This window comes from Rhododendron vialii, chromosome 7a (assembly GCF_030253575.1).
Source record: "Rhododendron vialii isolate Sample 1 chromosome 7a, ASM3025357v1".
In the NCBI taxonomy this organism is placed as follows: Eukaryota; Viridiplantae; Streptophyta; class Magnoliopsida; order Ericales; family Ericaceae; genus Rhododendron; species Rhododendron vialii.
In genome coordinates this window covers 40142067-40278533 of record NC_080563.1, presented here as the reverse complement: position 1 = coordinate 40278533, position 136467 = coordinate 40142067, and the positions used below count along the sequence as shown (strand labels likewise).

The following is a 136467-nucleotide window of genomic DNA, read 5'->3' as shown; positions in this document are numbered from 1 at the left end:
GCACAAGCAATCCGTAAAGCGTAAAGCCCACACCGTCAATGACAATTGACGAAGATGCCGATACTCTACCAACACGCCACAACTGAGCCGATCCACCACTATCTCTAGCAATATTGCCAAAGACAGCCATAATTGAGAAGCAAAGTGATCAACAAAAATTTCACTATACTCAAAGCTCCAATTCACAAATAATTGATGACAATTCTTGGATGTAAACAGACACAAAGCAATTCCCTTTTCTTCGATCTCTCTCCATACCTCAAGTCTCAAAATTCCTCATTACCTAGCGTCAAATACCCTTTTCAGCAAATTCACAGAATTGAACAAAAATGGATAAACACAGCTCATGGGGTAAATCTGCTCCTCCCCTGTATTTCCACATCCCCACACTTCTTCCAATTCTCCAGTCTCAAAACTGTACGAATATAAAATCCCTGGGCCCACCTGGAAGAATAACAGCTGCAAATCTTCGTTGAACGCGCAAGGCCAAATGCAACCCTCTGGAATCGGAGCTTTAATTTTCTCTCCCAACCAATTAACCGTTTCGATTTTCCGCAATTTCAATTTTTCCACAACAATTAGCCTCTTGGCTTGCCATTTATCGTCATCATCGGAATCGTTGTCGCAATACTTCCACACCCGGTATCCCTCTTCGGTTGATTCACAGTAGTATATTTTCCCCTCTGATACCCATAGTTTCATGCACGAGAAATATTTTTTCCCCTCCCCTTTTATCTCCCCTGTTTCTCTACTCATTGGTAATTCAACAAGTTCGAAAAATTCTTGGTCTTCGTCGAAAACCAACATGCAAAGACTCCACACCCAATACAATTTCCCATTTATGTAGACACTTTGCCCCCAAACATCCCCCAATTGAAACCCAATTTGGGTCAGAAGAAAGGAATTTGTTAACGGGGCATCGATTTCCCTCCAATCCCCTGTTGCCGATGAGAAAATCTGGCAATCAATTTTCCCACCCTTGAAATCAATATCCTGGAAAAAGAAACACACCACCTTGAAGTTCCCTCGGTGGGAGCCATCGAAAGCAAGACTTTCTCGTGCCAAGATTTCTGATTTATGCCTATGCGGAAGAATTCTGTGTTGATTGAGAACAGGGGAGCATACACAGTAAACCCAGCCGTGGGTTTCGTTTTTCTTGGCGTAAAGAACCAACCCGTTGCAGGAGTCGAGGAGCCACGGGTAGGAGGGAGAGAAGGTGGAGGAGACAGAGAGCGTCTTGGAGTTTTGGATTCTGAGGAGAGACGATTGGTGGAGGGTTGGGTTGTCGTGGACTTGTCTGTTGAAGATTACGAGTCCTGACGACGTCGTTGGCAGCGTGGAGTGGCGGAGAGTGGTGATGATGTGGCACCATGTTTTGGAGACGGGTTTCAATCTCGTGCGAGATAGCAATGGCGCGCGGCGGAGGACGGCGTCGATGAGGTCCGGACACAGGTCGTCAAATGTCCTTCTTTCTCTCTCTTCGTCCTCCTCCATAACAGCCCAATTCTTTCTTTCTTTCTTTCTTGAGAGAGAGAGAGAGAGAGAGAGAGAGAGAGAGAGAGAGAGAGGAAATATGGGTTTATACAGTTATGTATATATAGCGTGCGTAGGAGTAGTTTGGCTTGAAATAGGGAAGACTATGGGAGAAACCCTAGGGGCGGTTGAATAAGACAAGGGAGGGAGTAGTTAAGAGAAAGTTTGGCGGGCAAGGAAACAATTCGTGGTACATTGAGATTGTAATTAAAGAGTAAATGAAATAAATAATAGCCCACGTTTAGTTCGGTTGGTTGACAGTCTGCTCTCCACGCAATTGATAAGAATTCGATTTTTGGAGTAAGACTACGAAAAAGTAATGTAATTTTTTGTGAATTTTCTGGCAACGTAGATGACTTACCTTTGATCAGATGAGGAGAGAATTAGTTCATGTGCACATAAATAAGTTTGGATATCCGCGAAATTAAAAAAAAAATTGTAATAAAAACTGAAAACGTGGGCCTTCTTTACATAACGAAAGAAAAGAAAATACTCCAAGGAAAAGGTGCAAGTTTACCATATGACTAGAAGGCCATGTTTGTGGAAATATCAAGGTCTCAAAAATGCTAGGTACACTACACATTTACATTATATCCACGTGGGATCCACCTCGAATCCTATAAAAATACAAAAAAATATTCATAAATTTTAAAATATTTTTTAAGGGACACAGTAAAAATTCAGCTTAATCCAATATCGGAAATTATTTTTTCTGGATTCTGGAGGAGTGTGGAGCATGCTTGTATTATAATACAATTGTGCGTTCTAGGACTTGTTAGAATGGAGAGCTCTAATGTTTTCAATGAGGTCCTTGGAGACTATAGGGTATAAATTATTTTTCTTTCAGCTACCCGGCCAATAAAAACCTCTCCATACTCTCTTTTGCTGTCTCTCCCTCTTTCTAACGGCAATGAGAAAGAAAAATCAGTTCTTTTCTTTTCTCACTAATATATTTTTTCATGTTTTGTTCTGTCTCGGTCTGTTGCGTGATGTTCCTTTTTGTGTTTCTGGATTTGAGGCCTTAGGTTTTTTTCGTTATTTCGGTTTGCTGGGTGATGTTTTCCCTTTTCTCGTGTCTGGATGTGAGGGCCTTAGGTTGGTTTCATTGCTTCTAGGCTTTAAACTTCAAACTTGAAAATAAAATTTGTTTTGAAGACTTACATGAAAATTTGACATATTCAAAATGTCCGTACCAAAAAACATGTAAAATTTGAAGTGAGAGAGGGAATGTCAAATGACACATAAACATTTGACATTTTCGTTGAAATTATTCGCATGCAAATTCTTCCACTTGGCATGCCATATCACTTTTACCATCCTTGATTGGAGATGCCAACAAAAGCATGTGTTGAAAATAAGAACAGAAAAGAGAGGATGGATTGCATGAGAAAGAACAATCATTTATGACATATGCAGCTATATTTGAATAGTTTATGTTGGTTTGCTACGTTCAGACTATATTTTGTGGTCGCAAACAAAATGACTTCGAACACCCATGGATCGATGGAGCAATATACACGCGCTTTAATTACCAAAAAAATATACAAGCGCATGTGTGTGTAACATCATATAAGAATTAAATTGAAGTTAATGGCAAATGCCACATAAAAACAGTTCAATGCATGATTCCTACAAGTGAATAAATCAAAATAAAAAAACATATTCCGAAGTACCAAAAAAAAAAAAAAGAATAAATCAAAACCTAAGTCACAAATAGATACACATGAAAAGTATCTTTTGATGCAAAAGAAGCACACTTTACATGAATTCCCAACTATAAAGTCTTTGTCAAAATCCCAATAACAAAGGCATAAGTAGGTCCAAGGCTAGGGCAGAAGCCCACGAAAGCCACCGTTTCAGGACCCAACTTTTGAAGCAAACACTACTAAACGATCCAAAAACACATTTTGAAACTAACCTGAAAATTGGTTGTTGGATCCAAATATGGTGACAAATCTACTCAGACAAATTTCTGAAACACACAAAATGAAACAATAACAACAAAAGCATAAACATTAGTAATCAAACCCACAACAGAGACACACAAATGATACAAGAACTCCAGAACTGTTTCGATTTGAAGTACAAAGATAATTAAGTTGCCAGGAACCTCTATCACAGACATTAAATAAAGAACATTACAAAGATAAATAAGCTGCCTTGAAACATTATGGAGACACTAAGAAAACAACTTCGCCTGGCAATGACTGTCAATCGAAATTAAAGAACAGTAATTTTGAATCCTAATTTTTCCCGAAGCTGGTGAGCATGTGCTTCCTCTTTCTCCTTGCTTTTCCTAAATTTCCTTGAGTGGTCAGATAGATGGTAAGGATCGATAGTAATCTTCTCAAGACTGATAGCATTTTGAAGTAGGTACATCACAAGCTTTCGATTAACAAACCCAAAAATCTCCACATCCTTGAGGCATTCATGGGGATGCGGAGTTAACGTCTTTGGTAGTATCACCCAAGTGGCTTTTTTTTAAGGAAAACTTGGCTTGAATCTCATTTTGTGCAGCGAATGAAAAGTTGCTAGGACATTCGAAAAATATTAGTGGCATGTAAAATATTTTAGAAGAATAAGACTCTCTCTCACAATTAAAGAGTCACTAGTTAACATCGTCAATCATCACTTTGCGCTCCAACATGAATGTGATTAGGGGATTAGTGAGGGAAAAAATATTCAAGTTCGAGAAATCAATCCTGTTCATTTGAAGTCAATCCGGTAGGTGTAAACTTAAGTACAGATGTGGCTGTGGTTGAACTCCCCTCGAGTTGGTAGGGATGGAGGATGCCGGTGTCTTCCCCTTGGGTGGCGAAACCCAGGTGGGAAGCTCAGTGATCAGCTTTGGGCACCCGTTAATGAATAGATACAGTCCTCGATTTAGAAGAGTGGTATGTGAAAAAAAGGAGTTCACTGTGATGTTCCAAATCGTTCTTTTGTCATTTTTCTTCGATTGTGATAGATACCAATAACCTGGGAGGGTTCTCAAGAGGACCCGTAATCAACACTTCGGGTGAGACAATTTCCATTGTTTCAAGTATTTTAGAGCTTGACAAGTCTTATGTCACTGCGACAGTACCTATCTCTTATTTGAGAGACCTGATTGCCTGGGTAGAGAACAAGAAATCTGCGCGTCTGCCTGGAATCTTCGTGTCTACCAAGGTTCAATATTGACGAAGATTCCAGGCAGACCCGTAGATTTCTTATTCTCTACCCAGGCAATCAGGTCTCTCAAATAAGAGATAGGTACTGTAGCAGTCACATAAGACTTGTCAAACTCCAAAATACTTGAAACAATGGAAATTGCCTTGCCCGAAGTGTTGATTACGGGTCCTCCTGAGAACCCTCCCGGGTTATTGGTATCTATCACAATCGTAGAAAAATCTTCTGGGACAAAGGAACGATTTGGAACATTCACAGGGAACTCCTTATAACTCCTTTTTTTCACATACTACTCTTCCAAATCGAGGACTGTATCTATTCATTAACGGGTTCCCAAAGCTGATCACTGAGCTTCCCACTTGGGTTTCGCCACCCAAGGGGGGTTCCCAAAGCTGATCACCGAGCTTCCCACTTGGGTTTTGCCACCCAAGGAGAAGACACCGGCATCCTCCATCCCTACCAACTCGGGGGATTAGCGTTGCAACCACAGCCACGTGGCCCACATCTATACTTAAGTTTAGACCTATGGGGTTGACTTCAAAGGAACAAGATTTCTTACCCACCGAGATTAGCGTTGCTTTGCCCAGCTTCCACTTTCCATCTGAATCAGATTGACCAAATCCATGGGCTGTACTGGCTATATAGCCCTTCCCTAATAGAAAGTAGAAACCCAGTAAACCATACAACCTTCTCTCCTTTATCATCAAGAGAGCCTACAAAAAAAACAAAAACAAAAAAAGTTCAAGACTGGTCTCTAAAACCAATGAAATAAACTCAGCAAATAAACGTACTTTGCATACAAACAAACTCAACAATTCCAGGGACTGCCGCGCTATAAGCTGCACAAAGCTCCTCATCCAGAGGCTTTGCCAAAGGACGGGACGCAGCCAGAGATACAAACGGACGAAACAATGTAGGAGGTCTGGAAGGAAGCTTGCTCGGGGATGTCCAAACTGCCAGATTAGTCCAAAGCAAAATTAAAAAAAACAACCACCAAAATACCAGATAGTTCACAAATTGTTTTGAAGAAGCCGCAGCAGTAAGAGGGTAAATATGAAACAACAAAAGCAAATACGTCGTAAATTAAAGTTCAGTCACAAACGAGATGCATGTAAATTATTGCTATTTTGTGGGATCAAACGATGTTCTTCCACTTCCTTCCCCCCTATGGGCAAAGCCCAACACCTAAAACAGGCCCAAACCAAAACACCAAACCCTAATCCGAGAAACCCAGATTCCCTAGGTTTCCAACAAAAAGTCTGTCCACAAAGACATTTCACGCACAGATTGTTGGTCACTAACAATTCACAATTTAATGTAAAACTGGAAATCCTCAAAATAGAAAGTTTGAAATATGATTTGCCAAATTCTTATTTAAAATTTGGAGGACAAAACACATTCACAACATCACCAATGGCTAACGTAGATATTGTTTTTTCAATAATTCTAAAACCATACCCAAATACACACCCACACACGTGTGTGGGTGTGTAAAGTGGCCGGTGTGGTTATAGCACTATTGCTCTCTTTTTTCCATTCGTGAAAGGCAAACATTGAACCCATAGCTTTTAAAGTTCCCAAGCACAAACATTGATTCTATCATTTGATTTTCAAAAGGTAACGTTGAAACCTTCCATATTTCGTACTCCATAGTCCATATAACGTAGACATTTTGATTTCTAACAATACACATGGAAAACACTTTCTTAAATGGAAAGATTTCGAAATACAGTACAAAATAACATATTGACAAAGCCTAATTTGATAGTATTTTACACATTCTAAAACTTACAAACGTCTGGAATTAGAACAATTATTAAAGACCATCTTCCTTTGTCCGATTGTCTTGCGGAGTAGTTCCGGATATTGGGTGGTGAGTTACACTTGATATGGTCAGCAGTCTCTTCATTCAGGAGAGGTTCTTTTGATTCCAAGTGATAAAAGACTGGAATAGGGACGCGCCGCCATGTTCTTTGCCATGAAATACACCAGCCTGAGCAACTAGAAGTCATTGCAGAAATTCTGTTTTCGGCCTGAAAAGGTTATGCAATTTGGAGAACGTCGTTAGACAAAGAAAATGGTATATTTTTCTGATGAAGAACACTAAAAGTAAAGCACATGCTCAAAGAAGCGGATTATATAGGCTTCCGCGTAACTTTGATCCCTTATTAGCAATACAAACACTTTGTTTTAATAAATAAAATAAGAAGTCAGGAACCCCATAGGCCATTACCATAAACATCCATGACCTCTTTTTCCATTAAATGTTGGTTACATTTCTGATAATTCAACATGCTAATATAGATTAGAGTTCAGAAAGCAGCTACTTCTAGTTGTAAAACTTAATTTAATGGATCAACACAGTGCACAAATACACCAACAACTTCTTCCGATACCATGAGATGATACACCAAACCTGCTAGAGAATACAAATTGTTACAGCATGGTCTGATTTGACTGGTTTATGTAGGACTTCAATATTGGGTTGGTCATCGTCACATACAAGTATACCATGATTTGCTGCTATAGAGGACCTAATACCTGAGATGGAACCCTCTTTACTTTGCTTATTGCATCCATTGCAGCCCTCCTTAAACACTTCTACAGACCCAAACCATTGCTCAGTTGCCCTAAAAATCGTAGGCTTCTTTGTTTGCCAATCATATGGACACTAGTGTTCCGTAGCAGAGGAATTGTGTGACCTTGTATACCACCATGCCTAACTCATCCTACTTTATAATGCTCATTATAAAATAAAAAAGAGAGAGAGTTTCATGAATTTGTGATAAAATGAGATCAGAGAACTTACTATATGGTTCTACCATGCTAAGTGATGTGTATTGATCCAAATACTCAATTACAGCAACATTACCGTCTCCGAGTACATCAAGCCCAATAAACCTTCCTGCTTCTTCAGTAAACTTTTCATTGTCATCTACAGGGGAGAGTAGGGGCAAACCATATTTCAAGCCAGTCACATAATCTTCCTGCCCATGGGCCGTGACTAGTCCCCTTCAGACTCTGTTGTAATACAGTCACCCCCAAGGACAACCGGACATTCTCTGCCATCTATTGGATGAATATAACTGAAGCCAAATTTGAAATCCACATGTTAGACAATGTCATACAAAAATATTCACTGCACCGAATCTCCAAAGATTGGCAGTTCTGATGTTAGAATAGACATGGACATAATATAAATTAGAGTGAAAATGGGACAAAATTTTGAATGGCAGGACTTCCAAATGAAATAATATAGTCAAAGTTTATATTTATGGAATTAACTTGTAGTTTTCAAGATCTGACCCTAGTAGTGCTTTCTTCGCAACAAAACTTTGCACCCCAGTTAGGTCTGATGCTATGATAAGGAAAGGCTTCTTCTGCTCCTTCAAAACATTGCAAAGCCTCTTCTTTCCATCTGCAGGAGTTGTTGAAACATCTCTCAAGAGTTCATGTACCTCAACCACAGCATATTGGAGCTTAGGATTCACCCCAACAGCTGAGCATGAAAAAGTAGTAGATAGTACATGCGTGGAAATTTACAAGGGAAAAAGTGGCAGATAGAGATGTAAATGCTTTTTGCCACCGCAGGCAACTGTTGCTGAGGTAAAAAGACATGTTAGAGGACTAAAAGTAAGTTTGATTCTGCCATATGCCATGTCTTATATAGTACTAGTGCATACTATCAGGAAACAGACCTGAACAAAATTTCGCTGAATAATGATTTTATGGCCCTGGGCAAGTGATTATCATTCATACCAGAGTCTACGCCATATGCTAGGGAACCATTATTTATTTTTTCTTGGTTGATAAGCAACGCGAAATGACATCATCATTTCCTGCCAAGTCAGGATTCAATTTTCTTGGAACTGTGGGTCGATGCAATAGTCTATGGCTTAAATATATACAGATCAGGCCAGGGAGAAAATGGTTAGCTTCCTTGAATTCAGATAAAATTGAAGCGAATACATAGCACTTACTCAGGATGCGCTCTACTACAAGCTATTAATTTGGTCATAATTGTGGATGAGAAAGGATAACTATAAAAGACAAATTTACTGCAGTAACCTTTACAGGAGAATGCATTATTTACCACACGAGCACTTTTTAGGCTGTAGGTAGCCCAACGATGTACGCAGATGGTCATGCTTTAGACACTGTTTATAAATACAAAAAGAACCATCTAAGTGGCATAAGGAAGCTGAATATCAACCCTATCTATCCTCTTATTCATATCGCATTACCTATTTCCATTAACAACAAAAAGGAAGGATCACCAAGGAAAGAAAAAAAGAGAACAAAGTGACATGAATCACTTACCAGCATTGGCTGGAATAGTCCAGGGAGTAGTAGTCCAAATGGCCAGGGACAAGTTGGGAAGAAATTCCCCCAATAAGTCACCTCAAGTTGAAGATCTGCTGACTAATCTGAAAATGGCATATATGCTCTTCGAAACATTGCTTCCTTCTGCGTGTTATCACAATCAAGAATATGAAAAAAAGAGAACAAAGTGACATGAATCACTTACCAGCATTGGCTGGAATAGTCCAGGGAGTAGTAGTCCAAATGGCCAGGGACAAGTTGGGAAGAAATTCCCCCAATAAGTCACCTCAAGTTGAAGATCTGCTGACTAATCTGAAAATGGCATATATGCTCTTCGAAACATTGCTTCCTTCTGCGTGTTATCACAATCAAGAATATGAAAAAAAGAGAACAAAGTGACATGAATCACTTACCAGCATTGGCTGGAATAGTCCAGGGAGTAGTAGTCCAAATGGCCAGGGACAAGTTGGGAAGAAATTCCCCCAATAAGTCACCTCAAGTTGAAGATCTGCTGACTAATCTGAAAATGGCATATATGCTCTTCGAAACATTGCTTCCTTCTGCGTGTTATCACAATCAAGAATATGAGAAGACCATTCTAAAAACAACGGAACAGCTCCATGTGTAATAACACCATGCAAATCACAGTCAAACCACATCACCCTAACCCAGTCGCATTCAAGGAGAAGGTGCTCTATTGATTCTCTAACCTTGTTACAAATTGGACAGATAAGACAAGCAGCACACTTTCAAGAGTGGCTATGACATTCTTGAATGCTTTCCACCAAAAGCTTCTGACTCTAGGGGAAACCTCTAGTTTCCAAATTGTTTCACAAACATTCTTATTCGGTTTGAAAGATAGCTCCGGCTGTACGGCACAAACAGATACTGCGATTGGAGAGCCACTTGATACCCTGATTTCACAGAATAAAAGCCATATTGAAATGCCACACCAACACATTATCCTAAGTTTCAAAAGCTATGGGAATTGAGCTGATGGCCTGAAACTCCTCTGGGGATACCAACTGATTAAACATCCCCACATCCCATTGCCCCTTATAATAATCCACCACAGCCGCAACAAAGGGATTTCACCCCTTTGAGGATTAAAAGTCTGAAGCTTGATTACCTTTCTGAACTTGCCACCAAACACCTGGAAGAAGTACATTCTTCCAACAAATCAGGCTAGACCAGGCCCAGGACACGTGACTCCCTTTTGGGGGATTTAAAAAGATGAGTTAGGAAAGTAGATGCCTTCCAGCAAACAAGCCCAGTAGGTAAAAACCAAGTGGGGTTCATAAAGAGTCTCTGTCCTTTACATGCTGCTTATCCCTCCAGATGATATCTGGCCCTCGCTTGTCGCCGATGTGTCAGGTGTCGCTTTTGTGAGGGGCTCAACCCCATAAGGCTATTTCTTTGTTTGCTTGTTTCTCCTTTCAGTTGTACCAGAAAAATAAAACTCTATAAAATTTCTAAAACACATTCCCCCTTAATTATCAGGCAACATAATTATTCCCCCTCTTCGGATCCCCTTTCCACCAGTAATTTCTTGTGAGAGAATTCAACTTGTCACTTATATACTAGGGAGCCAAAAACAAGGCGTGGCATAAGATGGAATAGCCTGGATTACAACCTTGATTAACACCTCCTTGCCAGCTTGATACAGCAACTTAAGCTTCCGCCCTTGCACCTTCTTCAAAGCACGTCAAATTAGGAAAGCATAAACTTCTGCAATAAGAATATGAGCCAGGTATTTTGTGTCCACACTCACAGGATATATGTCATAAATTAGTCAATGTAACTCGTTGTTGCAACATGGGACTCAAAAGTCACATTTCCTTTCCTGCACTCTGCATATTCTTCAGAAAATTTTCTTTTCAGCATTGACAACACATTGAACCCTGAGATCCGACCCTCTGACCACATGCCCCAAAGCACCACCAATGCATAAAACTTTGGCTTCATGATCTCACCCAAGTGATTCTTAACTCATTCAACCCAAATAAAGAAAATTTAAGCAACAGGAATCTGTTTTGGATAACTATGCAGTGAGAAGCCTGTCTAAAGCCTTGACATGGTCAAATGCTCCAGACATACTGCTATATACAATACATGCAGTTTCTTTGAAGGTAACTGCCACATTTTGGTTCAAATATGCACCACAGACCATGGTAAGAATTTTTTTGTGCATGAGAAGGAAAACGTTAAGTAATAAATTTGTACTTGATCCCCAGTAATTAAGACATCAATGGGAAGCTTGGGCATGATGGCTTCTACCCGACAAAAAGTCTCAAACTGTAAGGCGAGGGCCTACTATGAGCAGTTGTGTGGAGCTACGCGAAATATAAAGAAAGAAAACCAAGTGAAGCCAGGTACGTAAGAGTGGTAAGACAATAAATCATCTGCACCATATGTGCTTATATGGTAGTAAAGTTGTGGTTTTTAATAGGGGATTCCTGTGTTCATGCTGCACGGTGGATTACAGCAACATGGGTTAGGCTAACCCTCCCTACCCAACCCTAATATTCAACCACCTTACCCCTCACCGTGGCCCAAATGCCCTACCCCAAGGGGTACACCCTGCAAAGTTCATCAAGTTTGACAGCAAAGACAGTAGTGATCAAGAATGTTTGGTTCATGGAAACTCTCAAACCACTTCGAGACTTTTCCAAAGTCACTCACTGACCACGCTTACACTTGGTAAGTCAACCAACCCCATACACTTGGTACTCCAACCTTACCCACATTCTCAACCCTACTTGAGGCAACCTGTCCAACATGGACACAAAATATTAGGAGGTGCAGCCTCAGACCTTTGACGTGTGGCTAAACTCCTACCCCTCCAACCTAAAAAGTAATCACATTTATGTGATCAAGGATTCCGTGGTGACCTACATGGGTCCTGTTTTTCTAGCATTGTTATACAAGATAATATTAACACTAGGTAGCTTTCATGAGAGGAACTGGCCTCATGGGGCTTTGTGGAAAAATGTCTTCATAGCCATTACTGATATGGACTATGTCCAAACTACTGGACGTAAACGCATTCCCCCTCCTCGTCCTTGCATCAATCAATAAACTACACAAGTTTAGCTCTCTTGTGCTACCTCGAGATAAAGCATGTGAAGGTATCTTAGAAGACTTGCAAAAGTTGGTGGAAGATGTGCTCAATAAGTTCACATTGCCACGAGGCACTTGTTTGTATCCATGGGAACTACTCCAGTAACCGATAACTCTCACTCCCAAGTTCGATGGTCAATCCTTTTCTCTATCCCTATATGCAGCTAAAAAGATGGCATTTTACTTTTACTCATCTCCTTTGTTTCTTCCCAAAGAAAAAATCAGTCGTTTAATGCACAAGTTCCAAGAGGTGAGGTCTAGGAACGAAGATAAGTTTAATGACTTGATACTTAGGGTCTCAAACTCTCTCCTGAGACTGATGTTGGTGAATGGGAGAAGTGAACCCCGATGGATGAGAATCATGCGAAAAACAACCTGTGTTGAGGTACGTGTTGTACGAGAGAGAAGGCGCTCGACCATACCAAATCCAGAAGCGCTTCAAATCAAGAGACGATGCAGTTCCATACACGAGGGTTGTAAACGCACACACCAAAGAGAATTACAAACAAAAGACGGCTGAAAAGTTACAACAAAGCTATTGGTATCCCTCCTTAACACGCTTTCAAAGGACATGCCATGGTTTGTCAAGGATTGGATAACAATTAGATTGCAAATAACGATTTCGGTGCCCCTTTGATGAAACTTCTACGTCATGGTGCTCGGAGTTACAAAGGGTTCAAAGTGAAACACCCCTAAGGTAATTTGGATTACATTTGAAATTTAATTACATTGAGCCAAATGTAATTATTTACTCATAAAATCCAAATTACCTAAGGAGTGTTTGACCTTAAACCCTTTGTAACCTCAAGAACCGTGACATAGGAGTTTATCAAAGGGGCACCGAAATCTTTATTTGCAGTCTCATCGTTATCCAATCCCTGACAAATCATGGCATGCACTTTTAGAAACGCGTCAAGAGGGATACCAATAGCTTCGTTGTAACTTTTCCACTAGTCTTTTGTTTGTTTTTCTCTTTGGCGTGTGCATTTACAATCCTCCTGTATGGAACGACATCGTCTCTTGATTTAAAGCGCTACTGTATGTGATATGGTCGAGCGCCTTCTCTCTCGTACAACACATACCTAACACAAGTTGTTTTTCATTATCCCTGCATGATTCTCATCCATCGGAATTCATTTCTTCCATTCACCAACCTCAATCGCATCTCAGGAGAGTTTGAACCCTGAGTATCACCTCATTACACTTATCTTAATTTCTAAACCTCACCTCTTGGAACTTGTGCATTAAACCACATATTTTTTCTTTGGGAAGAAACAGAGGAGATGAGTAAAAGTAAAATGCCATCTTTTTACCTGCATATAGGGATAGAGATGAGGATTGACCATCAAACCTGGGAGTGGGAGTGTTATAGATCAATTGCCTGAATAGTTCCCGGATACAAACGAGTGCCCTGCGGCAATGGAAACTTAATGAGCACATCTTCCACCATCTTTCTCAACTGTCACAAGTCTTCCTAGATACCTTCACATGCTTTGTCTTGAGGTACCACAGGAGAGCTAAACTCGGGTAGGTTGTTGATCGATGCAAGGACAAGGAAGGGGAACGCGTTTACGTCCAATAGTTTGGACATAGTCCATATCAGTAATGGCTATGGTGACATTTTTCTACAAATCCCCATGAGGCCGGTTCCTCTCAAGAAAACTACCTAGTGTTTCTATTATCTTGTACAACAATCCCAAAAAAATAGGAAACATGTAGGTCACCATGGAATTTTTGATCACATAAATGTGACTACCTGTTAGGTTGGAGGGGGGCAGGAGTTTAGCCACACGTCAAGGTCTAAGGCTGTACCTCCCAATATTTTGCATCCATGTTGGACAAACTGCTGCCTCAGCAAGGCTGAGAATGTGGGTAAGGTTGAAGTACCAAGCGTAAGCGCGATCGGTGAGTGACTTGGAGAAGTCTCGAAGGCGAAGGTTATGACCATATGCTTCGAGACTTTCCACGAACCGAATGACACGTTCTTGATCACTACCGTCTTTGACATCAAACTTGATGAACTTTGCAGGGGTGTACCCCATGGGGTAGGGCATTTGGGCCATGGTGAGGGGGTAAGGTGGTTGAATATCAGGGTTTGGTAGGAAGGGTTAGCCCAACCCATATTGTTGTAGTTTCATTTCCACGGAACATAGAAACTAATAGGCCTCTTCGAATAATTATGACAATGAGTTAAGAGACACGTTGAGTAAACTATAAAGGATGACAACGGAGCATCCATGGGGTCGAGGAAATCCATTGAAGCTTGGAAATGCATGAGACATGGTTTGTAGGGTGTTCGGAAACCATTTCAATAGAAAGACATAGAAAAAGAATTTTAATACCTCTATAACGTAACAAAAGAGAAATTTAAATTTGAATAAACCATCGCTGAGTTAAGATTATAGAACTTTGAAAGCGAGGGGATGAACACAGGGCAATACAAGGGCTGGGTTGCTAAGGTTAACTGCGGAGCGTAAAGGTGTGAAATACACAAAGATCTCTCCAGCCTCATCATCGTCATCGTGGAAAGGAAGAAGGTGCTTCATGTACGTACCAATGATTTTCTTAACGCAAGGGGGTGGGGAAGGAGGACGACGTTGGTTGTGGTTAGGGTCTTCGGAGACATCAAAAGCATACCACTCCAACTTACGAGTACTCCGGTCGAATACAAGCATACAGGAAAATTTCTTGTCCGGTGGAGGAAACATTGTGGGGCACTCTCCTCTGATGCTTTCCATCTCCAATCAACAAGAGGGACGGAAACATGAGGATAAGAAAACAAAAGGTTGTTGCTGTTAAGAAACAAGTACCGACAATAATAAGGAGAAATTGCTAACAATACCATCAACTGCTGGGAGATTCTGGACTTGTACCCAAGATGCTTGGCAAATATGCAGTGGTATCCAAAAATTGAAGCAAAGCCAGGACAACAACTCAGAAGAACAAAAATGAAGATATATATATATATATATATATATATATATATATATATATATATATATATATATATATATATATATATATATATATAAAGAAGATGCTTACACCACCACGGAATCAACAAAACCCTTTATCCTAGAAACTAAATAAGATTGGCAAGATAGGATGGAAACCTCCAAGGGAAAAAATCCCTCTTTATCAGGAGAATCGTTGTTAGTAATTACTTGGAACTTCATGCAGTGTAAGCGAGAAGAAGTGCCCAACTTCGAAACGCAAAAGAAGCAGAACAACAAGTCACCACCTAGATGAGCCAAGCGTGGACGGAAGTGATGTGGACGGGGTCATAAATGGAGAGCTCCTCCTTTAGGTAGTCTTTATGGTTATGCAACTGTAAAGAGCCCCGGAACCAAGTCTTGTCCACAAAATCATATTGAATCAGGCACTGGTGGAATTCATCCAGTGCATACCAATACAACTTATTGCCAACAGCTACAGTTGGTCCTTCAAATATTTCTTCGAAGATAGATGGCTCGTCAGAGGACCAACAGCTACAGTTGGTCCTACAATACATGGCCCATCAGACGCGTCCTTCTTGGCTGCTGCGAAGATACCCGAAGAACAATTCCACTTACGCAGAGGGTCAGGTAGAGATTCCCATTCATTTAGTTTTGGGTCGTAAGCCATAAAAGCCCCAGAAGCTTGTGCCTCCTCCTCCTCCACGCTGCTTTCTTCTTTCTGGAAATAATAATAATAAAGTTTGTCCCCAAGAAAGAGGCAAGCACAAGCATGGAACACGATTCGGCATTGCAGCAACAGCGGAATAATCGATAGAAGCATTGGAATCCCAAACCCCGCCGCAGCCTATTAGGTCAATAATAGGTTCTATTGAAGAATCATCACCCAATTTCGTCCCATCTACTGATGTACAAATACGGTAAAGAGAATGACCCACTTCCGGAAAAAATCACGTAGAGTTTTTGGGCGAAATAGCCATAATCTGTAATCAAATTGGAAGAATACCCATCTTTCTAAACGTTTTGTAAAAATAGGTTATCGCTCCTTTTCAAAAGGCGTTATAGTGGTTAGGTGCCATGTGGCCGGTTAGGTGCCATGTGGCCGCCACGTAGGTAGCGCCTTTTTAAGAAAAGCTATAATTTTAACCCTAATAGCTCCTTCTGAAAAGAAGCTATATTTCTAACCCTAAAATTTCTAACCCTAATAGCTCCTTTTGAAAAGGAACTATATTTCTAACCCTAAAAACACATTCTTGAAATACGTTATGTTATCCCAATTTTTTTTAACACAATGTAATATTCCAAAAGATATTAAATAGACTAGCCATAAAGATATTAAAAAATTTCACGATTGTGTTAAAAAAAATTAGAATTACTATTAATTTGGAAAAGATTGGATATAAAAGAGTTGAGTGATATGATATAGAAATTTCCAAATTAACTTCCCCAATAAACGAGAGAGGAAGAGCCCGAATTGGTAATTTGAATGTGGCACATAGTTAGAGGGAGGAGTGGTTGATTATTAGTTGTTTGTTGATTATGTAATTTGTTTACAAATATGTATGGTGGGATGTACTAGCTAGTCTGAGAGAGAAACCCCAGAGAGAGGGAGAAGAGTTAAAGAGAGAAACCCACTACATGGGTTTGTTCTACAAGAGTGACATTTTGTTGTAGTATGATTGTTTGTGAGTACTATTAATTCTCTCTCCCACGATCACCAAGTGAATGAATTTACTTTCTCTTAAACTTCACCTAAGTACGTAACTTACTAAACAAATTCAACTAGTGAAATGCCACATATTCAACTTATCATCCAAAAGATTACAATTTTGTAAACAATAAATAAATTATTACAGAATATATGGTTGCTAATGGATTCAAACAAAAAAGTTGTAAATCGTTTACTTACCATTTACTTACCAATGATAAAATGCCACATATGCATATGGTACAAATGGTTGTATAAATGATTGTGTTAATAGACTTCCCCCAGGACACACCGTTTAAATAGGAGCAATCTATAATGGGCAGTGTTGTAAAAATCCTATGATAAGCGATACGTACCTTATTACTTGATGCGTTTAGAGGTCAATCGACACATATCTTATGAACATCTCTTACGGTACACATACAATAAGATACATATCCAATGGTTTGGTTTGTTAAGAGCTAAACCTGTTATGTATCTCATTACCTATCTTATGTGGTTATGTTTAAGTAAATATTCTTGCACGAATATTTGATCTTTTTATTTGTAGAAATATTACACAGTTGAAGTGCAAAATTTGTATCATCAAAGTTTTTATTCAATAGGTGCCATTAATTTTGTAAGCCCTCCTCCGTTCAAAGTGTTTATCGATATGTGCAATAAAATTTGTTATTCTGTATTGGGCATAACTTGTATTTACGCTTGTTAACGTATCTTGTGATACTTGATATGTAACCCAATATGATACATATAGTTAAGAAAATGATACTCAATGGTCGATACTTACCCCGTTTTCACAACCTTGGGTATTACTCGTTATTCCTTATGTTGTCTTAAGCTTATATGCTTCACTCATACAATCATTGCCCCTATTTTGGTTTATTTTGCTTATTTAGTGTCTAATTCCAAAACAATAGTTAATGCTGTCACAACTGACCCACAAGTGTGTTGCTTTATGGATGTGTATACATATGAGGAATTTGAGTCTGCTGAACAACTAGGTATGAGGTGACAAGGATGGGATTTGTGTAACTGTGCTTTCACCATAACATTGGTTATTGGTAGAGAGTTAACAATACACTTTTCCTCCAATGGTCTTGATCCTGATTGAATCTAGAAAAGGAGTATGTTGGAAATCACAATGAAAGAATTATTCTCATTCATTGTAATTTCAACTTTGTTCTATGTTTTTTTTTTTGCCACGGCGATATACATCAGCGGGGGTTAGTGGGGGTGTTAGAGTTAGCACGGGGAGACCAGAAGCTATCCATAGCCCTGGTCCCCTAAAGGCCCTGCCCTCTGTGGGGCACGAACCCAAGACCTTCCACAAAGGAGAGGCAATGACTGACCAACTGCACTAAGCAGTGGTTGTCTTTGTTCTATGTTACTACTTGTAAAATGTGTAGCAGCGACCTTTCAAGGGTGCCTTGCACGTTACATAAGGCTCACACATAGGGCTCATGAAGTCTAGAGATTCAAGAACCTCAGAACTACTAGCTCTCATGTGGAGCCAGTATTCAGTTGTTGTCCATGTGATACATGAGCTATTGAATGCCATGCCTCTATTTCCTCCGGAAACCTATCATCTTTATTGGTATAGCAAGCCGTCCCATTTTTCCCCCTCTTCTTGAGCAGAAGTCCCCGTGCATTTGTGTAGGCCTTCTCAAAATATTATACCTTCTTCCCCTTCGACCTTTTAAGAAATTCTCTCATTTATAGCTGCTATGAACACCTTGTTTGAAGTCTGTAACCTCTATAAAAAAAAAACCATTTCTGAACCTAAGAGGACCAAACATTGTTGCAGCCCCAGAGCTGCTGTGTTAGATATACATTATGTATTGTCTTTGAGAAATATCTGCCATGGTCACTCAGTGGGCTGAATGTTGAGTTAAGCTACTTCTATTGGTATCTAGTTGCCTTTCACTTTCGTTTCTTGAAATCATGTTCTCTTCGAATTGTGCGACATTTTTTTTGGTTTTGAAATTTCGAAACCTGAAATCCAATGAAGGGATTTCCTCAGCAATAAACGGTATAACTCTAAAACGTATGTTATTAACCTCTAAAGTAAACTTTTAGGAATAACATGGCTGTACAATCCCTAATTTACTGCATAAAAATTGTAGAATTAGGCCTAACAATGACTATTAGTTTAGGACCCGCAATCTCACATTCCCAATAATGTTTTGAGATAAATGTGAGATTTCTATTTCTATGAATGTGAATTCTTAGGGGGTTTTCACCTTAGTTTTTTTTTTTTTTTACCTTAGTTTCTAGGCATTCGGAACTCAAGGAATTTTATATTGCATTCAAGGTTTTGAACTACCACGAAATAACTGAACCAATCGCCAAGCCAACAATTTCATAAATTTAAATGTCATAACTACTAAGCAACAATAAATAAATGTACAGAACAGGAATTCCGCTGTAATATATGGTTTCTGATGCAGGTGTCCAGCTAGGATTCCCTTACGTTTAGGGCAAATTTTTTTTCTTTTTCTCTTCAACCCGTTGTCGATTCATCACCAAACTTGATTGCCCTACGTTGGGTTCAAGTAATCCAAAAGTGGAATGGGCTGTAAATGGGCAGAATGGCAAGGAAGATGGAGAGAGAGAGAGACTTACTGTGAGTGTGAGTGACAACAGAGAGGGTGGAGAGCACACCGGAGATGAGAGAGGGTGGAGAGCACGATGGAGGGCAGCTGGAGGAGATCGCAAAGGTTCGGAGGTCGCGATCGACGTGGAGAGCGAAAGGGAAAGATCAGATAGGAGGAGAAAAGGGGAGGGTTTAATTAATGTCAGGGTTTTCAACCTATAGCTCCTTCCTGAAAGGCCTGGAAGGAGCTATAATACTTAAAACACCCCTTCACGACTTGGACTCTTTTCCAAGTAGGAGTTGGCCTAAACCCTATAACGCCCTTTTGAAAAGGAATTATGGCCTATTTTTACAAAACGTTTGGAAAGATGAGTATTCTTCCAATTTGATTACAAATTTTGGCTATTTCGGCCAAAAACTCTAGCCCGTTGCCCCGTCGTCTGCTTGCGGTGGAGCAGTCGCTATGGGATCGAGAGTGGTCACTCGTCCAGGCTCGTCGTCGTCGTGAAAAGGAAGAAGGTGGCTGAAGCAGTCATGAGAAAACCTCATGTAAAGAGGAGGAAGGGGTTGGTTGTGCTTAGGGTCCTCGGAGACTTCAAAGGCATGCCACTCCAACTTACGAGTATCCTCGTCGATTACGAACATACAGGCGGATTTCTTCTCTGGTGGAGGAGGAGGAGGAGGAGGAGGAGGAAGACTTGCCATCTCCGATCAACAAGAGGGACGGAACGGACACCGATTGCAGATGTAGATCCCGGTGGTGGTAGCGGTGGAAGGGAACCGGTGGATGGGATTACGGGGACAACTATCTTCGGAGGACACATGCAGAAACAAACCCTAGACAAAAAATTTATTACTACTATCTACCAATGGCTATAAGCTTCCCAAGCAGTTGGGAAGAATGATGCTTCTAATTGTTTCCAGAATGATGCTTCTAATTGTTTCTAACAATTGGATTGAGTATTGTGATTTTAACACTTCAAAAATTGATAAATTGGCTACAAAATTGAACTATTGATACACAAAACGACGTCATTTTGGAGCGCCTCCATTAATTTTTAGAGTGTTAAAATCAATTTCTTTGGATTGAGTTCATCTCAACTATTAAATTATTAATCTCAATTATTGATGATTTGTGAATATATTTCAGTAATATGTGTAATTAAGTTTAGTGTAAGGCATGTTCTAGATTCCCAAATAAGTACTTATTTTTTAAGAAGACAATTTTAAACTCAATATTTTTTGAGAATACAATTTCAAACTAAAAAATAATGTATTTACACAAATAATTTTTCTAAAAATATGGATCTTGTTTGATAGATTTTATTGAGATCTTTTGAACGGTGCAAAAATATCAAAAAATAAATTGTGTAAACACATTAAATCTTTAGTTTAAAAATATGAAATAAGTACTTATTTTTTAAGAAGACAATGCGGAACGGATTTAGTCATATAATGTAGTAAGTGTAACCATACACCATAGTAAGTGTTGCTTTAATATCGTCTCACTTTAAATGTTCCTTACTGAAATTCGTGCATTTTTAAACTCCAAAAATATACTATATTTTTTTGTATATACATATTTTTTTATACCAAATTAAAGTACTCATTGATTACTTCAATTTGGTGTAAAAATACAAAACGAATAATATATAGAAATGTATTTTTTGGGGTTTGAAAATGCACGAATTTCCGTAAGGGACATTTAGTGGGACAGAGGAAGTATAACCTTGTTTTTTGGTAAGTAATATTGCATTTTTTGGTAGAAAAATAGAAAAACCATCTCGTCTTTAGCAAAACCACCTTACTTTTTGGTGGGTATAATTTTGATCTAACGTCCGTAATTTACATACTTTTTAAATCTAAAAGTCAATATTCAATGGAAACATCATGCTCCAAAACCAATTGGGAGCATGAAATAAATTTCCATAGAAACCAGACCACGAATTATCAGCCCATGTAACCAGTTCACCTAAAACGATACCAAATCACCCCAAATAAGTGGTTCATATTTTCTGGGCAAGAAGGGTGCGAGACATGACGCCCAAGTCTTCGACTATTGCTTGAGGGAGATGAGAATAGAAAATTTGATTATGGTAAGTACTGGATAGGTATTTGAATGTGTTAAACGGGTGACAATCTAACAGTAAATTATGATGTAAGATGGTTACATAATTAATGGGGTGTGAATTTTTTTTTTCAATCTGTTCTTTTGGGATTAGAGCATAGAGATGGGCTGAGTTTTACTGGTACTAAATATGGTTTTTGTAATGACTACTGTATAATTTGTTTCTCATGCAAAACATTAATTTTGGATAACGATGAATTTGTTTCGAGTTTCTTTTGTTTTATTGAAGTTTGACTAACTCTAATGCAGCTGTTTGATCCTAGATTACTCAATGTGGTCAACAACAACGAGTAATTGATTTTTGGCGGCGATAAATTTTGCCGGTGAATGTCTTTATGCACGGGCATTTTGCCAGGGTGATACAAGAAGGTTTCAAAACAGAAGTCAGTTCTGACACAAACAAATTTTTGGGCTGGGGGAAACAAGTTTATAAGAGGAGGTTCCTAGACTTTACTATCCTTAAAAAGCAACTTATGTATCCCAAGCGCCAGTGGAGAATCAAAATGGGGAGTGGAACTTGACTTTTAGAAGACTTCCATCTTGTATGGGAGGAGGAGATGTTGATGTTGAGACGAAGATCGACTGGTATAGTCCTGAACAATGGAAGCTGTGACAAGATGCAATGGCTATGGAGAGCGGGCAAGGAGTTCTCTGTCAAGTTAGCATATTCAAAGTGGGAGGGTGTTCTGCATCGATCAAAACAATCATTTAGTACTGGGCTCAATTTGGAGGAACCTATATCCCCCGAGATTGAATTCTTTGTCCGGCAAGCTACCCGAAATAGGATTGCAACTATGTACGTCATCTTCGGTGAGAAGAGAAGTCATGGCTCAGGATGGATCTGGATTGGGGTTGTGTATGCTCTATGTGCAGCAGGAATGGAAACCACTGATCATCTATGTTCGCATTCCACCTTTGCTGGGAATGTAATGGTCTGTTATCTTGAGATGGTGGGATATATCATGGGTGTGTCCTCCTAATGTCCAAACACCGGTGAGTATGTGGTTATATCAATAAGATTTTCCAATTTGGAAAAATTTGCAGTTGGGAAGCAACATTGTATGCTGTTTTTTGGTCAATATGGATTGCAACTTGCAAGGAACAACCGCCTTTTCAATAACTCCACTCCATGCCATTCAAAGGTGGGAGTTGTGATAGTTAGAGTAGCAAGTTCAGTGTAAGCGTGCTCCCCGCGAGTGGACATCAGGATGGCCCTCAAGATTAGTCAAGGTAGGTGCAACCAGCCCATGCACCTGAGTTATCAAAAGTTCAATAAAAGGGTATATTCAGTGGAGGATTCCATTATCTTTGTAGTGTCTGGTTTCTACTAATTTTTCGTAAACCAAATATTACTATTTGTATAGTTGTATTCCACCATCTTTTAGTACTTTGAAAATTCTCTTTATCGATATATAATAGGCCTTTATCCGGTTTAAAATGAAGGAGATGCGAGCGTTTTATAGGAACGATTTGTTTTAAGACTCAGTGAGTGTAAAATAGTCATATATTTTGATGAACAAAAAAGTTTGCGTCCAATCTAATTGGGTTAAAAAGTAGACTCAACAAGCTTTTTAATGGTTCAAATCTTGCAAAAATCGAAGTTCATGAGTGTTCGGAAAAAACCCGCAAAATTTAATAAATTCTGGACTCTTAGTGCGCCTGAGGCGCCTAGGAACTCCTCAAATTGTCAAACTTTTTGCGGAGTTGTTCCGAACACTCCCAAACTCCGATTTTCGTAAGGTTTGATCTGTTAGAAAGCTTATGGAGTCTATTTTTTAACCCAAGTAATTTTGATCTAAATTTTTTTTGTACATCTTAGTCTATGACGATTTTACCCTCAATGAGTCGAGAAATAAATCATTTCTGTAAAATACTTGCATTCCCCTCATTTTAAACCATATTGAAACGTATTTTATATCGATAAAGAGGGTATTCAATGTACTAAAATATGGTTAAATCAAACCATAAAATAAAATGGATTCATATTGAATCATTTTGACAGCATATCTATATAATATGGAGCAGTGATTTTTGAATTCTCTAAATTTGGACCCTCGGATCTGTACATATTTTTTCTATGACTGAGATTTACGGGTAGTAAGACTAGAAATATATTTGGAAATAATAAATATTTAGAAGAAGGATGAAAGAAAAACTAAAATTGATGTTTCCTAATCTTATTTTGATTCCTTATTTTCAAATTTTCCTTACTTTCCTAAAAGAAAAACTAAAGAATTAATCAAGGCCGCGAATAATTACTCATGGCCGCAAAAAAATTACTTATCGCCACAAAGAATTGCTCTTAGCCGCATAAAATTACTTCTGGCCGATTATTATTGCTTCTGGCTGCGCATAATATCTTCTAGCCGCGCATAATTGCTTTTGGCTGCTTATAGCAATTATAAGCGGCCAAAAGCAAATCTAAGTGGCCAAGAGCAATTCTAAGTGGTCATGAGAAATTCTTTAGTTTTTCCTTTAGGAAAACAAGGAAAATTCAAAAATAACTGATCAAAACAAGATTAGGAAACTTCAATCTTAATTTTTCTTTCATCTTTTTTCCAAATATATTTCTTACCACGTCTCTCATTCTCACATAACTTCTTTATTACTTTCATTATTTTCACTTGCTTTTTGTTTTTATGCTTATGTGCTCTAATAATCTCCTTGTAATAAAAAAGATACAGTACATTCGAGCAAATTAAACCCCCTGGGTTAAAATATGTTGACTGTACCAAACGCTTCTGCTCATTTACTTTCCCATTCCTTATAGTGGATGAAAAGTTAATCATTTCATTATACTTTAATTTGTTAAACTAACAATGATTTAACTATCTTATGATGTGTCGACTCAATTATCTACTAAATCCAAACATCTTCTTCTTTCCATGTTACCCTTTTTTTCGTTCATTCTAGATTCTATAATTTAAAGTAAAGGACATTGTGCAATGAGTAGGACATTTTTTTTGAGGCTTTTGTGCTGGAAACACTAGCGGCCGGGGATGCGGCCAGGCGGAATTCAAAATATCCCTTTTTTTTCTGAATTATCTTATTATTTATTTAAACAAATTAAAATTTACTTGCCTGCTTTTTAAAATCTTCCAATCCCTTCAATTTTATACATTTTTATTCATAAACTCTCCGTACTCAAAACTAATGACTCTGCATTAATTTGGCCCTGTCTTTGTTCATGAAGGATATGTATTTAATGATGGATAGCTTAAGATCAACAAAATTTGATCATGAAGGATATGTATTTAAATGATGGATTTATTCAGTCACAATTATTAATTAGTGACTCATTTTTGGTAAATGTACACAGAAGAAGCATAAAGTAAAGTTTGTAGTAGTAACATTAAAAAGAGAAAACAAAACACGATTAAGTAGATGATTAATCATATTTCCATTTGCTGTTTCGAGCTGAAACAAAATGGATTCTTATTGACTCATTTTGATAGCATCCTTTTTGCTTTAGCTTCATTGGAGCTTCAGGAACTTCAGCCTGCATAGAGTAAAGAAGAACAATTAAACAGTGGGTGATATAAAAGAAAGTGCACAATGGAAAAAAAAAACACGAAATGTCATTGTTCAACATGTACCATGGAGGGGAAGAAAACACGTACTTGAAATTGATGATATAACAAACCGAATTACACTAGATCGAAGTTGTTGTGGACATGCAATGCATGTACTATAAAATGAAAATACATTTTCCATGATTTTATATCTAGAATGCTCGAGCAAAATGATGTGGTTGAGACGCTTTTGAAAAAGATTTTCTGCTTTGAATGACCAAATGGCAGTGGATTGGGCATGCAAAATAAAAGAAACGAAAAGGCAACAAAATATACGGACGAGGGTCTTAACTCTAATTCTAAATCAAAAAATTGTACTAATACTAAAAATCATATGACATGATTAGTAGGGGGGGGGGGGTGTGTGTTGAAGGAGCGAATTGGTTCGGTTTGAATTGTTGGAGAAAACATATGCATACTAATGTTTGATAGAATAATAGATAGATAAAGGAATAGAAAAGTTTGTGAATAGTCATACACCTTGTGGTGCTGTGTTTTCTCCAATTGAACTCTCTCGATTGGTGGGTAGGTTGGTGTTTTCTGAGCGTGGCTGAGACCTGCACACTTAGCACCTGCGTTAGTGTCCAAACCCGGATCGTGGAGAGTCCGGAATAGGCACTCCGACGGTCAAGTAAGAAAGAGGGAAGATGAACTTTTTAGGTTGTACTTAGAGTTTCGGAGAGAGAGTTCGTTACCTCGTTCTAAAGGTAGATTACTCCTTTTACAGGCAAAGGTAACGTGGAGATCAACCCACACGTATACACCACGCGCTCGGTGATTGGTCCGCCAATCGTGGAGCTGAATCGGGCTCCGCAATCAAAGGCCTGTTGCGATCTCCACGCTTTGTTTCTGCAATAGGGGAAACAGTGCCATGCCACTTGCCACACCTACCTGACTCTTCCTAACTTCCTCTCCAAGTCACGGAGCAAGGGTGGCTTGGTGGTTGTCGGTTTTGCCGATCGAAATAGCCCGGTTGAATTTGGACTTTTGTGGAGTTGCTAACTGGTCCGGTGGAACGCCGCCGAACTGAAACTTATGACTCACTAACTCGCATCCGGTTCCATGGTTTCTCCGCGGGTGAACGAACTTGGCCCGGCAAGACTAGTCCGGCAGAGGCATAGTGAACACTATGCACCGCCGGTCCATCCAACCCTTAAGTCCATGGGTGTAACTAGTCATCGTGTCGCAGCCATCACCTGGTTCGCTCCACCGAGCCATGCCCACCACACACCTCCTGCACAAGCTTGAATGATACTCACTCTCAAAGATACAACAACCTTCGAGCTTTCTTTTGTGCAGCAAAGCGAAGCTCATGAACCGTGAGTTGTCCAACACTCAAAGAACCGTAATACACAAATTCAACCAAAATCACACTTTATATTGCATTAGAATACAGGGTGATCAAAAAGGGTTAATCTTCCGGAATTGATCCTTTTTTGATATCCATAACCTTTTTTTTTTTGGTTTTTTAGTGTTGAAAGTGTATGTATTTTTTTGCTAGAAGACAAAAAAAAGATTGTGGATATTGAAATAGGACAGTGTGAAAATCAATTGCCTAATCTAGTTGTGTGTATATATTTGTAGAGGAAGAAACTAGAGGTTTTGATGAGTTTGTAGAGGGGGAAAACTTCAAAAAAGCCCCTAAATTTTTAAGAACTTTACAAAAAAATACCTGGACTTTAAATAATGACAAAAAGACACCTGAACTTACCATTCTGTTAACAAAAAAGCCTCACCGTCCAATTCCGTCAATTTGTACCGGATGGAGCTAACAGAAGGTGTTAACCTTCCTCTTTTTTTTTAACTTTTTACTTCCAAAAATTATTTTAAACTTTTTTAAGTAATAAATAAATATACGATAAAATTCTTTTTTTCTTACTATTTATCAAAAATTATTTTAATCCCATTTTTTACTATTTACAAAAATAACCCCCTTTTTTTTACTTTCAAATTTTACCCCTCTCTCTCTCTCTCTCTCTCTCCCCCCCCCCCCCCCCCCTTTTTTTCTCCAGAAATTCAACCACACACCACCAATCAACCCCATAATTAGCCGCCAAAACCCTAGCCCAACCCCAATTTCAGAATTTTGAAATTACTTTTTTTTGGAGAGATAATTTTCACACTCTCCTTTTTGATAACAACACTCTCCTTTTGTCTTTTAGCAAAAAAAGATTCATACACTTTCAATACTAAAAAACAAAAAAAAGTGTTGCTATAAAAAAGGAGTGTGAAAATCACTCCCCTTTTTTAACCTTCATTTTATTTTTTACTTTTAAAAATCACTTTTAACTCTTTCTTTTTTAGTAATGAATAAATATGCAATAAAGTTTTTTTCTTACTATTTTTTAAAAATTACTTTCGCCACCGTTTTTTTTAACAATTTACGAAATTGGGGCTAGGGCTTTGGCGGTTGGTTGTGTGGAGTTTAATTTCTAAAAAAAAAAAAAAAGGAGAGAGAGCAGGGGGGAGGGGGGGAGTTATATTTCGCTGAATGTTTCATTAATATGGAGTTATATTTCGCTGAATGTTTCATTAATATTGGATAATACACATACATGTGCTTATCTATATACTTTCAAAGACTACATCCTTCAACATTAAACCTATTAATTAAGGAGTACTAAATAGGCTAACCGCTACACATTCATGATCATTGTGTTTTAATTTCACAATTTCATAGATAAATTTAACGATTGAGATAATATTCAACTCTAAGACAAGTTTATTCATATGCAACGATGAATTCCTTCAAAAAGCATCACGATGATGCTACCCAACTACACAAACGCGAGACAAATCAGATCTTCTATACCTCAAAGACGGAGGAGCCATAAGGCCAGCTCTACACAATGACAGAATGAATCTACAAAATTAACAACAAAAGTATATATCCTGGTTCTGCCTTTTGTGGTAGGGTAGCATCCTCCTGATGCTTTTTGATAGACGGAGGAGCGAAAGCTCCAAAAGGCTAGCTCTACATACAGACAGAAGAAGTCTACAAAACGAATGACAAATCTAGACTTGGAGAAACCATATCAGAATGCATTCCACAACTATCAATTCTATGAGACAAGCCGTAAAAAGAGAGGAAATAACAAGCAAACTGCAAACAAAATGCATTCCACAACTATCAATTCTACCACGAGAATAAAAAGGCAGGTTTTCCAAAAGTGTTCCAAACACAGCATAAAGCTAACAAACCATCAACAGCTGTGAGAGTACTTGTTCCCCAACGGACCATCCCTGGAAATATTAACACCGATTCAGTAGTTTAAGCTTGGAAAGACGATGCAGTGATGAATAAAAAAGTAAAGCAACAGCCAGAACAATCTGAGGTATATATAAAAGAATATGCTTACAGCACCAAGGCATCCATGAAAGTCCTTTCTCCAGGAACCAGGTAAGATTGGCAGGAATGGATGGAGACGTCCAAGGGCACATTTCCTTGGTTGGTGCTAAGGTTGCTATTAATACTAACTTGAAACTTCATGTAGTGAAGGCGAGTAAGAAGGTCTTCTAGTTTGGCTGGAACCATATCCACAGTTCTTGGGGGCAGCAACCTTGAAACCCAAAACAAGCAAAAAAACACTTGGTCGCCTCTGCCGCCTAGATGAGCCAAGCGCGCAGGGAAGTGAGACAAGGGTTTCATTGGGTCCACATAGTCTGAGTGGTCATGCAAATGCAAAGAGCCCAGGAACCACATCTTGGTCACTATATCATATCCAACCAGGCACTCGTCATCCTGCACATACCAATACAACCTGTTGTCCACAGCCACAGGAGCTTCGTTTAAACCCTTGGGAGCCCCATCAAACTCCATTTCACCCCAAATTTTGGCACGGACGAAGTATAATTGGAGGAGACGTTTCTGACTTGAACCCACCACAATACGCGGCTCGGGGGATCCATCTCCCATAGCTGCTACAAAGAAAGGTGGACGCAACAGATGCGGAGGGTCAATTACAGACTCCCATTCATTTAGGTTGGGGTCGTAAGCCATACCCCAGGCCCGAGACCGGGAGGAACAAGGCATGAAATAAAGCTTCTCTCCAAGAACGAGGCAACCGCTTAACGACAAGGGCAATGACACACCATTAGGAGGTGCAGCAACGAAATCGGAATCCCAATCCCCATCACTAAAAAGGCTAATACGTTCCAGTGAATTTCGCACCTCCACCCCACCTACAGATCCACTACGAATACGGTACAGGGTAGGTTTGGCATCCTTGCCTCCCAAAATCGCCCAGTCTAGTTCCGAATCTATTCTTCTAGTCGCTACAGGTACAGGTGTGGATTTCATGATGATATCTACAGACTCGTCGTCGTGAAAAGGAAGAAGGTGCTTCATGTACGTACCGATGATTTTCTTGACGCGAGGGGGCGGGGAAGGGGGACGGCGCTGGTTGTGGTTAGGGTCATCGGAGACGTCAAAAGCATACCACTCCAAGAAGTGACGAGTACTCCGGTTGAGTACAAGCATACAGGCAAATTTCTTCTCCGGTGGAGGAGGAGGAGGAGGGGCATCAGGAAACGTTGTGGAAAACTCTCCTCCGATGCTTTCCATCTCAAATCAACAAGAGGGACGGACACCGATTGCAGATCGAGATCCGGTGGGTGGGATTACGGGTGGACCTCCGACGTCGGAAGACAAGCGAGAGGAGAGCGAGCAAGGGGAAGCGACGATCGTAGGGAATGAATGGGATAATGAACAGTAAATATACAAGTAGAGCAAATGATGCACAGCAGCCGCGCATAGATCACTTTTGTGCCCGTTTTGGGTTCCGTAAAGATAATCGGAGCCGCTTATTTTGTTCAAAATACTTCGTTTAGGATTCCTGTAAAAAATCACCTCAATCCGATATCGAGAAAGGCGTTTATAAGGTGATTTTTTACAAGAATCTTAAACGAAGTATTTTGAATAAAATGAATAGCTCCGATCATCTTTGCGGGACTCGAGATGGGCGCAAAAGTGATCTATGCATGGCTACTATGCATCATTTGCTATACCTGTAGCAGCGTTCGATAATGAAGGGTAGTTACCTATTTTTATGTTAATATGATACAAGGGAAACTTAAGTAAAAATCCTTTTTTTTAATAGAAAATAATATTGACATTTTAAAAATGGATAGAAACACTCTAAACAATAAAGAAAAGTGATTTTGGAATACACTGATTTTAAAAGTGTCAATGTCAGTTTCTTTTTTTATTTGTCCCCTGAAATAAAAGAGAGCTACTATTTCGGTAGGGATTTTTTAATTTGGGATGAATTTGCCCCTCAATTGTTGGCATTGCAGTGTTAGCCGGATGGGCATAACAGTAATTTTGCCCCTTCTCCATTTAGAGTTTTTTTACGACGTGGTGGACTGTTAGAGGTAAGAGTTTCAGATTTCCTTGCTTTGGATTAGGAGATTCGGGTTACGGCTTTAAATTTGAACTAGCGTTATACCCGTTCGATGCATGGGACAAATAAATTACATTGGTATTTTTTTTCCATTCCTGTGTATTGAACGGATACACCTATAATTGATAGAATTTTTAAGAAAAAAAGAATGTGAAGTTTTTTCTTTCGTGCATCGAACGGATACAACGCTAGTTGATAGAATAATATAATTAAAGAAAAAAATAGAATAAGAAATGAAGTACATCATATTAGGAATTTACGAGCCTCGTGATGTTCAAATTAATATATTATTAGAAAATATATAAGATAAATAAATAAAGCAAATTGAAAAAGTATTGTTTTTTATTTTTTGTAAAATGAAAACCGTAACTTCTCCTACAATTTCTCCCTCTTTGGCACACAATTATAAAATATATAAGATAAATGAAGCAAATCGAAAAAGTATTAATTTTTATTTTTGTAAAACGAAAACTGTAACAACTCCTAAAATATCTTCCCCTCTCTCTCTCTCTCTCCCTCACTCTCTCTCTCCAAGTCCACCCTCCCTCTCATTCTCTCTCCCAATTTTAAAAATTAAAAAACAATGAAAAATCTAAGAAATTAGCATCGGGGGTTTGGAGGAATGAGAGGCCAACATACATTCCCATAACCGATCTTTGCAGGTATTTGTTAAATCTCCCTCTCAACCTCGTATTACCTGAATTCTAGTAGATCAAGGAAAAGTAAGTTCCAAGGAGTGAGTGATGTTTCCAGAGAGAGGGAGAGTGAGTGAGAGTGAGGGAGCGAGGGAGAGAGGAGGTGCAGGTGGGCGTTTGGAAGGCCAAGAGGGGGGCTGGATTCCTGTTATCAGAAACCATAGGGTGCAGTCAAGGAATTGGTCAGGGAGCAAGGAGACATTCACTCTGTTTGTCGACAATATTCCTGAGAGTAAGGACCACAGTTGGTTACAGAGGTCTTTCAATAAGTTTGGGAAGGTAAGGGACGCATTTATTCCACGGAAACGGAGTAAGCGTACGGGTAATAAATTTGGGTTTGTCAGATTTGAATGTCATGTGGCGGCAGACATGGCTGTATCTCGAATGAATGGGGTGTGGGTGGACAATGTGAAATTGTTTGTCAAAGAAGCTTGTTTTGGGCTCAGCGCAGTGCATCTTTGGTCGAAGCCACCCAGGCCTCCATCGGACTCATTAAGGGGGAAATTACTGAAACAGGGGACAAACCCGGGCCAGAGGTCAAGGAAAGAGGCATTGGTGGAGAGGGAAAGGGGAGAAACTCATGGAAGATCCTATGCACAGGCGCTGAAAGGAGAATCGTCGAAGTTGGGGATTGTTCCAAAGACTACTCTACACGTTAATCCCAGTGGCAATGGTTGGCTATTTAGGAGTGCCGTGGCAGTTATGCATAGAGTGGTGTCCATGAAGACTTTGCAAGTGAGCTTTAGTATGGAGACACACAGGGTGGCCCAATTCCGTTCTCTGGGAGGGCGATCTGTTCTAATCACCTTCCAAAGTCAAGAGGTTAGAGATAATCTCATTGCAGGACAATGGATGAAACTATGGTTCGATAGGGTGAATCCTTGGAGGGGTGAGCCGACGAGCCTCGAGAGATTTGTTTGGCTAAGCTGTAAGGGAGTGCCCTTAAATGCTTGGAATGTTCTTTCGTTTAGACTGATTGCAGAGGTTTGGGGATGCTTTATTAAGTTAGAAGAGCAAACTCTAAAAGAATTGTCTTTTGATGAAGGGAGTGTTCTGATAGCAACGGAGGAGAGGTCTACAATAGATGATTGGATTCAGTTTGAGATAGCGGGAGTTTACTACGATGTTAAGGTTTCAGAGACACATTCGTTTACCAATCCTGATTTGGTGGAAGCATGTAGTCCTTTGATAATGGAGCAAAGAGGGGTGATCAAAACTCTGGCGAAAGAGGTCATGGAGTCTGAATCCAGGAGGGAGAGAAGAGAAGATGATGATGTGGCGAGGGACCCAGGAGGAGAAACCAATCGGATGAAGGTGGTAGATGGAGAAAGTGACTTTTCGGCAGGAAAAGAGGGGATTGGTCTAGGGGGCTCGAAGTTGGTAAATGCAGCTTTGCATTTAATGCCTGTCAACTCCAGCTCTCTTGCTGAGTCAGAGAATTTTGAATCTCGGGTTGAAGACTCGGTGGATAGCGGGGAGGGGTCTAGACATCTTGTGGGCCTTTCGGCCCAAAGCAAGTCACTGGATCAAGAGGTTCCTCTAGCCCAGGAGGTTACCATAGACCTTGATGGGGAGGAGGGGCTGGTTGGACCTAATATTGTTAATAGGGCTCTAGGCCCACTTCCTTGTGGTTTGAATCCTCTTAGTTAGATTAATCTGTTAGGGGGAGGCGAGGGAGGGCTGCCTTTATCTCAAAGGGAGGTGGAATCTCTAGCAGTGGGTGGTGAGCGGGTTGCAGCCCTAGAAATCCCAGTGGATTCTGTGAGGTGTTCTCAACTCCCAGGCATCAACTTGGTGGTGGACCTTAAGGATGCTGGTTGTAGAAGAAGGAGGCGACGTCAACTAACCAATCTGGCTACAATTAGTGAGGCTGCTGATCGTAATCCAAACCTGGCGGCAATCAACTCTTCAGCCGATCTAGAGGAGATGGTTCAGTCTAATTCCGATGTTGCTCGAGAGGTTCTTGCTACCATGGCTGTCGGAGGTGAGTTGGGAATTATTTTTCGCCCGAATGATGATATAATTCTCCGTAAAATGATCGAAATTGAGTCTCAGGAATTCTCTCCTGATCGTGTGAGAGTATAAGGTGGGCAGATTTCGGTCTATCTGTCTTTGTGGAGTATGTTGTCTTGGGTTATTTGTTTTTATGCAGATTATTTCTTGGAACATTAGGGGATTGGGGAGTTCGGTTAAGAAAAGATTTGTGCTCAAACTGATAAAAAAGAGGAAACCCGATATGGTTTTAATCCAGGAAACCAAGCTGGAAACCATAGATGCCTATTCGGTTCAGAAATTGTGGGGCAGTGGGGATTGTGATTTTGCTTGCTCTAGTGCTTCCGGGGCGTCAGGGGGATTATTGGCTATTTGGAACAAAGTCTTTTTCAATCCTGTTAGTATCATTTGCCACAGATCATTTATTTTTTGCAAGGTGTGATTAATGCTGAGTTTCCTTGTACTGTGGTCAATATGTACGCTCCAAATGATGTGGTTAGTAGGAGAGGAGTATAGGAGGAATTGGTTTCTTTGAAAGTAGTCTCTTTAGTTCCTTGGTGCATTGGGGGTGATTTTAATGAGATCAAAGCTATCAGTGAAAGGGTAGGCTGCCTGAGGATGGAGAGGGGAATGAGGGACTTTCTTGAGTTCAGTAATAATATGGAACTCCTAGACATTCCATTGTTGGGTAGGAGGTTCACGTGGACTAACTTCCAAGATCACGCAATTCACAGTCGGTTGGATAGATTTTTAATATCCCAACAGTGGCTTGAGAAATTCAAGGTGGTCCAATGGGGGATTCATAGGCCAATTTCAAACCATTGCCCAATTGTTCTTACTAATGATGAAAGAGATTGGGGTCCTAGGCCTTTTAGGTTCATGGATATATGGCTATCAAACCCGAGGTGTATGGCTATTGCAAAGGAGTCATGGGAGAACTCTACCGTGTCTGGATGGGCTGGATTCCGAATCTTGCAAAATTTGAGGGCCATTAAAGATAAGCTAAAGGTGTGGAACAAGGAGGAGTTTGGGGATGTTAATTCAGCTTTGTTAGCAGCGGAAAATGAGCTTCATCAGTTTGATTTGTTAACCAAGGAAAGACAACTCTGTATAGAGGAAAAAGCATCTAGATGTAAAGCCAATTCAGAGTATTGGAGACTCACTCGTCTAACGGAATCGTTATGGCGGCAGAAATCTAGGCTCAATTGGCTAAAATTGGGGGACAAAAACACAAGGTATTTTCAAGCTATAGCCAATAATAGGTTTCGGAGAAATTTGATGGGTTCAATAAAGGCAAATGGGAGAGTGTTAGACGATCCGAAGGATATTAAAGAAGCAGCCGTTGTACACTTTAGTAACAATTTCAGAGAGGACGGAGCATATAGGCCAGTATTGGGGGGCACCTTTCATAGGAGGTTGCCACATGATATTTCACTCCATCTTGGCCGAGCTTTTGATGAGAGGGAGGTCTTGACTGCTCAAAAGGAGTGCAGCAATCTCAAGGCTCCGGGCCCGGATGGATTTAATTTCTCATTTGTGAAGCATGGTTGGGGATTTATGAAGGATTTGATTATGCAGTTTTTTTCTGAATTTCATTCCAATGGCAAGCTTACAAAAGGTATCAACACGACTTTTGTGGCTTTGATTCCTAAGGTGGATTGTCCTATTTCGTTTAAGGATTATAGACCTATAAGCATGGTTGGATGGGTGTATAAGGTGCTCTCCAAAGTGCTTTCTAATAGAATTAAAGCTCATTTGCCATCGGTTATTGGAGAATCTCAGGCTGCATTTATTGGGGGAAAACAAATTTTGGATGGAGTTCTTATTGCAAATGAGGTTATTCATAGTTGGAAAAATAGCTCTCAGGGGGGGCTTCTTCTGAAAATTGACTTTGAAAGGGCTTATGATTGTGTCAATTGGGGATTTCTGCTTGATCTTCTTGCAAAAATGGGTTTCGGAAGGAAATGGTGTGGTTGGATAAAGGAGTGTGTAACCTCAGTGTCTATGTCAGTGTTGATCAATGGTTCGGCATCCAAGAAATTTCAGATCCAAAGAGGTATCAGACAAGGTGATCCGTTATCCCCCTTTCTTTTTAATGTCGTGGTGGAAGGTCTCAACATATTATTGGAAAGAGCTAGGGATCGGAATATTGTTAAAGGAGCAAGAATAGGGACCAACGGGGTTGTGGTGTCCCACCTCCAGTTTGCGGATGATACAATTCTTTTCTGCAACAATGACATGGAGGAACTGATTAGCATCAAAAGAATCCTTCGTTGTTTCCAACTCATGTCAGGTCTGAAGATCAATTTCTCCAAAAGCTCCTTATGTGGTGTTAAAGTTCCTCATCAGGATGTGCTGTCCTTGGCGCAAGTTATGGGGTGTAAAGTGGAAAAGCTGCCCATTAAGTATTTGGGTCTTCCTCTGGGTGCTAACCCTAACAAAGTCAAATCCTGGGACCCCGTAGTGGAGAAGATGGAAAAGAGATTAAGTGTGTGGCGTGGAAGATACAACTCCTCGGGAGGTAAACTTTCTTTAATAAACTCTTCCCTTGCCAACCAACCTGTTTATTTTTTATCTATTTTCAAAATGCCTTCGTCTGTAGCAAAAGTGATTGAGAAAATTCAAAGGAAATTTTTTTGGGGAGACACAATCGATAAAAGAAAACTCCACTTAGTCAAATGGGAGATAATTTGTAAGAAGAAGGAATATGGTGGGTTAGGCGTGAAGAACTTGATGGTCCAAAATTTGGCCCTTTTGGCCAAGTGGTGGTGGCGATTCCATTCGGACTGTGATTCTCTTTGGGTGCGAGTCGTTAGAGGTAAATATAATTTGGAGCAAGGATGTTGGTTTCCTCGGATGCCGGTCTCTGGAAGGGCCTCAAGAATCTGGAAGGATATTTGTGCAATTGGGGATGTATCATCTTGTATCGGTAACATAATCCAAGAGGGTTTTAGTTTACAACTCCACTCGGGCTCAGAGATTTCCTTTTGGAATCATGTTTGGCTAGGGGATTCAACTCTTAGAGAGGAGTACCCTCGGTTGTACTTAATATCTTCTCAAAAAGAAGCAACGGTCAATGCATTGAAGGGTGGAGATGGTGAGGAAAGGTGGAATTTAGTATTCAGCAGAGACCTTCGTGAGTGGGAAATTCTTCAAGTGGAGGAATTAAATCAGAGATTGGATTTAGTTATGCTGGATTCGGCCAGGCGAGATGCAGTGATTTGGAAATGGTCTTCGGACAATCGGTTCTCGGTAAAATCAGTGTATGATATGTGGGAGAGTGGGGGTTTCTTAAGAAGCCCGGTGATGGAAGCTCTTTGGAAGAACCTTTGCCCCCCAAAGGTGGAAATTTTCGCTTGGATGGCTATTCAATCCAAGGTGGCTACTAGATCCGTGCTTCTGGACAGAAATCTGATTTTAGAGGGTCAATCAGCTCTATGCCCTCTCTGCTCGCTGCACTTGGAAACTCCTCACCACCTATTCTTGCATTGTCAATTTTCTTGGGAGGTGTGGTCTCGGATATTGGATTGGTGGCATGTAAGATGGGTGTGCCCTGAATCTTTGGAAGATCTTTTCATTTGGTGGGGGGATAATCGTTTTCGAAAGTGGGAGAAGCACTTGTGGGAAGCTACCTTTTTCGCGACCTTGTGGTCTTTGTGGCTTGCAAGAAATGCCTATGTGTTCAACAATGTTTCTACAAGTGCGGGGGAAGTGGGTGAGCTGATTAAATCTAGAGTTGCAATGTGGGTTAAAGCAAAATTTGACATAAAGGTGTATTCGGTGGAGGATTTTAGGATATTTTTGGATGGAGTTAGATTGTTGAAGTTGTAACTTTGGTTGAGGGTGAGGTGTTTTGCTATTCCAACTTTCTGTTGGAGGGTGCTTAGGTGGTTTTGTTCTTTTTTTTCCTTTTCTTCTGGTTTGATCGAGTAAGCGTGTAATCTTACTGTGTTCGAACCGCTCGATGTATCCCTTCGAGTGTTATAAAAGTTTCGTTTGCCGAGAAAAAAAAAACATACATTCCCATAATAGGTTTACCGGTTTTGTACTCCTAAGTCCTAACGTACATACCCATATGGGGGTGTGGCAACACTTTTGAGGTATCTGTGTTTCATAGGCAACTTTCCACTCTATCTCAGCTTTTCACCAATCGAATCATTATCCCTTCCTATTCCCCCTCACCGGGTGGAGGAGAAAAGGTGATGAAAGCAGTGTCTCACACGGATATGGTGACCTTGTAGGCCTTAGGCATGTCGGTGCTTCATGGTCCTAAAGTAACAATCCCATTTTAGTGAGCCTAACTTCAACCAACCTGACCTAGCTAGACCACCACCGTTGCAGTTCCCTTAAAAAACAAAAAAAAAAACAAATAAATAACTAAATGTGGATTTCAACTGTTATATATGTTCCCCAGAGCATTTGGTATGCCAACTCCTTGAATACTTGATTAACTATATAGTATCTAGATTTTAAATTGGTAAGGTTTGCACTGGGAAAAAGAAGAAGGTCCACATGCTTTCTAAACAAACAAGAAACAAATTTGGAGCAACTCATTAGCACTTTCCCTAGCCCAATTGGGCTACTACATTAAAATAGTTTTTTTTGCTCGGCATACTACATTAAAATAGTTCAAACGACTTTATGAGAGGCTTTTTGCCAAATGGGAAACTTTCATGGTAATCCAAGTGATTCAACACCGACCCTGACACCCTTGGTTTCAATTCAATGCTTAACAACTTTGGAACCATTCAACGCCTACGCGAATTATAAAACAAGTTAGGGACAAAGGATGGAGCAAAAATATATTTCTAGACTTGCGAGCGCGAGGGAAATGAAAGCAAGAGTGAATTGTGTCAAAGGAGATTACAGAGAGAAAAGACTTAATTTAATGAACTTTAACGATATAGACATAAGAAACTAGAGCAACAGAGTAATCCAACAGAACATGGAAACTAATAGGCCTGTTCGAATAATTAGGACGATGAGTTCAAAGACACGTTGAGTAGACTTGTAAAGGATGACAATGGAACAGCCATGGGGTCGAGGAAATCCCATTGAAGCTTGGAAATGTATGAGAGATGGTTTGTAGGGTGTTCGGAAACCATTTCAATAGAAAGACGTAGAAAAAGAAGTTTAATCTATAACGTAACAAAGGAGAAATGCAAAATTGAGCAAATCATTGCGGAATTAAGACTATAAAACTTTGAAAGGGAGCGGTTGAACACAGCGCAATACAAGACAACAACAAAGGAGAATCAATTTGGCTTCCATAGTTCCATTGAAGACTCCAATGAAGACAGCGTGATACATCTATGAAAATGACTGTAAACTCAGATTTACCAATTCTGATTAGAGCATCCACATTTGTCCCACTACTTGCCTTTCAACGGTATAATAAAGAGCCAAATTGACAGAAATCACATTCATCAGCCTCACTACCGCCCTCTCTATTTTGCAATTGAAGTAGCTTTGCTACGGTGCATCTTCATTTCCCACGAGGCACTATTCATTCCTTTACTTATTATTTTACTATTTTCTAATTTACACGTCCTTTGTTATTCTGTTATTCTTTTTTTTAACGGCTATTCTGTTATTCTTTTTTAGTAAATGGATGTCCGGGTCAGCTTATGCCCATCTAAAAAAAAAATCAGTTATTCCATTTTTTTATAATCGGATGTCCGGATCAGCTTGCACGCATCTCGATTAATTCCAAGGTTCTGAGAGTAATAACCGGACATAACCCCAGTGGCCCCGTGAGTTTTGAACATGCGACCTCATTGGTCAAGCACTTGTTACTTTCTCGTGTCCACTCTGCCAACTCCATGGTAGTGTAAGAAAATTAAGTGTTTTAATTTTCAATTCGTTTGAACCGATGCAAAGATCTTATTTTTTTGATCATTTTATCTTAAAAGATCATAATTTATTTTTGTCTCTAGGGCTCTCCTAATCAAGTATTTGCTCTAGAGAGTCCCAAATAAAAAGCAGATACTTAATTATGAAAGCCTTAGAGACTAAAATTAATTATGATCATTTAGAATAATATGATCAGAAAAATAAGATTTTCGCATCGGTTTAAACGGATTAAAAATTGGCTCTAGGGCTCTCATGTATGAGCCCTATGATAGCCATAAAACCAAATGACGAGCAAATATGCACTTAATAATTATGAGAGAAATATGGGAATAAATAAAGGAAATACAAAAGTATGAATATTTAATTGAGGAGAAAGTAATAATAAAGAGTCTAATGCAGTAGATATTTTAAAAATGAATAACTAAAGTAATAAAGTGGATTTTTAAGGTATAATTTGGTTCAAAATTTAAAAAGATTGATGCGGATGCTCTTAAAGTTACGGGGACATGTGCAAAACTATCCCATGATAGAAGCAAATAAAAGTCTGGAGTTTAACTAACTTTATTATTTTGCCGTTAAATCGTTCAAGGTTGAGGTGTTCCAGTGGAGGTTTAGAGTCTCTCCAGCAAATAAGTCAAAAGTTGAAACCAAATTGAACTTTGGTGCGTTACATTTCATTTGCACAGCAAGTTTTTGAAGTTCACTCCCAGTGTTCTAGATGGCGCTTGGCGGTAGTCGTGCGGCGACCCACCTCCAAGCGCCTAGGCTGCCTAGGCGCCGCCAAGAAATTTGGCGGTTTTTGATTTTTTTGGTATTTTTTGATATTTTTCATGTTTTCAGTGTATATTATGATATTAATATATACTAAAAGAACTTAGAGTGTAATTTACCATAACAAACACATATATAATACTATATACATATTCAGTACACCATTTTCAGATCCAGAGAGGATCGAGAAACCCACCATCGTCGGTTCGCCTGCTTCACACCGATCGTCGTTGCCGGTCACCGATTGTCGTCCGATAGTCTCTCTCTCTCTCTCTCTCTCTCTCTCTCTCTCTCTCTCTCTCCCTCACGTCTCTCTCCCTCTCTCGTCTCTCTCTTTCTGCTCTCTCCCTCTGTCTCTCGTCTCTCACGCTATCGTTTTGCCGCCAAGTTCCGCCAAGGGTCCTTGGTCGCCAAACAAAACGCCAAGGGGTAGTCATGGCGCTGACCCTCCACCTAGCGCCTAGGCGGCGCTTAGGCCGCCATTTAGAACACTGTTCACTCCAGCAAACTCTTCAAACTTGAAGAATGTGAAAAGTAATTTGAAGGGTGGGTTCAACCATAATTTTAAGAAGCAAACATCATCATGGCCAAACTCAAATAAAGACATCCAGATAAAACAGATTATTGTAAACATTGTGCAATCAATACTTAAGATTTTAAGTTTTGAGGCCACATACAACCACAAACCTATGATCAAAGTCACTAAGCATCTGCAAAGAAACAAGCATTCCACAACTATCAATCCTACCCTTAATTTCTAATTTGAAGAGGATAAGAAAACAAAAGGTTGGTGCTGTTAAGAAACAAGTACTAATAATAATAAGGAGAAATTGCTAACATACCATCAACTGCTGGGAGATTCCGGACTTGTACCCAAGATGACCGTCCCTAGAATGTTAACACCGAAATAAGTTTATTCTTGGCAAATATGCAGCGGTATACAAAAATTGAAGCAAATCCAGACCAACAACTCAGAAGAACAAAAATGAAGATATATATAAAAGAAGATGCTTACACCACCACAGAATCAACGAAACGCTTTGCCCCAGAAACTACATAAGATTGGCACGACAGGATGGAGACCTCCAAGGGAAAAAACCCCTTTTTATCCGGAGAATCGTTGCTAGTAATTACTTGGAACTTCATGCAGTGTAAGCGAGAAGAATTGCCCAACATCGAAACCCAAAACAAGCAGAACAAGTCGCCACCTAGATGAGCCAAGCGTGGACGGAAGTGATGTGGACGGGAGTCCACATAAATGGAGAAGTCCTCCTTCACGTAGCTTCCATGGTCATGCAACTGTAAAGAGCCCCGGAACCAAGTCTTGTCCACAAAATCATATTGAATCAGGCACTGCTGGAATTCCTGGTGGAATTCAGCCAGCACATACCAATACAACTTGTTGCCAACAGCTACAGCTGGTCCTTCAAATATTCCTTCTAACTCATTTGGGGTAAAGATGTCGCCCACACAAAACTCTATTTCTTTCCATTTTTTGCTTTCGACAAAATAGATTTGGAGGAGACCTTTGGTACCAGAACCCACCACAATACATGGCCCGTCGGAGGCATCCTCCGTGGCTGCTGAGAAGATACCCGAAGAACAAGTCCACTTATGCAGAGGGTCAGGCAGAGATTTCCATGCATTTAGTTTTGGGTAGTAAGCCATAAAAGCCCCGGAAGCTTGTGCCTCCTCCTCCTCCACGCTGCTTTCTTCTTTCTGGCAATCATAATAATAAAGTTTGTCCCCAAGAAAGAGGCAAGCACGAGCGCATGATGACGATGGTACGCGATTAGGCATTGCAGCAGCTACAGCGGAATAATCCATAGAAGCATCGGAATCCCGAACCCCACCGCTGCCGCCAATTAGTTCAATAATAGGTTCTACTGACGAATCATCGCCCAATTTCATCCCATCTACGGATGCACAAATATGGTAAAGAGAAGGACCCACCTTCGGCTGGTCTCCGAAAAGAATCACGTAGCCCGTTACCCTATCATCATCATCTTCTTGCTGTGCGGCGGTCGCTATGGGATCGAGAGCGGTCGCTCGTGCAGGCTCGTCGTCGTCGTCGTGGAAAGGAAGGAGGTCGCTGAAACCGTCACGAGAAAGTATCGTGTAAGGAGGAGGAAGATGAGGAGGGAGGGGTTGGTTGTGCTTCGGGTCGTCGGAGATTTCGAAAGCATACCACTCCAACTTACGAGTATACTCGCAGATTAAGAACATACAGGCGAATTTCTTGTCTGGTGGGGGAGGGGGAGGAGGAAGACTTGCCATCTCCGATCAACAAGAGGGACACCGATAGTGAATTTCTTGCCTGGTGGTGGTGGTGGAAGGGAACCGGTGGACGGAAATACAGGCGACAATTATACATATCCACGAACCCTAGGCAAAATATTTTGGAAAATTTATAGAAATAGTCCTCTTAGTTTCATCTGAGTCTCATTTTTTCCTTTAAGTATTAATTACAACTTTTTTGACCTCCAAATTTGGTTCTCATACCAAATTAGTCCAATTAATAACGTCTGTCAGTCAAATTGGACTGAAAAAATCAAATTGAGAGCAGACGTCATCAATTGGACCAACTTGGTAAAAATTGCAATCTCTAAACTACTATCAATTTGATTCTTTCCGTTCAACTTGGCTGAACGAAGTTATATCAATTGGACCAATTTGACATGAAAACCAAACTTGAAAATTGAAAAAGTTATAATTGATACTTGGATGACAAAAATGAGATTCATATGAAACTAGGAGTACTGTTTCGATAAATTTTTCAAATATTTTTACTACTATCTACTGGACCGGCAATGGCTATATGCTTCCAAGCGGTTTGGATTGTTTTCTAATTTCTAACAAAAAAAATATTGTGCCTGTGCGCTTAATTCTCAAGAGTGCTTACATATAATTAATCTCTATCTGTCCATTATTATAATAAATTGACAGAATTCATTCAAAATTTATTCCGAAAAAGTTAAACACACACAACCGATGTGTTGGTTGTGCGTCTAATTCTCAAGACGGCCTAGATTTTAAAAAAACTCTTCCAGAAAAATTTTAAGCGAATTCTAACCGTTTATTACAACAATGGACAGATAGAAATTGATTTTGTTTGTGTGTGTTTTTCACAATAGGTGTGTGTAGCACTCTTGTTCTCAATTATTGATTGTGAAAACATTTTAGTAATAAGTGTAATAACCATATACTATAGTAAGTGTTGCCTTACTAAATCGTACTTCCTCCGTCCCACTTTAAATATCACTTACGGAAATTCTTGGATTTTCAAACTCCAAAAAATATATATTTCTATGTTATATATTTTTATTTTTTTACGCCGAGTTAAAGTACTCATTGACTACTTTAATTTGCTGTAAAAAAATAAAACGAATAATAGATAAAAATGTATTTTTTGAGGGTTTGAAAATGCACGAATTTCCGTGCGGGACATTTAAAGTGGGACAGAGAAAGTATGTAAACCTTGTTTTTTTAAGCAATTTTGCATTTTTTTGGCGGGAAAATAGTAAATCATCTCGTTTTTAGCAAAACAACTTCACTTTCTGGTGATTGATTTTGATCTAATAGCCGTGATTTACATATTTTTTTAAACTAAGAGTCCATATTCAATGGGAACAATGACCATCATGCTCCCATACCAATTGGGAGCATGACATAAATTTTCCTATCTAGCTACCACACCATCGGCCCATGTAACTAGTTCACCTAAAAAGATACCGAATCACCCAAATAAGCGGTTCATATTTTCTGGACAAGAAGAGTGCGAGACATAACGCCCAAGTCTTCCATAGTTGCTTGAGGGAGATGAGACTAGAGAATTTGATTATGGTAAGTACTAGATAGACATTCCAATGAGTTAAATGGGTTCAAAGGGGTGAGAATCTAACAATAAATTATGATGATGTAAGATGGTTTCATGATTAATGGGGTTTGAATTTTTTTGTTTCAATGTGTTTTTTTTTTGGATTAGAGCACAGAGATAGGTTGAGTTTTACTAGTACTAAATTTGGTTTTGTAATGACTACCGTTTATAATTTGTTTGTCATGCAAAACATTAATTTTGGATAACGATGAATTTGTTTCGAGTTTCTTTTGTTTTATTGAAGTTTGACTAACTCTAATGCAGCTGTTTGATCCTAGATTACTCAATGTGGTCAACAACAACAAGTAATTGATTTTTGGCGGCGATAAATTTTGCCGGTGAATGTCTTTATGCACGGGCATTTTGCCAGGGTGATACAAGAAGGTTTCAAAACAAAAGTCAGTTCTAGAGCTAAAACAAATTTTTGGGTTGGGGGAAACAAGTTTAAAAGAGGAGGTTCCTAGACTTTAAGCAACTTTATGTATCCCAAGCGGCAGTGGAGAATCAAAATGGGGAGTGGAACTTGACTTTTAGAAGACTTCTATCTTGTATGGGAGGAGGAGATGGTAATGTTGAGACAAAGATCGACTGGTATAGCTCTGAACAACGGAAGCTGAGATAAGATGCTATGGCTATGGAGAGCAGACAAGGAGTTCTCTGTCAAGTCAGCAAATTCAAAGTGGGAGGGTGTTCTGCATCAAAATAGTCATTTACTGGGCTCGATTTGGACGAACCTTTTTCCCCCCGAGATTGAATTCTTTGTCGGCAAGCTACCCAAAATAGGATTGCAACTATGTACGTCATCTTTGGTGAGGAGAGAAGTCATGGTTCAGGATGGATCTGGATTGGGGTTGTGTGCTCTATGTGCGGCAGGAATGGAAGCCACTGATCCATTCCGAGCCGTGACTTCTCTTCTCACTGAAGATGACGTTATGGAAGCCACTGATCATCTACTTTCGCATTGCACCTTTGATATGTGGGAATGTAATGGTCTGTTATCTTGAGATGGTGGGATATATCATGGGTGTATCCTCCTAATGTCCAAACACTGATGAGTATGTGGTTATCAATAAGATTTTCCAAATTCGAAAAATTTGCAGTTGGGAAGCAACATTAATTGTATGCTGGTTTTTGGTCAATATGGATTGCAACTTGCAAGTAACAACCGCCTTAATTTTCAATAACTCCACTCCATGCCATTCAAAGGTGGGAGTTGTGATAGTTAGAGTAGCAAGTTCAATGTAAGGGTGCTCCACGCTAGTGGGTAGTGGAATGGCCCCCAAGATTAATCGAGGTGCGTGCAACCAGCTCAGGCTAGTGGGCAGTGGGATGGGCCCCCAAAATTAATCGAGATGCGTGCAACCAGCCCAGGCACCTGAGTTATCAAAAGTTCAATGCAAGGGTACATTCAGTGAAGGATTTCAATATCTTTGCAGTGCTCTGGTTTCTACTAACTTTTCAAATATTACTATTTTTATAGTTGTATTCCACAATCTTTTAGTACTTTGAAAATTTTCTTTATCGATATATAATAGGTCTTTATCCGATTTAAAATGAAAGAGATGCGAGCGTTTTATATGGACGATTTATTTTATGACTCAGTGTGTGTAAAATAGTCAAATATTTTGATATACAAAAAAGTTTGCATCCAATCTAATTGAGTTAAAAAGTAAACTCAACAAGTTTTAATGATTCAAACCTTGTAAAAATCGAAGTTTGTGAGTGTCCAGAAGAAGCCCGCAAAATTTATTAAATTATGGACTCTCAGTGCGCCTGAGGCGGCCAAGAACTCCAGAATTTGTCAAACTTTGAGAGTTTGTTTAGAACACTTCCGAACTCCATTTTTCACAAGGTTTGAACCATTAGAAAGCTTATGGAGTCTATTTTCTAACCCAAGTAATTTTGATCCAAAATTTTTTGTACATCTTAATCTATGACTATTTTACCCTTAATGAGTGTTGCATTACCCTCATTTTAAACCGGATCGAAACGTTTTTTATATAGATAAAGAGCGTATTCAACGTACTAAAATATGATAAAACAAAATGGATTCTTATTGAATCATTTTGATAGCATATCTATCTATATAATATGGAGCAGCGGTTTTTGAATTCTCTATATTTTGGACCCACGGATTTGTACATATTTTTTCAAGGGTTGAGATTTACGGGTAGTAAGACTAGAAATATATTTGGAAAGAATAAATAATTGGAAGAAGGATGAAAGAAAAACTAAAATTGATGTTTTCTAATCTTATTTTGATTCCTTATTTTCAAATTTTCCTTACTTTCCTAAAAAAAAAACTAAAGAATTACTCCAGACTGTGACTAAATTACTCCTGGACGCAAAAAATTACTCATGACCGTAATGAATTGTTTTTGGCCGCTTAGAATTACTCCTGGCCGCTTATAATTGCTATTGGCCGCAATTATAAGCGGCCAAGAGCAATTATAAGCGGCCAGGAGTAATTCTAAGTGGCCAGAAGCAATTCTTTGCGTCCAAGAGTAATTCTAAGCGGCCAGGAACAATTCTAAGCGTCCAAGAGTAATTAATTATTCGTGGCCAAGAGCAATTATAAGCGGCCAGAAGCAATTATAAGCGGCCAGAAACAATTGTAAGCGGCCAAGAGTAATTATTCGTGGCCAAGAGCAATTCTAAGCTGCTAGGAGCAATTCTAAGCGGCCAGAAGCAATTCTTTGCGTCCAAGAGTAATTCTTCGCGGCAAGGAGTAATTTTTTGCGGCCATGAGTAATTCTTCACGGCAAGGAGTAATTCTTTAGTTTTTCTTTTAGGAAAGTAAGGAAAATTCAAAAACAAAAAATCAGAATAATTCTTCAGTAATAATTCGCGGCAAGGAGTAATTCTTTAGTTTTTCATTTTTGCGGCCATGAGTAATTCTTCGGTTGCTAGTTTAGTTTTAGTTTTAGTTTTGTTTCCAATCATTACCATATATCTTTCTCCAATCATTACCCAATATCTCCAATTTTTAATTTCATTTCTCTTTCTTTCTCTCTCCAATTATTACTCATCTCTCCAATCATTACCATATTTCTCTCTCCAACCACCACCAAAACTAAACTAAACTAAACTATCAACCAAACAAAGCAATTTAAGACCCCGTTCCGGAAACGGAAATAAGTACTTATTTTTTAAGAAGGTAATTTCAAGCTCAAAAATTGTGTTTACGTAAATAATTTTCCTATCAATATGGATCTTGTTTGATAGATCTCGTTGAGATCTTTTATACGGTGAAAAAAATTGAAAAATAATTTTTCATTTATATTATTTTTGAGTTTGAAAATGTGAAATAAGTATTTATTTTTTAAGAAGGTGTTCTGGAATGGAGCCTAATTTTTGTTTCATCCTTCTTCCAAATATTAATTTTTTCCAAATATGTTTCTAGTATATATATATCCTTTTACTCTTACCACATACGCTTCTCATTCTCACATAACTTCTTTATTACTTTCATTATTTTCACTTGCTTTTTGTTTTTAAGCTTATGTGCTCTAATAATCTCCTTGTAATAAAAAAAAAAAAAGATACATTCGAGCAAATTAAAACCCCCTGGATTAAAATATGTTTTTTTTTTTTTTTGTCAAAGTGGAGAGATTTTATTATTCTGAGAGGCGAACACCCTAAACATCAGAAAGTACGGACCCCATTGGTTAAAATATGTTGACTAAACCAAATGTTTTCTGCCGGTTTACTTTCCCATTCCTTGTAGTGGATGAAAAGTTAATCATTTACATTATACTTTTATTAAACTAAACAAAGATTTAACTATCTTAAGATGTGTCAACTAAATTATCTATTAAATCCAAACATCTTCTTCTTTCTATGTTACTCTTTTTTTCGTTCATTCTAGATTCTATAATTTAAAGTAAAGGACATTGTGCAATGAGTACGACATTCTTTGAAAGCTTTTGTGCTGGAAACACTAGCGGGCAGAGGATAAAACTTCCAACGCAGCAGTTATTTGTGAGGTCTATCTCACATGATGTGAGACCTACACATACATGAAACCCACATTATATGAGAAAGCTTTATAAATAACCGTTGCATTGAAGATTTTTTCCAAGCGGAGGGGGATGCGGCCGGGCCGAATCCAAAATATCCCCTTTTTTTTCTGAATTATCTCATTATTTCTTTAAACGAATTAAAGTTCAAAGGCCTGCTTCATAAACCCTCCGTACTCAAAATTAATAACTCTGCGTTTGGCCCTGATCTCTTTGATCATGAAGGACATGTATTTAATGATGGATAGCTTAAGATCAACAAAATTTGATCATGAAGGATATGTATCTAATGATGGATTTATTCAGTCACAATTATTAATTAGTTACTGATTTTTTGCAAATGTACACAGAAGAAGCATAAAGTAATTAAAGTTTGTAGTAACATTTAATTAAAAGAGAAAACAAAACACAATTAAGTAGATGATTAATCATATTTCCATTTGCTATTTCGAGCTGAAACAAAATGGATTCTTATTGACTCATTTTGATAGCATCCTTTTTGCTCTTGCTTCATTGGAGCTTCAGGAGCTTCAGCCTGCATAGAGTAAAGAAGAACAATTAAATGGTGGGTGATATAAAAGAACTCTTCAATTAATTAAATAGTTGAATATTTGTGACGGGTTCGATAATTTATAAGAAAGTGCACAATGGGAAAAAAAACACGAAATGTCATTATTCAACACGTACCATGCAGGGCAAGAAAATGCGTACTAGAAATAGATGATACAACAAACCGAATTACATTAGAAGCGCGCACACACAATGCATGTACTATAAAATGAAAATGCATTTTCCATGATTTTACATCTAGAATGTTCGAGCAAAATGATGTGGTAGAGACGCTTTCGAAAAAGGTTTTCCTGCTTTGAAATGACGAAATCAAGATTATCACATTATCCAACATTTATCTTCACTACAAATTTCCTTTATTGCTAGTTCATTTTCAATAACTGTGCCTTCAATCAGATCAGGAAATTAATTATGTGTTTTCGTTGATGATTTTGAGAATGATTTCGAATTATTAAAAGATCTAAATGAGAACTTTTGGACGGGGTAAAGAAATCAAACAATTATTCAGAAAGATACATTAATTTTAATTCGATTGAAGAGGTGATCAAAAGTATCGGAAATGGGCCAACAATGTGCGATGGATGGAAAAAACATATAAAAAATCCTCCTTGTCCAAAAATGTCTATACCGGTGTTCCCTTAGATTTTCGGCCTTTGAACATCGTGACAATCTTCACACATCTCTCACATAGTCACATTCTAAGGCCGAAAATACACCGAAATATCAGGAGAGACATTTTGGGCACAGAGGATTTGATCGCAACAGAGTACAGATTAGATTTAGATAGCAACAACAATACCTCTGTTCCTCATCCTGGAATTTATACCCCTTGTTGTTATCTCCACCTGATTTGTAGCAAGGAAAAGGGACTTGTCCAGACTCAATTTGCTTGACATCTTCCACAAGCATTTCATAGTGCCTCTTCACTTCCTCCACCGTCTTTCCGCCGCCCACCGCCCTCGCTATTTTCTCCCACCGGTCCGGCATGTTCTGCTCGTATATCGCCAGCGCATTCTCAAACGCCTTGTTTTGCTTGCCAGTCCAGCTCGAATTGGAACTCATTTCAATATGTGGCAAAAATATGTGCAGTGTTTGCTTTTGAGAGAGAGAGAGAGAGTGCAGAATGTTGTGTGCATTGAGCAGTCCAGCTCGTGCTCATTATATACTGGAGGGGTGGAGAGAGAAACAGAGAGGAGAGAGAGTGGGGTCGGGTGAAAATTGGATCCACCTCCCATCCAATCACCTACACTCCAATCTCCTCCAATTTGAGATTTTGTGCGTTCACTTCGGACCCATAACCATAAATATGGTCTAAACTATTTAATTGGTTTGGTTGGATATCAATAGTTATGTTAACGATACACACTTTTACAAGGAAGAAAACGGACAATTTGATACATTAATTTCTTTTATTTGTCCATTTTTCTCGCAAAAGTATGAATCGTTAACATAGATACTTATATTCTACTATCATTATATTTTTTTTTACAGAGAGCTAGTTGTAGACTAGATCTATGAAATAAATGGTTTGGATGATCCTTGTGAGCTAAGAATTAGCCCGCAAATCCCAAGAGTTGGCCAAGTGGTCTTTGACCTAGGACGTAAGTGTTTGGTCGATCCTAAGGCTTCAAATTCGATTCTCTTTCCCAACAAAACTCTTGGGGCCACCTCACTCCCACGCGTAAGCGTGAGAAACGGCTGTGAAAGGTGTTGTATAGAAATTAGTCTGAGGTGCGCCCAAGCTGGCCCGGAACACCTACGTTAGCACACAAAAAAGAAAAAGAATTAGCCCACATGTCTCAAAAGTAGAAGGAAGTGAAGGGTAGGTGACAAGATGAGAGCCGGATCCCGGAGGGATTATTGGGATTGGGTTGGTGGGGTGTTTTTTTCTCGTCGGGTGTTGCTTTCCAAGCAGTACTAGCTTGCAAAATCCAGGGGAATTTGTGGGAAAATCAATTGATGGTTTTTTCCCTTCACTTTCCAGGGAAACTCTTCTCATTCATTAATCATTATATACATGTTTAAAACCAGGCCAAGAAACATAACCCTCCGAAAGGATTCTCTTTAACCAGGAAAATATCTCCAATTTCTAACCCTAATTTCTGGTCATTTTCCAACAAAAAGATAGGTTACAACTTCCAACATATATTTATTACTGTACTAATTTGATAACTACGTCTGGTGACCACACTACAATTAGTCTCATTTATGTCTTTGTTAGAAACATACTATAGGCCGGATCTATATATTCCATCAATGCATTTAGGACGACTCACGTGTTATTCAAAGTACGGTCACCAAATGTTAACATTATTGTTTACTACATGGGTTGATGCAGTAGCTGATTGTATCATTAAATTTCAAGATACGGAGACAACAAAGGATAAGTCAGGCCCAAAACAGAACTCAAAGATGGGGCTTTTATTCATTTTTATGAACAACGTTAAAAATGCCAACTTCAAAATTTAAAATTACTGGCATTGAAGAAAATCCTCATAAATTTTGTAAGTACTTATTTCTTTTAGGTCTTTCCAGCTCTTTTTTTTTTTTTTTTTTTGAATTTGGACATCTCTACAGCACAATCTAAAACATCAATCATTAGATTAAACACATCTCATTTTCGATGCAAATGTATTGACTTGAATGATACAGGAGATCTGACAAAGCCAGCATTGCTGCCTAATCTGGTACCAAAGACGACTTCATCTTTTTTTGACTGCAAAAGTAGCGACGGATGAACTTGAAATTTTTAAAAATTACGATTTCGCAGTCTAAATGGCTCATGAGTGGACTTGCTCTAGGCTTTGCGGTATCTAGGATCGGTAGATGATCTCTTACTTCTTTGCAATTAACCCCAAGGGGTTTGGCCAATAGGCATGAGAAAATAAATAATTGTTTGTTCAAATCTCACATAGGCCAAACATTTTAAACTTTGGGACCACTAGAGGGTTTGCCCAAACATTTTAAACTTTGGGACCACTAGAGGGTTTGCCAGGCCATTAATTTCAAGCCTCCGAAATTAGTCGAGGTTCGTGCAAGTTAGGCCAGAAAACAGTAACAGACACAAGTTAGCCCGGACATCCGGTAACCTTTCGTAAAACCTTGGGTGTTTTTTTTCACATTTTTACAGAGCTAGGGATGGATGCCAAGTTGTGTTTGGGAGCTGAAAAGTACCTTTTTTCGGCCCTTTAGAGGGCTTTTGGCATGAGCTAATCATAAACGTGATAATGGTTGCACCTCTTTTACCCTGCCTTTGAACACCGCCTAATCAATTTCAGTTATCCAGCTAAGTTTCTTTGTTTTATTATAACTCAAGTGTCCGAACAAACTTATGCTCATTTCGATTAATCATGGGGCCTAATTCCGTCGGCCACTTGCAGGGAGCCCAATCAAAATCAAGGAAAAGCTCCTTATGAATTGACACCAAAGGAGTTGATAACATCCAGGAAGTTTCGAACATAAGACCTTAAAAGAGAGCAAATCCCTAAATCTCAGTCCTTGACTGCTAGCTGGCCGAGCCTTAGGGTTACCCAGCTAAGCTTTTAACCATTGTCATGCTTGTTTACCTGTCTCCATGCATGTTACTACATGTAGGTCCTATGTGTGTGCTTTCTTAAAGCCCTTTTGCCATTATTTCTTGGATTGTCTTAAAGTTCAACCCAAACTAGGCTTAGTTTGAGCTACAAAAAAGAAAGATGATAAGATTATTATTTAGTTGCCCAAATTATTTTATGTTATTTCTTTCTATGCATGATTTTAGGTCTAAATGATAGAGTCTAGGGTATTATGATAGTCAATTATGTGCTTTGATTGCATTTTCTTTTTGGTAGAAACTCCATATAAATCTATTGTAGATGCCGTATGACTTATTTATACTAGAATAATATTATAATTGCCTTAAAGCTTTGGAGGTTAGGTCTCCTCGAAGTGATGTAGTTGGAGGCTGATCCCCTCGAAGTGATCAATTTCTCCCTCATTCTCTCTTTTCCTTTTAAAATATAGGAAGTGATCCTATAAAAAGAGAGTTTTTTAAGGGCAAAAAGTTAGCATTTGTTGGATAGTATTGATGGTTGTTGTTAGACAACACGAAAAATATTGTTGGACCTATTTTTCAACGGCTTAAGCTTTGAGGATGATTGACGACTTTGACTTAAACGTTCATATCTTCACCTCTTCATACACGAGTTGAGTATATGATCGCACATTAATGAATCAACGAATGGTGTACAAACTTTATAAGAAATCGAAGAACATAATCCAACATTTTCACCCCTGCATATGCGGGAGTTCGTACACTGCTGGGTTACACCAAACGTTTGATTATTTGCCATCCAAATGTTTGATTATTGGTTTCTAACACCAAGAGGAGTACCATGTATACTACAAGCAGATGCTTTACCCTTTTTTTTCCTTGTGCATGCCTCCATGAATTAAGCTAGTAGACTCCAGCTAATGGGAAACAAAACCAGTTACAAGTAGTTTTCAACATAAATTTGTCTTCTACTGATTGTTTTCTCTGTCTCTCAGCTATAATGTTGCATGTGTTGGGAGTCACAAAGAGACACTAGCCAAAGATGGGCCCAAAATCCCCAATGAAGCAAACTTTAGCAGGTTTGGAAACCTTTGTGTTAAAGAGGAAATGGTCTTATTATATGATTGTGAAGACCAATTGTCCCAAGAGCCTAAACCGTTAGGAAATGGGACCAAAAATGTATACCAAACGAACACCCCCTCATGTGCAACCCCGTCTTCAATGTAGAGATGCTTATATCCATAAAGTGGAGCGAAACAAAATAGGAAAGGAGCAAAATACAAACCGGGACAAATGCAAGCGAAGAAACTAGAATCCAAGAGTTCTCGTAACTTAAGCACTGGCAATGTCATTTCGAAATCTAAGCCAAGTGATCTTTTGTTTTAAGATAATTAAAGCTGAGACTCGTCACACCATCACATGATTGAACAACCAGCAATTTACTGCCAATACTTAGCTGAAATCTAATGAAGAAGAAGTTCAATACATCCTGTTTAGCAGAAACGAGACGTCCTTCCTCATCGCGCGACAATCACTTATGAACAAATTTCAAGTGCGACAACTACCTTGCGTTTCCGATCTCGTGCAAAACCCTTTTATTTGTGTATGACTTTTGTACCCTTAAACAAAAACTGCCTAGTTTGTAAAAAGAAAATTCGAAAATTCATTTGTCGCAGGCTTGGGTTTTCAATCACATCAAAAGATGAGCAATTTTTTTTTTTTTCGAGAACCGGGAATTTCATTGTGAAAGCCGAAACCCAGCTAAAAGATTATACAGATAAGAGCGCCGGATGCAACTTTGTACTCAAAAGTTGGAAATTCAGAATCCTTATCATCCACATCTGATACCAATACAAATTCATCTTAGTGGATGCCTCCCCTTTCACTCTCACAAGCTTTAATACCCATTACCCCCTCTGTCTTTGAATCTTCATCTTGAGCTTCAAGTGGTCATGAAATAGATGTGCAATAAGCTATCAATAGGTTCAGTCAGATTATAATGCTGATGGGATTGGGGAATCTCTGATTTTTTTTCCCCTTTTTTCTTTTCCTTAAAGAAGTCAAACAAAATAAATCTTATGTTGTCACCTTTAAATCTTATGTTGTCATCTTTAAAGGAAGGGAAACCATCTGACATTAATAAAAATGGATATATTTCTAGTAGTTGCTATATCATGTATTATGCTTTATTGGATCAAGTTAACTTTCTTGGAGGATTGACTTGCAATGACTTTGGTACATTCCTGTTTGGTTCATGTTTCTGAATCAGTTTTCAACAAATTAATGTTTCAGAATCAGTTTCCGTCAACTTTCAGAACAAAAATGATAGGCTACATGAAACCCGGCTCATGAAAGTGTCCATAAAAGGAAATGAACAGTCCAGATTTACAGTGCTGTGAATCTGCACTGTGAATCTAGACATTCATTTCCTTTCATTGGCCTGATTTTCTGTATTGTACCAATCCTCCTTTGAGAAAGACTACATTAGTAACCATACGCACTCGTTTTCTTGTATTTCCTCTGCAGTGATATGGCATTCGGTAGTCCAAAAACATCCTTTCGGTGTTTTCTTACTAGTGGTTATTTTCAGAAGCAAGTTAAGCAACTCCTGAAAACACAAGTTTTAAATCTGGCAACCGAACGAGTTTTCTGATATCCGACTCTCAAGCAGCAATCATAGAGGATTTGAATTTGAATCTGTTTTTGTTCACTTGAGCTTCAAGTTGTAGATTATAAGTTTGGAGTTAGGACCTTGTTTTTGTGTTAGGGTAGAAGTACTAGAAGAGATGTTAGGGAAATCTAGCTGTTTATTTTCAAACACAAGAATCAAATTTCTGCCACTCTTTTTTTTTTTGTAAGGCAAAGAAAGTTCATTAATCTCTGAAATGTTACAAAGATTAAAAGGAACAAGGAATGATAGCATCAAATCCCTAGCTAGTTCGAGACCCTAACAATCTACAACACTAAGGATAATCCTAGCGCAAAGTCCACTTTGACCCCATGTGGTTATCACCATGTGCGGATACCTCCCTCATGGTTCAAAACTGACCACATAACCTACCTGTGGTTTTGAAAATGTGCGGATAGACCCTCTGTCGTCATGTTTTCCATCCATATTAACGGACACAACATTAAAAACCCGATATACCCTCATCATGTCCTTTGATTCTTCTTCTTTTTTAAATATAACCACATCATCCCCTATACCAAAAATTGAATTCAAACTGTTGATATTGTAAATTTTAACGAGTACTACATCTATGCCAGAATTCAAGTCAATCAAAAAATGAAAAACTCATGATCGAATCGATTTTGTTATGAAATTAAAATTTCAAATTTGAATTTACTAAAAATTAGATCACTGGATTATTGATGCCTGATCGAGATGATTTTTTACAAAGATACTCTATTCTTTATTTAATGTATTATGAACGACTCAGATTACATTCTAGAGTCGTATGAGATACACCTCCATTAATATGGATGGAAAACATGACGGTAGGAGATCTATCTGCACATTTTCAAAACCTCAGGTAGGTTATGTGGTCAGTTTTGAACCATGAGGGGGATATCCACACATGGCAATAACCACAGGGAGTGAAAGTGGACTTTGCCCATAATCTTATGCCCATCCGAGATCCAAACTCCAAGTTTGGCAAGAAACCAAACACGGAAAATCCAAAGGGACAAAGCCCATATTGGCCTAAAAGCCCATGTAATTTCTGCCATTTTGCTCTCTCTAGTCTGAGAAACTGTGTTTTTAGGTGCAAAACCATTCTCAAAAGGTGATTCTTGGAGATAAGCCATGGCACTCTTGTAAGGATACCTTATCAACTTTTAGGCCCCATATAAGGTAATAATTTCTGACATGCTCAATCTTTCTCTTTCAAAATGATGATTGAAGATCTTTTCTATTATTCCCCTGGCCCCTCCTTACAAGTTGGAGTTCATTCGTTCCATATGCAGAGCTTAATTTGAATGGTCTATAACGAAACGTCTACGTGGAGGATCATCGTTTAGTCACGTCTGGATCATGGAATTGTGGAAGAATTAAGGGTAGGAAAAGGAAAACATGTGAAATGGGCTACCATTCTCCTTTCTCGCTAACTCCCGCCAAATATCCGTGATCCAAAGACAAACTTAGGGCCACGGAACCATGAATCCATGAATTCTTCTTGTAGAGGCAAAGTGGAACACCAAGAGGTGGCCTGCTAGCATTCATGCAGAAGTTGAGAAGGAAATGTAAGAAAGGAGGATGTGATGTCAGAAAAACTCTTGTTGGTTGTACTTGCCTATAGATATTAACTCATGGGAGATGAGCAGAAAGCTACATAAAAGTCAAATGAGAGATATTAAGCTCATATCAGGGTTGAGGTTCTTACTGCTGAAGAAGCTAACTCCTCCATTGAGTTCTTTTTTCTTAGGCTAGTCTCAAGCTCAAGCTCAAGCTCAGCTCGGCTACTCCTTTTAATCCGAGCTTTGCAGTTAAGCTCGGCTTGATTACTAAACGAGTTGAGCTGAGCCTTGATTTGCTCGCAAGCAACTCAATCCGTTTGCAGCCCTATAAAAGTTATTGCCAATATCAATCACTAAGAATCCCGATTAGGCCCTGAATGCCAGCAACATAGCCATCCAGAGATATTGCCAAAAGGATTGCTCTTTTGTGGCCTAGGTGGGTGAATAAAGTGTAGAATTTCCAGGCTGTAGGATTATGCTCCAAAAGCCAATAATGTAGGAGGATTCAACCGTATCATACTCTAGATATGGTGAGATAAGGATTCTTCTTGTGTCTTTATGTTGTTTTCGATATGTCAGTCTCGTGCTCAAAATTTGAAGGGAGGCTGATTCTTGTGACTCGAACTTAGTCGGTAGATTTGAAAACGGGTAGAGCAAGGAAGCAATTGTCATAGCTCCGGATCAAGACTTCTTATCTTTTCCCAATTGTAATCTTTCTCATTGTATTGAATAAAACGGATAGTTATAATGTTTGGCAATTCAAAATTCAACATGTAAATCATGATCTTAATACCAAACCTGAATCTATCCCACAAAACTGCTCCCTTGACAGTTCTTGATTTCACCTACCCTTTGTTTCTCTTGCACCTGTTACTATCGATTTTACCATATTGATGCATGTATGCAGTATTGTTCGATAACGTTTTTTATCTTCATTTTCTGTGTTACATAATTGAATTCATTTGTACAAGTACAGCCACAGTTTCCATGATTTCTAAAATTTGTTAAGAAAACAGTTTCACCTGTTTTCGTAACAAGCTTTCACACCCTCCTCCATTCCCTACCCCAGCCACCACCTCTGGCCGCCGGCAATGGCCTCCACCGACTCCTCCCATAACTTCACCCACTTGCCTCCGCACCTTTTGCTGACTGAGTCCTCCCAGCGACCCTTCAGGCCACTCCCACACTTGCTTTCAAATCAATCTTTTTGACATGCGCACCAAACATGTACTTCGGTTTTCGCTTCTCGGTAAAAATAATGAAAATTGCTTCCTGTGTTTTGTAAACCGCAAACAGACAACGTTATGAAACAACTAAAGATTTCTGAATTTTAAATGGTTCCCGAGAAGTTAAGAAAAACCCACAGTAACAAAGTGCATTTCTGCATTTGTACAAACAAGCCACAAGACGACTCCTATTGAACAAGCATCTTTTGGTTTAATTTTCAGACTAGGGCCTATGTTCTGTACATTAGTCATGAAAAAGGATGTATGAAACGAAATGTCATGATCCCTTTACAGTGTTGTGGCAATTCCCCTACCATACAGAGCCACAGACCCAAAGCCCTGGTTCTTCGAATTGCCACCGTCTCATGTCATCTGATCGAAGAAGACCTTTTCATAGGCCAAGGATGTCAAATTCATGGGGCATGAAATCTTCACTTGGTCTATAGTATTTGTCAGGGGAGCATAGGCTAAGGTTGGTCACTTGACTGGTATAGAGGCAAGCAAATCTCTCCACCTGCATTCAAAGAACAACTTAGACACAACCTGATGAATAGAAACTCACAAAAACTAGACAAAGTCCTTTTGAGGGAGAGATTAAAGGTGACCTGATGCGCAAAGCGGGAATTCTGATAGCCAGTCTTCATGAGTTGTCCCCAGACCTTGTGGAACTGAAACAATTAAGGTGTCATTCATGTCCAAACAAGGAGTTGAAACCGTGAGATATTTTGGCACCGTCATTCCATGTTACGGCCATAAGGAAATTCCGAAAAGACAAAAAGCAATAGAAAATAAGAATTGAAAACCATTTCAGTGTTAGTGCCGACAAAACCAAGAAATCTACATGAAACACATACCTTTTGGTGTAATTCTCGCTGAGCCTGTTGATGGCTGAGACGAACTTGCTCCCTTAGAGACTGTATGAGAAAAAACAATAGTAAATCCCATGTAATGCGTTTTGTTAGGGAAAACCAATTAGCATTAATTAAGCTGGTGATGAAGTGATTACCAAAACCAATATGTGAAGCAAGGCGTTCAAATAGGTAGGTTAAAACTCAATAATCCCATCTCTAGGGAACATTCAGACATCTTTGTTTAACAAGGGCATAACTTGAAAGATGGTTTACAGAAAAACAGGGACCAACCTCCAATTTATCAAGCTCAGACACTAGCTTTTGCCTTTCATCAGTATTAATAACTTCAAGCCTGTACCAGAATGTGAAAAGATACCAATATTTTAGAGAGAGAGAGAGATCACCAAAGACCAAATCTCCTTGGCAACCAACAACCAATGGGTTCAGATTGAGGCTCCATTTGTTTCGGTGGATAATATTTAACGTGAAAGATATTGTCCATTAAAATCTCTTACATGTAAAATAATTTCACAACTTTTATTTTGCATGTATAGCTGCAGTTCAAAAATATGTTTCCCCACAAACTTTCAAGGTAAACAAAAGGGGCAACAGAAGGGCCTCTGGTTTCATAATCTTTCTTGCTCTTAGCAACAGTCTCAGTGGAGATAGAATGGTAGCTTTGGAAGGTAATGTGAAGAATTTGTTGAGGGAACTGGAAGAAAATGGAGAACTCAGGCTTGTGTAAGGGATCATCAACTATTTCAGTGTCATTTTTGTTAGAAAAGTGAATTGCCAATAACCGAGTTTTCTTACTTTCTTATTAAAACATTGTCCTAGTATGCCTTTATATAGGCTACAAACCCTAAACAAACGTAACATGGAAACTTAGACTAACTAGGAAACACAAATAATGCCCTAAACAAAACTAGAAACATAATAATAATAATAATAATAATAACCCCTTAAACATGGTTACATAATATTTCCTTATGCTAACTTAAGTTTGAAAAAACCAAGGGAAACCTGTAGCAGCCAGTAACCGGGAGCCGGGAGAAGCCAAGAAGAAAACAGAGAGGAGTAGCCTGAGCATGTGTATGACACACGGCACACTCTCCTTTTATTGCAAAAAATTTGGAAATCCCACAAAAAACCACCCCAGCCACTAATATTCTCTCTCCCTCTATGGGTTTTCCACTTAGAAAAAAAACTTTCAAACTTCCCCTCCGATTCAAACTCTCTTTTAATACAATTTTCACATTTAATGTTAAAATGTGCATTGATGAGGGATAAATATCATTAAACATGACAGATTTTTTGTGTGCTCCCGTGCATAGTATGGGTACCATGCTTGTATGTATAGGTATATGTGGACTTATTCATGTATGTGAGAGAAACAGGGGCAGGACTTAGTAGGAAAGGATTTAGAATTCAAATCTTCAATCTGGAGAGAGAGAGAGAGAGAAATGCAGAAAATGCTCAGAAGTTAACATGAAACTGCCAGTTGGAGCATTTGAGTGAGGAAGGAATTGGAGATCACGCAGATGAAACCATTGAAACAACTCACCAAAGCTCAAGCTCTAAGTTATTTTTGTTGATATGTTGTAAAAAGTTTTTAAAAAAAAAATGCAGGAAACTCACATCTTTTACCAGAATATTTTCACCCAAACCGAATAGAGCCTGAATTTCCCAAATGTCACCAACAAAATCCTCATTTCTCCTCTTCTTTTCATTAAACTGGTACTGTATTCATCAAAATCTAAAAGAAGTTCTAGGGAATTTCTTCCCTACTGAATTCTTATTTCTAACAGCAATCCAACCAAGACAAACCTGCCAACCCATTCCATTGGCAAAATAATCCCCCAACACGAGCAGAGAATTCCCAACTTCTAAAAGGTTCTATACCACATTACAGCTTAGGAAAACCACTTACTTGAGTGACCATTTCAGATGATGTATGTTGTCTTCCACAAGATCACGCTCAGTCCTCAACAGTCGAAGTTGCTGCATGAGACCACCTCGTAAGTATCAATAGGGCGGGCAAGTTTAAGTGCATTTGCAAGAAATCAGGTTTCATTGCATCTCAATGGAAAGAAACCTCTATGAGCTACACATAATCAGAAAAGAAACTAGACCATAATTTGGGTCATTGGCAAGTGATCTCAAATAATAAATGGATAAAATCTTATCACAGATCAAGAAGATAACACTTAACCTCAGACCATTATAAAAATTGTAAAAGACACGTGAAAAATTAATTTTGTATGCCATGTTGGCTGGGGTAGTTTGGTGCAAGATAAGAGAGAGAAATTGAACTGGATTAACTCTACATAAAAATAAAAAAAAGGAAATAAATTAACGGAGTCAACAGCTTTGTTTAAATGGTCAAAACGTCACGTTTCCTGCACGGTGTAAGAGTGGCAATGATGGTTCCACAGCCAGAGCACTATCATTTTGATCGGTGGGGAAGCTGTAATGGGAGTGTGTTTTAGACCAGTTTGAATCTTGCAGGTAGTTCAACATATGGCTGAAGATCTGACCTACTGTAGTTGATGGATTTGGCTTTTCTTTCTTCAAGCTACGCTTTGTTGGGCAATTTTCACCTGGCCTATGAGTTGCTTCTTTTGAAGCAATAGTGGTATTTTTTTGGGCCTAATCGGAATATCTAATACTCCGGAATAAATTGAACTGTTTACCTCCCCAAAAAAAACAAAATAGCAATAGATAAACACAAGCCCCCATTTATTCTTTTGACATGCATTTGCAGCAAGGGGCATCAGGTGTCATTCTATCATACATCTGTCCCTATGAATGATGACTGCATTTTGAATGCACTTAATTTAGTTTAGCCCTATATTATAGACCATAACCATGCTTTCAGTTCCAGTTGAGCGTAGTATATCAGACAGCTTTTACAACTATGGAGATTTTAGATTCATAATAATACCTACTGAAAAATATTACGAGGAAACTTACTTAAAGTTCAACTAAACAGACCAAACTATGCCTTATGTGGTTTGAGCCAAATAAATTCCTTTTCGCCATTTTCTTATTTGCAACGTTGCACGCCAATTAGGTTTTCCTCTCCCCCTAGCACCTACATTAAAGAGGATCCTCTCACCAAACACCAATCCCCGCCCCCCCCCCCCCCCAAACCCACCCCCCCCCCCCAACCCAATAAGCCACATCCAAACAGATGAGCAATAATTCAAGGAACATAAGTTGCAACGTAATCCAATGTTTATATCAGCCCAAAAAGATTAAAAAACGTACCTCTTTGACAGTTCCAGTCAAACATACAGAACTTTTTCGCAGAATAATAAAACTTAGGGGAAGAGCACAATGGCAAGTAAGAATTCATGTAGCCAACACCCATTGCTTTAGACAAAAGGTTCAATTTAATTGGTTTGGTTCAAAATTTACGGGGAAGAAAATATATAATATCCCGCTAAAGTCACTGGAGTTTGTTAGTCGTTCAGTAAATTCAATACCATTATATAGGTTATATATGATTCAGATTGATCCACTATTAGAGAACATCAAACTAATTAGGACTCCTGAGATGCATCATAAAGAATATTCACATCATATAATTTAATTCCCCAGTGACTTGCAAAACAAAAGAGAATCAGAACCTATTTGACCAAATACCTTACGGGTATCCCGAAATTCCCAAAGGAGTTCAACCTCCTTCTCAAGCTCTGGAACAACTAGCATTGTTCTCCATCCTATTCAACAGAAATTGGATTAAGTAAGTAACAATTTAGCAGTTTGAACATTAATAAACATCACAATACTAGCAACAACAAAACGATCATCTTTCATTGCCTGAAATAAATATGCCATGTATATAAGCAACCGTTCCTTTAATGTCAACTGGGACACTACTTCCTTTGAAACACCAAGAAGTGTGAATTGCAACATGTTGCACCCTTCATAAAGCTTAAATTAGAATTGGATGATCTCCAAATTTATAGCAAACTCTACACTACCAAGCATAGAAACTTTATATTCCTTTACATGGGGACTGTTATTGTTGTTGTGATGGCTGTCGCGTCAACAGTCTCAAGAAAGATACCAAATGTTTTTAGGGAAAATGAAAATAAGTTTATAATATTTATCGACAATCCGGAAAACACAACTACGGTGTCAGGTCAGTTCTTATTTCTGAATTTTCTTCACCACATTTTCCATAAAAGGAAGTTACGGAACATGTTGCAGAACCGAATAGAAACTTTATATTCCTTTGTGCAACTCATTGAAATCCATTTCGGAAAAAGTATAACCATCCAATTATAAGATGTAGCAAGAATAGATTTCAAAAGTGTAATGCTGAGAACAAGAAGCTTAGGAATATACCTAGAACTTTCTTGCTGCGTAAAATGTCTCCATATATGTGATCCCCAACATAAAGAACCTACTAAATGGACATCATATTAGCATTTCACAATATTGTCAAAAGGACTATAGGGACAAATATAATGCCCCTTGATGTACTTGATACAATACTTCGTGGAAGCATAATTACATTAGCACTCAAAATAACTAAATAAACAAACTACTGAATGAAAGGCGAATTATATCCTCTTCTGATATTACAACTAGGACTAAAGTAAACTTCTCACCCTTGAGATGAGACGCAAAGTTCCTGTGCCAGTATATATTTTGCTCAAGAAATCTCATTAAGGAGAGAGTCAGAGACATTCATGCATATTTCACCATATGAGCTAAGATAATAGATTCTTGGTGTTGTCTACACACCATTAAAAAAATTCTCTAACCAAGACATTAACAAACCTGCGAACTTGACTCTATACTGAGTAGTTTATGCAGATGACCAACGTTGCCCCCCTGAGAACACAAGTTAACAAGTATGACTACCATATTATTCCTTAAATGGAGTAAAAAATGAAACCCCACAAAAAAAGAAGTCATGCACAGAAGTAACTTGAGTATTACCTGGAACACCCTGCAACTCTTGTTCACGGGCTTTAATGGTAGACTTAAGGTACCTCCCACCTAAGCAGTTAGAGGTGAAATGGGTAAGAAGTAAGAACACAAACTACAAGCAGATAAAATTTGAAATTCGACAAGATCATAGGACATGTAAACAAACCTGAGGCATAGGGGTGCCGTTATCAGTATTAAGTAGCATCCCAGATTCAGGCTCAACCTCAAAAAGATTGGCACGGTTCTCATCGTGGAAAAACCCTGGTTTTGCACTGAAGAAACAAACTAAGCTTCCTTTAGCTCAAGTCCAAATGCAAGAGTTCAACATACTACTAAAATAGGTTAGTCCATTAAACAATGTAATCTGACTGTGTAATGAGTCGTAATACTCGTAGACTCATAGTGACGTACTTATTGAGTACTCTATTACAGTACAAATTAATCAACTTCACATGCTTTTTGACATATATCTATAGAACTTTGCATAATAAAAATGAATTTGATTTAAGAACTCAATTAGTGTTGAGAAACCATAGACTCAATGAGACTGAAGAATGCGGATCAAAAAAAAATTTGAGACTGAAGAATTGATACATTCATAAAAGGACACCAAAGTCGTAGGTTAAAACAAATATCATCATCAAATAGACATTTGAAAAAAAGAAAAAGAAATGCAACTGCAAAATCTTCTACGTGCAGAACCCCAAGGGTTGGCCTAGTGGCCAAGGCCTGTGACTTGGGGGTTCACTCCCTCCTAAGATCTCAGGTTCGAAACCTTTCCAATGCTATCAATTCCTTTGGGCCAGTCCATACGGAGCTTTGCTCTGGCTTAAATTGGGCCCCCCACTAGATGATGGTGGGATAGCCCCCCAGGATTAGTCAAGGTGCGCATAAGCCATCGTGGACACCCTAGTTATCCAGGAAAAAAAATCTTCTAGGTGTAGTGTGTAAACTTTTAATGTCTTATGTTGCTTCCAGGAAAAAACATAACCTGCCAGTGATGACCACATTGAAGTATCGGAGCCAATCAAAATTCAAACTGGAAGTACCACCCTCTGTTTGGGCCCCACAGAGGAAATTCATAACGATGTTTGTATAGTCCCACAAACTGCAACAAATACAAGTGATATAACCATGTCAGCTCTTCCCATAACATAGCTTGCTTTCAGAAAATTTAAACCTTCACATTTTAACAAAATGATAGCGATATTAGAGAAAGGGACAGGGACGGAAGATCTCTCAAACAAACCGACATATAAAAGCATAATCTTACCATGATAATGAGATAATTTCAATGAAAACATTTCAAGGCCCAATGAGATTTGATAACTGAAATACAATATAAACAGTGTGGCAATTTAGGTGTCGAGAGAACAGAAAACATTTGGCATTTTCTTCCTTGTATGACGAATCTATCATTCACTCAAGGGGATAAAGAATCGAAAGTATTGCAGCCAAATTTTTAGTCCACTGTAAGGTACATTCATTGCATATTTAATGAGTACCAAAAAAAAAAATCATTGCTTTCTATTCTGCAAAGTGAAAAGATAACATAATTCCTTTGTAAGGAAAATGTACGGCTACTGGAGAGGAGAAAATACTCTGATTCTTAGAGGTTGCCAACTTATAACTCTCTTCTGATGTCAACTCTAATATTCATAATCCTTAAGACCATTATCTAGTCCAGGTTATTTCCAATTATAAAAAAACTGCAAAAAAGAACTCAAGGAAAACACCAACCTATTTGTTACCAGAAATGTAGCACGACCAGAATCTTTGAGCATTTTGAGCATCGGAACAATTGAGGTATCCTCATTAATATACCTGATACGCAATATGCACAAAACAATGGTCAAGAGGGGAAATAATTCGTTCAACACATCTGACAGTTACAGATTATTACAGAATGATTGTCTTGATTCACAAATTTTCTAGAAGTGACAATGAATATCAACTAAACTAACATAAGTCCGAGCCTAACATAAATCTGGCACAAATAGATATAAATGCTTGCTATTAGCAACGAACTAGATGTTAAAAGAATTGGGGGAAGCACATGATCCCAGTAAAATATCGTCCCCAACAGGGTCTCATATTAGATTCCTAAGACTTCAATCCTAGCACTTCAACTAGGTTGAGAAAATATCGTCTTCCAAACATATCAACTAAACTTGTGCTTCAATAATTTAGATCTTCTACTTCATCTCAGTTTTTCTTCTTAGTTTCTTCTACATATTTGTTCGGGGGTAGGTGTTAAGGGGGTGTCACACAGTTCAATGTTCCTAACAATTATATGTAGCTACATAATCAGCACTGATCCAAAGACAATAGAAATGAACTTTCCCTCAACCGCATCAATGTGGATATGTGTGTGTATACATGTGTGTGGTGTGTGAACACACAGACACACATATATATACACACAAACGCGCGCGCACAAAGTGTATCACACACGCGTGCGGAAGAATAAAAGACAAACTTCTGAGTAGAAGAACGGTCATCGGGATCTATTATGATTTCGGACATCGAAGTAGTTACCAATCAGCATTCCTCCATCCAGCAATAAACCCCATCTCAATTTCCTAGTTGCAATCAAAGTCAATCACACACAACACTAACTGCAGATGCATCAGCTACTCTACATTCATAACCAAAAGTAGATATAATGTGAGAGACAAATTTCAATCAGCCAATGGTTTCCTAGAAGTTAAACAAAACATTGGAGATATTACATGCCAAACACATTTGAAGTCAATACCACATTCTGGTCCTGAAGTTCGCAAAATTTGTTTCCATTGTTTGAGCTATAAAAATTAGGAAGAAATGAATAGGTATTTGACAAGAAAATCATTTTTTTCATTTGGTTACCTTTTAAAAACAACAACGATTTCAGTGATACAGTATAGCGCATCAAACTACATTGTTGGAACAATTTCCTAACAGCTTAAGCTTTTGGGACTACAAGTAACTTAACACAAACAAACTATTCCCAAACAAATTCATCCAAGTTGGTATAACATTTATAATGAATTTATAACACTTAACCTCTAGTCATATTTGACTGTGTCAGTGTTGTAAGCATATCCAGAACATAATTTGTCTACATTCCCTTAGCTTGCAGAAAATTATGGCAACTGTATTGTCCAGTTTGGTTTGGCTAAAATGGTTATGCCCCCCAAATAGTTAGGAAGCACATAAAGTTACAACTTAGATTTCAAATTATTTCTCATTGTATGCAACCAGCACCACTGAGAACTCCTTATCACCTAAAACAGAACACAGAGGATGCATGAAACAGATACACAAGACGGAAGCCTATCCAGCGCCATTTTCATTGCAATCAGAGTAGAACTGAATAGCAATTATACTCAACATTTGGGCTAAAATCAGGGGAAAAAAAATCACCACGAAGACCCCTCTCAGATGTAGTGTACACAACACTGATAAAAATATTGACATATGGTGTGAAGTCAACCATTAAACGCCAGCTTATTAACTATCTAGATTTCTTGTTAGCAATAGATATAACTCATCTCTATAGCATACCATTTAGGATCTTTTGCAACCATCTGCTTCAAAGTTCCATCCCGATGGCATAAGTCTACTGCAGCTCGAACATCTCTGTACATACGAGAGTAGCTGCAAACAAAATTTTCTATATCATTACGTAGCCAAAAATAAAATAAAGAGTAACCTATTAGAAATAAGAAAACATGAATAAATAAAAGAATAAAAACATGTTTTCAACAGTATAACTCAATAAAAAGAAACTAACTTCCGTTTCCAACCTACGGTAAGATATGCATAGAAAGGAGTACATATAGTCTGGTGTTTCCTGCTTTCTCCTCACCAGTGGTTCTGACTAACCCTTTGCACACTTGTTAATTGTTCAATTTGGGTGTCTTATTAGTAAACACATTTTGTATATCCCCCCAAGAATTAACTCAAATGGACGAATATCCGATCCCAATAATGGAAATAAAGTATCTTAATTATCACAAATCTATAGGGAGTGAACGATTTTGGCTATAGAGGTAAATTTCTGTTAGACTGAACTGCTTGAGTAAAATAGAGTTCGAAATTACAAGGTACGAAGATTGAGCATTGGAGATATTAGTGTGCCATAGGAACATAGGTTCCTAAATCTAATTCATAAGGGTTTTATATTGGTGCAGGACAATTAAACAACTTCACCCGTGAAAGCCTACGGGGGGTTAACCGACACTGTGAGGGGTGTATTTATTACCAAAAATTCAAAATTGATTAGCATAAAGCCAAAAGGAGTAGAGAGGAAAAGGACAAATGGAGTAATTAGGGGACAATTCGGCTTCATCAGACTGATCGAAGAGTACACCCCCGAGTATGGGTTGTCGGATGATCACCATCCGAGAACTTCTGGTCCCGAGGACATATTATCGGCCAGTGGAAACAAATGGCCAAGCAAGCGATCTTGGTGAATCAACGTTCTGGTGTCAAGCTGAAGATGAAGGAATGCTTAGGCAGTCATCGAATGGAAGATCTGCGCATAGTTGTTAAGGCGAGAGGCGCAAAGATCTTCTGGGACCTAGGCGAGAGATGCAAGGCGAGGCGCGCCTTTTTGAAGTGAGGCACACCTAGGCGAAAAAAATAGGAAAAATAGCATACACCAATACTATATAGCCTAATACACATTAAAAAAAAATCATAAAAAGTGTACTGTTTCTGAAATTATTAAAAAAAAAACTTTTTCGTTTTCATATGCAACGTAATTATACGTACATACAAATATATTTCTGACAACATTTTTAAAAAATCTTTTTCATTTCCATATACAGTATAATATATGTCAACTATCTACACAAAGAGAAAATCAATAGATGATCAAGAGAGGAGATTAGAGGAGAGGAGAAGATCAACGAATGATCGAGAGGGAAGAAATGAGGGGAGAGAGAAGATACCTGAGCTATTTTTTTTTTTTTTTTTGGTGATCGAGTGAGGAGAGATTTACGATTGACTGAAGTCAAGGCTGTAGGAGTGAAGGTAAGACATTTAACCTAGCTTTGATCATGGTTGTGATTAAAATCGAAAGAGGCACGCCTTTTCTTGCCTAGGTGCGCCTTGGTTGCACTTCATTGAAGGTGCCTCACCTTGACTCAGTCAAGGCACTGGATTGCGCTAATCCTGAGCCTTGATGTGCCTCGCACCTAGGCTCAACTCAAGGCGCGCCTTTGACAACTATCTCGTTCACCACCAAAATGATTATTTTATGTCCCCTCAACCAAAAAAAAGGGGGATGAATTGACAAGTAGCCGCAGGCATATCCCGGACCACACGTGAAGATCTCAAAAAAGGACAGTAATGATGAACTTCAACCATGGTTAACCAGAGGTTAATCAGCCTGAGTGTGGTTAGTCCATTCGCCTATAAATAATAGAAGTGAATACATAAAGACATGTGAGAAACACCGAACAAACTTTGAGAAAGATAACTTAATTTCCTATTTTCTCCAATATTCAAGAGTTCTCGGACAAGAGAGTTTTGTCCATTTTTTCCCTTGAGAGGAAACTAACTTAACATCGGAGGGCATTCCAGTCGAGTCTCACTGGCCAGAATGTTATTAGCATTGTGTAATTTGGCAGGAAGGCAGGGTCAAACAAAGGATAGCCATTTCTCCTAAACGGGCATTTACATTCAAAGAGGAAATCCCATCATTAGAGGAGGTATATCCATCCGATGTACATTTAATCCGGCACGGAAAAATTCTAACCAAAAACCGAACATATGTATTTTTCTTTTAAGTCAATCGGGAGTTCAAGCAGATGTTAAATTAGGGTGAGGTTTACTACTCTAGTCTACAGGCCACTTAGCTAAATGAAATCCTGAGTATCGATTGTTGTGTGAGTAGGGCTGCAAATGAACTCGGCTCGGTTTGAGCTTGTTCAAGCTACTCGCAGAATAAACGAACAAGCTCGAGCCCTATTTCTTAGCTCATTTCGTTAACAAGACAAGCCTGAGTCAGCCAAGGCTCAGCTCGAGTTGGCTCGCGAGCCAAGGGTTTTATAACTACGTACTGGTCCCACAAGCATTACAACAGAATACCTGGGAAAAACTCTTGGCTTGATCTGCCAGCAAATGAGCTGTAAGTCACCAAGAGTCTTTATTGTGAATGGACCGCCTCTTGAACTCTACATTTCCGATGTGGGACTTCCAAAATGAAACAAAGATTTTTACCTCTAAGTACAGAAAAGTGAAACTTAATTCCATTTAAGGAGAGATAGAATACTTAATTACCACTAGGTTCCCTTTTACAAATATACATTATCATTAATGGAGGTGTCGCCCTAGGGTTTTAGGGTATCATAGGGTTTTACGGTGCCCACTAGGAGAGTAACCTAAAATCTTAAGGTACCCTAGGGTTTTAGGGTTTAGGTTTAGGCATTCTCATAGAGCCCTAGGGTTAAGGTTTAGGCACTTTCATAGGGGTTTTAGGGTGCACTTTCCTATTATAGGGTTTTAGCGGTTTAGGCACTTTCATAGAGTACCCTAGGTGTTTAGGCATTTTTATAAGGTACCCTAGGATTTAAGCACTTTCATAGGGTACCTCAGGGTTTAGGCACTTTCAAGATTTAGGGTTTTAGGCACTTTCATAAGGTTTCAGTGTTTCATTAATTAGAGGAGACCCAATGGAAATTACTATCTATTTTCTGGACCTAGAGGTAAAAAGCCCAATGAAACACCAGCAAGACTCTCCCTCTTCTCCTTAGTCCCACGTCGGGTACTCAACATATAGAAAGCCCTATTCCTCTATAAAAAGAGAGCCCAACCCTCTTACTCCCCTAGCGACTCAATCACGTGATGATTGTTCATGTACATCAAGCTGGTGCGAGCCGAGCTCGAGTTGATGATCAGTTTACCGAGCTCGAGCTATACTTTTCTAGCTCGTTTTGAGCTCGAGCCGGCCTTAATATTTGCGAGCTGAGCCTGAACATTGCAAAGCTCGACTCAGCTAGGCTCGTTTGCAGCCCTACGTGTGAGTCTTGACCGATTCCCTTGAATATTTAGTTGAATAAATGCCTGCAAGATTCTTTCTACTTTCACATAACCAACCAATAGCAGTACAGAAAATTTATTTGCAAATCAAATACAAATGTTGCCACATACTAAATGTCACCGTTGGAGAAATTGATGATGATCTTGTCCGTTCCATACAATGAGAATGGGAACATCATTCAGCAATTACAGATAGGTCACAAAAGTATTGGCCTTATCGTGATTGGCCCTAGTCAGTGGCATCCTACTTCAAGTCTATCAGGTTGCAGTAACTGGCTCTCCCAACTAGCTCAACAACAACCATTCATCTGTACGACTGTAGCTGGCGACAAAAAAACAGATTCTTGTAGCCGACCCCAATTGGTGGGGACTTAAGGCTCTGTTTGGTTTGGTTTGGTTTGGCAAGTGGCTCCTCATTGCAGTCTTGGTTAGGTTTCTCCATTGCGATCTAGCATCACGGATTCGAAACACAGAATCAGCTTCTTAGCAAGTTGTGACACACAGCTAGTTGGGTTGCCTTTTTTTGTGATTTGCAATTATCTTTACTTTTACCTGTAGACTTGAAAGACATTGTTGGGTCCTCTAGTTCATGAATCGTTGGTTCAAGGCCTGTCGTTCCTCGTATCTTCGTCATGACTCATTGTGCACTTTGTAGCTTTTTTGTCTCTCCACACGTGGGATGGGGTCACCCATGTGGGGTGGCACGTTTGCATACAATGTTTGTCCCAGATCTGAAAGATTATATCCTCGTCTATTCAACTTAGCTTGTATTAGATACAGTAATTGAAGTTAATTTGAGTCGAGTCCATAAAATGGCACTCGCCTCCATTGGTACTACTTTAACCCCAAAAGCATGTATAGGTGGGCATACATGGTGTAGGTGTAGTTTAGACCACAAGAGCTTGCTTTTAAACTTCAAAGCTTTACAGAAAACTAAAGGCAAATGGAGTCCCCGAATCGCGATATCTGGCAGAATGTTTAGCCTTCTACACTAGAAGCAACAATTGAAAGGAGAGTTAACTTCTTGGTCTAGAGAACAGACAATAAGCGCTGGCAGTGTCAAGAATCCTTTAACAGCATTGACTTTTTACGTATTACAACTTAATCTTCTAATTTTATTCCCATACCTTGTTGGCAATGGAACATGATAATATAGCTCATTAGCTCTACACCCTCTGAGAATGGAAGACAAGCACATCATCACCTAAAATTTTACACTTGTGGATCTAAACCTAGCGATGATTCAAGTTATGGCAATTCAGGCATCACAAATAAAATTTGTCCCCAAAAGGAATATTCCTAAATTGCCAGTCTCACTTACCTCTTATTTCAATTTATTTACGACAATCTAGAAGTAATGATTTTGTTTCCATATACGGTAATATCTCCAAGTCCCAAGACTCCCAACAAGATAATGCAATTTGGATCTTGGTCATGATAAACAACATTGATAATTAGATTCCATGTACATATAGGGGTATTGAGAATTAACCAGTAAGATAGGGAAAGATTAGTGATAGTCAAAATGAAAGGAACCCATATTAAGCACTTGGTTTGCTATTCCAGAGCAAGAGACCAATGCCTACCTTAAGCACAGGAACTATACCCAAGCTTAAGATGCTTGTCATTGTAGATGAAGAAATAACACGACGACCATATCCCACTTAGGGTATAGTAAAGCATTAGTAAGCAGTTTTTTTATTAAAAGAGAATGAAGTATAGGAATCTGAAAATGTGAACTCTCTTACTCTGCTCCCTTTGGCACTTTATCAGGATTTTTATCCTTGAAATCAACAAGCTGAGCAAATAAGTAGGCTTCAGCCAATGAAAATAAAGTGTCGATAAGTGCATAATCGGGTTCATCAAATGCATCCCGTATCAAAGTACTTCCATATGATGCAACTTTATCTTCTTTTGACAACTCCCTAAATCCATGGTATGCTACTTTCACGTATTTGTGTCGATCCATCTGTTTGTTCACAGGAAAACAATAAATAAATAAACAGAGAGAAGAATAAAAAAATTCGAAGTATGGAAACTTACAATAGATAATGAGAACATCAGTTAACAAGGTTCAGTTAAACATTGTGCATGTGTGTACTGCGTGCATTCCAGCCACAGAATAATTTTTGCATGAAACTCTAAGCATTTTGTACCTTCAATATGTTGCCTCTCTTCTTATCAAGAACCAAACCTCTGACCATGTACTTCCAGTCAAAAGTCCACTCCAACAACTACACAAAACGCAATTCTGTCAAATAACCTTATAGTGCTCACTTCCAGTGCCAGCACAACAGAAAAAACAAATTCCAAGTAAAGAACAATACCAACAATGGCATACAATACAATTTTTTTAAAATTGAAAAAAAAAAACGCACTGTTGACAGTAACATTTTATATATCAACAAACATAAGGTGCAATATAATTGAACAAATAAAAGAACAGGGCTATATGTACTTAGTACTTACCAAAAAAAATAAAACAGGGCTATATGTAAATTTCCTCTGAAAACTGCATCTTTTAGATATAAATCAGAAGTTACAAATAACATGTAAAATCAATAACATGGAGGAAGAAAATGAGAGTGTTAGATGTAAACAATTTCAAACCGTTAATAATCAGGAACTCCAAAAATGCAGGATGAGTGAAATGCAGACTAACCTCTGAAGGGTATCCCAAATCATACACCAGCTTTCTGATCGTGCCTCCATACGCAAGAGACTCGAAAGTTTCAGGTTTGTATTGTGCCAAGGTGTAATCCATGTCAAAACCAACCGCAACAATGTTTTTCATATTTAAAGATCTATTGCAGAATATCTGCTTCGCAAGGTTAATTTTACGACCCCCGCCAGGAGATGACCAAATACATGGATCCTGACCACCATCACTGGCCTTCATACTCTGAAATTGTGAGGTTTTGTCATCCATACCAGTCTCACCCATCCTATAGCTGGCATGCAACTGATTACCTCCTGAAAGCATTTAACAGGAAATCATGGGGAAGTCAATCACTACGTGATAGTCATTTAGAATGGTGTCTTACTCATGTGATGAATACATGATGCATTATAAACATGGCGGGGTTGAAATGCACAAGTGCCCTGTGACCAGGTATTTAACCAATCTTATGGTGCCTTAAACTGCTTAGGTTTTGACTAGTTACCACAATGGCTCTGTCAATGTTCACGCTGGGCTACTGTAGGCATGCATGCTTTTGTGTATCGGAAATTTGTAATGTCATAAATTCAGTGTAGTATGAAGCTATGAAGCATCCATTTATTTCCCAAATAAAGAGAACCTAGTTTTTGCAATCAGCAAACAAATAATTTTAAGAGGTAGTAGAAATTCTTGAATAAAGTGGAAAAGCAACAACGACGGGCCAAAATTAATCAAATGAAGTCTTAGTAACTCCAACATACAACAAGCCATAAAATGCTCATAAAGAGAGTTCAGCAATCCAGAAAATGACTAAAGGTAATAGCGGTTGTAGTTGTCTGAATCGACCTTGACATTCATTTATCCAGATGCATGTCAAATCCATAAATGCTTAACCAGTGAATGAAATGAGTAAAACACCTATTATCTGAGAGGCCATGGTTGTTGCGAAAAGTAATTAGAAGTTCATCCCATGCAAAGAAAAGAAAATGATTTCCAGTGCTTTACATAGTATTACAGGCACATTCATATTTGTGAAGAAGCAGTTGTGAAAATAAAAATGTGCTGTGCTCAGATGCTAGTACGCTATCATTCCTAGGAATTCCTAATAAATAATGTCCAATTGGCTTAAATTATAATCTTGGTATGGCAGTATGGCCACTATGTGGAAGAAATTACGGCATCTCAAGTTATTAAAATCTACTCAGATAAATATGTCAATGAAAAATGAGCGACTGATGCACAAGGGATTTTAAGAAGTCAACAACTAATCCAGCTTATAACAGCTTTACCTTATTTATATGCAAATATTAACCATGCAGTAATAGTGCCAGCCAAGACATCAAGCAAGAATATGAAATAGGGGATAACGTTGAGCTTAATTCTTGGTTAAGTAGTGTCATTTTATGAAAAAATGCTTTGGGCACACATATCTGGACACAAATGTGCCCACAGCCAACTGATGCATGTGGGACCCATGTGCGTTATGCAGAGCCCATGTGCATGAACACATATCACATGTGTCTGAATCTGTGTTAGGACATCCATGTCCTTAACACTGCTCTTACTTTATTCGAATAACTAGTGGAATGGGATAATCTCCAACTCAAACCAAATTCAATCACTTTTTTTTATCTGAATTCAAACACTTCATTCCAGTAACTTGTGGAATGGGATAATCTCAAACTCCTCCCATTCAACAAAATTCATGCATTCTGGAACTTCGCAGGCATCCGCCCCTGCACAAATTTTCCTTGTGAAAAAATGTTTTAAAAAAAGTCTCAGCATAGTTGCTCTTTTCTATGATCACATCCGAATGCTTTTTGCTGGTTGGTTCCATTATCGTAAAGCCAACCATCGTAACAACAATTGTATGTGGAATGAGTTGAATGACTGCTCTAGTGGAATCTTTTTACTTTTTCGGGATGTGGACAATCTTGTAGTTGAGACGCAATCGGGAGATGTTTCGGCTTATATTCCTACTAATTCCACTAAGCCTTCTCAAAAAATAAGTACAATTTTCAAGCTTAAAAATAATAAACTTACTGAAATAATTTTTTGTACAATATATCTTGATGAGATCTTTTGAATGGTGCAAAAAAAAATTGAAAAATTAATTTCATAAATACATTAGTTTTAAGTTTGAAAATTGTAAATAAGTACTTATTTTTTAGAAAGCTTAGTGGAACACCCCTGGCCATCAAACAACATCAAAAGTCCTGTTTTAAACAACTCTCCCCCTCTCAAAAGTCACAACTCCTATTCACGACGAAAGAATAACAAGCTGATACATGAGAAAAAAGGTAGAAGCATTACAGAAATCTCAAACAACAGGAAAGTCTTCTTCCCTACAAACAAAGTCTCACCAACTTACCTTCAACGAGCCAATTTCCACCAAAAGAAGAACAAAACTTCAAGTTTGGCTTCGTTTTTCCAACTCTTTATATAGTCCAAGATTTGCTCCAAGAAAAACCTAAGAAATCCAATTCCCCACATAAAACAACAGTCTTTTGCTTCCAAACAGCCTACAAACTAATCATCTAACCCAGTCAACGAATAAACCCACAATTCACCAGAATTCAAAGCACATAACACCCAATACCATCGAAATAGACCAATTGACAAGAATTCAATACAGCAAAATCGTAAGGCGCATAATGCGCCGTGCCTGTGCGTGATGTGAAAGTGTCTTTCCAAAACATCCCAAATGTCTATAATCCGTGAGAGGGAGGATTGAGAGCGCAGTCGTAGAGCGAGAATTGAGAGCGTAAGTGGAGGCCTTTGGATTATGTGACTAAAGCAAGAAACCCTACAATTGATTGAAACTACAGGGGGAAAAAAAGTGCAAATGTTAAAAGTGTCGGATAATTCGTTGAGTGTGCACGTGAACATGAACGTGTCCTTCCGCAACATCTCAAACCACTAAAAATCGCCATAACGAGGATTCAGAGTGGGAGCGGAGTATGTGACTAATCAAGAAACCCCAAAATAGATTGAAACACCAAGAAGGCGGAAAAAAAGTGCGAAATGTTAAGTTGCCAGATAATGCACGTGCGTGAGCAGGAGCATGCGACCGTGAAAGCGTAGTTCAACAACATCTCAAAAAGTCGCCTGACCGAGGATTCAGAGCGGGAGCGGAGGACGTGACTAACCAAGAAACCCTGAAAGGCTAAAACACATTGAAACAACAGAGGCAGAAGAAAAGAATAAGTGCAATAATTCCGAATCAAGAGCACGAACCTACGAAACGACTTGCACTGCTTCTCCTGCGATCAGAGCTTCTAAACGAGGAGTGAGAACGAGGGAGGAGGAAATGAGGGGGGGAGGAGCGTAACTGGTGAAACCGGGGGGGTAGGGAGAGGAGAGAGAGGCAAATCGACACGTTAGGTCTCTTGGGAATTCGCATCTTGGATTTATATAGGCATCTCTCGAGGTGGAGGGAAGAGGAAGGAATAACAAGCGGTTTCGGAATAGCGGAATCCGGTTCGGGGATAAGTACTGTCGAGGTGCTGGGATTACGTGTGGTTGAACGATGCATTGATTAATGATTGTTGGGGTGGGGGGGGAGGATTCGATTATGCGGGGTGGGGATTGGGGTAATCCAGTTGGGAACGGAATCGGATTCCGGGAATGTGCTTCGGTTCCATCGAAGGGAAAAAAGTTTGTTGTGGTGGATTGAATGAAGTTTTTGGAGCGGGGTGTTGGGGTTAAGATGCGTGCGCCACGTGTGGGTGGGGGTTAGCGTTACGTTTGCGAGCGGTGGTGGTGGTTGACGGGTGGTGATCGGCGGTGAATGGCGGAGGAGAGGTTGAGGGTTTTTTTTTTGGTTTTTTTTGTCTTGTTTCGTAACGGAAACGAGGGGGGGAGAAGAGGAGGCGTATTTTAGCGGGGTTTAGATAGAGTGCGCGTTATCTTTGGCTGGTGTCTTTTTTCGGATCATATTTTGCATGTTTTCCATTAAACTACTTTTTTATTGTAATTATTTTTAAAGAGTGTCTTTTCAAATAATCAAATGTCCCACCAGCTTTCGAGCATTTCAACAGTCGAAATCAATTCCACCATTCAATTACGGAACCTATTTAGAATCAAAGCAAAGTTTTATATAGACTGATCCCAAATGAATTAAGCACTTAAAAGATTTTGAATTTAAGACCTAACAAGAGTGTCCTTTTCAAACGCGAGCAAAATAAAAAATGCGAACGTATAGGTGTTAAATGGTCATATTGTGTCGGCCTAGGCCGTTTTATATTCGTGCTTACTCCTTGTGTTGCTAAGAGTTCCTAAAAAATAAGTATTTATTTCTCCTTTTTAAACTTAAAAAGTATTTACAAAAACCATTTTCAATTTTTTTGCACTGTTCAAAATATCTAATTAAGATCTATTAAACAAAATTTATATTACATAAAAATTTATTTCAGTAAGCCTATTATTTTTAAGCTTTAAAATTTATAAATTATTAGTTATTTTTTAAGAACCCTTAGCGGAACACGCAATGTTCTTTTTGTCGTGCATAACCCCGCTCATTTATTAAACATGTGTGTCGTGTCATGTCTTATTATAAAACTTTAAATCCCAGTTTCATCTGCCGCCATGTCACAAGTCATGATGTGTGGTGTCATGCATGCATAAAAAGAAAATTCATATAAATAGGTAAGTATTGCGTCACTAACAGTTAAAGATCATATCCCAATTACCAAGTCATTTACATTGCAAATTTACAAGTTCAAAATTGATTTCTTGGTCAGCAGAATAAGTTCAAAATTATGAAGAAAAACAAAACAAAACAAATGTACTGCGCAATTCAATAAGTTTAACTGCTGCGATTACAGGTAGTCGTTGTGGTTGAATGATGCGTGCATGGAATTAATGGTTGGATTGGGGGAGAGTTCGATTATTCGGAGAGGGGATTGGACAACACAATTGAGAACATAATTGGATTCCGGGAATGTGCTTCAGTTTTAGAGTGGGGTACTGAGGTTAAGTTGCGTGCGCCCCATTGAGGGCGGGGTTACGTTTGTGAGCGGTGGTGGTGGTAGGGTGGTGATTGGCCATGGTTATCGGGGCTCGTGGGTTTAGGTAAAATGCACGTATTTTAACATGTTTTAGCGTGTTTACTTGAAAATGATCACATTTTACATGTTTCTATTTAAACTCTTTTATTGTTATGGTTTTGCTAACCTTCGCCTATTATGTAGAGAATAATATACACATAATTTCAAACAAATTCAAATGTCAATGCATATTTCACAGATATTAATATATTTTCACAAATATTTAAACACTTTTCTCAGATATCAATGAACTTTTTACTTATTATCCTATACCCTTTGAGCGAAGTTTAGAATAATCCTTATTGCTATAATAATAATACTGTATTAAACACTGTTGCCTTTTTCGAGTGGGGTCCAAGCTTAAAGGTGTGTTTCTATAAATTTCTTATGGGACTTTTTGATTACTCCATCAGTTCCATATTGATGGTACGTTTTTGATACGCGCTCTTTTAAAAATTTGTCTATATTTTAAATACGTAATATTTTTATGATTTCAAAAAATTTATATAATTAATAGAACAAATTTTTTATTTTTATTTTTTATCAGAAAAAAGGGTGGGAGGGGGCGACCAGCGTAGCAACCCCCCTTGGGCGTGACCATAGGGGCTCCCTACCCGCTGTGGAATGTTCGGTTTGAGCCATAGCTACTGTCCGGGAAGACAGGCCGTCACCACAGCACAGAACAAATTGATATCTGTAAAGATCCATATTACATATATAACTTAAAACATATAGACAATTTTGTAAGAGGTCTCAAATAGTGAAAATGAACCATCTCTATTATAAAACACAATGGTGTGGGGACAAGTTGTTGTAATTGTTGAGATTGAATTGATCCAATGATTGAGGTGAAATTTCACTTTTATTAAATTGTTCAGCCTCTTTCGTTTAATTACATAATTGCCACCGATCAAAATTACACCCACTTTCAAATTTGAAACCCTACTGCAGAAAAGTTCTCCTTCTCTCTCTCTCTGATCCCACACAAACACTATCTCACCCAGACTATCTCTCTTCTTCTCATGCACCCTTTTCTCCTTCACCGTCCTCCACCACTCACGACGACACTGACCCGCCTTTCAAGCTCTTCACAATCGAGACCCCCTTGCCCCTGTCTAGCTTTTGCTCATGGTTCGAATCTAGTGGAAGGGTACAAATCAATTCCAATCGAAATGGGTACGTAGTGCCGTAGGCACAGGCAAACATTAGTTAAATATGAAACACGGGGAGTCTTTGAGCAGAAGACATCTTGTTTGGGCAACTTCTTACGAGAAAATTCATTGTTTTATGTTTAGGACAACTTGCTTTGAGGCAACCATAAAATCTCTTTGCATTAATTTAGCCCAAACTTTACCTTGCTCTAAAATTCTAAAAAGTCTCGGGAAGATTTTGTCCAAACTCACCCTAATAAAGCACGTGCGAGAACATGAGAGAGTACAAGCGTCTAAAAGCGTGTAAGCCAATAAGCGTCTTCAAACTTCATAAACAAACTAGTAAAATCCACGAGAGATCATGATTGGAAATGGAAGCGTAGAACGAGAGAATTCAGAGGGAGCCGGAGAACCCGCGAAAGGTTTAGTTAAAGGGTTTTTCTTTTCTTTTCTTTTTCAATAATAAAAATAGAATGTGCTCTCATTATTCAATTCCAAGACGATTCGGATAGGAATTGGGTAAATATTCCCGAATGGGATTCCGGGAATGTGCTTCGGTTTTATCGTAGGTTGTTGGTTGTGGATTGAGTGAAGTTTTGGAGTGGGGTGTTGAGGTTAAAGAACTTATAATGCCTTGTTTGGATAGTGATTTGAAAAAAAAATTTCTAACTCAAAAAATATCCATTACTCCTATTTTCAATCATTGCTCATATCTATCTCCAATCATTATTCTCATTTCTCTTTTTATCTCTCTCTAATCATTACTCTTACTTCTAATCATTACTCTTCACTCATAACCTTACAAAAATTTTCAAAAATTTCTCAAAAACTCATCCAAACATAGCATTATTAGTCACATAAATTATAAAAAATGTCAATACACTTCCACTCTCCATTCTCTCGTATTGTTATCACGTACGCTCTCAATCTTCGCTCTTGCGAATTTTAATACTTTGGAATGCTTTTAACTTTTAAAGATGTTTTCACGCTCATGCTCTCGTTTACTCACGAGCACGCGAATTATGTGACTTTAGTTTAGGATGCGTGCACCGCGTGGGGGTGGGGATGGTGTTACGTTTGTGAGCGGTGGCGGTGAGTTGTGTTGGAGGTTGGTGATCGGCGGTGAACAACGGAGGAGAAGTCAACTCTCTCTTCTTCTTCTTCTTTTTTTTGTCTTGTTTCGTAACTGAAAGGAGGGGTAGAAGAAGAGGGGGCGTAATCCAGCGTGAGTTTATTTGGATGGAATGCACGTTATCTCTTTTTTTTTAATCCGCAAATGCACGTTATCTCTTGCTTGTATCTTTCCATCCCTTGTCATTTTTGGGATCACAATTTGCATGTTTTTGGGATACAAAAAAAAAAAAAAAACTCTTTTTCAGTTGTAATAATTTATAACACGTTTGTCCTTTTCAAATGGGGATCTATTTTTTTAATCAGCAAATGGGGGGGAGAGAGAGATACACAAACCTTAAAAGAACTTAATTGAAGCCCTAACTACTAAAAAGATTCAAACTTTAAAAGAACTTAATCGGTAATCGAAACTCTAACTAGCGCGCAACAAAAAAGATTCAAAGTGTATCTCTTAGACCAAGAATCAGACGGTTGCCCTCTCTCTCTCTCTCTCTCTTATCTGTCTATCTCTCTCTCTCCCTCCCTCCCTCCCAAGAATCTTGTTTTCTTCTGTATCTCTTTCTCTTTTGGAATGATCTCTCCCTCTCTAACACGATCGGTGGAAGGTATATATAGCGTTTGGGCCACAAGAGTGAATCGGACGACTATTATTGGTTATCAATGTGCTTTTCCAATATGGTATCGGACAGTTGTGAAAGGGCTTTGTTGTGTTTCTCTGTAATGAAGTGGATGGTTGAGATGAAATCGGGGGTTAAAGTTGGATACAAGATCTATTAGGGTCCTTTTGATTAATGAGATAATGGTAGAAAATACAAGAAAGAGAAAAAAAACATATATTTTTTTGTGTTCACTTAGCAAGAATATCTTAGAAAAGTGGTATAAAATGAATTTTCCCGTACAGCCCTTTAAAACTTGCGAGCTTGCCAAACTTTTTTCTCACAAAATATGCAGAAAAAAATTTATTTTCTCAAGAAAATCAACAATAATTACTCTAACTTCTATCTTTATCCTCTTCCCTCCACTTTCTTCCTTTTCAAACAGTGATATTTTATTTTCTCCATTATTTTTCTTGCAAAAATTTCATCATAATCAAATAGACGTGAGAAAAAATATATATTTTCTTTTTCTTTTCTTTCACTTTACTTAATTTCTATCATTTTCACTTTCTATTATATTTTTCTTGCTAATCAAACGGACTCTTAGTTGTTGTGGTCTGTGGACGTGCTGGGAAGGTAAGACATTTATGATTTATGAATACTACTAGTAATTTTTCATTTTGAAGTTGACTTGTCCTTTTAGTATTTTGCTCCTGAAATGCATGACGGGTCCCATTTTTTAAGTTTCATTTTAGACCTTAAAAAATTAGCAGTACTAGTCCTGAGTAAGAATTTAGAGCGAAAACGAAAAATCGTGTTGAAGAATTGTGTGTGACTTTTAGCTCCTAGCGGGTTTATTTCGTTGCGGGATATTAAACATTAAAATCATAAAATGTTCTCTCGTTATTCAATTCAAGAAAATAAGATGTAGTGACCCATGCATAGCATAGCATCTGATTACCGCACAAATGCTTTGCCCAGTTGATAAGAGCAAGAACAGGTGCAAAAAAAAATGTGTTCCTTTGCCACACGAGATTGGATTAATATTGGAGTATTTTTAAGTCATATATGTGTGTGTGTGTGTTTTGAATTTAATGATCACGTCCCCTTAAAAAGTTTAATTAATTTCAAAAGAAAGACCAAAATTTTGTGACGGAGGGAGTAAAAGGAGATTAAAATTAAGCACTTCCAATTCTGCTTTGGAGGAAGTTTATTACTCCAATTGGAGAAATTTTTCGGTGCCGGGTGGGTATATCCCACGTGGTACTCGTTCGGCACATCCGGGCCGTCCAATACATTTTTGAACGACTCGGATTGACCCTCTCTTTTCTCTCACCACAATATTTTTTCTCTCTAAATTTGAGCCATCTATTGCAGATGTGCCTAACGGGCATCAAGTGGTGGCTGGTAGGGAAAAAAAATTCCCTCCAATAGACAAACAATTTTATATAAAATATCACGGATAGCACATCACAAGGGGATGTAGCTCAAATGGTAGAGCGCTCGCTTTGCATGCGAGAGGCACGGGGTTCGATCCCCCGCATCTCCAGTAAATCTCCAAGGCCTTTTTTTTTTGTCCCAAAACTCAATTTCGAGCGCATATTTTCGAACTCCCCCCTCAAATCGCGACCAATCACAACGCTACCCGCCATGTCACCGCCAAGATCCTGCCTTATCCCCTCCCCTCCCCCCATCACCGCCCCACTCCCGCCAAAACCCCTCATCCCGCTCCCACCGTCCATCCGCCGCCTTAAAACCGCAGTCTCCCGCCGAGACTCTCTCGCTCTCTCGCTGCTCTCTCTCCTCCGCCAACCTCCCCCCGCTTCTGCCTTCTCCCTCGGCATCTGTACGCACTTCTCCCCGCAAACAGTATTTCCTTCCATCAACTGTTTATTCGGAGCCCTAAATTAATTAGTGATTTCCTTACGTGTCGATTTTTTTTTTCTTTCAGCAGGACCGAAAGATTGGTTGAGAGAGCAGAAGAAGAAGTCTGCTAATTTCCTCTTGGCTCCCATTGACGGCTCCCGCAACATTCTCCGCGCTGCTTATCTCTTGCTCGGTACTTCTCTCACTTTGTATATGCATAGTCGCACGCCGAGGGCTGCAAACGAGCCCCGGGCAAGCCGAGCTCTGAAGTGTTGGAGCTGGGTTCTAGCTCGAGCTCGGCTTACTCTCAAGTTGAGTTCGAGCTTGAGCTTGGCTCGTTTAGTACCGAGGTGTTCAAGCATGGTTGGTTTAGTAGACGAGCTGCTACGAACGAGCCCCAGCTTGTACTAACAAACCGAGTTAAAACTAACTTGAGTTTGGCTCGTTTAGTAAACATTCTTGGAACTCGAGCTCCGATCGTTTGCTAAGTGAGCTTAAAACTTGAGCTTGATTTCGTCAGTTATGAGCTGAGCCTCGAGCTTCTTGTGAAGAGCTTGGTTTCTTTGTGGACGTCAGGCACACGTATGACGTATATGTCTAGTACAGGTTTGAATGCGTGATTTGATTGATTTGAATGGGGATTGACAGTGAAAGGTGATTCGGAATATAGAGAGAAGGACGTGGAAGAAGTTCAGGGGATGTTGAGATCTGCTTCTAGGGATTGTGTTCCGGAAGAGAGGAACTCTTTTGTTACCTTTCAATCTAAAACGGGAGTCGAGGTTTCACATTTTCTTTGTTATTACGTCGCTTTTGTTTCATTTTGTGGTTTAACAAAGTAATCTTAGATGCATACGCTAACACTTTTAAGATCCCGTTCACATTGATGAAAAGGTTAAGTTTGCCTGCTATTTACCTGTCCCTAGATAAATTCCTTCACAATGTTTTGAGCATGAGATACAAGTGGGAGGAACTTAGGGTCTCATGATTTTCAAGTTATTGGTATATGAACTTTTCGAGATAATTTCTCGAGATTCCTTCTCCATTGGTTATAGAGTGCGATTGAATATGGAAGAAAGGAACCACATCCTGCTTACCATGTACTCCCTCCGTCTCTTATTTAGAGTCCAGTATTCCATTTTGGGATGTCCCTTAATAAGTGTCCATTTTGTAAAGTTAGTGGGTAAAAGTTGGTGCATTGTCTATTTTATCCCTAAAAGTAGATTCCATTTTGAAAAGTAAGTGAGTAAAAATATAATGATCATGGGTAAGTAGAGAAAATGGAGGAAAAAGTTGATGTGAAAAGTATAATGATGATGTCTTTTTAATAAGTTGGAGTTACGAAGCAGGACACTTAAAAAGGGACGGAGGGAGTAGTATGTACCACACAGTGAGGCAGGGAGGGATATAGAGTGCCATTGAATAGGGAAGAAAGGAACTACATCCTGCTTACTATGTACCACATAGTGAGGCAGGGAGGGACATAGAGTGCCATTGGATAGGGAAGAAATGAACGACATCAATACATCAGTTTTACTGTGTACCACACATAGAGGGAGGTAGGGAGATCACATGCGTCGACTAGGTCATTGGGGATTACCAGAATAGAAGAGATGTTTTACGGAAATCCGGTTATACATGTTGTAATCACAATTTAAGTTTAGTGGAGCCTATAAAACAAGTTGGAAATGTGAAGGGGAGAAAAATACAAATTTTGTAGTCTTAAACTGAATTACCAGCTTCATTTGTGGAATTCACAGGTTTGCACATTTCAGTTGGTTCTGAAGAATGCAGCTTCGTTACTGGATAATAACGATCCTATAAAGTTGGAAGCTGAAGCTAGTCTTAGGGATCTCGTAAGGTATTTTACTGCTCTCTATTATTTTCCTTGTCCTTTTGATGCTTGGGTCTTCAGGCATGCCAAAATGCACTGGTCATCCTAGAGGGCTTTTAACTTTCTTCCAAAGCTTTCCAATATTTGAATGTAATTAAACGGAGTTCTGTGGCATAACACCTACTTGTTAAAGGGACTGAGGCTTTGTTTGGTTGCAATTGAGTTGCATAGCTCGTGTGCTATATATGAACTCCCAAAATTTCACCATTCGGAATGATTTGAGGGAGGCAAACCAGGTGGCAGACAAACTTGCAAGGATGGGTGTGGCACAAGGTTTGACAATGCTTTCAATGTCAGAGACCCCAGATGAAAAATTAACTTCTGGTGGCAGATGTAGCTGGTAGTGAATTTGAATGGCACTAAGCTTTTCTTCTTTTGTGTTGTTTGTTTAACTGTCATAGAAAAAAATGAATATATGTTGGAATTCAGGCTTTGGTTTGGTGTTCTCATGGATCTTCTGCGGGCATCAATCAGCATGTAATAATTGTAGTGTCATAAATGCTCACGGTCAATTTGGTTGGGTGAGGTAGGAGGCCAAGTTCAAGTTGTGCCAGCAGCGCCCCTCTCAAATTTGGTCCTTCTCCTCTGTTCGGCTTTGGCCCGCTAGCCCTTGGTGGGGCGGTAGTTGCTATGACTCTTTGGTCCCTCCCGGGATCCGCCGCTGGTCTGGAGTCCTTATGGTCACGCCTAGGGGAGGGTTGCTATGCCTGGTCGCTCTCTCCTCCACCGTTTTTAGCTTAATGAAAAAAATTTGGTTGGAGAAACTGTTATGATTTTCCTGAGTTGGTTTACATTAATTCCTGATCTGTACCCCTTGGAATAAACCATCAATACGGGTTTCATGGAAGAACCATTGTCTTTTCATATTGGTCAATTTGCATCACAATAGTCCAAGAAGTTTCAACTTGTTTATTTTGGTTCTAACAATGGTTTTCGACGTGTTTTCAATATTTAAGATTTTGTGTTGTTTGTCTAAACATGATTACAGGTCCTTTACCTCTCTCAATGCTGTGGCAAATGAAACTGATATTCAAATCCCTTCCAGCAGGTATGGATTTTTCACAAATCAAGAAACTGTTTTATTAGTTTTCCCACATTTTCTCGTTCTAGATGATACACTTAATGTGATGAGAATTGAGAAATGTTTGGAGTAGTGATTGAACCCTAATTTTCTTACTATTCGATGAAAATTAGTTATTTTAAATTTGGTAAAGGGTTGGGCCTTTGGGGCTTAGTTGGAGTCAAAGGTGGATTGTGGTGTTCCACATGAGCTGGTGAATGATTCTGGTCACTATTTGTCATTCTTATACAGCAATTATCAGCTAATAGTTGGTTTGCTTTAGGAAAAAACCTTCTGGGATGGGTAAATATATGTTTTGTATCTTTGTCTAGTGGCATATGTTGCAGCATTTTGCAGCCTGTCAAAACGGGCTTCCTTGCCCCAGCTTCTATTGTTTTCCAGCATGTGTGGTGGACTCATGAAATGTGCTTTTGAAACAAAGTCCCGTGGAAGTCCATTTTCTGGAAATGAGCTTGGAGTGTATTCCTCATCCTACTTTCTTCCTGAAATTTAGATTTCCAGTCTTATCCCTGAAATGAATTGTTTTATGCCTATCTTGTCCTCATTTGGTGCTGTATTTACAAACCCAAGACGATATTTCACATGTTCAATCCTAGCAAACAGTAGCAGTTGCCAAGTTTGGGGTTCCAGTTCATAATCTGTGGCAGGAGATTTTTGGAAGTTTATGGATGGTTTTGGAAGAGATTTTCCTTAAGTTGAGACTTGAGACCCATGGCAGAGTATAACAAAGATAGCACCAAGGTGAAGCCCTGATAAGAGTTGCTCCAGCCCGCTCTCCAATATAGTTCTAACGTCTGGCCATATTGCAGGGATTTCAAGAAACCATGTTCCTTTTGAATCTTTGATCTTTCATGATTGCCACCCATCTAAAAGAAGTCCTTGCTTTCTGGGAAAGATACGGAAGACAGGCTAGTTGTTTAGGGTGGAGAAAGCAGGAGCCATCGATTCAACACACATCCCAGTGCCATTTATAGGGGGTATTTTTGTCTTTTATATTTTGTGATGGAAATCCCTTGTCTACTCCCTGTGGACATACTTTTTCCAAGTGGTTGAGTAAGGCGGTGTTCCTTAACTTGTTTCAAATTGATTATTCCTAGTCTAAAAACTGCCTAATAGAATGCTGATAGGCCATGAACACGCCAAGGAGAACTCATAGTGGACAATATTAATACTGTCTCCAGTTAAACCATGTCAAGTTGCAATTATTGTTAATAAGCATTTTCGTGACCACTTGTCAAAAGGTAGACTGTGCTGATCATTTCGAAGTCGAATTAATCTATGGTTAAATCTCTCATGTAAAGTTAGGAAAAGTTCTTTCAGGCAGGTCTTGCTCGAGCTAATGCACGGCCTGTGTAACCGAACCCATTAGCCTTTCAAATGTTCCCACGTATCTCTCTTTGCTAATACCAAGCCTGTTAATCTCCTTTGATGCAGGCAGAAGGTGGCAGATGCACTCATGGACTCAATATCTTCCCTAAACAAATTCGAGCAGGGTGTCAAGGATTGCCTTGAAATTTAACTGTCTTGATTTCCTTCAGAGTTGAGAGATTCTGGTTCATATAGCACTGAGTTGAAGATAGAAATTGTTCAAGTAAGCCCCTTTGCTGACCTCTTCAAATTTTATGTGTATTCTAGTTTCTGTGAAACTTATTTTCTGTACTAGCCAGTTCTGGTCGGTAGGTATTCCGTTACTTCTATATGCACGCAGCACGCTGTCTAGATTTTGCAGGCCACTATGCTAGGGCAACTGCCTTTGGTCTCCACTTGCTTTCTCTCATGCTGAGTTGTTGAAAACGATGAAATGCCCCTCAACATCGTGAAATATGCTTTACTCTATTGATCCACATAATCTGTAGTTATGTTGACTTTTCAATGTTGATCTTTCCCCACACACAAGTCATCTCTGCCCCCTATTTTCCTCAACAAAGGCATAAAAGCGCGTCATTCATGCTCTCTTCTTAAATAAATGATTTTGAAGTGTCCCTATTCGCAATAAATAGTTTTTCTTCTTCTTCTTCTGAACATTTGATCAAATTATTTGAGTCTTTGCTGGTTGTATGTAAATCTCTCTCTCTCTCTCTCACACACACACACATTTACGGTTGACTATTAAGCCTTGCAGGTTTCTAATAGTGCGTTACTATATACCCTTTTGCGAAATGTGGCATCAATTAAATTGGTTAGGTTGAGTACAGATGAGTCGTGCATGCCATACGATGGAGGATGTAGTGGACGAGTACTTGCGGTTTAACAAGTTTTATAGCTGCTGTAGTTTCCTTAATCCCTTTGTTTGATTCATTTGATTTCTGAGAATGCTAGCCAGTTATTGTGTTGCATACTTGGCAAATCCCTTATGATTTTCAATTCCCACAGACAAAAAAAAATAAAAATATCCCTTATGATTCCATGCACTTGTTATCAATTCCCCTAGAAGTGGCCACTTGCCCCGTAATCAGTTATGGTCTGGTCTAATATTTTCCCAAATGATGATGATTTTACAAAGTTAACTGCTGTTTTGCTTACTGTCTAAACTCTCTGTCTGCAGGACAAATGGAAGGTTATCCAACCGCTAACACAAGGAGTTTATGCTGCTTTACCTGTCACTTAATACTGTCAAATGATGTACGCATGCTACATTTTGTGGACCTTAAAGATTGTTGTATACTCTTTTATATGAACTCTGTCAGCTTTGCGTGCACAAGGTAAAGCTTTCATACCTTGATGTCTTCCTTCTATATCTGAAATGAATCTAAACTTCCTTTTTGGAATCACATATTTAACATATGTAAAATGATGATATCATTAAAAAAATGGCTGTAGAATCCTAAGATCTATTTACTATAAGAAATTGCCCAATGAACATAAAACTTCTTTACTAGAACATGGTGGCATTTGACATGTCTGGGTGGAGGACGTGTCAACCACTATTGTCTCCAAGATACATTCAAGAACCAAGTCATGGTAGATCGGTTTGTTTTTTAATTTAGCCTGGTCAACGTTATTAGTGTTCTTTTAGCCAAGGTTTGTTGTGTTGGACAATTGGTCCAATTCAGTTGCATACCTTCGTCCCTTTTGTCCTGCATTTGGATCCACTAGAACTTGAGTAGCTCTAGGCAAGGGTTTTCCAAATTATCTGGTCTGTAATGGTGGGGTGTTCACTCATAATTACCCACTCCTTTTTTGTTTCCTTGTCAAAAGTTTGCATTAGTTGGAGAGGGAGGGAAAGCATTTGTTCTGAGTTTGTCCCAGGAGCTCTTATTCAATAGTTGTGCCGTAGTCAGCCTCTAGACTTGTAATGAAAAGAAACTCTCCGTTAGATCGAACAATTTAGTGCATATATTGGTTCTTAGAGATTTCAGAAGTAAAAGTGATGTTCCACATTTTTTAGTAGAAAACAGATGATTCCTAAAATTGTTCGGAAGGATGAAAGTTGCATTAGGACAAATGACATGAAAAATGTTTTGTCCACAAATTCAAAATGTCGCTGTATGACTTGCTTTGAAAATCCCCGAACAACGCTACATTGCAGTTTTCGTGCGAATGCAATTCTGTACTTATTGTGGCAACTGGCAACACTAAAAAGAATGATGCCTAAAAATATGATCCGGAGTTAGACATGTATAATACCTAGAAACGTATTGGGAATTGGCTATTTTACGGACAGGTTCAATTTGGTGAACCAGAGGCCTTCACCAAATACAAACGACAACACGGCGTTCCATCATCCGGGTGGGTTTGAAGTGATCTGGGCAACCCTCGAAGCTTGTTGAAGAGATTAACCGGATCATGCAACAGCCCAAAATGAGCATCTGGATCACCAATTTGTGAAAGCTTGACATCCGAAAACCCTAGGGAGGGAAGGAGATGGTCTGGCCAATCACTATAGAAATGGAACATAGAGCTAGAGAGAGTGATTGATGGCTTGTTCATGAAATCTGCTAATAGGACTGTATGGGTAATAGTGCAATTTTCAGCAATGGTCTTCAGTACTTCCATGGCATGTGAGCTGGAGAGGTAGTAAAGGATGCCTTCCAAAACCCACACCGTATTCTTATCAGGGTCAAATCCTGATTTCTGAAGCTTTTGGAGCCAGTTTTTATCTGTGATATCAGCTGCCACTCTACTTAGAGATTTTGCTGTCATTGTTGTGTGTTGGCAATAATTTGTTGATTCAGCTGCTGCTTGTAGAATTGTGGCTTTCATTTGCAAAACTTCTGGAAAGTCTACCTCAAAAACGTCACTTTCTTTCAAGCAGCTTAAGCGGTACGCCCTTGCATCCATTCCTGTAATGTAAACAATTTCATTTTGCTGAAATTTTGGTTTGCACTTGTAATTTAACTTGGGATTTATCTGAATTGTGAATGTGCTGAGTCCTGGTTTGAGGACTTGTCAAAATTGGGGAGGGTAGGGCCCGTTCTTGGAAGAAAGCACATTTATCATATACTCAACCCTTTGGACAGGCCACCTACCTAAAATATGAATTGATTACACTATCCCAAGTTTTGGTTGTGCACATGCGTGAAGATATTTCTCTCGACGATTTGTGGTGCATATTTTCTGCTGCATTTAAACGTCCATGTTTAGTGACAACCACCTTTATTGACGTAACGTGATCATGTTGCCAAAAAACAAGGATTCCGTTTCTTGATTGGTAACTGAGAAGAAAAGGCAGTACAGCTATCTAGTGGGATGGCATGCCCTTCCAAACAGACAAAACTCAAACACAAATTAATCTTGGCGGCCAATCTACAGCTAAAAACTGAACTGGGGATTGACCGATTGAAGGGAAAGCCTTAAAGGGGTGAATTTAACAGCGTTAAGCTGAGAAGTCTTGACTCAGATATCATTATCTAATTTTCTGATCAGATGAATGCAGTCTCTAAAAATGCCTAGAAAGTTTCTGAAATTCCTCCCATTTTTTTTGTTAATATGCATGTTCTATTTTTGTCGGAGGGTTGAAAACAAGGTCATTTTGTACCAGGAAATGGTTTCTACATGCTTCGTTGAATTAAACTAGATGAACTAAATGTTTCTGCTGTGGGAATGGTATGTGCTTTATGAAATATCACGTGTGCTCACGCTGGTTTTGTGCATTTTTGCCTCGGTTGTATTAAACTGGGGACCTGCCTCGCATTTTTCGACATGATGACTTTGGCTGCATATATACTAACTACTATTTCAGCTTACAACATGCTAGTTACAGAAATGCAAGTATTACAAAAGCTTTCAGTTTTCACCAACCTGCACCAAGAAGAACAACCTGCGCTCCGCCAGTCCCGTAAAACGAATTGATCGCCTCTTCAATCTTCACATCAAACCACATGGTCCTTACAGCGAGAATCACTCCAGACACTTCCCTAGCATTGCTGAGCCTATCCTTCTTCACCTTCTCGTAAAACCCCCTCAGGTAAACTTCTCCCGCAAGTAACTCCGCAAGCGGATCATTCACCGTGTGCTTCCACAAAGCCCTTCCGGCGGCCGTCTGACACGCCGACTGCCGGAGCGGGTCCCAATCGTTCTCAACATCTGCGTGGATTTTTCGCACTGGGTCGGTAAACAATAAGTCGGGTAGCTCTAGTTCTGGCCATGTTTGGTGTTCTGACATTGTTTGTTGATTTTTCACCTTAGGTTATCGCAAGGCTGATAAGAGTAGAGAAGAAAGTGTAGGTACGGTGGGTGCATTATATAGAGAAGAAAGGGTGTTAGGGGGATAAGGAAAGAGAGCCACACACACAACCAACGTTTGTGAGAGAAGCTCAAATCGTGTCCAAGCTTCTACTTTGCCTAAGGTAATGAGGAGTCCACGACAACTATCAAAATTCATGTGCTTAATATTTACTTCTCTGTCCTGTCCCTTTTAAGTGGAAAAAGTAACAAGTGCTGGATCCCACTTGAAATGGCCTATTCTGTGATGTGGTTCCCATCAAAATCTAATACGAAATCTTCTTGGGCGCCCCTCACCCACCACACAATCATATAGGATCCACGATCAAAGTGTATAGACATCACACAATTGTGTGATAATAATGGGTCTTGATGCGTCTTGCGGTCATGCTCAGGAGCACGGAATGATTACCCGTTTAGTACAGTGTTGGAATTGGAAGTTTTTTTATTTTATTTTCTTAGTCCATGAGGATCATGACAAAGTACTGTTGTGTTTTTCGTCTGGTTGCAGGAGGCAGCAGCTCTAGCTTTTGTGGCCTGTGATTTACGGAGGTTGGAATAACGTTCCTCTTTTACCCGAAAAAGGAACGAGGTTTGGAGCTTGTTTGGTAAAATTTGTAGTCTTTCATTTCTCATGTTTGGTAAATTTTTTGACACAAAATGGAACTCGCGATCTCGAGAATTTGAGGAAACAAATAAGGACTTTTGACCTGATTTCAGAAACAGGTCCTTCATTCCCTCCTCCCTCCGCTGCCACCAACCTTCAACAAACCCCGTCACAGACAAACCCTTTCCTGGTGCTACCTTTGGGCCCTCGGTCACGTCCTCTTCTTCTAGGAGCCCCTTCGGCTATCAACGCTACTGTGAACAAAAAATTTCTATCAACTGGACACGGACAGTTATACGATTAGAGCATATAGTTTAGGAGTATTCTCAAAATTCTACTAGTTGCCAATTACACCAAAACAAATACGCTATGATCATAAATCTCTGATCGGCAGGCCCAGCCCTTGGAATAGGCCCACCAGGACTCTGCCGGCCTCTAGTTTTGGGCTCAATAATTGGGCTCTCAAATAGGAGAATATGTTAAATATTATGTATGTGAACAATTTAACAAGAAGTCTAATGTAGCATGGCACGGTGGTAAAGGGATCACGAGGTCCCTGGCCACTTCAAATTTTAAGGCGACAATTTTGGAACCTTTACAAAAATGGTTTCGAAACGTTGCTTGTGAGGCTTGAACTCACAACCTGAGGTTCTAAGGTGGTGGGTACAATCACTCTGTCGCACCTTGTCTTGTTTCCTATATCGAAAAACTAATTAATATACTAAAAATGAGAGGCTCCATTTTCAAAGCCCACCTAGGGCCTCGAAAATCACAGGGCTGGGCTTGGTGGTCGGATAAAATTTTTGCATGGACAACCAACTCAACGAGAGCGAGTGGAGTGGATTGCAGTTAGTCTCTCTTATGCTTTTATGTACATGGACAGAGTTCGATTTTCATACGCATCCATTTCACTCTCCGAGTCCCCTAGGATTGAGTAAAATAGGATTAATGAATGGAAAAAAAAAACTCAACGAGACCAGGACCCGTTGGGCCCCGACTTGCTGCACAATGCACAGCATAAGTGTAGCTTGGTGGGTTGGTAAAAAATTGAACATCTTGAGGGTCCAGCAGGCCTCCTACCAGGCTAGGCCTCATGGCTATACACTGGGATTGGGTCGTTAAATTTCCTTTGGGCTTTATTTAGTCCGTGGGCTGTTTTCACGTGTTTGTTACTCCTCAGCCTCAACTTGGCATGGGAATGTAAATGGGGCATCCGAAACCATTTATTTTTTCTATAATTTTCCAGTGCGAAGATTAGGGGTGTTCGGGTCAGTTTACGCACACTATCATGTGGCAAGAAAATAATTTCTTGCCGCATAATCCCAAAAATTAAATCCTGGTCAATTGAGGGTAAATTCACTAACCAATCGGAACCAAAAAAAAATTTATAAAGAAAATCGGAAACGCCACTGGTAGTTGCGATTCATTCTTTCTTCAATACGTACGTGGTCCCATAAGCCAATAACCAAATCTTGTTAGGGTGGCCCACCATAGCATATGCTATGGTTGCAGAAATTATACTCCAGTTGAAAATGATATCAGCAATTTTACTTTTGTTTAATTACACTTAAATTTTACTCTTTTTATTTATTTATTTATTTATTGGAAATTATGTTGGCGTGATTTTAAACACTGAAAGATAAATCTCAGAGTGATTTTTTAGAAGGTGGAGTGTAAAAATCATTCTTCGTAAACTTAAACACTATTCCTTTTTCTTATTATAAATCCCCCATACTTAATAGATGAATTATGAAGAGTGAGAGTTAAAGGCAATTTTGCAAAGCTTTGTTATCAATCTATCAGGGTTTTTGTTCTAACTTTAATTGGGACCTTGCGAGTGGACGGTGGTGTGGATCCTCCAGAATTAGATTGTGTGTCAGCTTGCCCAACACTTGAGTTGTAAACTTTCCTTTTTTGTAGTTGTTAACTTGATTGTTATACTTGTCTTGTGCTGAAAGTTACAACGAGTGTGATGGACGAGCTCGAATTCAGGTACTTCACAAGTTGTGCAAGTTGTTACAACTTTTATTTTTTTAGTTTGGACAACTTTTAAAGCTTCTTATTTTATATGACTAAGAAAGAGAAATATCATTTTTAATACATTTAGATTTAATTTCTAGAACCAATCTTGTAATAAAATGTAAAAATTCGGCAATCACCCTAGAGTGTGCGAGTCATGGGGGACTTGTACACGTCAGAAGGGTAGTCTTGTATTCTTTGAATTTTATTGTTTATTTCTTTAAACATAGGTTATGCCAAATGGCTTCATTCAACCCCTAAATTAATAAACACTTAGTCCGAGATTGAGGATAATTTTTATGACATGTATTCTTACATGTACATATTAACAAATAATACTAGTAACAGTTCTAATTGTGAGCTGATTACATCATTTGTGATCTGAAAATTTCAAATAACATCATAAAGATTGCTAAAATCTTGGAACTTAAGAAAACTGAGTCTTTTATGAAATATAGATAGATGACAAATATGAACAAATTTCGTTTTATTTAATAAAGTAAACAACAAATATGATTCTGAACTTTGATCGTTTATTTTATAGGATAACTTGTTCATATGCGTCTCGGGATTAAATTAAGTTGAGTTGTAGAGACATGTTGTTTTTCAAGTCTTACACATTGAACGTTTTGAATCGTCTTTGTGAACAATATGGAAGCTAATAGGTTTCACCCCAAGCTACTAGATTCTGAGTCATTCACTTCGTAGAGTAGAACAACCTTGTGAAAAATTGATTCGATCGAACATCGGAAAATCAGTCATAAATCACATTTTTTAGCTTGATCTTTTGGATAGCAGTACAGCCCAACACCAAGGTGTGAGTTGCTAGGTTGCCGATGTTCGATAAATTTGATTGTTTGAGTGATTCGGATCACATTTTTAAGTTCGAGATGATTTCCATTAGGCATAACAAACATTCCCCACAAGTGATTCGGATCACATTTTTATCAAGTCATCCTTGATTTTAACAAGCTTTTTGATGCGACATTTTGTCCGACATCAATTGAGTCCTAGTATTAGCGACCGATTTTCTTCAAATTAGTCAATCTATTTAGGTGGTGTTTAGGAGTTAATTATCTCGAATTTGGATTCTAATCCGCAGAATATCATTTTTGGATTACAATCAGAATTTGTAAAACTATTAGGATGACAACTGCATAATAAATTGTGCGTTTTGCGTGCGAAAGTATAATCAGAGTCCCAAAATTTCATCCACATGTGAATTTTGATTTCTTCTCCAAAATCATTTCGACTAGCTCCCAATACTTAATTAAAAAATACACAGTACACAAATATTTTTTTTGTTTGAGAACTGATTTTGTTTGTTCCAAAACTGCCGTGCATGAAAATCGGGTGTATCATGTACAAAGTATAAAGCTTTTATGCACTACAGTTTTGGATCTGAGGGTGCCTATTGTCCCCAAGGGACCGGTAGCGTGTCGGGCTGGTCCGGGGCGTCCATGCTCGGCAATGGACGACTCATATTGCATTTCAGATGAACAAATCTCAGTCATACGTTGTTGTTCGGATGAGATGCAATCTGAACCGTCCATTGTCGAGCATGAATGCCCCAAATCGGCCCAACATGCATGTTAGCGACAGTTTTGGGCTCCCTCCCAAACAAGAATTTTTTTTGGTGCAAACAAGGTATAGTCCACAAAGTACCTAGCAACCCATTTGAGCCATTCATCCTAGCTTTGGATGGCCTAGATCCAAGCAGAGGGAAGGAGGAGAGAGAGTGGTCGGCTGAGTAGAAGAGAGAATGCTCGAATTTGGACCGTTCAATACATAAATGAACGTCTCAGATGAGTGCTCGATACCGCCACATGATACCTAATTTGCACCCAAAAATTTATCGGAACACCTCCTTTATAGCCACAAATAGTGGCTGATTCGGGTTCTAATCGAATCGAGGCACAATTGAACCGAACTCGGGAAACCAGTGGTCAAAAACACAAACTGAAAGTGACAGACGAACCTTTCCCTCCACCTTCGATACCGAAGAGAGAGAGAGAGAGATGGCAGGGCACGTGACTTGCTGCACGTCGACGTTCTGGTTCTACGTGGTGATAGTCGCAGGCCTGGTTAGCTTCGCCGGTCTCATGGCCGGTCTCACCCTCGGCCTCATGTCTCTCGGCCTCGTCGACCTCGAAGTCCTCATGAAATCCGGCCGCCCCCAAGATCGCATATACGCCTGTACTCTCTCTCTCTCTGCATATTTGCAAATTCGTGTATTTTTATTGGTAATTCAGGTTTTGCTTACGTGCACCTATATTAATCATGTGTCCAATTCGAGCTGAATTAAAACCGGGACGGAGCCCGTATGGGTTTGCATATTAGTTTTCATACATGCATGCGTCTATCTGTATGTATTGATCATATAGTAATTCTAATTTGTGGTTCGAGCTGGCTTTAGTTTTATTGTACTGAGAATTAGGTATTATGGGTGTGAAACTGTGTTAGAGAACCCAAAAAAGAAGAAGTAGCGTGCTCTCTCTCTCATGATCATAGAGCAGTTATAAGTTGTGGTTTGAACTGGCTTTAGTTATATTGTAGAGAGAATTGGGCTATTTAGGGGTGTGAAATTGTGCTGGAGGGGAAAAGAAAAGGCAAATGAAGTGTCAAATACGTGAAAGACTCACTGAGTTCAGGATTTGGAGAATTCGTTGAGTTATGAATCAAAGTTAAGTTGCAGCTGACCTTGTTGGTTTTACGTTTTGAGTGGTGATTGGTCGGAGGTAGTCTGAATTAGGGACTGGTGATGTGCGTGGGGCCACCTTGTGTGCTGATTTTAAAACTGACCCCTAGACCCCAACTGAGTTTTAAACTAGCTTTGAGCTTTCCGAGACTAACTTAGTTTTCATACTGAAATTCTTGAGGAAAAAAACGAAGCACTCCGGGGCCATCAACTCAGATTTTTGTGCAAATCTAGCTTTTAGGTAGCAGCCGCTATGTATTAGTTTTGGTTTTCTGGCCTAAAGACATCTTTACACTCTGATTTACCTGTGATACCCTTTAGCATAACTCAAGGTTTTAGACAACGGCTGCTATGTATTGGTTTTGGTTTTTTGGCCGTCCGATACATTAACACTCCGATATACAAGTAATACCAAAAATTTATAACGTTCCGGTTGATTCTAGCTATGTATTGTTTGTATCTAATTTTTTGCCCGCTTCATGACTGCTATAGGACCACTTCAACCACCTGAAATGATGTGGCACCAAAAATGACTTCGAAAAATTCACGACCGCTACACTAGATTCCCTCAACGAATTATTCATAGTTCCGCTACCGTTTCGCGGGCCGCTGCCACTTAAAGCCTTGGCATAAATATACGGGAAAGCTTCATTAATGGAAAAATAGTTATTTGAAATGGATAAAAAAGTTTTCAAGATTTTGGGCCAAATAATATCCCTTGATTTGTGAAGTTTGAAAAATAAGTTTTCCCTTGATTTTAGTGAAAGAACGGGTATAATCATTTTGATATCAATTGGAGTAAAGTTGTGAATATAGAGTATTCCCTCAAATCTAAATCTGGTTTGGGTAGAAGTTGCATAACAATGAATACGAGATTTCAAAGGAGGTTGTAGTTTTGTATATACCTTCCCCTTCTTTGTTGGTTCACAAGGGTGTGTGCCCCCTCTGCGTCCTTTTAATAGAAGTTCCTTATTTACTTACTACAAAAAGAGGAAGAAGAAAAGATTACGTTAGAGAAACCTGGATACCCAGGAAATATATATATTCTCTCTTTTGTACTAATTTGCTTTGTTGTCGGCAGCTAGGATATTTCCAGTTGTGAAGAACCAGCACCTTTTACTCTGTACATTATTGATCGGAAACTCTATGGCAATGGAGGTGTGTGAAAATTCATTTAGTTGTATCGCTCGCTCTTCAAATGTTTATTGGCTGACTCTCGTTTGTCTCCCATGTAGTCTCTTCCCATATTCTTGGATAAGCTGGTGCCTGCGTGGGCAGCAATCTTGATATCAGTGACTCTCATCCTCGTGTTTGGAGAGGTGATCAATCATGAAAGTAAATTGACCATGGTTTTATTTCTGTGTCTGTTGCATGATCCTCAAGTTTAATTCCGACTGCAGATATTGCCCCAAGCAATTTGTACACGATATGGCTTGAAAGTCGGGGCCTATATGGCACCTCTTGTCCATGTTCTACTCTGGGCGTTCTTTCCTGTTGCTTATCCGATTAGTAAGGTATAGATGCTTAAACTAGTGATAAATTGTTGATATGGTTAGTATGTATTTGTACAAGACTTTCTGAATATGGAGTTTGGTTCAACGGGTGGATTCTTTTCATTGGAAATTGAATGGAAAGCTGAATTTCACAATTTTTTAATTTTAGATTGTAGGGAAATGTGGAAAAGGTTGCAGCATAAAAATTATTCGAGTGGAGCTGAGCTTTTTTTCTTTTGCTTCTAATCTTTTCCCTTTTTCTCTCCTTCTAATTCTAGAATGTGTGATGCGTGAATCATGTTTTCCGTTTATCTTTCTCAATCCTTTTTGAGAGATATGAAACCATAGTTGTGTCTGTTTTCTTCTTGGTTGAGCTAGCAAGTCTTCTTCTCATCATCACCTATCGGTTGACATTATATCTAGGTTTTGGACTGGATGCTGGGTAAGGGACACAGTGTTCTTCTACGCAGAGCAGAGCTTAAGACATTTGTGAATTTTCATGGCAATGAGGTACTCTATTTTGCTTTGACTCCCATTAACAGTACTCATTTTACACTTTTTTCTGTTTCATCTATTTTATTAGCAGATCATCAACCTTTCGACTTTAGTCCTATTAGAAAGTGAACTCTGATGTGTATGCTTTTCACATATTAGGCTGGGAAAGGCGGAGACTTAACACATGATGAGACAACTATCATCGCCGGGGCACTTGAATTGACGGAAAAGACAGCAAAAGATGCCATGACCCCCATATCGAAGGCATTTTCCCTTGATCTGGATGCAACTCTTAATTTGTGGGTTATGGCTGCTTGTTTAATCCCCCATCACAACTTGCACATTACTTTTGTTTTCTAACGTTTCTTTATCTATCTGCTTAGGGAGACGCTGAATGCAATAATGACAATGGGTCATAGTAGAGTTCCTGTTTATGCTGGAAATCCAACTAATATTATTGGTCTTGTCCTGGTAATTATTTTTCTTCTGCATGTTACGTCTGATACGTGCGCAAGTAAAGCTACATACATTGTTCATTTCCTTGTATTAAAACCCGGGAATTTCCTTTAGCATAGCAAATGTTTATCTCAAGCTTTGAATCGGTCCTTTATAACAAGTAAATCAACTGTAAGGATGTTGTTTAGGGCCTTATCATTTTTTTACTCACCCACTAAGCCTTGATTTTGCTCCTCGACATACCTTACAAGCAAAAACTGTATATCTTTGATCTCATGTTGGCATAACACTGATCAAAGTAAAAATGTAGGAATCACTTTGCCCGATTTAGACTTGTTTATATGATCCTGCTTTGGTATGCTTTCGTTAGATGAATCAATTTAATATCGTGAAATATAAATGGACTTAACTAATTGATACCTCTCAAGTGGTACTTCCCGAAAATAAAAAGAGACCTCTTAAATGGTAGATTGAAATTCTGATCGTACACGTTTGTTTCATGTGAAATAACATGGTTAGTCCTTGCATGTCCCTCTTTACCCATGGGTTTCATAGATGGTGTTTTCTGTTATTCATGGTTTCTATGTGGACTAAATTTACTATTTCTTACATCTGTAGGTTAAAAATCTGTTAGCAGTGGGCCCAAAAGGTGCGCTTCCACTCAGGAAAATGTTAATACGAAAAATTCCTCGGTGAGGATGATTCTCGTTTCTTGTGCACTTTTTTAGATAGTAGTTACTCTTGCTTTTCATTTAGTACAATCTATGTGTTTCTTTAGAGAGCAGGGTGTAGTGAAAGAGTTTCTTGGCCTGTCTAGGTCAGATAGCATTGCTTTTGTGAGTTGAGAATTGCACATTCAGGTGTAGGATTTCATCATGCCTATTATTACTATGTTGCGTTTACCAACCTGCAATTGAACCAATAGTGTCTTCAGTCATATTTGAAGTTTTGGGCTTTTAGAATGAGGTGCATAGTAAGTTGCAGTAATTTGCACGAGTAATATTATTCGGTCAGTATCTTGAATCAACTAGTTGATTAGTCTGGACAATGAGATGTTATGCATAACCCATCATATCTCTATTTCGTGCCGATATTACATTAAGTTGTAGTTTGCAAGCATATTCTATATACAATATGCTCCTGGGTATAATACAATACATACTATGATGCAGTTGCTGCTCAGAAATGTGTATTAAGTCCACAAATGTGTATCCATCTGTTTGCATATATTTAAAGTTGTCAGAAAGAGAAGCTTATCGTCCTTGTGTGTGCCTTTTCTTATGCATTCTTCAGGGTTTCGGAGAAAATGCCTCTGTATGATATTCTGAATGAATTTCAGAAGGGTCACAGCCACATTGCTGTTGTCTACGAAGACCAGAATGAGCCTCCAAAGAAAGCTAGAGAAGGTAAACATTTGGAATCTTTTATGTACTTTTCCCCATGTCTAATTTTAGTTTCCTAAAGAGTTCTGTTAGAGCTTGTCCCACATTGGTTAAATAGAACCTCCAAACTTAGTATATGAGCCTGGGCGGCCTCTCCACTCATTGCCAATTGGTATTGAGTTGGATGCTTTAACAAGTTCTACTTCTAAGGGTGAAATTATATACTTTCCACGATACCTTCTTCAGTCAAATATCATAGGATATATGGAAAATTTCTCAATCAGAATTTGTTGTTAATCCTATCCATCCCAACTTTGTTTGTTCCATTAAGATTTAATTACAAATATCTGTCTTGCAATTGTTGTGCTTTTCGATGCTCTGGACTATAAATGAAGCACAGTAATGTGCACAAAAATTGATTTGGGTCTCTAGGCCTGCCATCTCTGATGCCTTTCGGCTTTGATTTGGGGGCATGGTTTCGCAGCAAAACGTCCCTTTAGCTTCTCGTATCTCGGAGGTATGGGGGGCTGTTTTAGTGGTATTCTGAGAGCAACCACTTTGTGCGTATAATGCCAAAGGTTAGGCCTGACTCCAATCCTCCCCCGCCCATACCCCTAATGATTGGGGACTAGATGGGTTCTGTTATTGTTTGTTTGTATCTGTCTTGCAACTGTTTTTGACAATCACTGTTTTCAAAGTTTGAAATGTTTGTACTTCTAAACGTGTTCCTTTGGATGTCCTTATACTTCATTTAAGCTTTCTTCAAATCCTTTTGTATTTGCATTCTTTTTTCCTATCTTTGGGATTAAGCCGCATAAATTCTGACAATCGATGCTTTAACTACTGATGCTCTTATCATTTCCCTGTGCGCGTGCATCAAGATTCATGATTTAAACTTCCAGTTGAGTTTTTGTGGTTTTCCCCCCTTACTTAAAAAAGAAATGTGTGTCTGCTTTACCTCGTTCCTCATCAGTCGATAATGAGACGGATCCTGGTGCTGGTATTGAGAATCTGGGGATGAAATTTGAGTCACATGATGCTGAGGCCATGGCTAAGAGTGATGGCGATCAACAGAAGATGAGAAGTCCCCCACCTACTCCTAAATTTAAGCGGCACAAAGGTTGTTCATTCTGCATTTTAGATGTGGTGAATACTCCTATTCCTGTTTTCCCTCCCAGTCAAGTGGTTGTCGGAGTTATCACAATGGAGGATGTCATTGAAGAGCTTCTTCAGGTATGCAGACATGGTCCCAATGTATAAATAGATTTGCTGTGGTTTCAAATCCAATATTGCTTGGTAATATTCCGTACATAAATGTCAGAGTGACGATTAATTCGGCAAGAATAATAATCATTAATCATCATGATCAAGATCTGCCTGAGGCCAGCCCCTTTGTGCGTATATGGAAAAGGCTAGGTCTATACCCAATTTACGCTTCCAAGTTTCCCTTTTATGGGGACTAAGCTGGGGGTAGTTTTTTTAATTCAAGTCTACCCTTTAAATCAATAGGGCAGGCTGAATGGACCAGACCTTTCTGGTTCATTCTACCAGAATGGTGGATGTGCAAAATGTGTGAGCTCCAGTTTGAGGATGCTGCTGCAGATATCAATCCGAGGGCTTCAAATATCTGCAGAGATGAAAAAACTGAGGGGTGCTTCTTAAGACAGTTCTTAATTTAGAGGAAGCGAGTATCTTTCATGTGATTTGGTCTGGTTGACTGTGAAATAGGGAACTGCAATCCTAGGTTTGGCTCTTTCAGCCACCTTTTTCTCTTAATCTTCTCCAACACTGGTTTACTTTTTCTCCTTTCCGAGATGTCTGTGATGATATTGTTATTATTTCACGTTTCATACTGTTATGGGATACTTCTAAAGCTCTTTCCATGCCTTCCCCCTTAAATCCATCTCTGCTTTTTTCATCGTTGTAATCATCTTGAAGTGAACAGTATGTAAGATGTGGATTGCAACAGACCCTCCCAATCGCTGAACATCCTATCTGGATTTAGTAACGCTACTTGAAATAACACTTGCTAAATTGTTTTATAGTCATACGACTCATACCAGCCTATCTCATTTTGCACATGTTCTCTTGTTCAGGAGGAGATATTGGATGAGACTGATGAATATGTAAACATACACAACAGGTAAAACTTTTCTGGTGTTTCTTACTACCTTCGTGTAAATTTACCTCTTGCACACAAAGCTCGTATTGGATGGGCTCGGTCTCTGCCACTCCTGTTTTCAGTGAAACACAGGAATATCCCGTTGAACTTTGATTTGGCATGTCTTACTGAGTGCTACGTATATGGACTCGTACTTTGAGCATCGAGTGTTTGGCAGATGCGGGTATCTGATATATGTACAATATTGACATTCACCTAGAAACCATGTTTATAATTCGCGTTTACCATAGGTCATCATATGGTCCGAGAATGCTTCAGGACCCGTTTATGCTAAAACAAATAGGACAAGTGCATTAAGAAATGTAAAGAAAAATTTCTCACGTCTCCATTTCCTTTACATAACAATTAGATTAACCCGATAGCTGGATACACACACATATTGGAGTCCATATAACATACGTGAATAGCTATCAAACTGGGGACCAGGCCATCAAACCAAGTAGAGAAATAATAATTACAGGCGTAAAATGAATTGACATTGCTTTGTAATGCAGGATAAAGGTCAACATGCATGCACCCCAAGAAAAGTCTCCCGATCAGAGCTCGCCACAGCATTCGCCGGTCACTTCTAGCCCTGAAGCTTCACCACCTCGGCCTTCTCCTCCTACTCATCCTGTTTCCACCGATACTTCACAATAACAGTTTCATCCTTTGCAAACCCCAAAATTCCAGATGGCGGCCTGTTAATGAAATAGTTATACTCTTTGTTCTTTGTATGATAGTATCTAAACTGAAAAACTGGCTTTATAAAGAACACACAAGCTGAGGATGCAGTTCTATTGCAGATTTGCTTCAATAGAGTTCAAAGAAGGTGGTTGTTTGCACACTTGGCTTTAAATATTTTGTAGTTTGTAGATTGCTGTGAAGTATCTGTTGTAATCACCTATTTACGAATACCCTCCCAGTGATGTATGTATCGATTTTGTCTCTTTAAGAATTGTCCCTGTGGATGGCTGGTGGTGTTTTCCTCCCTTTTGTCCCCTGATTTTTGCCCTGATGTCTGTGATGAGTAAATTGATGATTTTTAGTGGAATTGTCACAAAACCATCTTCTTCTTCTTCTCTTGCAAGCTCACATTACTTTTTGTGAGTTTATTTGATCCAACTGTAATTGACGTACTTTACGATCGGAAGGTTTATATTTATTGGGGCATTGATCCCTAAAATCACTATGAGGCATCGTAGAAAAATCCACGAAAAAAGAGAAATTTTGAGTGCAGTAATTCGGGTATGATAATGAGAAATTCATGTGTAACAGTTACAATTACATTTATGATGTGTACATGGCATTTCTCATAATTTAAGAGCAAAACTAAAAATACACGAAATTATCATGGGTTCATTCAACGCTAATAATCATAATTTGAATCATTCATTTGGCAAATAAAATAGAGCTTTTTAAGCCCCAATTAATTAACTTGATCGGTTATCGGATATAATTAGACATAAAACCGTAAATATTCATTTTAATTTCATTATATAAAACCAAATAGGTCCAATTAAAAATTAGGAGACGAAGTAAACAAAATGGGCATGATTTACAGTGAAATCAAAAACCCCAATATGTCATCCGTTTCCGCCGGAGAGGTCGACACTCCACTGAGCTACCAACGAACAAAAATAACCAGTCGATGAAAATGCCCACCATGCCCTCCCCCTCCGCCGCCGCCCACCTCACCCTCCTCGCCCTCCTCTCCGCCACCACCTTCTACTGCTTCTACAAATCACGCCGCCTCAAAAACCTCCCCAGAAACCCTAACCCTAACTCTCCGCCCAAAGGCAAGCTCTTCTACCTCTCCCAAACCAACACTTCCAAAATCCTAGCCCACCGCCTCCTCGACCTCCTCTCCTCCAACGATCTCCCGTTCGACCTCGTCGATCCGCACAACTACGAGCCCGAGGACTTACATAAGGAAACCCTAGTTTTGATCGTCGCTTCCACTTGGGAAGACGGGAAGCCGCCTCCGAATGGAAAATTCTTCGCCGATTGGTTGGCGGAGAGCGCTGAGGATTTCAGAGTCGGGTCTCTGTTACTTAGGTACCTCACTTCGGCCTAAATTTTCGTTATGGTATTTTCGTTCGTCTTTCCTTATTTTGTGGTGAATTGAATTTGCGTGATTTTTTGTGTTGTAGAAAGTAAATTTTATGATAAAAAACAAAATGGAGTTTAATAAAGACGAAAAAGTTCCAATGCTGGGTACACTTTGGCCTAAATTTTCATTTTTAGTTGTTTCGTACGTCGCTTTTTTATTTGTTATTCAATTTTCGTTAATTTTTTTTGGATTAATCGTTCGTCTTTGCGAGATAAATCTAAAAGTAGTACTAGTAATTTGATCAAAAGTAGTACTAATGATTATGATCAAGTAAAAAAAAGTTTGAAACAACTGTCTTTTAGTCTCTTTTTTCAACTTGGGTCTTGGTAATTTTGAATTTTTCTAATTTCTCCATTGAGATGAATGACCAGTCATAAAAGAATTGATGAAAAACTGAACAAAACATCAATCACTTGTCTTTAAGAATAATTAATTTAGCCCAAATCCACTCTCAGTAAATGTAGGTTTGCTGTTTTCGGCGTCGGGAGCCTATCGTATGGAGAGAACTTTAATGCTGTGGGGAAGGAGTTTTCGAAGCAGATGAGAGCGTTGGGGGCTGAGGAGGTTTTGCCTTTGTGGGAAGGGGATGTGGATGGGGGTGATTTGGATGAGGTGTTTGGTGCTTGGAGTGAGAAGTTAGTTAGGGTTTTGAATGGTGGGGGTCTGGGGAATGCGGCATTTGGTGTTGGGTATGGGGCTAAGGATGAGAGTGAGTATGAGATGATTAGCGACTCAGATGAGGAGGATGGGGGAGAAAATGGCGGGGAATCGGGTGTTGTAGATCTCGAGGACATTGCGGGAAAAGCTCCTTCAAGGAAATCTACAACAATTGTCAAGTCTAATGGGAAATTGAATGGTGAGAAGGAAATGGTGACTCCTGTGATTAGAGCTAGCTTGGAGAAGCAGGTACTTCTTTTCAAAGTATTTTCAATTATTGTTGGATGTTTTCAGGAATAAACATGTCTGTAAATATTGTTGGGTCTTTGTGTTTGAGTTTTTCTGTTTAATTTAGGAATGTCAAAATCCATGGCTGGCATTTCCAATTTGTTGAGGCTTAAGTTCCCATTTACCTGTCCTTGAACTCGTGAACCCTCTGAATCCCTTTCAGCGTCTGCATTTTTCTTTTACGATGATATTTTTATTACTTTTCTGTTTTTATGGGTGGGTTATTTCTTTGGTGAAAGAAAAGGTAATTACCATGATGTAGCTCACTGTAAAAGTGGGTGTAAACTTATTAGCTTTTTGAAGCTTGTGTAAAGGATTGTCTGCCAAAGGTTCAAATTAAACTTTCTCTGAAGGAAATTCATCATGATCAGCCCGAGCTGTCACATGGCAATATCCTTGTTGAGAGAGAATTCAGTAGTTGTTGCTTGCCTGATATTTGTGATTATCTTTTGTTACAGATATGGTTTGGTCTTTGGTGTCTTGGATTATATTTACATGTGTGTTACTCCACTCATCATCCTGCTAACTTCTCATGTTAACTTCCTGTCTTCAAACGTTTTGTTTGCAGGGTTATAAGATTATTGGTTCACATAGTGGAGTTAAATTGTGTAGATGGACCAAGGCACAGCTTAGAGGGCGTGGAGGTTGCTACAAGCACTCATTTTATGGCATAGAGAGTCATAGGTGACGGTCAATTACTTTGTTTCAGAATATAATCAATCAACATGCTTTTTTGTGATGCCCATAGTAGAATGCATGATGCATTAGTGGGTCATGTGGGTTCCAAGTCACAGCTTGGCAATTAGAGATTTGTAATTACGTGATCATATATACTGATTTTTAGTTGCTATCTCTCTATCAAGTCTTACCTTATCCATCGGTCTTATAAATTGAGTGTGGGATCATATGACTGCCTTATGAGAATGAACATGACATGTATTGCAAGGGATAGGGGCCTTTGTCTTCTTTTTAATCTTTGATAAGAAAGTAACGTAGAACCGGTAAGTGCTATTTCATAACAATAGGTATTATGTTTAATATCTGGTACTATTTACTACTCATCAAAGAAATTAGCACTGTAGTACGAATAAAATCTGAATTCATTATCTTCCATAAGTACTTTGTGCATCTGAAGCACAGTATCTTCCATATGGTGAGATTATAAAATGGGTGTTGTTTGAGCAATGTTGGGAAGCCTAAGTTTGGTGCCTTGTAATGAAGAGATAGATGCATCTCCCTTCTCAATCCGGTGAAGCTCCTTGCCTTGTTCCTCCATCTCATTTCTTTTGTTGGGGAAATCCCCGCCGAACACCATCTCTTGTTTGTATGAGGATTACTAGTACTATTTTTTGCTAACTTTGATCACATAAGGACGTCGCTGTATGATGTGGAAATGTGGACTTTTAGGTTCATGGCTACTTTTCTCTTGGTTGAAAGGTCATGCCATCCACAATGTGAGCTATGGCTTTTGTTGTCCGAAAATCTGACTCTCTCTCTCTCAATTGATCAGGTGCATGGAGACAACTCCAAGTTTGGCGTGTGCCAACAAATGTGTTTTTTGTTGGAGGCATCACACAAATCCCGTAGGAAAAAGCTGGCAATGGAAGATGGATGATCCCTTAGTTATTGTGAACTCTGCCATAGCACTGCATACAAAAATGATAAGGCAAATGAAAGGAGTTCCAGGTAGGCCTTATGTTTCTGAGCTAGTATAGTTTGTGTAAATTGTTCTTTAGTCCTGTGTTCAGAAATGATGAAGCAAAAGGTAAAGTATTATTTCGTCCCTTGAACCTTGCTTCAGATTTCAGTCATTTTCATTTATTGGTGGACAGTTGGACTATATTGACCTACTTGTAGAATTTCAAAGCTGAATAGAATATTTGAAAGATGGAGGATCAAATTCAGGTTTTGAGCCATGTTCGAAGGGCAAAATGAAATATTCCACCAAGCAAATGAAAGTGCTTTTGGTTTTTTGACTATTATTCAATTTGACGAACTGAAGTTAAGTTGAGGATAGGGAATTTTTCGTACAGGTGTTAAACCAGAGCGCTTAATGGAAGGACTTTCTCCGAGACATTGCGCCCTATCGCTTGTCGGTGAACCGATCATGTATCCGGAAATTAACTCACTTGTAGATGAGCTTCATCGGAGGCGTATTTCTACTTTTCTTGTAACAAATGCACAGTTCCCTGAAAAGATTAAGATGCTGAAACCTGTTACCCAGGTTTGATGCGCTCATCTATTTAATATCTGTGACTTCATACCGTCTGATAATCTTCAAATTGGAACTTGGATTCTCATAAAAACCATTTTTGGCTTATGCAGTTATATGTTAGTGTAGATGCTGCAACAAAGGAGAACTTGAAGGCTATTGATAGGCCACTTTTTGGGGACTTCTGGGAGCGGTTTCTTGTAAGTGCTTCTCTTGGAAGCCAAATACTTGTTGCAAAACTATCTGTTGTTATCTTGTTTCTACTCTTTAGTTTTTCCCCATTAGTAAATTCATACTATATAATAAAAATGGTAGGGCATTTCCTGACATTAGGAGGGGTACAGAGAAGGAAGATGACCTTAAGGAAAAAGAATCTTCAACTCAGTTGTCCTTGTCAACCACTTTATAGGTTTATGTTTCGTTTTAGCGCAATTATATCCTACGTCTGTTGCATGAGATTGTGGGTCCAGTGGCTAGCTTTTTGTGAGGGAGGCAACGGATGTGTTTTTTTGGTGACATGAATATTCTTCCACCTTTGTTTTTCTCTCACCCAGGGCTCTACTTGTTTTAATATTGCAATAACAAATGCCAGGATTCCTTGAAAGCTCTCAAGGAGAAGCACCAGCGAACTGTTTATCGCTTGACACTAGTTAAAGGGTGGAATACAGAGGACCTAGATGCCTATTCTAGCCTGTTTGGCATCGGAAATCCAGATTTTATCGAAATTAAAGGTGTCACCTATTGTGGATCGTAAGTACTTCTTTGCAAGTTGGTTTTTTTTGTTAATTTTGTTGATTTCCATTCCTTGCTGAATGGTCAAAGATTTTTTTTAATAGGTCTGCTACATCAAAATTGACAATGGAAAATGTGCCCTGGCATTCTGACGTTAAAGCGTTTTCTGAGGCTTTGGCTCAAAAAAGTAAAGGGGAGTATGAGGTTGCTTGTGAGCATGTCCACTCATGCTGTGTCCTCTTAGCAAATGCCAGTAAGTTTAAGATCGACGGCCAATGGTTCACATGGATTGACTATGAAAAGTTTCATAATCTGGTTGGTAACTCCATCCTATTTTAATCTTCTGGTCCATATTCCAATACTATTTTACTTGTATAATACATGAATTTGTTTGGGGTTACTCATAATTCAGGTAGCTAGTGAAAGACCTTTTGACAGCAAGGATTACATGGCGGCGACACCATCTTGGGCTGTTTATGGAGCGGAAGAAGGTGGCTTTGATCCAGGCCAAGCTCGATATAAAAAGGAGCGGCATCACAAGTCAAGTCACTGACAGATCAGGTGTGTATTGAATTTTTGACTTACCCACAGAAAATAGGTTTGATGTAGAATACTATGGAGCAGTATATATTGCCTTCATTTTTGTTCACTAAAATCAGGTTCTACCGTACTTGAGGTCTTTTGTACACCAATTTCGAATTTAGAACAATAGGAGACTGCAATTACGTGTTGGGTAGGGAATGTACTTCGCTTGTCACATTCTCCAAGTTTAAGTGCCTTACGACTGGTTTGAAATAGATCAAGATTCAAGCTTCCAAGATCTATGAATTTGTTTTGGAAATGATGGTGTTCCTCCTTTGTGCATATTTACATACATTTTTTTCCCATATCTTTTCTTTTGTTCTTATCGTGAGTATGAAGATGTAAGAAAAATGTTTTTGCTGTGCACTGTCCACTATAAACTTGTTCAAAATTCAAGACTGCTTATATCGATTTGATTCAAGAGTTAAAGTGAATGTCACATAGGAATGGTGGTTGACAGTGATTCAGCGCAGAATGCAGATATTGCTTTTAAACATCGGACCGCCCATCTTCGCCCGTCTGCAACAGAATTTTTTGACACTTGATAAGTTGGATTTTGCTCTTCATAATCTTTTTTTCTAAAGCATGTGATCTAGGGCTTCTGGGTTCAAGAAACATATCTAGGGCTTATGGGTTCAAGAAACATTATCTGGGGCTCTTGGGTTTTGGATGGCTCATCTTCTCTTGTTAGCAACAGAAAATTTGTGCTCCTCGTAATCTTTTACCTTTAAGCATGTGATAGGGCTTCTGGGTTTAAGAAACCACACCTAGGGCTTTTGGGTTTTAGGTTTTAGGTCATTTGTTAGGATTACAGTGTTGGGGGTTCTTTTGGCCATTTGACAAGCAATTGACAACTCATTGAGTTGTTATCAGCAGTTTTCTTTATTTATATTCTAAGTTGTAGTAATATTTTGCTGAGAAATTTATTCTGCATAGACATCCAAATATTATTGTACATCCGTAATCTAGTTTGACTATCGTTCAAAATCCGTAATTGATAATTAAGAGAAATTACTTAACTCTCAAACACCCCCTTTTAGATAAAGCTAAGGACAAACACCTTGTTTAAGACAAACATGGGAAAACGTATTTGCCCAGAGTCCTAATATCAGTATGAGGCCCACCCGATATACGTCAGAAAATAACTTGATACTCCCGCTGTATACTCATTTACCTCATATAACACGTGGAACTCACGTGGGACCCACAGGTATCACCAACACTTGCTTAAATGATCTGCAGGTACCGTACTCAATTTGAATAGTGGAAATTTGCATCTCTAGGTGGTAGCTGGCGGCTGTAGACCGAAGATATGGAGAGTAACAACGAATGATTATTTAAGTGCTTCTACTTTAATGTCTTAGGGTACCACGACGTTGTGTCTCAACATCTTTTTGCACAACAATAATGTGTAGCCGAGATAGTGTTTGGGCATGCACCGTGGAATAATTTTTCCTCGTGTACATAGTTACTGGTGATTAATGTTGATAAATGAATCAATTTAACGAGCTGAATAATTGATTGATCAAGTTTTGTTTGATAACGAGCTTTATACTCCTATGTTCAAGCTTGACTCGTTTATGAGACAAATCAATCTCAATTGAACTTTAATAGAGTTGATCTCTGTTTCGTTAATCATATATAAAATGGAAACTAAAATCAAACCCGTCGATTTTTTCGAGTTAAAAACCAAAACCGCAACCGCGGTTAAAAGAATACTCCTACTTGTTAAATACACCGTCCCTTGTTTGGATAGTGTTTTAAAAAAAAAATTCTCAACTCAAAAAATACTTATTACCCATACTTTTAATTATTACTCACCCCTATCTCTAATTATTATTCTCATTTTTCTCTCTATATCTCTCAAATTATTACTCTTAATTTGAATCATTACTCTCATTTCTCTCTCAACTCATAATCCTATAAAAACTTTCAAACATTTTTTAAAAATTCATCCAAACACATAGCATTTATCACTTCGATTTGATTAGGTAAGTATAGGTAACATGCGGTTCAGGTGAAATTGCTCTGCTAATCCAAGAGAACAGCACTCCAGAAGAAACAGCTGGCATAAAAGACTCCTCAAGAGTGCAGTCACTTCATTGCTAGCCCCAAAGGGTTAATCCAATTGATTGGTGAGTTTGTCTCTCACACGATTGATCAGTATTCGATTTTCAGAATCAGATAGCAGGAGAGTAATTTTTCATCAATTTTCTAATACCGGTCTGGATGGCTTGTCTTTGACTAAATGAAGAAAGAGATCAATTGGGGTGTGCATAAATTGGCTCGGACATACTGAAAAAATTATAATCAAATGCTTAGCCGTGGGGTTGTAAATGAGCCGACCTGAGCTTTGTTGAGCTCGAGCTTGGCTCGTTCACTAAATGAGCCAAAAACTTAAGCTTGGGCCAAACTTGTCATTTATTGAGCCAGAATGCAAACAGAAGAAGGGTTTCCAATCAGTTAGGGGGGGTAAAGTTTCTCCGAGCTATAGTTAGAGGGGTTAACTGTAATTTACCCAAAAATTTAGTCAGAAGAGCCCAATTCCCGCCAAGAATACTCTCTCTCTCTCTCTCCGTAGTCCGTACAACCCCCCCAATCTGGAATCTTCCTGCCAGAAGAGATTGGGTTACTCTTTTAACCGGGGTTAGGTCCTTTGCTTCCTTCCTTGATAAGCTTCCACCCAATGTTTTCCATCAACTTCCCAACTCCGTTCTTCCTTCTCCATTCTAAGGAGTAAAGATTGAGGTTTACACTTTACAGAGGAAATCAGATCTCAAATGGGTCAAAACAAGATAACCAAGAAAATTACTCCTACAAATAAGCAGAGGATACAACCACCAAGAGGTGTGAAAACCCAACAAAATTTGAATCCGAAGAAAAGGGTTGGACCTGGGAAAATCGTCGAGAAAGAAGAGCCAGAGGAACCACCTCGGAAAACCAGAGCTCGAGATCGTCTAATTACTAGTAACTGCTCTATTCCCCTTTTATTTTCTCCCTTTTTTTGTTTTGTTTGTGGGAAGGTCTCAATATGAAATTTGAGAATAACTTCTACACGGAGGGTCCATGTAGAAGCAAATGTCCACCAAGCCAATCAAAACAAGCCAACTCAGGCTCAGCAAGAAGTGAGGCAACTAGCAAGGTGTGGGATCCTCTGTCCCAACTCTTTGAACCCATCATATGTGCCAAATTCTCCTGTCTCGATTTGTGTCTTAATTTAATCCTAGCCCTCGAACCAAATTTCCTCTCTCTCACTTATCACTCCGCCGGCGAAATCACTCCCTTAGCGCCTTCTCCTCTTCGCCGCCGGCAAACTAAGCCATCCCTGCACTACTATAGTTACCCGAACTGTAGATTGTGGGTTCTGTGAAGAAAAAATCCACCGATCATTTAACCCACTTCGCACTTCCGACCTTCCCTCATCACCATTTTTCGTAGCTCTTTGGATTTGAATCCTAGCTAAATGCAACAATCTAACCATCTATAAGAATCACATGGAATTATAGTAAGGATTGAACTCTAATTCATCTTCAAGTATTTCTCAATATAAGCAACTGATCGGAGTTTGAACTTAATTTTTTCCGTTTTGATTTAGTTTCAGAGTCCCAAAAAGTGGGTTTTCCGATCTGTTTTTTCTTTTTTCAGTTTCAATTTGATTTTGGAATTCCAAGGATACAAACCCTACCATCCTAATTTTGGAACTCCACAATTTGTAGTGTGCATTTCCGGGTGCTCTGGTAATTTTTTGGTTCAAAGTGAGGGTTTGTAGACAGAGAAGAAAAGAAGGGTCAGGTCAGGCGAGTGAGAAGCTGTGGTAGCGGAGTGAGAAGGAAAGAAAGAGGGTTAGGTCTGGCGAGTATGGTGGCGCCATTATGGTTCGGTTCGCTGGCGGCAAAGAGGATAAAGCCCTGAGGGAGTGATTTCGCCGGAGAAGTGTTAAGTGAGAGGGAGGATCCCACGCCTTGCTGGGTGCCCCACTTTTTGCTGAGTTGGCTTGGTGAACATCTTTGTAAATTATTCTCATGAAATTTATGTTACAAATCTCATGATTTTATTTTCTCGGGAAAAATCAGTATTGTCAGTTTCGAATGCATAGGAGTAGCTGATAAAAAAAATGCATGAGAGCACGTGATGGGGGGTTACCGCTCCACTTGCTACATATCTCTTCAATTGAGAGAATTTTCACCCAATTCTCCACTTGAGATCATGATGAAAATACCATTTTTATGTTGAAGCAAGTTTATAGGTTTTTACTAGTCGAACTTGGCTTCTGAATTGAATGATTTCATAAGAAAAAGAAAACAAAGGGTTAGAGTGATTGGGCAAGAAATTGTGAAAAATGTACAAAGATATAATTTTTGGGGTTAAATATGTAATTTTCGAGAGGTTTCTTTCTCATCATACCAATGTTCTAAAAGTATCTACGAGTCTAGGTGCTAGTTGGGCGTTTGACCACTTTTGAGTGTCGAAGCCTAGTAATCGGCGATTATTCGGTGCATAACAATTAGTTAGATCTAGTCGGATAGGCCCCGCCTGCTATTAATTCCTTATTTTCAGAACACTGCATTGCAACCTTTCTCACCATTCGATGTCAATTTCAACTATTCTAATTTTTCGTTCCTAATTTATCAGCTTCTCTGTTTTGGTATTCAAAATGTGGATTTGAGTGCATCTTTTATGCATTGTTCATACTCCACGTCTAAAGTATCAAAGTCTATCATTTCAAATAGAAGAATTTATAGAACAAACATGTAAGGGTTGGAGATGCTCTCACTATGTGTTTCGTTTCATTTTCGAGAATTACTTGTTTCTGTGTTGTTTTTAGGTTTCTCCTTATTTTCTACTGTCGCGACCTAATTTTCTACTGTCACTACCTCTTTTAATGCTAATAACCAATGATTTGCATCTATTTGGTCTTCCCTTTGCGCTCGATGTGTGTCCTGTACTTTCCGATCACTTCCTAGCAGTGGCAGCTCCAAAAAAAAGTTAAAGGTAGGCATCCAAATATCATAAACCAAATCAAACTTCAAGTCCCAATCAATAATGGTCGGTTACATGAATACGTTTTCTCCAATTCTGCAATTGTACAATTTTTCACATTGCAGGGGTATTATGAATCGGCTATCTGTGATTTACAAGACCATTAATAAAATAGATGAAGAAAATCATCATGTAAGTATACTATTTTTCCTTTTGCAAAGATCAACTTATGAATGGTTGTGTTATTGACAGCCTAAAGTGTTATCAACAAGGTAATAAGAAAACAAAAACACAATTTTCGATGCACTTTTAGTACTTTCAAGGCACTTTCATACATAGAAATTTGTATTGGTTTTTTGCTATTTTCTTGCCTTATGGGCAGCCTTCCTATTGGGCTGTTATTAGTATTTTCCAATTACGAATTCCTATGTTCTCTCCCCCCCTCCCTAATCAGGGCCTCCTAGCGGCGAAAGAAGGTTGTCGTCGCCAATGAATCTCGATAGCGTGGATTCCGAAAAGGATCAGTCCAGTCGGTTAAGCGAGGATAGTGTTAGCAAGCCGGGTGGGGGCGGAAGTAGCGAAATTGCAATCTCTGCTTCCGTCAAAGCAGTGATGCTCCAGGGTGTGAGGGACGGGGAAGTTAAGATTGTTCACCACCACAGTCGCAGCAACAGCAACATTACAGAGGCTGTCCACATTCTCAGTACTGACGTGCCGTATTTCCAGGACCCGAAGAACAGACCATTGAAATTCTGGGCCATCCGATTGCTTGAGCGAAACCCGAAAAAGTTGGATCTGTTTTGCGACTTGCCGACCAGTGCGGAAGGGATGGAGTGGCTGGCGGCTGAGCACGAAGCGGAGATTCAGCAAGGCCGAACGTCCAGCGCTCCTCTCGGGCTTTTGGCTCCCCCTCCCAACTTCCCCCCTCCGCCATATGAGTAGAGTTATAATTTCAGGACTATATATCTGATGGCTACTGTTCTGTGGGCTGATTCGGTTGCTACATTCTGGGTTGGTTGGTTTTTGTTTTCAAAAATAGTAGGTGATGATTTGCTGCTATGTTGGTTTGTTTCGGCCGTTAACTGTTGAGTCATAGGTGACTGTTTATCATTATGGAAGTATCTTGGAGTATTGATTATAGTCTACTTAACAAGTATCCTGTGATCTGGCCCAAACACTAGATTTCGTTCGTTTTAGAATTTTGGATTTTGGATTTTGATATATAGATAATGAGTATAGTAAGAAATAGAGTAATAATTGAAAATATAGATAATAATTGAAGAGAGATAGAAAGAAAAATCAGAATAATAATTAGAGAAAAATCAGAATAATAATTAGAGAAAAATAGGATAATACTCCCTCCGTCCCATAATATTTGTCCGGTCCGCAAAACGAAGACTATAAAATAATGTATTTCTTTTAAGAAAAAATTCAAATTTTTTTCATAAGTTAAAAGAACTCGTCAAGATCTAGTAAATTGTTGAATTTTTTTCCAACTTTTCTTACAAAAATTGTATTATTTTTACATCTCCGTTTTGCGGATCGGACAAATATTATGGGACGGAGGAAGTAATTAGAATTCAAAATTTAAAATCCTTAAACGAACGAAATGACTCTCTGAGTTATAAAAAAAAGTGCTCTGTGATGCCAACAGTACGATGCATGATGCGGTTTGTATGTTGTTATTGATGGTGGGCAAAAGAGATTATTCACACAAATCGCAACTCACACAGTACTGTTTACAACTCTAACAACAGTTATGGGTTTCAAGTCGCAGCTTGGCGGCTAGAGGTCTGTAATTACATGGTCATCTTCTTTTCTTTGCTATGCATATATTGATCAAATCTTACTCTACCCATGTAGATCATTATTTTATTTTATTTTAAGCTAAAAAAGTGCAAAAATGTGGCACTTTTCCGGTCCGCAATTTGAAGTGTTAAAAATAATACAATTTTTTAAGAAAAAATTCAAATTTTTTTCACAAATTAAAAATACTCATTGATATCTAGTAAGTTGTTAAAAAAATTTTGATTTTTTTTTGCAAAAATTATATTATTTTTAAAATTCCGTTTTGCGGACTGAACAAGCATTTTGGAACGAAGGAAGTAGCTTAATAAAAGTGGATAAACTATAAAATATTTGGATAAAGTAATTTTTTTAATTTTTTCGATTTGTCTCGTTCATCACATTGAGACGAATCAATAATTCACAAAAATTTGACTCAAAATTAACAAACGCAAATTTTTTTAATAAGAACAAAACTAGCTAAAAGCACTTTTTACTTGGCAGAATAGCCAGAATTCGATTTACGATTGATAATGGCATTTGGACAATTTCCCACTTGAATGATGATCATAATCACGAGCTTGCAAGTCCAGAAGAGAGGGGAAATTTAAGATCCGGAAGGAAAGTGCTGAAAGCATATGGAGATGTTATCACCTCAATGGTCGCGGCAGGTATAAAACCAACACAATCATATAATTATCTGTCTAAAGAAATTGGGCCAGATTATGTTGGATTTACTAAGGAGGATTGTTATAATTATTTGCATGGGGGGGGGGGGGGGGGGGGGGGGGGGAATCTTATTGAAGCAGGGGATGGACAAAGCATGATCAATTTTTTCAAGCGTAAGCAAGTTGAAGATCCTATGTTTTTCTACTCATTTCAAGTGGATGGAAAAAAACGAATGGCAAATTTTTTTTGGAGGGATGGAAGATCAAAGTTAGACTATGAATGTTTTGGGGATGTCATTATTTTTGATACAACATACCGAACTAACAAGTATAATTTGGTTTGCGCCCCATTTGTTGGTATCAATCATCATTGGAAAAACAAATTGTTTGGTTGTGCTTTTTTGTCGAATGAGACAACAGAATCTTTCATTTGGTTATTTAAGACTTTTCTAGAAGCTATGGGGAATCGACAACCGAAGAGTATTTTTACTGATCAAGATCAAGCAATGGCTAACGCAATAGAGGTAGTGTTCACTGGAGCACGCCACAGATTGTGTATGTGGTACATTTCAAATAATGCTAAGCAACATCTAGCTGGAGTATTTACAAATGCAAGTTTCAAAGCTTTATTTGACAAGTGTTTTTATGGGTGCTATGATTCAATTAAATTTGAAAGCGATTGGGCTGATATGGTTGAAATGTTTGGACTAGAGAATCATTATTGGCTTAAAAGATTGTATGATCTTAGGGAAAAATGGTGTCTTGCTTTTAGTGTAGACTTTTTTTCGGCGAGGATGAAATCCTCCCAAAGAAGTGAGAGTACTAATAGTGTTTTTCATCAAATTATGCGGAAGCCTATGTCTCTCCTACAAGTTATTCAATATTATGAGGAAAAGGTTGAAGAAATGCGGCGAGATGAAAGAAGTGATGATTTTCGATGCAAAAATGGTGCGCCACCAAAGGTAAGTAAGCGTGGTATTTTGAATCATGCATCTAAGGTGTACACTCTTGTCATGTTTAGTAAGTTTGAAGAGGAATTGTAGGATAGCTTTGGATTGAATTGTGTTCAAATTAGTTGCAATGGGACAACTTCCATCTATCATGTAACAGAGGATGGCTGTCAAAGGGTGCATATTGTTCAATTTGATCTTTCCAATGATGAAATCTCTTGTAGTTGTAAGTTGTTTGAGATTTTGGGAATATTGTGCAAACATGCTTTAAGAGTGCTTGTTATGAAAAATTACAAAGAGATACCTGAACCCTATATCTTAAAGAGATGGAGCAGAAGTGCAAAGTCAGGGATAGAAGGTGTTGTTGGAGAATCATTGCACCAAGAAGGAAAATCTACTCGCTCATTGCGCCTTAGTGAGTTGAATCATATGGGGCAAAATGTTTTTGATAAGGGCTCATTATCTCTTAAATGCACTGAAATTGTTAAGGATAAATTAATGGAGGCATTGAAGATGGTTGAAGAGGAGATAGCAAATTTGGATAGTGTAGACGATCTTAATTGTCTTGAAGAAGATATCATCACTTGTGTTGAAGAAATGCCTAGCCCTACTGATGATAGGCCTGTGCTTGATCCTTTACGCATTCAGACGAAAGGAAGCACCAACGCTAGAATAAAAAGTTACTGGGAAAAGAAGAAGAGGAAGACACGTAGAGTTTCAGAAAAGCCTCAAATGCCACATCCAAATCACATGGTGACTGGTGAGTTTCCTCTCTTGTTAGATAAGTTTTTGCTCCTAGAAAGATTAATTAAATAAGTGAGTTCAATGTTTCATTTTTGTGTAAGTTAGTCATTTCTTTAACATGAATTTTATAGTGTTGTTTAGACAAAAAAGGAAATCAAGGATCGGAGACTCTCAATTATCCTTTCCTAAGCAAGTAGTTTGACACTCATCAATACGGTGTTACAACAGTTGAAAGTTCCCATGAGTGCAAACAATCATAACCAGGTTAATCCAACTAGTGTACATGACCAATTCACCATCCCCACTCAGGTATTTGAATAACTTTATTCCACAATTTGTTATCCTTGGCACACGGAGTTTCAAAATCTCAACATTTTAATAGGAGTTTATCGATGCTATGTAGGTTTCTTCTTCAAATCCGGAGTTTAATTCTCTCCGTTTCAGCTGTATGAGATTACTAGTTGAGGAAGATGCAATACCGTAGTTGAGTCAAGAATGGAAATGCTACCACCATAGAAATGAAACAAGCAAGATATTTAGGGAATGTATTTTTTTTGCAAGGAATGATATAATGGTTGTAGTTTTTGTTTAATTTTTGGCTATTGTAGTTTTTGTTTAATCTTTGTGCTTTCAATGGAAATTTACAACTGTTAAATTTAACTACGAACCTTTTATTTTTGAATTGGTTTAAATCCTCATAATTTATACTTTACCTTTAAATTACAATTTTAAAAAAACCCTTGAAACGTGTTGTTACCTGTTGATGAAATATGGATCCTTTTTTGATGTGGATCTGGAAATGTAAAAAAATTGGATGAGAAGAAAGCAAAGAGGTAGCAGGAATAGCAGAGGAGTAATTTGGAGAGGGGTGTTTAGCTTTTTTGTAAAGAGGCATTTATGCGGGAAAAAAAACCCCAGATGTTTTAGTGCCAGGCTCAACATGAATTGGAGAGAAATAATTACACTTGAAGTCCTTAAAAATTACACTTTGTCAAGTGTCACAATTTTTGTAAAGGGGGATACCAAATTTGTAGTATACCGGCATACCAAAAAGTTTCTGTTACCACATGTGCATTCCACTTCGGTCGGGTCAAGGGTCGGTGGGAATGGCTGCCAATAGCAAAATTGTTGTCACATAGACCAATCAAACTCACACTATGTGGCGCTCTTTTTTGCCTTTTCAACTTTTCATTTTTTACAGGATCAAAAAAAAAAAACTTTTCATTTTTTGGTTTTGGATGTTTGGCTGCTTGCGGGGAAGAGTGATGCTATATGTACCGACAGGGAGCAGAGAGAAATCGTACCGACGGCCACCAGCGGGTCATTTTCGGCCATTGGATGGTCGATTCGAGACATCCAAAATTCTATAAAAAAAAATCGAGGGGCTCTACACGAGAATCAATGGCATCCGAGGTGTGTAGGGTGCTTGATCGGAGCACTCCTTTTTCGTGCATATACACGTATACGCGAAAAATGGATGCTCGGATCAAGCACTCTACTCACCTCGGATGCCATTGATTCTCGACCAAGGCCCCTCGGTTTTTTATTTTAAAATTTTTGGACAGCTCGGATCGGCCGTCCGGTGGCCGGAGATGGGCCAGCGCGGCCGGTCGGTACGATTTCCCTCCCGGCCGTCGGTTCCTATATCATTGGGCTGCGGGGAAAATGGTTTTTTGCAAAATGATTTCTCTGTTTTTTAAGATCCAGGGCAAAAGCCAAAAAGAGGGCCTGAGGTCTTTTCCAACGTTTCATTTTCCACTTCTGATGAGCTAAGAGGAGAAAATACTAAAATTATTCTCTATATTTGGTTCTAAGATTTTTTTACGGTATTTATTGAAAGATTTTACAGTCAAAAATTTATTTTGACCATTTAGGATAAAATTATCAGAGAAATAAAATATTCACATCGGTTCAAACGGATTGAAAATTTGAGCAATTAATTTTTAATCATATTTTTTAATATATAAAGGGTGTAAAAGGGTGGTTTTTTTTTTATAGGAGAAAGGTGTAAAAAGTTTTGTGTGTGCTAATACAATTAAAAATGAAATTTTTTTCAAAAATTGATTAAACCATTATTTATACACAGTATATCCCATAATAAAAAAAACAAGGGCAATATGGTAAAAATTAGGTCATAATTTATTTTCATCACATATCTTTCAAACACTATCAAGTTACAAAATGCATTCTGCACATATCATTCAAACATTCTTTCAGATTCAAACTACATTCTGACCAAAAAGCCAAAAAACCAAAAAGTAAAAATATTAAAAATGAAAAACCAAAAAGTAGGCTCCCAAACTTCTTCTTCTCATTCTTCATCTGAAACTCACTCTTTAACAAGCATTATATTAATCCCGCCAATAACAAATACACCTGCTATGTAGAGGTTTTGGGTAGGGATTTTCGTAAAGATTATGTTTTTTTTTAAGGAAGTAAAGATGATGTTAATGAAGGCACTTTTTATTTTTTTTATTTAATTAGGTGTTGTACTGTTGTTCCACTAAGCAAAAAGGGCTTTTAATTAGCTAGTTTTGTCCGTATTAAAAAGAATTTGCATTCATTAGTTCATCGTCAAACTTTTGTGATTTATTAATCCGTCTTAATGAGAAGAAGTAAAAAAATAAAAAAATAACTTTTACCCAACTTTTTTTTGAAAATAACCATTTTTTAGCACAAAAAAAAAGTCAAAAAGTTAGCTTTTTTGTGTGTGTTTTGAAAAGTGGTTATTTTTCAAAATATTTGAAGTAAAAGTTAGCTTTAATTATAAAGCCGAAACACCCTTTAATATAGGAAGTAATTATTTGGTGGTTACCCTAAGTAGCCCTGACACCCATCAACATTAATATTTTTTAGAGTTCATTCACTTAGTTTTACGGATCCACACTTAATTATGAATCTTATATAAATGTGTGATGTTAAGAATAGTTGGGGCATCACATGATATATAGCCACCAGGCACCGAAAAATTTCTCCATGCACCCTATCAAACTCGGCCCTGAGTTTCTTTGATCAGTACGCGGGGAGAAAGTACTTTTGTTTTTGTTTTTTTGACAAGTACTTTCACATATGATTGCTCTATCGTGTACTACAATCCACGGGGTGTGGAAGGAAAGTTCGATGCGAGTTTCTTTGATCAGTACGCGGAGGCGGCACTGCGGCAGACGCGTTGAAGGAACTTCCTCCTCCTGCACTTGCCATTTCGTTGTGTGAGTGGAACCCCTTCACTCTCTCTCTCTCTCTCTCTCTATATATATATATCTGAGAACTCTAGAACAAATTACTACCTGACTGTTTGATAATTGCTAGCATTTGGCAAGTATATACTAAAAGTAGAAAGAGGTACTTATACCCCCCCAAAAAAGTAGAAAGAGGTGGGGGAGAAAGCGATGCCGACAAATTCTTCGTTCCTGGAGATCCGCCGCATGTTTAATCAGATTTCTATCAAGCTCTTCTATATTAAGATATGTATAAGCTATTACATTTGCCTTTGCAGGGGGGCTGCTGTTGCCGCAGGTCATAAATTCATTACTAAAAACAACTAAGTACGATCCTTTTGGTTGGATAGCTATGGATCTCAAATTAATGCTCTTTTTGGAACTTGTGGAAACTAGGGGAAGAAAAGAGGAAAAAAATAAAATTGAACTTTTCCTTAGTTTTCCAATATTCCACACAAAGCATAAGGAATTTTACATTATTATTATTCAATGAGAATAGCTCAAATTTAGGTTTGATAATTTACATAGATCTATTGGGCTTGAGAGCTCTATTATGATGGATTTGAAATAGCTACTTAATGGGAGTTATATTGAGTAGTTATTTCAAATCCTTCCTGTTAAGGATTGTAGTGGAAGAGATGCTTTGTAAAACCAAATTAAACATCATATCCTTGTTTTGAAATCCATAACTATCCAAACGGATCCTATATACATTTTTAGAAACTCTACAAAAACCTATTCTTTTCCCCCTTATTTTCAATCTCTATTCTATGATGTGAATCAACGTGCCCATCAATTAAACTAGTCTTACAGAACAGAACAATTACTTCTTTATAGTTTTTGAAGGAGTAATTTTGCATTAGCCATCTCTTACACTTGTCGTACAGATATTTCTTCTTTTGTTCCCCTGTATATAACAGGACAGTTTAAAATTTGGATTTTGAGATTGACAGTCCATTTGGACGGCGAGAAAAGAAAAGAAACAAGAATTCTGTTACTTTTTAGGGGAAAAAATTGTGAGAATTTTATTGGTTCATTAGTGAGAAACCATAATCCTTTCTTTTCTCATCATACTGTATGTTTTAGGAGGGAGGTGATGTCTGACAAGCTGCAGACGCAGAAATAAATTCGAACAAGAAAATTAGTGGTTCTAACAGAACAAAAAGTTGTTAAGTAGGCAGTTTCCAAAAAGTTGTTTTAATGTATATGTCTGCTTTTTTGCTTGTCTGGGAGCTATTTTCTATTACATTTTGCAGCAAGTTCAAGAGAGTTTACCTTTCTCTTTGCTTTTCTTGTTTTAGGTTTTGCATATGCCCAATGGTTTGTACACTATGCAGTGGTGGATGTCTTGATTACGTACTTCACAGATACCTGGAAGGAAGACAATCTCCCGAATGCTGTTGCAATGGTAAATGTACTAGAGGGGTTGTCATCTGTTTTGGTTCTTGCGATGACTTACATCTCTGAGAACCATGTTAGTCGTCTCAAGGTCATTCTCTGCTCAACTGCTGCCTACATCATTGTAAGTTTCTGAATATGTACAAATCTCGTTTCATAAGATTCCACAAATGAAGTTCGTAGCGAGTAATGAAGCCATTATGTCATCATAAACATTTTGAAAACTAGAAAAAAGAAGCAGCACTGATCGGGAGCTTTAAGAAATTTATAATTGATGTGATCCGAGTTCTTAGAATTGGTGTCCTGGTTACTACCTAAGCTAAAAGTAATCTAAGACAATTGTTAAGATGAAGTGAACTTGATTAGCGAGTGTTGTTTGCTTTAGTTGCTTGTGACTTGCTGCGTTGATCCTTTTTAGAATTAGGTTAAGGAATAAACATTATACCGTACGAGACAAAATAAATATCTTGAGAACAAGAAGAAAATACAAACAACCCTATCTTCTTTGTTTTTCACATATATGCTTAATTGGGTTATTTTGGGGTACTTCTTTAGAGACTAAAAAGAAATGATGTCTACCGTGTGATGATGGGATTTTTCATGGATATAACTGTGGACGATGTTAATGGTTTTGCCAAACAAACGAAGAGACTACATTAGCGATATGATATGCATACTCTTGTATTTATTTGTATTTTTAGAAATTTTCCAAGTAAGCTGAACACTGTCCTCGACCAAAATGCAGGGAATGGTGATGTTATGCATTTCTGCATTCCATCCGATTCCTGGTGACAAGACCGGGATGTACTTCGTACCTGCAGTGCTGCTGATATCTGTGGGAAAATCCGGAGGGGTGCCTATCTTGGAAGGATTTCTAGTTGATCAATTAACGGCCCATGAACGGAGGCTGGGCGAAGATGAAGGCAGAGTAAACGCAAGAGAGACTGTGTGGTCACTGTGGTGGATCACTGCATCATTAGTGTGTGCACTTAGCACTCCCTGGATCTTCGGGAGCAATCCTGATTGGCTTGTAGTGTTCATTTGTTCGATATCAGTGATGGTCATTGGTTATTTGTTGTTCTTGTGTTGCATTCCTCTCTACCACAGGTTTCTCTCTCTCTCTCTCTCTGCATCGCATCAACATTATTCCTCAAGCACTTTTGTACATGAACTTCCATACGGGTATCATTTGGCAACAAGGTTTTTTTTTTAAAGTATGAGATATTTTGATGGGTATTTGACACAGTACTAAATGATAGGTCGACAACTCAGCCACATCATTTGTAATGAGTTTTATGCATCTTTTTCTTTAATTGTGGATAACTTGGAATGACGTATTGGCAGGATTTTAAATATAAGTAGGTTGGCATCAGTGTTAATAAATTTCCTTGGAATACAGATCAGTGGATGACGCTGCTGCTACTACTGATCTAGAAATCGCCTGCTCTAACCCTAAAGAACATACTATAAACAATGGTCTGTCTCCGGCGGTTTGTGCAGGAAGAAGCCTGGTGGAGCAATGGAAACCTCTTTCTGTAATGATTCCCATGTGGACTACTTTTCTGGTGTTTGGTTTGGTACTATCAACAGGGGACACTTTCTTTACTGAGCAAGGAAACAACATGGATCCTACGGTCTCTATTTATGTTCTTATAATGATTAGAAAGATAATCCGGTTTGCGAGCTCTTTCTTTACCACACTCCTGTTAAAATGCATACCTAAACGACTAAAGACACAGCGCATTATAGTTGGAATCTGGACAGCGATGGTGCTATCCATATTCTGTTGTAGCGTGGCGTGGCGTGTCGAGATTCGCAGGTTGCGTGCCATCACGGAGTACGGATTTTGCGCCATCGAAGTTGACTATGATATTATACCCATGAGTATTATGCGGCTGGCACCGCAGTTCTGCCTGCTGGCTCTCATGGAAGGGATTGGCAGAAAAGGCCTGGATCTTTTCTTTGAGGCTCAGGTCTCTGATGTGCCAATGGGGAAATATGGATCAGCACTAAATGAAGCTGTGATCGGGTTCGGAAGCTTCCTTAATGCTGTGCTTGTTTACGGTCTCAAGAGCTGGTTCGGCGACACTTTAAACTGCAGTAGTCGCCTGGACAATTACTACCAAATGTTGATGATAATGAGTTTTGTGAACCTGTGCTACTACTGGTTTGTCTCAAGTTTTTACTGGAACAAGAAGAAAACCAAAGACGACGTCGACGAAGAAGAAGAAATAGTAGTACTACTGGTGGTGTAGTTTTAGGTAGGAGCAGCTTGGAGGGAAGGGGACACAACAAATCTGTTACACGCAATTCTTATTGGTGCATTTTTATCCTGGCCTAGCTTTATTTGTTGTTTGTTGATTCTGTTGTTATATTCGTTCTTTTGTACTTCAAAATCTCATTTGTATCTTCATTATGGTAGAGAACTTATTTGGTTATGATCAATGGATACAAGGCTTTGTTTATACATAGCTTTTTTTCTTTTCCAGTCATCCCTCCCTCACAAAAATAGTACCGGAACACGTAACGGTAACGGTCAAGGTGTAATGATATCAGAAGCATCGAACAATACGTAACGAGACTCAGTTGTATTAAATTGGTCGTGAATTTTTAAAAAGTTATTTTTGAGAGAGAAATAATTGCCAAAATCATCCGAAACGATCGATATCGGCTGTAATGGTCGTGAATCGTTCATTCAATCGGGAAACAGATTATTACGTCGGAGAACAGACCAATACGCCTTCAATTTTTCCCTCATAGAAGAATCCAGTTGAAGCGAAGTTGGATAATTTGTTAACATCTTAACCAGTATTCAATTGAGTTGATTATTTGAATAAAATGAGTGGCTCGAATCATTTGTAGGATCTGATACAAGTTCAGAATCCATATGTATGCGCTGTATGTAGATTTATGTATGTACTCATTCTTTTCAGAGTTCGAATGGGATGACATTTTCCTGAATTTGTTAGTTTTTTTTTTCTTTTACTCCCTAAACTATGCACATTTTTTTACTTACCTAAACAACAATTTGATCGGTTATAGAAATTAGGAATTTGGACAAAAAAGGCCATGTAAGGTCCTGTTTGGTACTCGCAGGAAATTAAAGATGTTTTTTTTTTGATTTTTTGCAGGGCCCATTACGGATCCGACAAAGATAATTCAAACTGCAAATTATGCTTAAAATATTTTTTATGAATTCCTGAAAATAATTAACTCAATCCAATATTTACGAATTATAAAACCGCCCTTACGAATATCGGTCCGAGAGACAATAATTTTTTTTTTTAGAACAGGAGCCCAATTCACGCCAACCCAATCTGGAACCTTCCTGCCAGAAGAGATTGGTCGGCTCTTTTAACCGGGGTTAGGTCCTTTGCATAATTTACTTCCTTGATAAGCTTCCACCCAATGTTCTCCATCAACTGCCCAACTCCGTTCTTCCTTCTCCATTCTAAGGAGTAGAGATTGAGGCCAGGTTTACACTTTACAGAGGAAATTAGATCTCAAATGGGTCAAAAGAAGATTACCAAGAAAATTACTCCTACAAATAAGCAGAGGATACAACCACCAAGAGGTGTGAAAACCCAACAAAATTTGAATCCGGAGAAAAGGGTTGGACCTGGGAAAATCGTCGAGAAAGAAGAGCCAGAGGAACCACCTCGGAAAACCGGAGCTCGAGATCGTCTAATTACTAGTAACTCCTCTATTCCCCTTTTATTTTCTCCCATCTTTTATTTTTTTTCTTTTGTTTAATTTTGGGAAGGTCTCAATATGAAATTTATGTTACAAATCTCATGATTTTATTTTCTCGGTGAAAATTAGTATTGTCAGTTTCGAATGCATAGGAGTAGCTGATAAAAAAAATGCACGAGAGCACATGATGGCGGGTTACCGCTCCACTTGCTATATATCTCTTCCATTGAGAGCATTTTCAACCAATTCTTCATTTGAGATCATGATGAAAATACCATTTTTATGTTGAAGCAAGTTTATAGGTTTTTACTAGTCGAACTAGGCTTCTGAATTGAATGATTCCATAAGAAAACGAAAACAAAGGGTTAGACTGATTGGGCAAGAAATTGTGAAAAATGTACAAAGATGATATTTTTTGGGGTTAAATATGTAATTTTTGAGAGGTTTCTTTCTCATCACACCAATGTTCTAAAAGTTACTAGTTGCTAGTCGGGCGTTCGGCCACTTTCGAGCTTCGAAGCCTAGTAATCGACGATTATTTGGCACATAACAATTAGTTGGATCTAGTCAGGTAGGCAACGCCAGTGATTAATTCCTTTTTTTCAGAACACTGCATTGCAACCTTTCTCACCATTCGAAGTCACTGTCAACTATTCTTAATTTTTCGTTCCAAATTTATCAGCTTCTCTGTTTTGGTATTCAAGATGTGGATTCGGAGTGCATCTTCTATGCATTGTTCATACTCCACGTCTAAAGTATCAAAGTCTATCATTTCAAATAGAAGAATTTATAGAACAAAAACATGTATGGGTCGGAGATGCTCTCACTATGTGTTTCGTTTTATTTTCGAGAATTACTTGTTTCGGTGTTGTTTTTAGTTTTCTCCTTATTTTCTACTGTTGCGACCTAATTTTCTACCGTCACGACCTCTTTTAATGCTAATAACCGATGATTTGCATCTATTTGGTCTTCCCTTTGCACCCGACGTGTGTCCCATGCTTTCTGATCACTTCCCAGCAGTTGCAGCTCCAAAAAAAGTTAAAAGGTAGGCATCGAAATATCATAAACCAAACCAAACCTCAAGTCCCAACCAATAATGGTCGGTTACATGAATACGTTTTCTCCAATTCTGCAATTGTACGATTTTTCACATTGCAGGTGTATTATGAATCGGCTATCTGTGACTTACAAGACCATTAATAAAATAGATGAAGAAAATCATCATGTAAGTATAGTATTTCTCCTTTTTCAAAGATCAACTTATGAACAGTTGTGTTATTGACAGCCTAAAGTGTTATCAACAAGGTAATAAGAAAACAAAAACACAAATTACCGATGCACTTTTAGTACTTTCAAGGCACTTTAATACATAGAAATTTGTATTGTTTTTTTTTGCTATTTTCTTGCCTTATCGGCTGCCTACCTATTGGGCTGTTATTAGCATTTTCCAATTACGAATTCCTATGTTCTCTCCGCCTCCCTAATCAGGGCCTCCTAGCGGCGAAAGAAGGTTGTTGTCGCCAATGAATCTTGATAGCGTGGATTCCGAAAAGGATCAGTCCAGTCAGTTAAGCGAGGATAGCTCATAGCGTTAGCAAGCCGGGTGGTGGCGGAAGTAACGAAATTGCAACTCTGCTTCCGTCAAAGCAGTAATGCTCCAGGGGGTGAGGGACGGGGAAGTTAAGATTGTTCACCACCACAGTCGCAGCAACAGCAACATTGCAGAGGCCGTCCACATCCTCAGTACCGACATGCCTTATTTCCAGGACCCGAAGAACAGACCATTGAAATTCTGGGCCATCCGATTGCTTGAGCGAAACCCGAAAAAGTTGGATCTGTTTTGCGACTTGCCGACCAGTGCGGAAGGGATGGAGTGGCTGGCGGCTGAGCACGAAGCTGAGATTCAGCAAGGCTGAACGTCCAGCGCTCCTCTCGGGCTTTTGGCTCCCCCTCCCAACTTCCCCCCTCCGCCGTATGAGTAGAGTTAGGCCCCGTTCCAGAACACCTTCTTAAAAAATAAGTACTTATTTCAAAATTTTAAACTCAAAAATAATGTAAATAAAAAATATTTTTTTAATTTTTTTTGCATCGTATTAAAGATCTCAATGAGATCTATCAAACAAGATGCATATTGATAGAAAAATTATTTGCGTAAGCACATAATTTTTAAGCTTGAAATTGCCTTCTTAAAAAATAAGTACTTATTTTCCTTTCTGAAACGGAACCTTATAATTTCAGGACTATATATCTGATGGCTCCTGTTCTGTTGGCTGATTCGGTTGCTACTTTCTGGGTTGGTTTGTTTTAAAAATAGTAGGTTTTGATTTGCTGTTATGTTGGTTTGTTTTAGCCGGTAACTGTTGAGTCATAGGTGACTGTTTATCATTATGGAAGTATCTTGGAGTATTGATTAGTCTACTTAACAAGTATCCTGTGATCTGACCCCGACATTAGACTTCATTCGTCTTGAGATTTTGAATTTGGATTTATAGGTAATAAGTATAGTAAAAAATAGAGTAATAATTAAAAAGAGATAAAGAAAAAAATCAGAATAATAATTGGACGAAAAGAGGATAATAATTAAAATTCAAAATTCAAAAACTTTAAAGGAACAAGACGACTCTGAGTTATAAAAAAAAAATGCTCTGCGATGCCAACAGTACGATGCATGATGTGGTTTGTATGTTGTTATTGATGGTGGGCAAAAGAGATTATTCACACAAATCTCACAACTCACACAGTTTACTGTTTACAACTCCAACAACAGTTACAGAAATGCTACTTGTACAGAAAATGGGGCACAGACAGTATGTACAGCGGGCATTTGGGCCCATTTCGGGTCTAACAAAAATAATCGGAGTCGCTCATTTTGGTCAATATATTTTTCTTAAGGTCTCCATGAAAAATCAGCTTCATCCGACATTGATAAGGGCGTTTACAAAACGTCCAAAATTGCTTTTGAAAATTTCTAAAGCGATTTTGGATGATTCGTATACGCTTTTTTCGATGTCGGATGAAGCTGATTTTTTACAGGGACCTTACGCAAAATATATTGAACAAAATGAATGATTCCAATTATCTTTGTTAGACCTGAAACGGACCCAAACACGCGCTGTCTGTGCCCTATATGCTGTACCAGTAGCAGCACACTCCAACAGTTATGGGTTTCAAGTCGCAGCTTGGCGGCTAGAGGTCTGTAATTCCACGGTCATCTTCTTTTCTTTGCTATATGCATATATTGATCAAATCTTACTCTACCCATGTAGATCATTATTTTATTTAATTTTAAGCTAAAAAAGTGCAAAAATGTGGCACTTTTTATTCCCTCCGTCTCAAAATGCTTGTCCGGTTCGCAAAACGGAGTGTTAAAAATAATACAATTTTTTCAAGAAAAAATTCAAATTTTTTTCACAAATTAAAAATACTCTTTGATATCTAGTAAGTTGTTAAAAAGCTTTTGATTTTTTCTTGCAAAAATTATATTATTTTTAGAACTCCGTTTTGCGGACTGAACATGTAACGCCCCGATTTCTCAAGGGATTTCGGGAATATTAACCCTAAAATACACTGAATTTTACAAACTATTAGGCCCTTATTTATCCTTATACAAAATTTACAATTTCAAAATAATACAAAAATCTACGTACATTTACTTAATAAAAGCAACTCCAGAGCGACTCTAATTTTGACACGAATTCCAAGCAACATTGGCCCAGACTTCGTTCCAGGAATCCCACCTGTATCAACTTCTCCACTGTGAAATCCTGCACACTCTGGCAAATTGAACGCCGAAGCAAACGATTTGCCAGGATACAAACGTATCCTGAGTGATAATTCACTAAGTAGAAATCCTAAAACCCAATACCACAATATGCAGATCAACAATTTAATAATTCATAATACACCGAAGGTACAAAATAATAACACATCGTCTTTTTCTTTACTATCCATCATCTTACATGTAATCTAAGGATTCTCTCCGCGAGATCCTTTCCTCCCACATCCACTAACTACAATCGTCTCATGGGTCCACCCTTCCTCTTGCTTGTCCTGCACCAGGGTCCTAGGTGAGCGCATCTAAGTTATGTACCGAGTATGTTCTCACTTAAGACCATAACAAGAGGATTGAGTCATCCCATGACGTATCGTACATTAGGGTCGGACATCCACTACCCCACGCTAACTATAACCGTCTCATGGGACCCATTCTCTTTCTCCAAGAGAAACTTTCCATGACGTATCATACATTAACGTCTCACTAACTATAACCGTCTCATGGGACCCATTCTCTTCCTCGAAAAGAAACTTCCCATGACGTATCATACATTAGCGACTCACTAACTATAACCGTCTCATGGGACCCATTCTCTTCCTCGAAGAGAAACTTTCCATGACGTATCATACGTTAGTGTCACAACACCGGGCCCCTCAGGTAACCCATTTCAACACAGGGCCCCATAGGTTACCCTTGCCATCACCATGGCTCAAATCACAATCCACACAATCACACTTCCAACACTTTACCATTTTCCATTTACTTATCATCGTCTACATGATTCACTACTCGTAACCACCCCGGGAACCTATTTGTTCAATCTACAATCACAACAAAATACCACACAGTTCAACATTTCAACTAAAAGTACTAACATGCTAACAACACATAACCATGCAATAAAATTTATCCTACCATAGAATTAATCATGTGAGTAACAAAATAATATTCAGTTAAATAATTAATTACTACACTTAAAATTAAGTCTATTTCTCTTATTTAGAAATTTTATAAAACATTTTTACTATTTAAATATTTTCTTTAACTCTCATATTATTTATAGATTTTACAAACTAATTTTTTTATTGAAAAATACTTATTGCTAAATTTAGCATTTACTAACTATATTAAATATTAATATGAGATTTTTATAACAACAAAATTATGCGAGGCTATTTTAGTCAATATTTATTAGAGTTAAAGATTAACTAATATATAATCTAAAATATTTCTTGTTTACAATCTAAATAAAGTTTTACTTATAAAATATTCTTGTTAATGTTTCATAAATATTTATCTACTCCAATAATTTATTAACCACGTAAACGTCCATTCAAATACAAATTAACAATGCAACATCAATAATAATTTCACAATCAAACATTTGTTAAACGATCATAAATTTTCACAGGGTATAACACTAATCATTCCAGCACAACCAGACTAAATTTTAATATAAACAGGACTAAAAATAAATTAACAATTTAACAGCAGATCATCATCTTCAATAAATTTTAAATCTAAGTAACTCCATTAAAATGCAGATAAAGGTTTTGGGTTTTCGGAAAACTACCTCAAACGCGATTCTAAGTTCGGATAAGTGTTATGCGGTGTCCGTAGATCGCCATGGTGGTTTTGAAATCTCGAGGCAGCGTTCGGCGGCACTCCGACAGGGCCCGCAGCAGCGGTGTGCACACACCTACGGCCACAACTCTCTCTCTCTCTCTCTCTTCTAGACTCAACAATAAAATTGGGAGTGAAATAATATACTGGTGTTCAATTTTCGGATTATTTGGGTATGTATAATGAGAGAGAATAAAGTAGTGAGAATATGAGATGATAAGTGTAGAAGTGGTGGAATGAGGAAGGAGAGTGATACTGATAATGATAAAAAGATGGGTGACAAGTGCCACATTTGGGGGGTTTTCAATTCAAATGTATGTGGACGCATGTATGTACATGGTGAGAATGTATCTGGACGCTTTTATGTATAGGATGAGAGATAGAGAAGTGGAGAGTTAGTTTGAATAGAGTTCTACTTAGGGTTTAGATAGGAAAGATAAGAGATAAATATGAATCACTGATTCGTATATCTAAAGTTTAAATACATATCTTATACAATAGTGTAAATAATATCAATTGTACACATAATAATATTTTTTAATTATTCAATTTAATTAATTATTGAATTAAAAATTTAACAATATAAATTTGTATTAAAAAAAAATTGGGTCAAAAATCCGGGTCGTTACAATCTATCCTCCTTAAAATAATTTCGTCCTCGAAATTGTGTGTTTAGGAATTTCAAACTAAAACAATAAAAAAAAAATTTATAACTCATTTACGTTGGTAAAAGATATTTTCAAACTTTTTTTTTTTTAAGTTTTTGAAAAAGAATCCATTTTAAGAATCTCTGAAAGATATATTTAGATTCCAAAAAGATATTTGTTCAAAGAGATTAAGAATGATGAGTAACTGTATGTTAAATAAAAATTTTTAATGAAAATTAATTTTGATAACAACCATGAAATTATAATTTCCAAATTATTATTTTTTGATCTTAAAACCATTAGAGTCAAACGACAACACTACACTCAACAAAAAAAAAAATTTAACGTATCACATAAAAGTCAAGCAAGTAAGACCTATGTTTCTCACAGTACGCTCTCGAAGTCTAAGTTGAACAACAGCTAAATACTACTTATAATTTAGATTTAAAATAAGTAATAACCACAACTAATAACTCAGGTATACGCTCTCGGAAAGTGATCTACCCAATCTACCAGAGGCCGAGAGTTGAACCTATGCTCTGATACCATTCTGTAACGCCCCGATTTCTCAAGGGATTTCGGGAATATTAACCCTAAAATACACTGAATTTTACAAACTATTAGGCCCTTATTTATCCTTATACAAAATTTACAATTTCAAAATAATACAAAAATCTACGTACATTTACTTAATAAAAGCAACTCCAGAGCGACTCTAATTTTGACACGAATTCCAAGCAACATTGGCCCAGACTTCGTTCCAGGAATCCCACCTGTATCAACTTCTCCACTGTGGAATCCTGCACACTCTGGCAAATTGAACGCCGAAGCAAACGATTTGCCAGGATACAAACGTATCCTGAGTGATAATTCACTAAGTAGAAATCCTAAAACCCAATACCACAATATGCAGATCAACAATTTAATAATTCATAATACACCGAAGGTACAAAATAATAACACATCGTCTTTTTCTTTACTATCCATCATCTTACATGTAATCTAAGGATTCTCTCCGCGAGATCCTTTCCTCCCACATCCACTAACTACAATCGTCTCATGGGTCCACCCTTCCTCTTGCTTGTCCTGCACCAGGGTCCTAGGTGAGCGCATCTAAGTTATGTACCGAGTATGTTCTCACTTAAGACCATAACAAGAGGATTGAGTCATCCCATGACGTATCGTACATTAGGGTCGGACATCCACTACCCCACGCTAACTATAACCGTCTCATGGGACCCATTCTCTTTCTCCAAGAGAAACTTTCCATGACGTATCATACATTAACGTCTCACTAACTATAACCGTCTCATGGGACCCATTCTCTTCCTCGAAAAGAAACTTCCCATGACGTATCATACATTAGCGACTCACTAACTATAACCGTCTCATGGGACCCATTCTCTTCCTCGAAGAGAAACTTTCCATGACGTATCATACGTTAGTGTCACAACACCGGGCCCCTCAGGTAACCCATTTCAACACAGGGCCCCATAGGTTACCCTTGCCATCACCATGGCTCAAATCACAATCCACATAATCACACTTCCAACACTTTACCATTTTCCATTTACTTATCATCGTCTACATGATTCACTACTCGTAACCACCCCGGGAACCTATTTGTTCAATCTACAATCACAACAAAATACCACACAGTTCAACATTTCAACTAAAAGTACTAACATGCTAACAACACATAACCATGCAATAAAATTTATCCTACCATAGAATTAATCATGTGAGTAACAAAATAATATTCAGTTAAATAATTAATTACTACACTTAAAATTAAGTCTATTTCTCTTATTTAGAAATTTTATAAAACATTTTTACTATTTAAATATTTTCTTTAACTCTCATATTATTTATAGATTTTACAAACTAATTTTTTTATTGAAAAATACTTATTGCTAAATTTAGCATTTACTAACTATATTAAATATTAATATGAGATTTTTATAACAACAAAATTATGCGAGGCTATTTTAGTCAATATTTATTAGAGTTAAAGATTAACTAATATATAATCTAAAATATTTCTTGTTTACAATCTAAATAAAGTTTTACTTATAAAATATTCTTGTTAATGTTTCATAAATATTTATCTACTCCAATAATTTATTAACCACGTAAACGTCCATTCAAATACAAATTAACAATGCAACATCAATAATAATTTCACAATCAAACATTTGTTAAACGATCATAAATTTTCACAGGGTATAACACTAATCATTCCAGCACAACCAGACTAAATTTTAATATAAACAGGACTAAAAATAAATTAACAATTTAACAGCAGATCATCATCTTCAATAAATTTTAAATCTAAGTAACTCCATTAAAATGCAGATAAAGGTTTTGGGTTTTCGGAAAACTACCTCAAACGCGATTCTAAGTTCGGATAAGTGTTATGCGGTGTCCGTAGATCGCCATGGTGGTTTTGAAATCTCGAGGCAGCGTTCGGCGGCACTCCGACAGGGCCCGCAGCAGCGGTGTGCACACACCTACGGCCACAACTCTCTCTCTCTCTCTCTCTTCTAGACTCAACAATAAAATTGGGAGTGAAATAATATACTGGTGTTCAATTTTCGGATTATTTGGGTATGTATAATGAGAGAGAATAAAGTAGTGAGAATATGAGATGATAAGTGTAGAAGTGGTGGAATGAGGAAGGAGAGTGATACTGATAATGATAAAAAGATGGGTGACAAGTGCCACATTTGGGGGGTTTTCAATTCAAATGTATGTGGACGCATGTATGTACATGGTGAGAATGTATCTGGACGCTTTTATGTATAGGATGAGAGATAGAGAAGTGGAGAGTTAGTTTGAATAGAGTTCTACTTAGGGTTTAGATAGGAAAGATAAGAGATAAATATGAATCACTGATTCGTATATCTAAAGTTTAAATACATATCTTATACAATAGTGTAAATAATATCAATTGTACACATAATAATATTTTTTAATTATTCAATTTAATTAATTATTGAATTAAAAATTTAACAATATAAATTTGTATTAAAAAAAAATTGGGTCAAAAATCCGGGTCGTTACAATCTATCCTCCTTAAAATAATTTCGTCCTCGAAATTGTGTGTTTAGGAATTTCAAACTAAAACAATAAAAAAAAAATTTATAACTCATTTACGTTGGTAAAAGATATTTTCAAACTTTTTTTTTTTTAAGTTTTTGAAAAAGAATCCATTTTAAGAATCTCTGAAAGATATATTTAGATTCCAAAAAGATATTTGTTCAAAGAGATTAAGAATGATGAGTAACTGTATGTTAAATAAAAATTTTTAATGAAAATTAATTTTGATAACAACCATGAAATTATAATTTCCAAATTATTATTTTTTGATCTTAAAACCATTAGAGTCAAACGACAACACTACACTCAACAAAAAAAAAAATTTAACGTATCACATAAAAGTCAAGCAAGTAAGACCTATGTTTCTCACAGTACGCTCTCGAAGTCTAAGTTGAACAACAGCTAAATACTACTTATAATTTAGATTTAAAATAAGTAATAACCACAACTAATAACTCAGGTATACGCTCTCGGAAAGTGATCTACCCAATCTACCAGAGGCCGAGAGTTGAACCTATGCTCTGATACCATTCTGTAACGCCCCGATTTCTCAAGGGATTTCGGGAATATTAACCCTAAAATACACTGAATTTTACAAACTATTAGGCCCTTATTTATCCTTATACAAAATTTACAATTTCAAAATAATACAAAAATCTACGTACATTTACTTAATAAAAGCAACTCCAGAGCGACTCTAATTTTGACACGAATTCCAAGCAACATTGGCCCAGACTTCGTTCCAGGAATCCCACCTGTATCAACTTCTCCACTGTGGAATCCTGCACACTCTGGCAAATTGAACGCCG

At 38.4% G+C, this 136467-nt stretch overlaps 9 protein-coding genes, 3 long non-coding RNA genes and 2 other non-coding genes across 23 annotated transcripts; 8 read left to right on the top strand and 6 right to left on the bottom strand.

The window, feature by feature from the left end:
• Positions 1-6390: 6390 nt before the first annotated feature.
• On the bottom strand, positions 6391-9193 carry LOC131333120 (uncharacterized). 2 transcript variants are annotated; one of them, XR_009201720.1, is made up of 3 exons: positions 9019-9193; positions 7508-7784; positions 6391-6731 (listed from the first exon to the last, which is right to left on the bottom strand). It is a non-coding gene; the product is annotated as an uncharacterized LOC131333120 (long non-coding RNA). The 2 variants fall into 2 exon arrangements; XR_009201719.1 differs by having other exon boundaries at positions 7571-7784; positions 9019-9189.
• Positions 9194-40517: 31324 nt separating this feature from the next.
• LOC131333118 (uncharacterized) lies at positions 40518-42164 on the bottom strand. The gene is made up of 2 exons (XM_058367465.1): positions 40825-42164; positions 40518-40697 (listed from the first exon to the last, which is right to left on the bottom strand). The coding sequence occupies exons 1-2, from the start codon at positions 42084-42086 to the stop codon at positions 40643-40645; spliced, it is 1317 nt and encodes a 438-aa protein (XP_058223448.1). The 5' UTR covers positions 42087-42164; the 3' UTR covers positions 40518-40642.
• Positions 42165-47986: 5822 nt separating this feature from the next.
• LOC131333119 (protein RADIALIS-like 3) lies at positions 47987-49433 on the bottom strand. Its single transcript, XM_058367466.1, has 2 exons — positions 49075-49433; positions 47987-48240 (listed from the first exon to the last, which is right to left on the bottom strand). The coding sequence occupies exons 1-2, from the start codon at positions 49335-49337 to the stop codon at positions 48216-48218; spliced, it is 288 nt and encodes a 95-aa protein (XP_058223449.1). The 5' UTR covers positions 49338-49433; the 3' UTR covers positions 47987-48215.
• A 7915-nt stretch (positions 49434-57348) lies between these two features.
• LOC131332419 (uncharacterized) lies at positions 57349-76658 on the bottom strand. Of its 2 annotated transcripts, XM_058366631.1 has the most exons (18): positions 75993-76131; positions 75127-75225; positions 72759-73069; positions 72253-72330; positions 71845-72065; positions 66614-66706; positions 64808-64891; positions 64059-64175; positions 63234-63339; positions 63077-63136; positions 62915-62968; positions 62477-62534; positions 61769-61845; positions 60051-60121; positions 58412-58472; positions 58124-58183; positions 57875-57937; positions 57349-57783 (listed from the first exon to the last, which is right to left on the bottom strand). In XM_058366631.1, the coding sequence occupies exons 3-18, from the start codon at positions 73038-73040 to the stop codon at positions 57661-57663; spliced, it is 1608 nt and encodes a 535-aa protein (XP_058222614.1). In that variant the 5' UTR covers positions 73041-73069; positions 75127-75225; positions 75993-76131; the 3' UTR covers positions 57349-57660. The 2 variants fall into 2 exon arrangements, with proteins under 2 accessions (XP_058222614.1, XP_058222612.1); XM_058366629.1 differs by lacking the exon at positions 75127-75225 and having other exon boundaries at positions 75993-76658.
• A 5499-nt stretch (positions 76659-82157) lies between these two features.
• Positions 82158-82230, top strand: TRNAA-UGC (transfer RNA alanine (anticodon UGC)). Its single transcript has one exon. It is a non-coding gene; the product is annotated as a tRNA-Ala (tRNA).
• Positions 82231-82299: 69 nt separating this feature from the next.
• Positions 82300-88292, top strand: LOC131332435 (uncharacterized). Of its 2 annotated transcripts, XM_058366655.1 has the most exons (8): positions 82300-82527; positions 82633-82740; positions 83196-83326; positions 84305-84405; positions 85427-85486; positions 86150-86260; positions 86329-87110; positions 88065-88292. In XM_058366655.1, exons 1-6 carry the CDS (start codon positions 82332-82334, stop codon positions 86154-86156), a joined length of 603 nt encoding a protein of 200 aa, XP_058222638.1. In that variant the 5' UTR covers positions 82300-82331; the 3' UTR covers positions 86157-86260; positions 86329-87110; positions 88065-88292. The 2 variants fall into 2 exon arrangements, with proteins under 2 accessions (XP_058222638.1, XP_058222637.1); XM_058366654.1 differs by lacking the exon at positions 86150-86260 and having other exon boundaries at positions 86954-87110.
• A 686-nt stretch (positions 88293-88978) lies between these two features.
• LOC131332434 (uncharacterized) lies at positions 88979-91148 on the bottom strand. The gene is made up of 2 exons (XM_058366653.1): positions 90761-91148; positions 88979-89802 (listed from the first exon to the last, which is right to left on the bottom strand). The coding sequence occupies exons 1-2, from the start codon at positions 91122-91124 to the stop codon at positions 89186-89188; spliced, it is 981 nt and encodes a 326-aa protein (XP_058222636.1). The 5' UTR covers positions 91125-91148; the 3' UTR covers positions 88979-89185.
• On the top strand, positions 90927-92545 carry LOC131332436 (uncharacterized). The gene is made up of 3 exons (XR_009201664.1): positions 90927-91067; positions 91148-91308; positions 91695-92545. It is a non-coding gene; the product is annotated as an uncharacterized LOC131332436 (long non-coding RNA).
• A 3164-nt stretch (positions 92546-95709) lies between these two features.
• Positions 95710-103453, top strand: LOC131333179 (DUF21 domain-containing protein At1g47330). Of its 2 annotated transcripts, none has more exons than XM_058367547.1 (12): positions 95710-96005; positions 97589-97665; positions 97743-97826; positions 97908-98021; positions 98424-98510; positions 98655-98794; positions 98879-98966; positions 99570-99643; positions 100245-100357; positions 101307-101566; positions 102430-102476; positions 103010-103453. In XM_058367547.1, the coding sequence occupies exons 1-12, from the start codon at positions 95828-95830 to the stop codon at positions 103152-103154; spliced, it is 1407 nt and encodes a 468-aa protein (XP_058223530.1). In that variant the 5' UTR covers positions 95710-95827; the 3' UTR covers positions 103155-103453. The 2 variants fall into 2 exon arrangements, with proteins under 2 accessions (XP_058223530.1, XP_058223531.1); XM_058367548.1 differs by having other exon boundaries at positions 95715-96005; positions 100245-100360; positions 101331-101566.
• LOC131333180 (uncharacterized) lies at positions 96339-97061 on the bottom strand. The gene is made up of 2 exons (XR_009201745.1): positions 96920-97061; positions 96339-96624 (listed from the first exon to the last, which is right to left on the bottom strand). It is a non-coding gene; the product is annotated as an uncharacterized LOC131333180 (long non-coding RNA).
• LOC131334929 (small nucleolar RNA snoR100) lies at positions 100717-100824 on the top strand. The gene has a single exon (XR_009202331.1). It is a non-coding gene; the product is annotated as a small nucleolar RNA snoR100 (small nucleolar RNA).
• Positions 103454-104047: 594 nt separating the features above from the next.
• On the top strand, positions 104048-115198 carry LOC131333415 (S-adenosyl-L-methionine-dependent tRNA 4-demethylwyosine synthase). 5 transcript variants are annotated; one of them, XM_058367919.1, is made up of 10 exons: positions 104048-104552; positions 105063-105513; positions 106121-106236; positions 107063-107238; positions 107586-107776; positions 107878-107964; positions 108357-108514; positions 108601-108811; positions 108909-109057; positions 109523-110090. In XM_058367919.1, exons 1-9 carry the CDS (start codon positions 104146-104148, stop codon positions 109047-109049), a joined length of 1938 nt encoding a protein of 645 aa, XP_058223902.1. In that variant the 5' UTR covers positions 104048-104145; the 3' UTR covers positions 109050-109057; positions 109523-110090. The 5 variants fall into 5 exon arrangements, with proteins under 5 accessions (XP_058223902.1, XP_058223904.1, XP_058223903.1 ...); XM_058367921.1 differs by lacking the exon at positions 109523-110090 and adding an exon at positions 114513-115198 and having other exon boundaries at positions 104049-104552; positions 108601-108815; positions 108913-109057; XM_058367920.1 differs by lacking the exon at positions 109523-110090 and adding an exon at positions 110362-110621 and having other exon boundaries at positions 104049-104552; positions 108601-108815; positions 108913-109057.
• Positions 115199-116969: 1771 nt separating this feature from the next.
• On the top strand, positions 116970-118824 carry LOC131333010 (protein FAR-RED IMPAIRED RESPONSE 1-like). The gene is made up of 3 exons (XM_058367310.1): positions 116970-117473; positions 117555-118221; positions 118814-118824. Exons 1-3 carry the CDS (start codon positions 116970-116972, stop codon positions 118822-118824), a joined length of 1182 nt encoding a protein of 393 aa, XP_058223293.1.
• Positions 118825-121278: 2454 nt separating this feature from the next.
• LOC131333195 (protein NRT1/ PTR FAMILY 5.5-like) lies at positions 121279-125286 on the top strand. Of its 2 annotated transcripts, none has more exons than XM_058367589.1 (4): positions 121279-121414; positions 122725-122945; positions 123567-123928; positions 124221-125286. In XM_058367589.1, the coding sequence occupies exons 2-4, from the start codon at positions 122829-122831 to the stop codon at positions 125074-125076; spliced, it is 1335 nt and encodes a 444-aa protein (XP_058223572.1). In that variant the 5' UTR covers positions 121279-121414; positions 122725-122828; the 3' UTR covers positions 125077-125286. The 2 variants fall into 2 exon arrangements, with proteins under 2 accessions (XP_058223572.1, XP_058223571.1); XM_058367588.1 differs by lacking the exon at positions 121279-121414 and adding an exon at positions 121505-121721.
• The last annotated feature ends 11181 nt before the right edge of the window (positions 125287-136467 follow it).

Excerpts from the sequence above, each read along its gene's own strand:
- LOC131333118 (XM_058367465.1), bottom strand. The coding sequence starts at position 42,086 with ATGGCAAGTCTTCCTCCTCCCCCTCCCCCACCAGACAAGAAATTCGCC. Across the intron at positions 40,698-40,824 it reads TTCGTTGATTCTGTGGTGGT|GGACGGTCATCTTGGGTACA; the intron begins GTAAGCATCTTC and ends TTAACATTCTAG.
- LOC131333119 (XM_058367466.1), bottom strand. The coding sequence starts at position 49,337 with ATGAGTTCCAATTCGAGCTGGACTGGCAAGCAAAACAAGGCGTTTGAG. Across the intron at positions 48,241-49,074 it reads TTCCAGGATGAGGAACAGAG|GCTGAAGCTCCTGAAGCTCC; the intron begins GTATTGTTGTTG and ends TACTCTATGCAG.
- LOC131332419 (XM_058366629.1), bottom strand. The coding sequence starts at position 76,290 with ATGCATCGTTCAACCACACGTAATCCCAGCACCTCGACAGTACTTATC. Across the intron at positions 72,331-72,758 it reads ATTTGGGATACCCTTCAGAG|TTGTTGGAGTGGACTTTTGA; the intron begins GTTAGTCTGCAT and ends CGTTTTGTGTAG. Across the intron at positions 61,846-62,476 it reads ACGCAGCAAGAAAGTTCTAG|GATGGAGAACAATGCTAGTT; the intron begins GTATATTCCTAA and ends TCTGTTGAATAG.
- LOC131332435 (XM_058366654.1), top strand. The coding sequence starts at position 82,332 with ATGTCACCGCCAAGATCCTGCCTTATCCCCTCCCCTCCCCCCATCACC. Across the intron at positions 83,327-84,304 it reads AATCTAAAACGGGAGTCGAG|GTTTGCACATTTCAGTTGGT; the intron begins GTTTCACATTTT and ends TGGAATTCACAG. Across the intron at positions 84,406-85,426 it reads AGTCTTAGGGATCTCGTAAG|GTCCTTTACCTCTCTCAATG; the intron begins GTATTTTACTGC and ends ACATGATTACAG.
- LOC131332434 (XM_058366653.1), bottom strand. The coding sequence starts at position 91,124 with ATGTCAGAACACCAAACATGGCCAGAACTAGAGCTACCCGACTTATTG. Across the intron at positions 89,803-90,760 it reads GGTTGTTCTTCTTGGTGCAG|GAATGGATGCAAGGGCGTAC; the intron begins GTTGGTGAAAAC and ends TTTACATTACAG.
- LOC131333179 (XM_058367547.1), top strand. The coding sequence starts at position 95,828 with ATGGCAGGGCACGTGACTTGCTGCACGTCGACGTTCTGGTTCTACGTG. Across the intron at positions 100,358-101,306 it reads TCCAAAGAAAGCTAGAGAAG|TCGATAATGAGACGGATCCT; the intron begins GTAAACATTTGG and ends GTTCCTCATCAG. Across the intron at positions 102,477-103,009 it reads TATGTAAACATACACAACAG|GATAAAGGTCAACATGCATG; the intron begins GTAAAACTTTTC and ends TTTGTAATGCAG.
- LOC131333415 (XM_058367921.1), top strand. The coding sequence starts at position 104,146 with ATGAAAATGCCCACCATGCCCTCCCCCTCCGCCGCCGCCCACCTCACC. Across the intron at positions 107,239-107,585 it reads GCAAATGAAAGGAGTTCCAG|GTGTTAAACCAGAGCGCTTA; the intron begins GTAGGCCTTATG and ends TTTTTCGTACAG. Across the intron at positions 108,515-108,600 it reads GGTGTCACCTATTGTGGATC|GTCTGCTACATCAAAATTGA; the intron begins GTAAGTACTTCT and ends TTTTTTTAATAG.
- LOC131333010 (XM_058367310.1), top strand. The coding sequence starts at position 116,970 with ATGGGGAATCGACAACCGAAGAGTATTTTTACTGATCAAGATCAAGCA. Across the intron at positions 117,474-117,554 it reads AAAATGGTGCGCCACCAAAG|GATAGCTTTGGATTGAATTG; the intron begins GTAAGTAAGCGT and ends GAGGAATTGTAG.
- LOC131333195 (XM_058367588.1), top strand. The coding sequence starts at position 121,595 with ATGCCGACAAATTCTTCGTTCCTGGAGATCCGCCGCATGTTTAATCAG. Across the intron at positions 121,722-122,724 it reads GGGGGCTGCTGTTGCCGCAG|GTTTTGCATATGCCCAATGG; the intron begins GTCATAAATTCA and ends TTCTTGTTTTAG. Across the intron at positions 123,929-124,220 it reads TGCATTCCTCTCTACCACAG|ATCAGTGGATGACGCTGCTG; the intron begins GTTTCTCTCTCT and ends CTTGGAATACAG.